Source organism: Monodelphis domestica, chromosome 1, assembly GCF_027887165.1.
Source record: "Monodelphis domestica isolate mMonDom1 chromosome 1, mMonDom1.pri, whole genome shotgun sequence".
Taxonomy (NCBI): domain Eukaryota; kingdom Metazoa; phylum Chordata; class Mammalia; order Didelphimorphia; family Didelphidae; genus Monodelphis; species Monodelphis domestica.
This window is the reverse complement of record NC_077227.1, coordinates 614,008,293-614,152,471: the sequence shown is the minus strand read 5'-3', so window position 1 is coordinate 614,152,471 and position 144,179 is coordinate 614,008,293. Positions and strand designations below refer to the sequence as shown.

General features: G+C 37.9%; 2 protein-coding genes and 1 non-coding gene across 4 annotated transcripts; all 3 read left to right on the top strand.

Moving 5' to 3' along the window:
* Window positions 1–84,022: 84,022 nt before the first annotated feature.
* On the top strand, window positions 84,023–90,258 carry LOC100618164 (protein PET117 homolog, mitochondrial). The gene is made up of 2 exons (XM_003339671.4): window positions 84,023–84,269; window positions 89,959–90,258. The coding sequence occupies exons 1-2, from the start codon at window positions 84,174–84,176 to the stop codon at window positions 90,106–90,108; spliced, it is 246 nt and encodes an 81-aa protein (XP_003339719.1). The 5' UTR covers window positions 84,023–84,173; the 3' UTR covers window positions 90,109–90,258.
* A 175-nt stretch (window positions 90,259–90,433) lies between these two features.
* On the top strand, window positions 90,434–123,712 carry KAT14 (lysine acetyltransferase 14). 2 transcript variants are annotated; one of them, XR_008915603.1, is made up of 10 exons: window positions 90,434–90,692; window positions 92,318–92,436; window positions 97,580–97,701; window positions 101,146–101,327; window positions 102,248–102,664; window positions 109,172–109,743; window positions 112,286–112,422; window positions 113,859–114,034; window positions 114,606–114,691; window positions 118,538–118,676. XR_008915603.1 is itself a non-coding variant. In XM_001374127.5 (10 exons), the coding sequence occupies exons 1-10, from the start codon at window positions 90,434–90,436 to the stop codon at window positions 122,813–122,815; spliced, it is 2,349 nt and encodes a 782-aa protein (XP_001374164.1). In that variant the 3' UTR covers window positions 122,816–123,712. The 2 variants fall into 2 exon arrangements, 1 of the variants encoding a protein (XP_001374164.1); XM_001374127.5 differs by lacking the exon at window positions 114,606–114,691 and adding an exon at window positions 122,642–123,712 and having other exon boundaries at window positions 118,538–118,728.
* LOC130456747 (small nucleolar RNA SNORD17) lies at window positions 94,464–94,710 on the top strand. The gene has a single exon (XR_008915791.1). It is a non-coding gene; the product is annotated as a small nucleolar RNA SNORD17 (small nucleolar RNA).
* Window positions 123,713–144,179: the final 20,467 nt, after the last annotated feature.

The following is a 144,179-nucleotide window of genomic DNA, read 5'->3' as shown; positions in this document are numbered from 1 at the left end:
TCAAAATTAGAAGGGAAGCAACACATTGAGAAAAATCTTCGTAACAAAAACCTCTGACAAATGTCTAATCACTCAAATTTATAAGGAGCTAAATCAATTGTACAAAAAATCAAGCCATTCTTCAATTGATAAATGGGCAACGGACATGAATAGGCAATTTTCAGTTAAAGAAATCAAAACTATTAATAAGCACATGAAAAAGTGTTCTAAATCTCTTATAATTAGAGAGATGCAAATCAAAACAACGCTGAGGTATCACCTCACACCTAGCAGATTGGCTAACATAACAGCAAAGGAAAGTAATGAATGCTGGAGGGGATGTGGCAAAGTTGGGACATTAATGCATTGCTGGTGGAGTTGTGAATTGATCCAACCATTCTGGAGGGCAATTGGGAACTATGCCCAAAGGGTGATAAAAGACTGTCTGCCCTTTGATCCAGCCGTAGCACTGCTGGGTCTGTACCCCAAAGAGATAATAAGGAAAAAGACTTGTATAAGAATATTCATAGATGTGCTCTTTGTGGTGGCCAAAAATTGGAAAATGAGGAGATGCCCTTCAATTGGGGAATGGCTGAGCAAATTGTGGTATAGGTTGGTGATGGAATACTATTGTGCTAAAAGAAATAATGCACTGGAGGAATTCCATATGAACTGGAACGAACTTCAGGAATTGATGCAGAGTGAAAGGAGCAGAATCAGGAGAATATTGTACACAGAGACTGATATACTGTGGTGCAATCAAATGTTATAGACTCCTCCATTAGTAGAAATGCAGTGACCTTAACAACTTGGAGGGATCTATGAGAAAGAACATTATCCACATTCAGAGGAAAAACTGTGGTGGTAAAAACATAGAAGAAAAACAACTGCTTGATTACATGTGTCGAGGGAGATATGATTGGGGATATAGACTCTAAATGATCATCCTATTGCAAACATCAACAACATGGAAATAGGTTCTGATCAAAGACACATATAATACCCAGTGGAATTGAGCATTAGCTAGGGAAAGGGTGGGAGGAGGGAAGGGATAATGTTCTGAATTGACTAAATTAATTAATTAATTAATTTTTAAAAATTTTCATCTTCTAAATAAAATTTAAAAAGAAGAAAAAAAAAGAAATGACAAGTAGAATAGTTTCCAAAAAAACCTGGGAAGGCTTAAATGAACAAATGATAGTGAAGTGACCAGAACCAGGAGAACCATAAAATAACAGAAATAGTATAAGGATGTGAAACTCTGAAAGATATAATTACTCTGATTAAGACAATGATCCAAGACAATTCCAAAAAGATTCGTGATGAAATATGCTGTCTACCTCTAGAGAGAGAACTGATGAACTCTGAATGCATAGGAAAGCATGCTTTCTTTACTTTGTTTTTATTGTTTTATTTTGTTTATGTTTTGCATGACTTCACAAATATAATCAATTTTAAATTGTCTACCATCTCAAAGAGGGAGGAGGGATGGGAGAGAGGGAATGAATTTGAAACACAAAATTGTTTTTAATGAGTGTTAAAAAATGTTTACATGTAATTGGGAAATGTATGACTAAATAGATAAAATTATTTTTTAAGAGGAGGAAAATTATTCCAAGATTCCGGAAGAACTGAGAATAAAGACTATGAAAGACTCAGGAACATTATAACTAAGTTTTTTAACTACTAGGTAAAGGAGAAAATATTATAGGCAACTATGAAGAAAAAAATTTAAATACTGTGGAGCTATGATCAGGATAACACAATATTTACCAATTTCTACATTAAAATAACAATGGACATAGAATATAATATTTTAAAGAGCAAAGGAGCTGCATTTAGAACCAACAATAACCTACCAAGTAAAACTGAGGATCATCATGCAAGAAAAAAAAAGATTATTTAACAAAAATAAAAGACTTTTAGATAATCTTGAAGAAAAGACCAGAACTGAACAAAAAACTTTGGTCTACAAGAATGAAAAGACCCATAGGTAGATAAGCATGAAAGACAAATTATAAAGGATTTAACAAGATCAAACCAGATACTTCTCATAAGGAAAAATGGTATATATAACTCTTAAGAATGGTATCATTAATTGGGTAGTTTGAAAGAGAATATGTAGATAGAAGCTTTGAGGTCAAGTTGAATATAATGGAATGAGTCAAAAAATTAAATAAAATTGGATGGGGAGGGATAAAATGGAATAATTATCTCATAAAAAAGGTATGCATAAAAGAAATGTTACAGTGGATAGGAGGAGAGGTGGAGGACTAGTAAGGCTAATACTACCTTATTTTCCTCAAATCTGGGTAAAAGAGGAAATAATACATACATATAGAAGGATAAATTTAACTTTTAAAGAAAAGGGTGGGTGAGGGATAACGATGAGAGGGTCTTTTAGAAGTATATATAGATTAAATAAATTTAAAATAGGGTAAGAGGATAAGATAAAGGAAGGGATAATAGAGGAAACTAGGAAATAGAAAAGTAACATAGCCAGGTTTAGAAGGAAAGCAGAAAATCTGGGGGAAAGTATTTATAGAGAGTTTCTTGGATAGAGGTCTCATCTAAAATATATAGAGGATTTTGTCAAATTTATAAGGATATAACTCATTCCCTAATTGATAAATGGTCAAAAGATACGAACAGACAATTCTTGGATAAGTCATCTAAGCTATATATAATAATCTGGAAGAATGCTTTAGGTAATTACTGATTAGTGAAGGATATCTCATATTTTTGTAAGATCATTTCCTTTATTATAGAAATGCAAATCAAAACAACTCTGAGATATCATCTCACATCTATCAGATTGGTTATAATGATAAAAGGGCAAAATGACAAATGTTGGAGGGGATGTGGAAAAATGGGGACATTAATACACTGTTAGTGGAACTGTGATCTGACCCAACCATTTTGGAGTACAGTCTGGAATTATGCCCAAAGAATTGTAAAACTGTATATACCTTTTGACCCAGCAATTAGGTTTATTTATTAGGTTTATTTCCTAGAGTGGTCAGGGAAAAAAGAAAAGAACCTATGTTCTAAAATATTTATAGCAGCTCTCTCTTACTGGCAAAGTCTTGGAAAATGAAGGGATGCCCATCTATTGGGGAATGGCTGAATAAATTGTGTAAAAGGATTGTGATAGAATATTACTAATGCACCATATAACAATGAGCAGGTTACATTTTTTAAAACATGGAAAGACTTGCATGACAATGAAACAAGTAGAGCCAAGACATTATATATAGCAGCTGAAATATTGTTTGAAGAATGATTTGCATATGTCCACTTCCAGAGAAAGAACTGATGTAATAGAAATACAGCAAGACACAGTTTTATATGTACATATATTATTATATTATGTGATGCTTCCTCTAATATGGGGAGGGAAATAGCTGGGCATTTTAATGTAACAAACAAATAATTAATAAATTTTAATTTTAAAAAGCATAGAATAATTACCTTGGATAAAGAAAAGTGATGTGTGCCTCATTCTCTGACACTGTAGAAATATTAAGAACCTGGCAGAATATTGGGTTGTACACAAACAAAGGTTTTAACGTATAGAGAAGGAATCTTTAAGATGAGGGCCTCACCTTTCTCATAAAATTGGAAGCAAAGTCACTCAGTTGAGGTTGCATAGATCCGGCTTTGAAACTTCTTCAATTTCTGGACATTTAGGTGATTTCCTATTTGTCCTTGTCATATATAGGGCAGCTACAGAAATCTATGGACAAAATAATTGGATTTTGTTTCTTTTTAATAATTTATTTGAGAAATACTCATAATCATCTACTTATCTAATAAAAGGTGTAACCAGTTTTATAGTGAGAGGAATAAGCGTTTATGTAGTAACTACTTACTATGTGCCAGGCACTGAGCTGAGTACTTTTTTTTTTTTAACCCTTACCTTCCGTCCTGGAGTCAATACTGTGTATTGGCTCCAAGGCAGAAGAGTAGTAAGGGCTAGGCAATGGGGGTCAAGTGATTTGCCCAGGGTCACACAGCTGGGAAGTGTCTGAGGTCAAATTTGAACCCAGGACCTCCCATTGAGCTGAGTGCTTTTTAATAAATGTTCTCTTATTTGATATTTATAACAACCCTAGGAGGTAAAGAGTTTTATTATTCCCATTTTACAGTTGAGGAAATTAAGGCAGGCAGAAGTTAAGTGATTTGCCCAGAATCTACTAGTCAGCAAGTGTCTAAGGACAGATTTGAACACAGTTTTTCCTGATTCTTAGTCCAGCCCTCCAACCACCACACCACCAGCTGCCTCTAAGAATGCTAGCTGCTTATTGCCAGGTTGCTTTCTAGGAAAATTACAGCAACTTGCATTGCTATCAGCAATGCCAGATAGAGTGTATGATTGTGAAATTGCACATACCTGCTTCCTGGGAAACACTATGGCCCATAAAATTTTTTACTTACTTTTTAAACAACTAAAAAGTTTTAAAGGGTCCCCACTGAAAATGGGTAACACAAGAAGCCTCTTTCCTGTGGCATGAATTAGTTATCTTTTCAATTTCCTGTAAGACAAGTAGCTGAGAGCTAAGCAAATATAGAAAATAGCCCTGGGAGGGCAGTTTTGAGAGAGGGAAAGAAGAGACAAGTCTGGAGCTGGGTAAGCCTTAATGGCATGCCCTCCATGAGGTCATGGGAAGCCAGCCACTACCATGAGAGGACTAGGTTTAAAGAGCAAAGAGGAAAGAGTTGCTACTAGGTGAGAGGGAGCTCCAACTGGGGAGACTGGGAAAGTCCTGGAGGCAAATTGCATCCTCATTTGACAAATATTAAGTACCTACCACAGTATATACAAGGTATTATAGAGATACTTGTTACTTAGTGGATTGTGGGACTAGATTTCCAACACAGCTCAGCAGCTAAAACTAGAAAGAGAAATCCCATTCAAAATCACCTTAGACAAAATAAAATACCTAGGAATCTATCTCCTGAGACAAACACAGGAACTATATGAACACAACTACAAAACACTCTCCACACAACTAAAACTAGACTTGAGCAATTGGAAAAACATTAACTGCTCATGGGTAGGACGAGCCAATATAATAAAAATGACCATCCTACCCAAACTTATTTATCTATTTAGTGCCATGCCCATGGAACTCCCAAAATATTTCTTTACTGATTTAGAAAAAACCATAACAAAGTTCATTTGGAAGAACAAAAGATCAAGGATATCCAGGGAAATAATGGAAAAAAAAATACAAAGGAAGGGGGCCTTGCAGTCCCAGATCTCAAACTATATTACAAAGCAGTGGTTATCAAAACAATTTGGTACTGGCTAAGAGACAGAAAGGAGGATCAGTGGAATAGACTTGGGGCAAGTGACCTCAGCAAGACGGTATATGATAAACCCAAAGATCCAAGCTTTTGGGACAAAAATCCACTATTCGATAAAAACTGCTGGGAAAATTGGAAGGCAGTGTGGGAGAGATTAGGTTTGGATCAACACCTCACACCCTACACCAAGATAAATTCAAAATGGGTGAATGACTTGAACATAAAGAAGGAAACTATAAGTAAATTGGGTAAACACAGAATAGTATACATGTCAGACCTTTGGGAAGGGAAAGACTTTAAAACCAAGCAAGACGTAGAAAGAGTCACAAAATGTAAAATAAATAATTTTGACTACATCAAATTAAAAAGCTTTTGTACAAACAAAACCAATGTAACTAAAATCAGAAGGGAAGCAACAAATTGGGAAACAATCTTCATAAAAATCTCTGGACAAAGGTTTAATTACTCAAATTTACAAAGAGCTAAATCAATTGTACAAAAAATCAAGCCATTCTCCAATTGATAAATGGGCTAGGGACATGAATAGGCAGTTTTCAGATAAAGAAATCAAAACTATTAATAAGCACATGAAGAAGTGTTCTAAATCTCTTATAATCAGAGAGATGCAAATCAAAACAACTCTGAGGTATCACCTAATACCTAGCAGATTGGCTAACATGACAGCAGAGGAAAGTAGTGAATGCTGGAGGGGATGTGGCAAAGTAGGGACATTAATTCATTGTTGGTGGAGTTGTGAATTGATCCAACCATTCTGGAGGGCAATTGGGAACTATGCCCAAAGGGCGATAAAAGACTGTCTGCCCTTTGATCCAGCCATAGCACTGCTGGGTTTGTACCCCAAAGAGATAATAAGGAAAAAAGACTTGTACAAGAATATTCATAGCTGCGCTCTTTGAGGTGGCCAAAAATTGGAAAACGAGGGGATGCCCTTCAATTGGGGAATGGCTGAACAAATTGTGGTATATTTTGGTGATGGAATACTATTGTGCTAAAAGAATAACAAAGTGGAGGAATTCCATGGAGACTGGAACAACCTCCAGGAAGTGATGCAGAGCGAAAGGAGCAGAACCAGGAAAACATTGTACACAGAGACTGAGACACTGTGGTATAATCGAACATAATGGACTTCTCCATTAGTGTCAATTCAGTGTCCCTGAACAATCTGCAGGGATCTAGGAGAAAAACACTATCCACAAGCAGAGGACAAACTGTGAGAGTAAAAACACCGAGGAAAAGCAACTGCTTGACTACAGGGGTGGAGGGGACATGTCTGAGGAGAGATTCTAAATGAACACTCTAAGGGGGAGGAAAAGAAAATGATCTTTGTCTCTAATGAATAATGTTTGGAAATGATCAAATAAAATATTGTAAAAAAAAAAAAGAAAGAAAGTGGGACCAGAAAATAATTGAATTCCATTTCTGAAGGGGATGCTGAGATTATTAGAACTAACAACTTGGGGAGGGGGGTAGTGAAATGATTTCTGAACCATTAGACTCTGCTAGCCACCTTCTACTACAATGTAGACCAACTGACTGTCTTAGGTGTCCATCACACAGCTAAGTCGTCCTATATCCCTTATGTGCCCTGGCTAGAATGCAAGCTACTTTTATATTTGTGAGTCCAGTGTTTGGCACATTGTATGCACTCTTTCACTCACTCATTCAGTCTTCCTTCATATAATCTTTTCATTTAATGTGACACTTTAAGCCCTTCCCATTCTACCTTCAATCAATCTTTTCAAACTCATGTCACAGGGCTCACCCAGCTCCCCAGCCCCCATGCTCTAGTCTAAATGATCTATTTCACTGTTTCTCTCCACCTCCACCCTCACACACAACATTCTGTCTCCTTTTCTATTCCTTTTTTTTTCACAAGCTGTGTACTATGCCATGTCTAGCTCTTGGGGTCTCTTATTGCATTTGAAGATTATTCCAGTGACATTCCTCCTCCTTAGTTACCTTTCTGACTCTTCTAGGTATTGGAAAGTCCTCATCCCAAATGGGATGGTGGGGAAATGTACAGAGTTCCAGGCTTGGAGTGATGAAGACTTGTTCTCCCTTACTAGCTGTGTGATCCTGGTCAAGTTACTTTACCCTATTTGTTTCAAGTTATTGTATCTATCAAATGACCTGGAGAACAAAATGGCACGCCACTCCAGTAATTCTGCCAATAACACCCCAAATGGGGTCAGGAAGAGTGGGACACAACTGAACATCCAAATGATTTTTTATATTTAAGGGCTAGGTTGATGGAGGGATCCTCAGAGTCCTATGGTGGAGGGGAGAGACTTGCACCATGGGTTTTCGGTTTTGAAGCATCTCACTTTGACCTGCATTTAGATTAGAATACTATTTATTATCTCTTTGTATGTTGTTCTACTCCCCACTCTCCCACCCCCAGCAAAATGCAAGCTTCTTGAAAGCAAGCACTGTTTTTATTTCTCTCTCTGAGAAAATACTCTGAATTTCTTATCTTTTTGGCTTCCTTACCTCTAATAAATGTTGGGCCAATCAACTACTATCTCCTTTCCTTCTCATCCATCTCCACCACTTTCTTTCATTCATCCCCCACTGTAGTTCTAAACCAAAACTCTGATTTTGGCTCCAGCCATTCCATAATTCTTGAATAACTTGAATTAGTTATGTCATTCCAATTTTTGCTCTTTAGGAGGTAGACAACAGCAGTGTCTGAACCAGAAACTTCAGAACCAAAATTCTAACTTGCTCATTAAGTACTGTAAAATGAGAGTGATATTAGTCCCTACCTTGTCATGAGAATCAAATGAAACAATATTTACCATGGTGCTTGGCACAGAGTAGGTGCTTAATAAATGCTTGTTTCCTTCCTTCTTCCCCAGTTGATAGGAAAATCTTGGGGTCAATCACTTAATGCATCTGAGCCTCAGAAACTCTCCTGCAACATAAGAGAAATAGTGACAATGACCATAATGTTTAGGAGGAAGTGAAAATCCTTGAATAAGTGCACTAAACAAACAAACAGAATATGATTGACCTGTAATAATAATCTTTATTTTAGATTAAATTTGCTAATAAGTCCTGGACTGCCTTCTATATGTAGGATGCCATTTTAATTTTTCATTCATTTTTGCCCCCAACTAGATTATCAACTCTATTAGGACCACCCTGAATATAGCAGGCATTCAATAAATATTTGTGGATAGGTTAGTCAACTAATAAAAACTTTTTCTCTTTTTTCTAGGTTTTTTTTTAGTTGCATACCCAATTCATTGATCTGCTTTTTCTCTATTTTATTGATAAAAGTATTCAGGGATATAAATTTCTCCCTATGTATTACCTTGGCTATACCCCATAAATCTTGATATGTTGTCTCCTCACTGTCATTCTCATTAATGAAGTCAGTGTATTGTTTCTATGATTTGTTCCTTGACACACCTCTTTTTAAGAAGTAGATAATTTAGTTTCTAATTAATTTTTAATTTGCCTTTCCAGGAAACCTGTTTGATTGTAATTTGTATTTCATTTTGATCTGAAGAAGTTGCATTTGTTATTTCTGCTTTTCTGCATTGAAAAACCCCTTTCTCTTTGTGAATTTTAAAACTACTCCACTCTACCCAGACCATACTTTAGAAGATCTGATTTAGCTATTTCCTGAGTAGTAACAATGGAGGTACTTGGTTTAACAGAATCAAATCTTGAAAACTCTACATTGTTCCACCCTACTTAGTTTAAGAAGGTCAAGAATGTCTGCACCATACTCAAGGATTAAGTATCTGAGGAAATGGCCTTCAACATACATGTGCAGAAACAGTGGATAGACCCCTGGGCTGTCCTAAGTCAAGTTAAGCTGTAGGAAAGTGATGTAAAACCATCTGTATAAGGTGCGTCACGTCCTCTCCTCTTTCTCTTTCCCTGGAGAGGCAACTCTGGCTGGCAGTGTGCTAAGTGTTCTGACATCTTGGCGTGGTGGCAGCTATTTGTCTGGGTTTGGCGGTGAGTTTGCCCTTGAGCTGATTCAGCTTCAGGCATCTTGGCTGCGCCCTTTTTGGAGTTCAGGTTGATTCCTTCCTCCTTACTCTCCAAACCCTTACCTTCTTAGAGCCTCTGGTCTTCCTCCAATAGCCAGACAAAAGAAATCCTACACCCTTTCCTTCTTCCTTCTTCTTAATTTCTTTCCACTATATCAATTAAATCATCATACATTTCCAGCTGACTTGGTTTTATTTTTTTTATATTTGGGATATCCATGGCGACCAAATAATTAACACAGTTTAGGTCACAACACTAAAATTATCCTTTACATTTTCCAGTGGATTAGGTTATATTATGGTTCAAATAATTCCCCTTATTTATAATATAGATGAGTGGGGAGTGGAGTGAGGTAGGTAACCAAGGATGACTCATCTCATTCCCAAATCATATGGGTATAGTGGGTATCTCTTTTGATGTAGGCAGAAGTCATCTTCTTAAATATGTAAAATGTAAATGGGCTGCTTGTAAATGCTAATTTCTATTAGGGTAGGGATTGACTTGACAGGAAACAGAACAATAGAAGACTGACAGCTTTGGATTTCAGTATCTTAGGGGTATAGAAAACACTGAAGGGGAAAAAAAGCAGGGATGAGTCAGAGATGAGAAAAGAACAGAGCTAGAAGAAAGCAGTAAGGAAGTTAAGATAGGCTTAGAAGGTTGAGAAAGTAAGCTTCAGAGAATTTTAGAGTTAGGAGGGACTTTAGAGATTATCTAGTACAACTCCTTATTTTACATGTAAAGAAACTGAGGCCCACTGAAGCTAAGGGACTTGATAATTAGTTAATTATAGTGATAATATAATGATCCTCCCTGGGGCCCTCCACCCATCCAGAAGAGGAAAGTGGGGAGGCCCCAACCCTCAGCCCAGACTACTGATGCTGTGGGCCCTCAAGTCATTAGAGACCATCCTCCCTCCACTATCAATGGGAGAAACTGAGACCCAGAGAGGGAAAAGGTTGCACTTGCAGTTAGCTCATCATACCCTGCCTAACACATAGAAAACCTTTAATCATGTTTGCTACCTTATCAAAACTAGAGCTTAGAACTAAACCTCATTATATAGAGGGGGAAGGTAAAACATGGAGGTGTAACCTCAAAAATGTGGGTTTCAAGACTGTGAATTAAAGATAATTTTTAGTGTCTTGATTTAAATAAAAAAATAAGTGGTTGCCATGGGAAAATTCCCAAATATGAAAATACCCAAGTCAGCTGGGTTTATGGAGATTTTAATTAATACAAATGAAGGAATTAAGGAAAGGGAGAGAGAGAGAATAAGAAAAAATAGTATGAAGGGCCTAGGCCAAATGGCCTAGGCCTGAGCCTTAAGAGAGACTAGTCCTTCTTTAATCACTAACCACAAGATCGTCCTAAAGCAAAACACCAGGCCTTCACTAAAATCCTCAACTCCTGAACTGAGTTCAGAGACCCAGCTCCTTCAACTAACTACAAACTCCAACCTCCATGGCGAACTCCAACTAGTCCGAACTCCAACTAAGTTCAGAGAGCCAGCTCCTCCAATCTAACTCCAAACTCTCCCTAAGTTCAGAGAGCCAGCTCCTTTTAAAGAGAAATTTCTCTTATGTCACCTCCCCTAAATTTTTACATCTACCATTCACAGTAGATGCTTTTCCCCAGGACTGACAATGTGTAGTTCACATCTTCTTTTGTTATCACCTTCTCTGAGTAGACTAAAACTTCACACCTCTTTGCCTTTTGTAAGTTGCTTGACCTTTTAGTGATTAATTTAACCTTTATAGGTACTTAGCACCCTTTTGTATTAGATCTAAAAACAGACTTAGCTTAGGGTTTTTGCTTCATTATAAGTATTGTGAATTTCAAAACTACTCAACCCTATTCAGACCATTCTTTAGAAGATGGGATTTAGCTATTTCCTGATCAATAAGAATAAAGATACTTGGAATGACAGAATCAGGTCTTAGAAACTACAATCTCCACCCTACTCAGGGTAACAGGATTTAGGAAGGGCTGCAGCAAAGCTTAAGATTCAATTATTTGAGAATATGGCCTTCAACAGACATGTGCAAAGGGGACAGACCTCTGGGCGGTCCTGGATTAAGCTAGAGCCACCATTGGCACAGGTGAGAGACAGGAAGTGAGGTAGAGGAGAGCTCAGGAGTTCTGGGGACTTACTGTGTGGAGGGAAGAAGGTGGGGGGTTGGAGCCTGGTGTTTGGTGTGGAGGAGCCCACAGACTGTTTCTCCATTTTGGTCACGTGAGTGATAGGGACTGATCTCTTTTCTTTGCCTCAGCTATCCAGGGCCTTGGGCCTTTGGCTCAGCTTAAGCAGAGTGGGTGTTTAAGCCCGATTTCCTTCTCTCCCCTTTCCCTATTTCTCTTTCTCCCTCTAATACTTTTCTTCCTCCTGTTTGTAACTAAAACACCATAAAAGGTTGACAGCTGACTTGAGTTTTCATTTAGGAATTACACAGTATGAGTTGGGGACTTTTCATTGTTCAGTAAGGCGTTTTACAACTTTATCTTCCCCTAAAGTATGCCTAAGTATGGGTGGAGTAATGTTAAAATTCCCAATACATTCCTGATCAAGTACCTCCATTTGTTACAATAAGGGAATAGCTTAACCAAATCTTCTAAGGTAGAGTCTGAGCAGTTTGAAGATTCACAGAGGGTAAGTGACTTTTTCAAGGTCCCACAATAGGGTCCCAAGCAAGAACTAGAACCAGGTTTCTGGTTTCCAGCTTGGGATTCTTCCTGCTACTCCTTCCAGTCAGGAGGTAGTTAGGTGGCAAAGTATAGAGACAGAGCACTGGCTCTAGAGTCAGGTTTATATTAAGAGTTCAAATCTAACTTACTTGCTGGGTGGTACCCAATATGGGGCTGAAGCATCCCCAGTGGCGATACCCTGGGAAAACCATCTGGGCAGACAGGCTAAACCAAGTTGAGGGCAACCAACATGCCTCAACCAGTCAGTGACTTAGGGGGAATGTCTACCCTAAGCATAGGAAGACTTCCCCAATGGAATAGGTGAATGAGAACAATTCAGAGCCATAAAGGGGGCTAAAGCAGGCTTTGTGGAGCACTTAGAGCTTGGTCAGACATCAAAGATGCCAAGGTCATCCACTGTATCCTGGACCATCACCTGTCATCTTGACTTGTCTTGCCACTGGACTTTGCTGACTCTGGAAGAGAGAGTTGAGGACTTTGTACAATTCTGCCTGACTTCAGTTCAGAAGAAAGTTACCCTTCAAAGTCTTTCCTCCTCTTCAAAGGATTAACAACAACAATTAGCAATTCAAAAACAAAGGAGAAGGCAGCAGCTGGGTGGTTCAGTGGATTGAGAGTCAGACTTAGAGACTGGAGATGCTAGGTTCAAATCTGGCCTCAGACACTTCCCAGGTATGTGACCCTGGGTAAGTCACTTGACCCCCATTGCCTAGCCCTTATCACTCTTCTGCCTTGGAGCCAATACACAGTATTGACTCCAAGAGGAAAGGTAAGGGTTAAAAATAAATAAACAAATAAATAAATAAATATAGGGAGAAGAGTTTCTTAGCTGTGTGATCCTGGGTAAGTCACTGAACTCTAATGAACTAATCCTTACTGCTCTTCTACCTTGAAACTAATTCTTAGTATTGATTCTAAGATAGAAGATAAGGGTTAAAAAAAAACAAACAGATAAAGAACAAATGAGTGTGGTACCTATGGGGAAAAGAGTAGCCAGTTCTGAGTGGCAGAGGCTGCCTAGAATTGAAGTTAGACCTCAACCCAGTAGTTATATTCTGAAAATCAGTCAACAAAGGGTCTTGTTTCTTAAAGAACCAATGTAGATGAGATTAACTAAAACTAAAGGTAGAACTAAAATCTGAAACCAGATCTCTAGGGAACCAGGCAAGAGAAGAGCCCTCTCATAATGAGTTGGATCTGTAACTACACTAGATTTTACCTTTCAGTCATGTCCAACTCTTCATGACCCCATTTTGGATTTTCTTGGCAAAGATAATGGCATGGTTTTCCATTTTCTTCTTCAGCTTATTTTACAAGTGAGGATACTGAGGCAAATAGAGTTGTGACTTGCCAGGGTCACATAGTTAGTAAGTGTCTGAGGCCAGATTTGAACTCAGATCTTCTTGGTTCCAGATCCAGTGCTCTATTCATTGTGCCGCCTTGCTGCCCAGATTTTGCCTACCTGTGCATAGTTTTTTTACCTAGAGGCTCTTTTCACCATGGCAACATAGCTTGTTAAACTATAAACCGCTGGCTGAATGTGATGCTGTGGATGATTGACCAAGGACAAGGAGTGGTAAAGAGAATAATGGAGCAAGGGTTGTATTCACTGAGCCTTTAACCTAAAGAGTAGCGGGCTCTTTGAGCCCTTTGGGTGGACGCTGGCATTAGCTAGGCCACGTAGCAATAAAAAAAAATTCAAAGTAAGCAAGAGGATTCCTGTTCACAGTGTCTTTGAAGTTTCAGCAAATGCCTATAACAGGAAAAGTCCATAATGAAAGTGCTATCCTTATCTCCTAACTTCAGCATTACAATAAAGTTGTGCCCCATTGATTTTTATTCAGAAGATTCTCTAAAAGGGTAGAGAAGTCCTAAATTCAGGAATAATTAATAAAAGAATGACAGAAGTATTGTCACCCATAATATCAAATCTGCCAACAAAAAGTCGTTTCTTTTTTTTTTTACCCTTACTTTCCATCTTAGACTTAATACTATGAATTAGTTCTAAGGAAGAAGAATAGTAAGGCCTTAAGTGACTTGCCCAGGGTCACACAGCTAGGGCCGGTCTAGTTTCTTAAAAAAGGACCCTAAGAGGAATAGTAAAAAGCAGAGTGGATCCCAATTCTATTCCCCAGTGAGATGGAAGGCTTAGTCCTTTCAGATCTTTGCTCTGTAAAGAGGACAAGAAATTTGGAAATTTCCTGGAAGAGGACAAAGACTTGTGGGAAAGAATGCTAACCACATTGAAAGAAAGAACTATGGGAGTAGAAATGCAAAAGAAAAACATATGACATCACTTATCCCATGTGTATATGGGTATATGATTTGGGGTTGAGACTTTAAAAGATTGCTCTATAGCAAAAACGCATAATATGGAAATAAGCATCTCCTTACCACTAGGTATCACTAATTGCCTATTGAATATCTCAAATTGGACATCTCCAACTTAACATGTCCAAACAACATAGATCTTCCTCCTCCCCTCTTCCTCTCACCAAAGTCTCTTCTCTTCCCAACTTCCCTTTTACTATCAAGACATCCACGCTAGGTGTGATCTTCTACTTCCCACCATATCCAGTCTATTGCCAAGTACTGTTTCTACCTCAGTAACATCTCCCTCGAATGCCCCCTAAGATCCACTACTACATCTTGATAGACATCCTGGTGTAAGGCAGGTCCTCATCACCTCAAGCTTGGACTATTCCAATAAGCTGGTGATTTTTCCTCCTCTGAGACTCTTGCCACTCTAATCTATCCTCTGCTCTGCTGTCAAGTTGCATTTCTTTTAAACCCATACCTTCCTGTTTAGGATTAAGACTATGTAATGGTTCCCAGGCAGATCAATAAGGGTTAGACAAGAAGAGTTAAATGACTTGCCAAGGGTCATCCAGCTAGAAAGTTTCTGAGGTCAGATTTGAACCCAGGACTCTCCATCTCTAAGCTTGGTTCTCAAACCATTGAGTCAACTAGCTGCCATGAAAATTGCTTTGTTTAAAGCTCAAGTCTAACCCTGGCAGCCTCTATTCAACAACATCACTGGCTTCCTCTCACCACTGGGCTCAAATATAAAATTTTATGTTTGCTTTTTTAAAGACCTTCCTACCTTTCCTAGTCTTCTTCTACTTAACTTTTCTTCATTTACTCTGTAATCCAGTGATTTTGGCCTTCTTTTTGTTCTTGCAAATGTATGATTTTTAAATTCTCTCCATCTTGCTTGGTCTAGCACCCAGGAATGTGCACACCCACACTACACAGGCATGTGCTAGCTAATGACCAATCAGAAACATCTAACTTCCCCCTTGGGCTGTCCTAAGCCAAGCTTGAGCCACCATTGGCAAATGTGAGATGCAGGAAGTGAGGTAGAGAACAGCCTCTGGAGTTGTCGTGACTTCCTGTGGAGAGGGCTAGAGTTCAGTTCTATCCTGAGCTCGAGCTTGGGGGAACCCTGCAGACAGCTTCCCTTCAGATCAGTCAGGTGAGTGATAAGGACTGACTCCCTTCCAAGGCCTTAGACTCCCGCCTTGGCTCAGCCTGAGCCAGAGCGGTTTTTGAGTTAACCTCCTTTCCTTCTCTCTCTCTCTCTCTCTCTCTCTCTCTCTCTCTCTCTCTCTCTCTCTCTCTCTCTCTCTCTCTCTCTCTCTCTCTCTCTCTCTCTCTCACTCTCTCTCTCTCTCCCTCTGATAATTTCTTCCTCCTGTTGTAATTAAATCACCATAAACTCCATTCTGATTTGAATGTTTCATTTAGGATTTTATAAATAAAATCCTTGGTGACCAATAATTAATATATTCAGACTCAACCCCTAAATTGTAACCATAAAAAATGCCACCCCTTCCCTGTTGGCCCCCCCATGCCTGGAATCTTCTCTTCCTTTTTTCTTTAAGAGTCAGATCATGTCCCTGCTTCTGCAGGATGCCTTTCCTGAATGTACAAAAAATATTTACAGCAGCTCTTGTTGTTATAGCCAAAAATTAGAAACAGGGAATGTTTATCAATTGTGGAATGGCTGAACAAGTTGTGTATATGGTTGTAATGGAATACTATCATGCCTTAAGAAATGACAAATATGGGGGCAGCTGGGTGGCTCAGTGGATTGAGACCAGGCCTAGAGATGGGAGGTCCTAGGTTCAAATCTGGCCTCAGACACTTCCCAGCTGTGTGACTCTGGGCAAGTCACTTAACCCCCTTTGCCTAGCCCTTACCACTCTTCTGCCTTGGAGCCAATACACAGTATTGGCTACAAGACAGAAGGTAAGAGTTTAAAAAAAAAAAAGAAAGAAAGATATGACAAGCAGGATAATTTCAGAAAAATCTGAGGAGATTTATATTAACTGATTGAAAGTAAAATGAACAAAACCAGGAAAACAGTCTGGACAGTAACAGAAATATTATATAATAATCAACTGTAAAGGATTAAACTATTATCAGCAATGTAAGGATCCAAGATAACCCGAAGGAGCATATGATGAAAAATTGCTATCCACAGTCATAGAAAGAACAGTTGGAGTCTGAATGCAGATTGAAGCCTACCATTTTCCACTTTATTTCCTTCTTGATTTTTTTCTTATATGTGTGATGAGTCTTCTTTCATAGCATGAGGACTATGGAAATACGTATTTCATGACAGCACTGATATAACCTATATCAGATTATTTACTGTCTTGGAGATGGGAGAGATGGAGGGAAGAAAATCTAGTCATAAAATGCCAGAAAACAATTCTTAAAAAATGTTTCTTACATGTAATTTTTTTAATTAAAAAAAAAAGATGCGTTCCTCTCCTTACATCCTATCTCCTATATCTGGTACCTTCCTATGAAACTATATATATATATATATATACACACACACATATAATTGCATGTTAATGTCCTTCTTATTTTGAAAATGTGGGCTCCTTGAGTATAAGGACTTTTTACCTTTATTGATATCTCAAGCATTAGCAGAGTGCCTGGTACAAAGTAGGTATTTAATAAATGCTTGTTGACTGATTTGTGGTATCACAAGGTTGCCTGTCTTAATGAGAATAGAGTTCATGTTTTTGTTGCTCAATTGTTTCCTTTGTAATCCCATTTGGGTTTTTTTTCAAAGATTCTGAGTGGTTTACCATTTCCTTCTCCAGCTCATTTTACAGATAAGGAAACTGAGGCAAACAGGGTTAAGTGACTTGCCCAGGGTGACACAGCTAGTAAGTAACTGAGGTAGGATTTGAACTCAGGAAGATGAGACTTCATGATCCTTGGCCAATGTCCCATCCATTGTGCCAGTTAGCTACCATGAGTCTAAATCCCTATAAAAAATATAGATTAAAAAGTCTTCCACTACCATGCAATCAATTAAGCTCTTTCTTTTTCTTTGTCTCTCTCTTACTCCCTCTTTCCCCCTACTTTTTTCTCCTCCTCCTGTCTCCCTTCCTCTTTCCCTTTTCCTCTCCCTATCTTCTGTCCTCTCTCTTTTTCCTATCCCCTCCATCTCCCTCTCTCTTTCTCTCACCTCTTCTTCCCTCCCTCCTTTTCCTATCTCTCCCTTTCCCTCTGTCTCTCTTTCTTTCTCTCTCTTCCCCTCACCCCTGCTCCAGTGAATTTTATTTTGCCATTGAGCTGAAGCTTCCCTTGTAGGAAATGTTTTCCTTGGAGATGATAGACAGTAAATTCCCCTTTCGATTTCAGCTGTATCATCTTCAGAATTCATAGCAGCAGGATAAGAGAAGTTTCCGTTTTGTTTGCTTGGCATGGTGACTCTGTTCCTTGATTCAGGGCTATATGTTTGTCCTTCTTTCCTCCAGATGAGAAGGTTTAGAGACTAGAGTAGAGCTACTCTTCCAGCCTCTGAAAGGCTTCCTCTCACTAGGAAGCCAGAAAGCTTGCCACTTCCTTGCTGTTTCTTTGTCCAAGAAGTTCCCTACTCCTAAACTATTTCTCTCCCAGGGACCTAAGTCTACTATTCCAGCTCTGGTCTCTCTTCATTTGTAGCTTTTGTAGGAAAAGGACAGAGTACTGGTTCAAATTCTGCCTCAGACATTTGCAAGCGGTGTGACCATAATTTCTCTCTGCCTCAGTTTCTCCATCTGTAAAATGGAGATTATAATAACACCTTCTTCACAGAATTATTGTAAGAACCAAATAAGAAAATATGTCAAGCAACTTGCAACCCTTAAAGTGCAATATAAATCCTTGCTGTTATTATTATTGTGATTGCCTTCTTTCTAGTCCAGCTCTTACAGCCATCCTTCTGGAAATAATCCCTGTGGAGATGAAACCTGGCCACTACTTCTGCCAGGACTGCAGCCCTCACTAGTCAGCAGCCGCAGCTCTCAAAGACTAGGAAAAGAAAAGTTTTGGCACCAAAATCCTTGGCTCCATCTTAGGGTTCAATATCAGAAACATATATGATTTTGTCCATTGAAATGTCATTAAAGGATATGCTTTGACATTCGTTTTGCCCCTATACCCACCTAAGAATCATGAAGATTATTCTAGTAAAAAACTTAACAACTGGATCTCTGAGGATGGGGGAGGTGGGGAGGAGAACATAGTAAACATACTTTAAGTTTAATATGTATTATTAACATTTTCTCTGACACTTTCTTGAGTCTAGACAATTAGCAGAACAATAAATCAAGCTCTAATTTGTAATATTTGCCCATTTCAGAGGTGAAAATGGTCCATACTAAAAATGTAACATTCTTTCTCAGGCTGGTGTGAGCTGCCTCCAGCTGAGATCACAGGATCTTTCCAACTCACAGCTGAAATTTTCTATGTGCTGTCAACTCCTTTAGGAATTTGAACTCCTGGAGAGCGCAGGCTCTGTCCAAATAGTTAGCACTTAATAAATGCTTCTTCATTCATTCATTCATTTATTCAGAATTTTTAAACTCCTTTTTCTATGCTAAGGATACAGCTCAGACCTGAGAAGGCAAGCCAGGCTAGCTGAAAAAGCTAAGTGCTAAAAGAGAGAGAGAGAGAGACAGAGACAGAGACAGAGACAGAGACAGAGACAGAGAGACAGAGAGAGAGAGACAGAGTCAGAGACAGAGAGACAGAGAGAGAGAGAGAGAGAGAGAGAGGGAGAGAGAGAGAGAGAGAGAGAGAGAGAGAGAGAGAGAGAGAGAGGGAGAGAGAGAGAGAGAGATGAGAGAGAGAAGAGGAGAGAGAGAGAGAGAGAGGAGAGAGACAGAGAGACAGAGAGAGACAGAGACAGAGAGAGAGAGGACAGAGAGAGAGAGACAGAGACAGAAACAGAGACAGAGAGAGACAGAGACAGAGACAGAGAGAGACAGAGACAGAGACAGAGAGAGAGAGAGGAATAAGGAGAGAGAGACAGACAGACAGAGACAGAGACAGGGGAGAGACAGAGAGAGAGAGGAGAGGGGGGAGAGAGAGACAAGAGAGGGAAGAGAGAGAGAGAGAGAGAGGAGGAGAGAGAGAGAGAGAGAGAGAGAGGACAGAGACAGAGAGAGACAGAGAGAGAGAGAGGAATAAGGAGAGAGAGAGAGACAGACAGAGACAGAGACAGGGGAGAGACAGAGAGAGAGAGGAGAGGGGGGAGAGAGATACAAGAGGAGGGGGAGAGAGAGACAGAGACAGAGACAGAGAGGAGACAAGAGAGAGAGTAGGAATAAGGAGAGAGAGAGAGACAGACAGAGACAGAGACAGGGGAGAGACAGAGAGAGAGAGAGGAGAGGGGGGAGAGAGAGACAAGAGAGGGGGAGAGAGAGAGACAGAGACAGAGAGAGACAGAGAGAGAGAGGAATAAGGAGAGAGAGAGAGACAGACAGAGACAGAGACAGGGGAGAGACAGAGAGAGAGAGGAGAGGGGGGGAGAGAGAGACAAGAGAGGGGAAGAGAGAGAGAGAGAGACAGGACAGAGACAGAGACAGGGGAGAGACAGAGAGAGAGAGGGAGGGGGGAGAGAGAGACAAGAAGAGGGGGAGAGAGAGAGAGAGAGAGAGAGAGAGAGAGAGAGAGAGAGAGAGAGAGAGAGAGAGAGAGAGAACCACCATCTTCCCTCAAATTCTGATGGAGACAGCGCAGGGAATTTGAGGAAATGAAGCGGTGTACCTTCCTAAGGCTCTCTAGTGCCAACAAGTGCCTGAAACCAAGAGGGGCATTTACTCATGTAGCTAACGAGTTCCAAAGCATGGCCCTGGAAAGCAAGCTCTCACCCACTAGGGCCAATAGGCTATTTCTGGGTGTGGAGGCACTAGCATCTGAACCCCAAAGTTTTTAAAATAGCAATGCTTGCAGCACAGTGTCAAATGGTTCAACATCAGAAACAGATGATGATTTTATCATGGAAATTACATTAAGGAGAGAGCAAGGTGGCTGGGTGGATTGAAAGTCTGGCTAGAGATGGGAGATTCTGGATTCAAATTTGACTTCAGATACTTCCCAGCTGTGTGACCTTGGGGAAGTCACTTAATCCCCATTGCATAGCCCTTACCAAGCCTTGTAAACAATACACAGTATTAATTCTAAGACATTTTGTTTTAAAAAATGACATTAAGAAGAAGCATCATCTGCTTTGCTGCTACATTCTAAGGACATTGAGACCATTTCATCTGATTTATAGCTGAAATCTTTCATACATCTTATCTCCCTATTGTAAAATGGAGATTTGAACCCTAGACTTCAATCCCCAGAAGTCCTTGGTATTTCCCATAATTCCCTATAATCTCACCTGAGTCTCCACCTGGGCGAGATCACAATGAGTATTTAACTGGCTCTCTGCCTCCCATACAGTCTTTTTCTCTCTCTCTTCCATTGCAATGATGTAGTGGGTAAGCTGGGAGGGGGGGGGGTTCAATGGGCTAATCAGCCCTAGGCATGTGGTTTTCTATTTTGTATTTTCTTTATTCCTTGATTTCTAATAATCTTTCATAAACCTCTCAAAATATATTTCTATTACTAGAGACTAAATTTAATTCTTACACCATTAGAGTATGAACTCCCTAAGAACTACCTGACTTTCATGTTTATATTTATAGACTTAACACAGTTCTTTGAACAGTGTTTAATAAATGCTTTATTTACTCCTTCTTCTATAACATGGTTCAGTCATTTTTCAGTTGTGTCTGACTTTTCATGACCTCATTTGGAGTTTTCTTGGCAGAAAGACTGGGGAACTTTACCATTTTCTTCTCCCACTCATTTTAGAGATGAGGAACAGGGAGCAGTAATTTGTGATTGAGTATAGGAAATGGGATTTACTGATCTTTCCCATAATTTAGTGGTATGTGTTTTCTAAATGGGTGCTTTTTGTGTTAAGTTGGTGGACGTGCAAGATTGATGAAAATAATTCCATACATACAAGGTAGATACTTGAAAGCAAATTTATTTGGATGAAATTTGAAATTAGCCAGTTTATCCTCGGTTTCAAATAGGCAGGAAGATTGCTCCATGAGCATTTCTAGTTGGAACCAGACCATCCAGGCCAATAGGGAATCTCTGATTTCTGCTAATCCTAGGAAGTAGCAGTTAGAGGGGACACCCTTGAAAGTTGAAACAGCCTGAAGGAGTTTGGGCTTTCTTATAAATTAAACAAGCTCGCTTTCTTGCATGGCTAGGTTCCTATCATTTTCCTCACTTCCTAGAGTCAGAGACCAAAAATATAGTACTTTAACCTGAATCTGTAAAGGGACACTTACTCCCATTTGCAAAGTTTCAAAAAGGGAGAAAGAGCCTTTTAGAGAGATCCATTTAGGGCTTCATATCTTTAATCAAACAATGGTGGGTGGACAAAGGTGGAATCACTCTCTAGAATTCCAGGAAAATTATTATTTTTTTTTTTAAACCCTTACCTTCTGTCTTGGAGTCAATACTGTGTATTGGCTCCAAGCAGAAGAGTGGTAAGGGCTAGGCAATGAGGGGTTAAGTGACTTGCCCAGGGTCACACAGGTTCAAGTCTGAGGCCAGATTTGAACCCAGGACTACCTGTTTCTAGGCCTGACTCTCAATCCACTGAGCCACCCAGCTGCCCCCTAGGACAATTATTATTGAGAAGCCACCAGAATACATTTACCAATCACAACAAAAACAGACTATACGGAAGTGTGCAAACCATATATTATGTCCATCCAAACATATATAGATACATATATCTAGCTACAGTTCTATGTACATCGCAATACTTCATATCCTACTTCAAGGTTCTTCTGACTAAAAGAATACCAAAAATAATGCATGAACATATGCAAAAGGAGTGTACAGGAACTGCTTTGGAACCATCCAACACTTAGCCAGGAATCTGGTTTTCTTTTAATAAGTGCTAGTTAAACAGGTCTCCAAGAAAGAAGAAGTATTGCTTTTCTAATGCTTTGGATTTAGATTAGTTTAACAGAAAGCAAAGAAATCTCTTTAACAAGAAAGCCCGGGGTTTTCAAGTAGGAGGGTTTTCAGGTTTTCTTGCTGGCAGGTAAGGGGAAGAAGGGGAGATGGCTTACTTGTGTTGCTTAGAAAAACAAAAAGGCATCTCAACTAAATATACACATAGATATACACAAACATATATATAAATGTCTACATATGTGTGAATACAGTGTAGATATGTATATATACATTCAGTGGCAAATTATAGTATTTACTAGCATACTGTGGTATGTTGGTAAATATTTTTATTTTATTTTATTTTTTTTGAAATTTTTATTTAGTCAATTTAGAACATTATACCTTGGTTAGAAGAATCATATTTCTTTCCCTTCCTCACCTCCCCCCCGCCCCTTCCTGTAGACAAAAGGCGCAATTCCACTGGGGTAAATATTTTTAAATCAGCTGATGGGTAGGAGACATATGCACACACACTTTTTCATTTTTATTTTTTAAATTTATTTTACCAATTACAAATTTCCATACAAGTTTTCCTAAGTTATATGATCCAAATCACCTCCCTCCCTCCCTCCTTTTTTCCTTCTCCCTCCTAGTGCTGGCAGGCAATTAGTCTGCTTTATACATATTTTATCAGTGCACATATACTTTTAAGTTTAATCCGCATTATTAACATTTTCTTAATCACTTTCTTAAGTCTAGACAATCAACAAAACAATACCTCAAGCCCTGATTTGTAACTTTTTCCAGTTTCTAAGGTATAAATACAGTTGTTTTTCAGTCATGTCCAGCTCTTTAGGAATGCAATCGAGTTTTCTTGGCAAAAATACTAGAGTAGTTTGCCATTTCCTTCTCTATTTCATTTTACAGATGGGGAAACCGAGGCAAACGGGTTAAGGGACTTGCCCAGGGTCACACACCCAGTATCTGATGTCAAATTTGAACTCCAGTCGTCCTGGCTCCAAGCCCAGGGCTCTGTCCACTGTGCCATGTACGTGCCCAAGGTCTAAATGCTTACTCTAAAAAATTAACAATCACCTTTCTCTAGCCAGTACTAGCTGGCTCTGACACATTCCTGCTGGATTACCCTTTGCAGAGCCTGGTCTCCACAAAAGGAAATTCAATTAGACAAGCATATCTCAGTTGAACATAAAATAGAATTAAAGTGTCCTGAGGACAAAGACTTTCATTTGTCTGAATTTCCAGTACCTTGTTCTTAGTAGGTGATTAGTAAAAGCCTGCTGGATTGGATGGAATGGGTGCTATACCAGGCTTTGGGATACAAAGTAGTGATAGTCTCTCAGTGTCCAAGAATGACTATTGTCTTTGTGCATTACCATCTACGGTGTACCCTCATGTGGCTTTGGAGTCCAAAGGCTGAGGCGCAGAGTGTGTGGCACATGGGGCCTGGGACGCCAGTTGTTACGGGAGGTGCGGCTGTGGCCTGGTGTCGGCGTTCACGCGCAGCGGCAAGACATCGACGTCGCTCATCTTCAAAGGTGGTGGCGGCACGGTTAATGTGGGCTCGCCAGCTGCTTCTGACAGAGGCAGCGAGTTCTAGTTGCTTTGGTGTCATGCCAGCCCACTTCAAGTTGGACTTTAGCTGATCCTTGAATCTTTTCTTTGGTCGGCCTTGTTTCCTGAGTCCAGCTGACAGTTCACCATAGAATACCTGTCTTGGTATTCGCTGTGGGTCCATGCGGATGACGTGTCCAGACCATCGTAGCTGGGCTTTGAGGACCAGGACTTCGATGCTGGTGGAGTTGGCTCTGTCGAGGACTTCCTGGTTGGTGATTCGGTCCTGCCATCAGATCCTCATGATTGACCGGAGGGAGCATTGGTGGAATTGCTCCAGCTGTTTCATGTGCTTCCGGTACAGTGTCCATGTCTCACAACTGTACAGGAGCGAGCTGAGGACCACTGCGTTGTACATTTTGAGCTTCGTCGCAGTGCTTACACCTCTGTGTTGGAGGACTTTGGAGCGCAGCCGCCCGAGTGCCTGACTGGCCTTTTGGATCCTGGCATTGATCTCGTGGTCTAGGGACCCGTCGTTGATGATGGTGCTGCCCAGGTACTTGAAAGTGTTGACGTTAGAAAGCTGTGTGCTGTTGATTGTAATGCACGGCTGGTTCGTTGGCCTCCCTGGTGCAGGTTGGAACAGCACCTCTGTTTTGCTGAGGCTGATAGTCAGGCCAAACAGTTTTGTTGCTGTAGAAAACCTGTCCACAATGGTTTGGAGATGATTTTCTTGGTGGGCCATGAGAGCACAGTCATCTACTTCCAGAGAGCTTCCAGGATGAGTCTCTCTGTTGTCTTTGTTTTTGCAGTCAGGCGGCAAAGGTCGAATAGTGAGCCATCCAGTTGGTATTTGATGTAGACGCCCAGGTCTAGATCCATCACAGCATGTCGTAATACTTGGGTGAAGTATAGGTTGAATAGCACCAGTGCGAGGACACAGCCTTGTTTCACGCCATTGGAGATGGTGAAGCGGTCTGAAGTCTCTCCACCAGATAGGACTTCCCCTGTCATGTAGACATGAAAGAGCTGGATCAGTTTGATGAATTTTGCTGGGCAACCAAGCTTGCTAAGGATCACCCACAATGCGTCCCTGTTCACTGTGTCAAATGCCTTTGTCAGGTCTATGAAGACAATGTAGAGACTCAGGTTCTGCTCAAGGCATTTTTCCTGAATTTGCCTCACCATGTCAATGGTGCTACGATCTGGTCGGAAGCCACATTGTGATTCAGGTAGGTTCTGCTCTGAAACAGATGACAGGAGTCTGTTAAGTATAACACGGGCGAGGATCTTTCCAGCAGTGGAGAGTAGTGAGATGCCTCTGTAGTTGTCACAGGCTGCTCGTAAGCCTTTGTTCTTGTATAGGGCTACGATGGAGGCATCTCTGAGTTCTGGGGGCATGTCTTCCTCTTTCCATATGCTGGTCAGCACTATGTGGAATGCCTGGAGAGCCTTTCCATTTAAGGCCTTGTACACCTCGGTTGGGATCCTGTCTTTACCAGGTGCCTTGCCTGCACTCATTTGTTGAATGGCTTTTTGGACTTCCTCTATTGAAGGAGGGACGTCAAGTTGTTTAATGGTGCGGTTTGGGGGGATCTGGTCAAGGGCGCTTTGGTCGACTGAAGAGGGTCGGTTGAGAAGCTGACTGAAGTGTTCTTTCCACCTGTTGCTGATGCCTTTTTTATCTTTTATGAGAGTGTCACCATCAGAGGATAGCAAGGGAGTGGTGGTGGGTTTTAATGGCCCATAGACAGTCTTGAGGGCACTGAAAAATTGTTTGTAGTTTTTCATATCAGCAAAGTGCTGGATTTCTTTTGCCTTTTTTTCCCACCATCAGTCTTGCATCTTCCTGATCTCACACTGTGCCGTGGCTTGGAGAGACTTGACTCTGTCCTTTTTAGGAGCAGTTTGGGTTATTTTGCCACTCCATAAAGGCTTTGTTCTTTTTGCTCAATAGGTCTTCAATAGCAGTGTTGTTCTCGTCGAACCAATCCTGGTGGTTGCGTTGTTTGGGGCCTAGGACTGCCTTTGATGTTTCCTTCACTGAGTCTCTGAACTGGTTCCATTTCTCGGTTGAGCTTCCAGTGAGTGGTCCCTTGGCAGACAGCTTGTCGTCCAGGCAGGACTGGAATGTTTGCAAATAAGATGGATCTCTAAGATGGCTCATGTTGTAAAATGCGCAAACTGTCTGGGCACATTTTGGATGATGAGGCCCAATACTCATTTGATGAGTCGCTCTAACCAATTGGTGGTCTGTCCAGCATTCAGCTCCTCTCATGGCTCTGGTGATCTGTATGTCCTGGATATCTCGCCGGCGTACAATGATGTAGTCAATGAGATGCCACTGTTTTGATCATTGGTGCATCCATGTTGTTTTATATTTCGCCATTCTGAAAACAGTGTTCGTGATGGTGAGTTCGAACTCTGAACATTTGCTGAGTAGCAGTAGGCCATTGTTGTTCATTTTGCCCACACTGTGTTTGCCGAGCACTCCTTTCCATCTTTCATGGTCCTGGCCAACGCGGGTGTTGAAGTCTCCTAGTAGTATCAGCTTGTCATTGGTGGGCACTGAGTGCAAGACGGCACTCAGGTCAGAGTAGAACTGCTTGATGGTCTCCTCTGTGCTGATCAAGTGTTGGGACATATGCACTGTTGATTGTGGCATACCGGTCTTTGCTGAGAGGCAAACGGATCTTCATGAGCCTCTCACTGATGCCCACAGGCAAGTCTGGCAGCTGTTTGAGCAAACTGGTCTTGATAACCAGGCCAACACTGTGGATTCTGTCTTCATTTGAGGCTCTGCCTTTCCAAAAGAAGGTGTATCCAGTGGTGGGTTCGCTGAGTGATCCCTCTTCTGGTAAGTGTGTTTCACTTAGGGCTGCAATGTCGATGTTATATTGCGCCAGTTCTTTACCTATTAGAGCTGTTCTTCTCTCAGGTCTTGGGGTATTCTCTCTATCAAGTAATGTTCCGATGTTCCTTGCTCCTTTTAGGACTTTCTTTGTATTATGTTTTCTTTGGTTTTGACCGCTTAAAGGGATGACCCGCCAGCCACGGTGTGCTGACCGGGTGTTTGTAGGGCAGGCAATGTTTGGGACACCTTTTCTAGGGATACAAAGACAAAGTGAAAAAGTCTCTGCCCTCAGGACACCTACATTCTCCTTATGTTCACTTAAAACAGTATTTCTCTGATTGAATTTCTTCCCTGGAGACCACAACAATACTTTGTCCCTTGGCTCTCTAGTACCTTGTAATCTAGTGGGGTGGGGATGGAAATGGGGGTGGGGGATTAGAATTTTCCCCTAGAAACAAAAAATGTAAAGTATTTGAACCCAAGTCTGTTCAAGGTAATAGTTTGGTTTTTTCCTGTTTGGTAAATTGGCAATTTGTGATACAGAAAAAAATATTCTGGATTTGAAACCAGGAGACAGATTTGAGTTCAAGCTTTACCACTCCCTATCTACAACTATTAGAATATTGATTAACAACAGTTTCCTCTTCTTTAAAAATGAGGACAAGAATACTTGTACTACTTTGTAACTTGTAATTTCCTCTATAAATGTGATCTGCTTTTATTAAGATCAGTAATTAGATATACATATATATTTTGTTTGTGTGTGTGAAAATGGAGACTAAAATTTTCATTTAAATTTTTCAATATTGTTCATTTTTATAAGTGAACAATCTTGGAAAACATAAACACAAACAATTGAAAAATCATATGCTTTCATCTGCACGTGATTAGATATTTTTAAAGCCTCAGTGAATAAACCTGTATTAAAAATTAAAAGTTGTGTCTTTAGTAGATGTGTATTCCTTAAGAGCTTGAATAGCTGGATAATGTAACTGGATCCCCCCATACTGAGCAATATATCAAATTATTAGTTATCTTTGCAAATGGAATTTTGATGAAGTTTAGACAGGTGCAAACTTTTGACAGAGAATATCATAATAAAGGATATAGTTTGCTTTCATAGCCCCCAAATTTCATAACTCTTCCACAATGCCTTGCCTAGTAAGAGATCTACATGCATTTTTGTTTCCTGATACCATCTGGCTGGAAATTAAGAGGAGTCACTAGGCCAAAGGTAATGTTTTATTGCTAAATATGACAAAGCAGAAGAGGATTAGAGACTTGTCAGCCAAACTATGGTAACTTATGAATGATTATTTTCCAGTCAAATAGATATCTCCATGATCCATTATTCCTCAGTTGGGAATGTATGACAAGGTAAGAACTGCTTCCTTTCTTCTTCAATTTGGTCCAATAAACACTTGTAAACAGATTACTATTCTAGGAATAAATTGGAATGCAAATTTTGGATAACACGTCTCTTCCCCTCTGGGATTTACAATCTAATAATGGGATAGGACACAAACACAAATAGCTAAAATAGAAAAGGATATTAATAAATGCTAATATCTCTGAAACATGTTGTATAGATGCATAACACGACTTACAAAGAATGGAAAAAACAAGGATGATCAGAAAAAGAAAAAATATGGTGGCTCTAACTAAGCTCAAGTCTATTACCAATGAAGATGTGACTGTGGCTAGAATTTCCATTTCCAACCACCACCCTCAGGAGGCATTTGAGCCACTCTCCTGATCCTGTTTAACAGGAAGGTTCCAAAGCTGGATGTTCTCATACTCACTCTCATGGCCAAGTCCATCCACCGCACAAGGTAGAAATGCCCCAAACTCTGAGTCTTAGATCATAAACTACCTTCTTAGCTTGCTTAGCCCTCCCTCTTTCTGAGAGAGAACCAGCTATTATCTAGAGTTAGATGTGGATCATTGAAAATTTACCCAAACAGAAGTCAGCTCCCAAGCCTTCACCCCTGGAAAACCCAATTTCTTCCCTAAACACTGTAGAGGCAGCTGGGCAGCTCAGTAGATAGAGTGCTAAGCCTGAAGTCAGGAAGGTGCAAGTTCAAATTTGGCACTAGATGCTTCTAGCCATGTGACTCTGGGCAATCACTCAACCTTGTCTGTCTCAGTTTCCTCAACTGTAAAATGGGGATGATAACAATTTATCTTGCGGGGTTGTTGTGAGAATCAAATGAAATATTTGTAAAGTGCTTAGCAAAGTACCTGGCTCATAGTAAATGCTATATAAATGCTTGTTCTCTTCCCTTCTCCCCTTTGTTTTTCCTTCAGCCTTAGTTGTATGACTGGCAGAATGGAACTACTCTATGGTAGCAGACACATATGCTTAATTGCATAGGTTTTTAAAAAAATTCTTGGCATACAATCAATAAGCAAATAAATGTACTTAATAACAATAAAACAATACACGATAAAACATCCACCAAGTGATTGCACCTGCTGGTCTAGGCTGTGGCAGACGGGAACAGCACAAAATTTGCTTTGAACCTAGGCATTATAAGGAAAACACAATTGGATTTATTGAGTGCCCCACAACAATCCTTCTGCAAGTGGTCAAGGGAGTTGAAGACAATGCAGCACAGCTACCAATCAGTGTTCTACTCATGCTTTCAGCAGGACCAGTTTCTAAACAATGATGAAGAAACTCTGAACCCAGAACTCTCACAGGACAAGACAGGAAACTTGGAATCCAGTATGGACTGGAAGACAGAAATTCCCTCAGGTGGTGCTTTTCTCAGTCTGTCATTGACTTGTCTTTCTTTTCTTTCTTTCCTTCTTTCCTTCTTTCCTTCTTTCCTTCTTTCCTTCTTTCCTTCTTTCCTTCTTTCCTTCTTTCCTTCTTTCTTTCTTTCTTTCTTTCTTTCTTTCTTTCTTTCTTTCTTTCTTTCTTTCTTTCTTTCTTTCTTTCTTTCTTTCTTTCTTTCTTCCTTCCTTCCTTCCTTCCTTCCTTCCTTCCTTCCTCCCTCCCTTCCTCCTTCCTTCCTTCCTCTCTCTCTCTCTCTCCCTCTTTCTTTCTTCCTTTCTTTTCTTTCTTAAAAATCCCTTAGCTTCTATCTTAGTATCAATTCTAAGACAGAAGAGTGGCAAGGGCTAGGGTATCAAGATTAAGTGATCTGCCCAGCGTCACACAGTTTAGACATACCTGGGGCCAAATTTGAATCCAGGTACTCCTGACTCCAAGCCTGGCACTCTAGCCATTGTCCTAGCTGCCCCCACTAAATGCCTTTTTCCAAGACTAGTCATTATAGAGTAGGATGAACAGAACCAATGACCAGTTCTACTGAGGAAGCCTGTTGTTACCATGTTACCCTGGTGTCTCTTTCTGACCTTGATCTTGCAATCCCTCTGCTGGGGCTCTGGTGAACCACTTCCTGGAGCAAATTTCTTTTCTTGCTTCCTCTTCTTTAGTTCCTATGGATGAAACTTTATTGTTTCTCAAAGCAGTGGTAAAGAGGGGTAGATAATGTGAGAGAGGCAGGTAGGAGAGCAATAGACACAAATATAACAAAGAATGAAAAAATATAGACAATCCATAGGGAAAGGAAAAACACATGGAAAAGAAAAACAAGGGAAAAAACAACAGTGGGCCAGGAGTCAGGAAATCCAAAATCCCATCAGACACTTACTAGCTGCATTATTTGGGGGAAATCATTTCACTTCTATTTGCCTCAATTTCCTCAACTATAAAATGGTGATAATAATAGCACAACTACCTCCCATGGTTGTGAGGAGCAAATAAGACAACATAGTGCCTAGCCCATCATAGGCACTTGATAAATGTTTGTTTCCTGGAATGACCTCCAGGAATTGATGCAGAGTGAAAGGAGCAGAACCAGGAGAACATTTGTAAAGGATAATTTTAGTGTTGTGACCTAAATTATATTAATTATTGGTCACCATGGATATCCCAAATAATAAAATAAAAATACCCAAGTACATTGCACACAGAGACAGATACACTGTAGTACAATCAAATAGAATGGATTTCTCTACTACCAGCAATGCAATGACCCAGGACAATTCTGAGGAACTTATGAGAAAGAACGCTATCCACATTCAGAGAAATAACTGTAGGAGCAGAAACGCAGAAGAAAAACAACTGTTTGATCACAAGGGTCAATGAGAATATGATTAGGGTTTTGATGCTGAAGGATCGCTCTACTGCAAATATGAATAACATGGAAATAGGTTTTGAACAATGAGGCATGTATAACCCAGTGGAATTGCTCATTGGCTCCAGGAGGGAGAAGAAAGAGGGGAGGGAAATAACATGAATCATGTAACCATGGAAAAATATTAAAAAAAAAAAACAAAATTTTTTTAGTTTTAAAAGTGAAAAAAAAGGGGGGGGGGGCGGAGACTGGGTAGCTCAGTAGATTGAGAGCCAGAGCTAGAGAAAGGAGGCCCTAGGTTCAAATTTGACCTCAGACACTTCCCAGCTATGTGACCCTGGGCAAGTCACTTAACTCCCATTGCCTATCCCTTACCACTCTTCTGCCTTGGAACCAATTGTATTGATTCCAAGATGGAAGGTAAGGGTTTTTAAAAAAAGGGGGGGAAATTGTGTTTCCTTCCTTCCTATGTAATATTTGTGACTTAAGAGAGCCAAGGTTAGTGGAAGAAAGTTTTTGGACTTTATTTCCTAGAAGGTTATGTGATAATGTGGTAAAGTTATATGAGCTCTCAACATTGTGGATGGTTTAAAAAGCATTATGAGGGGTAGCTAGGAAGCAGAGTGAATTGAGCTCCAAGACTGAAATCAGGAGGATCTGGGTTTAAATGTGGACTCAAATACTTCCTAGCTGTATGACCCTGGACAAGTCACTTAACTTCAATTTATCTAGCCTATACTTCTGCTTGGAACCAATATTTATTATAGATCCTAAATTTTTTAAATAAAATAAAAAGAGTGAGGTAGGGGGGAATCGGTGAATCATGGGACCATGGAAAAGTATTTTAAATTAAAAAAAATGTTTTTAATTAAATTAAATTTTTAAAAAAGCATTGTAAAGGACACATGTAAAACCCAGTGGAATTGGGCATCAGCTACAGGATGGGGTGGAGACAGGGGAGGAAAAGAATATGATTCTTGTAACCAAGGGAAAATGTTCTAAATTGACTAATTAAATACAATGTTCACAAAAAAGCAAACAGGAATGGAGATAGGAAATGGAAAAAATTATTAACTATGTCAATTTCCCATTAATGGCTGTGGGAGCCATAGCACAAAGTTGAGTACCATCTAGTTCAAGAAAGTTCAAGATTGCCATGATGAGCGCCATCAGTGCTCCTTAGACTGTGGTGCTTAGAGTGAAAGAGACTTGATTAATCACAGTAGGTCCAGGCTTTAATCTGACTGCCAAGAGTGATCTGAGGGTAATTCTTTTCCACTGGGTAGGCAAGACAGAGGGATAATTTGGGGAGTGACTAGGGCTCCCCTGGAGGTGTAGAAAGTAGAAACCATTTTATGTGGGGGCAGAGAACACTCACAGTGTGATTTAATTCCTTTTTATTGACCTTGCTATTCATTTTCATTGAATGCCTTTTGTTCTGAATTCATTTCTCTTTTGGCATGAGATATTAGAGACTGCTTGGACATGTGGAATAGACAATGACCAAAAACGGTGCCACAGACCCAGGGGCAGCTCATATTGGTGCTACACACATACAGGCATGATTTTGACACAAGAGGATATACAAAAACACCATCAAGAGCAAGTAGGAGGACAGTCATATTTCCAGAAAAAGACATGAAACAACAAAGCTTAAGTGTTGCCTTGATTTCAATATTTTTTTAGTAAATATTATAAAAATATATTTTATAAAATTTTTTATAACCAAAAAGGAGGGCCTCACGTACATCAGGTAGATCTTTTGTATAGGATATCGAAAAGCATAAATAAATGGACAAGGGGGCAGATGGGTAGCTCAGTGGATTGAGAGCCAGGTCTGTAAAAATTAAATTATCTCTAAAGATAAAAATATTATATTTTATGAGGTTTATTAAGGATCATTAGAAATCAAGGAATAAAGAGGATACAAAATAAAAACCACACGCCCATGGCTGGTTAGCCATTTTCAAATTTCCCGCCTTACCACCATCACTGCTGATGCTACATCGTCCAAGAAGAGAACACATGGGAGGCATTACTGACAATTAAATACCAATAATGTGGAGACATGGGAGAGATTATAGGGAATTCTGGGAAATGCCAAGGACTTCTGGGAACTGAAGTCTAACGTTCAAATCTCCTTTTATACAGCCCTCAGACACTTCCTAGCTGTGTGACCCTGGGCAAGTCACTTAACTCCCATTGCCTAGCCCTTACCACTCTTCATACTTGGAACCAATACACAGTATTGATTCCAAGAGGGAAGGGAAGGGTTTAAACAAACAAACAAATAAATAAATGGACAGTTCTGTTGCTCAGTGATTTGAGAGCCAGGACTAGAGACTGGAGGTCTTAGGTTCAAATTTGGCCTTAGACACTTCTTAGCTGTGTGACCGGGCAAGTCCCTTAACTCCCATTGCTTAGCCCTCATCGCTCTTCTGCCTTGGAACCAATATACAGTATTGATTCTAAGATGAAAGGTAAGGGTTAAAAAAAAAAAGCATATATAAGAATGGCTTAGAATGAAGAGCAATGGCAAATAATGGCAAATAATGTTTGATCCTGCAGTTAACCACAGGGTTAAGTCAGAAGCACTACCAAAAAGAAGACTGGGGATACATAGCACTGGCCTTGGAGTCAGGAAGAGCTGGCTTCAAATCCTGCCCCAGAGACTAGCTGTGTAACCTTGAGCAAACTGTTCAGCTTCTTCATACCTCATTTTCCTCATCTTTAAATTAGGGGGGTTGGACTGGATGGCCCTTAGACCCTAAAGTCTAAATCTAAGATCCTAGGATCCCCAAGACTATGACAGTCACTTGCCAACACAGAGGGAAAAAAATTTTTGTAGTACCTTGCAGAGACTGCTTTGTTTGAGTGGCTGCCTCTGCCAAGTAATAAGATCAATATTTGCACAAAAAGAAAGTGAAAGGACTGTTGGAATTCATCTTTACCCTCCAAGTCGTCAAGGAGAATAATATGTTCCTTGAAATAGTTGACATTTCTAGCATCTCGAGATAAAAGAATGAAAAAAAGGAGGCGTGTAGAGCACGAAAATGACCAGACCTCAAACTATGCTATTTAGCTGTAATCATTCAAACTCTTTGGTCCTAGTTACCAAATTTAAAAACTGCATCGCATCAGCCTCACGGACTAGATAAGCAAGACCCAGAAGCAACTGAACATAGTGATGGTCCAGCGTTTAGTAGTTGTGGGCTTTGAGCAGAAAGAATGTAGATAAGGACGTATCTCTAGACTGCAGCGCGGTGGAAAATTAACTGGGTGAGAAATTCTAATTTCTAGATTCTAAATAGGGAAGGAGAAGGATCAAGACTTGGGGCCCAAGGCATGAAGACTGTTTCAACAACTAATGGTAGCTGTTACCCTCGATGTGATGTGACACCTGGTATTCTGGGGGAATAAGAGAAGACTGAGGAAAGGAGTCTTTGTTCCTTTGACCCGGCTGATGTGGTGAGACCTCACTTTGGTCAGGCTAAGTACCACTTGAATCGATGGCAGGAACTGGGGAGATTGGGAGGCTCTATCCAATTGCCATCCCAGTTAACTGTTTAGTCTATATCCTTGATCATTCATGCTCCTTATCCTTTGATAACTCTAGTACAGGTCTATTTAGCATTATTTTAATTAATAATAAAATTAATTGAATTTAATTCTTTAGAGACAAATTATAAAGCTGAAGCCATACAGGGTAATTTCATTTGTTGGTGTTGGCAAGATTCAATCCAGATGACTTCTGGTTTTCGAAAGGGGGAAAGAAACAAAGAGGGTCAGATTTCCTGTTTCTTATACTAGTGTATGGTACTCTGTGGGATGTTGTGAACAGGTCTGGGAGATGCCTCAGCAGTGAGACCATCAGGAAGGCAATCTGGAAGGGACTGGACAGGCAAGGGAGAAGAAGACAATCGTGGATGGTGGCAGCCTTGAGCTCCTCTCAACTGAGTAAGCTCAAATAGTTCAGGCTCAATTAAGGGATCTCATGAATGCTTACTCGAAAGCAGTCCTGGGGCTCTTGGTGGCCTCTTATGCTGCAGAAAAGAGATTCAGGCCATCAGCCAGCCCCAATCTACCGAATAAATAGGAGAGTTTCCCAATTCTTGAGATGACATGAAAGCATCAGTATCTATTCTGCATGGGTCTCGCCTCTCTGAAAGGACCGCGATGGTGGTATTCAAGTGGAGTTGTTCCACTACCCCCCCGTAGAAATAAGATATTCAGGGAAATTCAGGAAAACTCATAGGAGTTAAGTGAGAGAAGTTAGTAGAACCAAATTAGAACCAAGAACCAAGTAGAATCAAGTACGAGGTTCTAAGCCTTTTTTTCTTTTGTGGTCCCATTTGGTAGCCTCCTAGCTGGGTGGCTCAGTGAATAGAATGCTATCCCTGAAGTTGGGAAGATTCATCTTCCTGAGTTCAAATGGAGTCTCAGACACTTACTCTTTGTGTAACCCTAGGCAAGTCTGCTTGCTCATCTGTAAAAAGAGCTGGAGAAGGAAAAAACCATTCTACTGTCTTTGTCAAGAAAACCCCAAATGGAACAGAAACACAGAAGAAAAACAACTGCTTGATTACATGGGTCGAGGGGATATGATTGGGGATGTAGACTCTAAATGAACATCCTAATGCAAACACCAACAACATGGAAATGGGTTCTGATGAAGGACACATGTAAAACCCAGTGGAATTGCAGGTCAGCTACGGGAAGGGTGGGGGGAGGGAAGGAAGGGAAAGAATATGATTCTTGTAACCAAGGAAAAATATTCTAAATTGACTAAATAAAATAAAAACAAAAACAAATGGGATCATGAAGCATTGGACACAACTGATATGGCTGGATAGCAACAAAACTTATGATGAACATTTCAGAATCGTGTTTGTAAATGTTTAAAATAAAAATGCAGAGTATTACAAGGGAAATCACTTATATTAAAATATAGTGATTGGATTTTTTTAACCCTTACCTTCTGTCTTAGAATCAATACTAAGTATTGATTCCAACATAGAAGAGTAGTAAAGGCTAAGTAATTGGGGTTAAGTGATTTGCCCAGGGTCACACAACAAGGAAGTCCAGATTTGAGTCCAGGGCTTTCTATATCCAGGCCTGGAACTCTATCCTTTGAGCCACCTAGCTGCCCAATGATCAGATTTTTATTTGTTTATTTTTCATTTGATTTTTAATTTTTTAAATTATTTTTCCATTTTTCCATGATACATTTTCTTTCCCTCCCCTCTTCCCCCCCCTTCCTGGAGCCAACAAGGAATTCCACTGGATTATACTAATGTTATCACTTGATACCTATTTCTATATTATTCAGTTTTGCAATACAGCAATCTTGAAACCAAAACCCCAAATCATATATCCATATAGTAAAGCATATATTTTTTCTTTTGCATTTCTTTTTTTTTAAAACCTTTATCTTCCCTCTTGGATTCAATAGTGTGTATTGCTTCCAAGGCAGAAGAGAGGTGAGGGCTAGGCAAAGGGGGTCAAGTGACTTGCCTAGGGTCACACAGTTAGGACCTATCTGAGGTCAGATTTGAACCCAGGACCTCCCATATCTAGGTCTAACTCTCAATCCACTGAGCCACCCAGCTGCCCCTATCTTTTGCATTTCTACTCCCACAGTTCTTTCTCTGGATGTGGATAACATTCTTTCTCATAAATCCCTCAGGATTGTCCTGGATCGTTGCATTGCTACTAGTAGCAAAGTCCATTACATTCCATCGTTCCACAATGTTTCATTTTATGTGTACAATGTTCTTTTGGTTCTGCTCAATGGTCAGATTTTAAAATAAATTCTTCAATTCTAGATTAAAAAGTCCTAATATAGGTAGGGTCTATGATGAAAATTATATGCTAATAGCCAACTAAACTCAGATCGACTGCACTGATCAATCATGGCCCCAGGGGTTAAACAAGGAAAGATGTTTCCCTAGTCTTGATAGAAAGATGGAAAATATGGATATGGATTATTGCATATGCTGCTGCATGCCACTGCTGCCATTTTGTCAGTGGCTTTTGCTTTAAGGTCTTGACTGTCACCAGGAATTGTAAGGATGTATCTCAACAAATAATGATGTTGTGAAAACAAAGAGAAAAATGAAATATCTGATATTTATGTGATATCTTAATGTCTACCCAGTAGTTTACATTTATTAAATCATTTGAATCTTTCAACAGCCCTGTGAAGTAGGCAGTACATATATTAGTATCCTGATTTTACAGATAAGGAAACTGAATGAGAGAGCATGATTTGCTCAAAGTCCCACAAATCACACATGTAAGAAACAAGATTTGGACCTATATCTCTCCTTGCATCAAGTTCAATGTTCTTTCTAGTGTACCATACTTTGTTTATTCTTTAATTTATTTATTCATCCATTTATTTATCTAATCATTCATTCATTTAATTATTTGCTTTTTTATTTGTTGGGAGTGGAATTCCCTGTTCTCCTCAGGCTGAGAGCTCCAAGACCCAATTCCACCACTTATCCACTTGGGAGTTTTGACTTTCATCTCCAACTTCAGCCAGTTTGACCATTTTTAGGTAACCTGGGGTCTCCCTCCTTCTAGGGACTCACCATATGATCAATAAACTTTGTAGTGACACCCAATCAGCCTAGTCCACCAAAACTAAAAACTCATGACCTCAAGAGATCTGTCAGCCTCAGCTTCTTCCATAATAGAGATTATAGTTATATATCACTGTAAAAATTAAATTTATGTCTCTAGTAATAAAAACATTATATTTTATGAGGTTTATTAAGGATCATTAGAAATCAAGGAATAAGGAGGATACAAAATAAAAACCACATGCCCATGGCTGGTTAGCCATTTTCAAATCTTCCCCACCTTACCACCATCACTGCTGATGCTACATCATCCAAGAAGAGAGTGCATGATAACTTGATCTCATCAACATGGAGACATGGGAGAGATTATAGGGAATTCTGGGAAATACCAAAGACTTCTGGGGAATGAAGTCTAAGGTTCAAAATCTCCATTTATACATCTCTACAGAGGCATATGGACCGTGTGACTTTGAAAGAAGAGAAGTGCTTCAAAGAAGAAACCAAAAAGAAAAAGATGTGAAGAAACAGAGAACAATCCTACCATGAATCAAAAAATCTGATGGAGAAAAAATGGGACAGTAAAGGAAATAAAGAAGAAATGTTGCCTATTGGTTCCAAGGCAGAAAAACATTAAGTGTTAGGAAATGGGAGTTAAGTGACTTGCCCAGAGTCACATAGCTAGGAAGTGTTTGAAGCCAGATCTGAACCCACAATCTCCTGTTATATAGTTATGAGTCATTCAGGCAGGGCTAAGTGAAAAATAAAAGGTTCTTCCAATGGATGGGGGATCTGGAGAGTCATAGGTAGAAGAAGCTTCTTGTGCTTCAAGGAATGATGATGATGATGAAGAAGATGATGATGTGGATATGGTTGTCAAATTAATAAGCATTTATTAAGAGCCTAATATGTTCCAGACATTGTACAAAGGGCTGGGGAATACAAAGAAAGGGAAAAAAAACTTCTTCTCCTCCAGGAACTCACAATCTAATGGGGAAGACATCATGCAAACAAAAACGAACAAACAAGATATATTCAGGATAAATAGGAGACAGTCTAAGAAGGAAGGAACTGGCATTAAGGTGAAAGTGCATCTAGGAATGCTCAAAGGAAAAAGACTAGTGGTAGCTGGTGGCATCCTGTTAAAGGCTATTAAAGCAAGTCCTTAAAGACCTAATATAGGGGGGCAGCTGGGTAGCTCAGTGGATAAAGCACCAGACTGGAAGACAGGAGATCCTGGGTTCAAATGTGACACTTAACTCTCATTGCCTAGTATTAGGATAGGATTTTGGATAAGGGAAACACAAGAGGAAAAAACATATAAAAATCTACTTTATTGGTTTGGAAGGGAAAGGAATAAGGGCTTATTATTTGCAAATTGCAAACCTTTCCATCCTTTTATCACAATTGTCCTTACTGCTCTTCTGTCTTGGAATCAATACACAATATTAATTCTAAAATGGAAGGTAAGGGTTAAAAAAAAAAGAGCTGATATAAACAGAGAAGTCAACTATCTTCTTGGGGCATGATTTGATGGAGAATTTCCTGAGACATGTTAAACATATAGACAGACTATTACCTGCTCTTGGTAGTTCATGTAGGGATAAATGATCCTGCCAGAAGATAACCTAAAAAGTACTCCTAATGATTATGAACCAGAGTAAAAAAACTTTAGGGGTATCAGTGGCATTTTTTCTCTTCTGTCACTTAAAGTAGAATATTTGGAAGAAAAAAGCCATTTGAGGAATAAATATATGGCTACTACATAAGAACATTATGTAGAAGAATGGTATTTGGGTTTCTGGATCATAGCTTAAAATATAGGATATATAGAATCAGGATGGAATGCACCTTAGAAGGGGTAGCAAAAAATAACTTGTCTGGGCTCTTACAGATATGATCAGAAGATCTATGAACTGAAAAGAGAAGAGGAGGGAAAAAACTGACCACAAAGTCAAACAAGCCTAGCACCATATGAAGTAGAAGACATAGAGCTTAGGAAGAAGACTATCAGAAGAAAGGACCAATAATTCAAGTGATGTAAACTTCAGCAAAGGTAGTAGAGAAACCTATCAGATATGAGTCATAAACTCATCTAAATGCAAAGAGGCAAATTTGACTTTATAGGTATAACTGAGACCAGGTAAGATGAGAAGTCTGCCTCTTGGTATAAAAACATGAATAATGAAGTGGGGCACATCCACCATTCTAGATATCCACTGGTACTCTGTCTCTGCCAATAGTAGTTATATAGTTAATAAAACTGTGACTTGTCCAAATGACAATTTTATCTTTCAAAGAATGGAAGAAGTGACAAGGTCATCTATTATTCTAATCCTTTCCCTAAATGCTGAACTTGGAGACAAGAAGGTCTGGGTTAAAATTCTGTATCATATACTTACTAGCTATGTGGCCCTGGGCAAGTTATCTAACCTCTGAGCCTCAGTTTCTTCTTCTGTAAAATGGGGGTAATAATAGCACCTACCTTACTGAGTTATTGTGAGGATCAAATGAGATAATATCTATAAAACATTTTGCAACCATTAAGGAGCTTTTTTTTTAAACCCATTCCTTTCCCAGAGAAAGAAGTAGCATGTGGTGCTTCATCATTCAACCTAAACCACTCTCTCCAAAGTGACCAGGATTTCTCATTTGCCAAACCTAGTTCTTTTCTCGATCATCATCCTTCTTGACCTCTGCAGCCCTTGACATTGCCAATCACTCTCTTGTCTCTAAGCTTTTTGGGATACTCTTTCCTGTTCCTCAGTCTTCTTTGCTGCATCTTTTTTTAAAAAATATTTATTTTTTTTAATTTGGTCAATTTCGAACATTATTCCCTGGTTACAAAAATCATTTTCTATTCCTCCTTCCCCTTCTCCCTCCACTCCCCTCCCAGAACCAATGCACAATTCCACTGGGTATTACATGTGTCCTTGACCAGAATCCATTTTCTTTGCTGGATCTTAATCCAGGTCACACTCACTAAAGCTAGGTCTAGGTAATCTACAAGACTCTGTCCTGGGCTCTCTTCTCCCTCTTTCACTTGGGGATCTCATCCAGTGGATTCGATGAGCATCTCTATGGCTTTTTTTGTTGGTTTGGTTTTTTGTTTTTTGTTTTGCCAAAAGAAGGCAAAATTTTATTTGTCTTGAAGAAAACCAGGAAACTTTGAGGCTGACATGAGAATGGAGGGCATTACTAGGGCAGAAGACACTCACATGCTGGTAAGATTAGGGTGGCAGGCTAGGAAATATTTTTTCTATTCCCTTCCCTCCTTTCTTAGACTATAGTTATATTAAAATAAAATTGTTAAATGCTATCATCCTTGTGTCTTAGGGGTTAATTATTTTATAAACAGTGACCCCAATAATCTTTTTTAAAAAAATAATATATTTCTAAATATTACATTTAGCATATTACATTTGGTATTATATTAATTTTTCAATATTACAGCCCTAACCTGACCTCCAGTCTCACATCTCCAGCTGCTAATTGGACACTTGACCTGGATGTCTTGTAGGCATCTTGAATTCAAAATGTCTATAATGAGCATTATCATTCCTCCTTATCCCTCCCTTCTTCTTAACTTCCCGGTTACTTTTGAGGGTACTACATCCTCCAAATGGTAAGTCTCCCCTCACTCCAAAGTTCTTGTCTCTTATTTAAAAAAACATTTTTTGTTAAACCTTTACCTTCTGTCTTATAATCAAGACTGTATGTTGGTTCCAAGGCAGAAAAGCAATAAGGCATAGGCAATGGGGGGACTTGTCCAGGATCACATAGCTAGGAAGTATCTGAGGTCAAATTTGAACCCAGAACTTCCCTTCTATAGACCTTGCTCTCAGTCCATTGAGTCACCTTGCTGTTCTCCAGTTTTCTTAAAGCTCAGATGTATGTAACTATTGAAATTCTAGTAGTTCCTTATCATCTAGTATTTAAATAACCTGTCCCCCACCGTATTGTTTTCTTCTTCCTTTTTTAAACTCTTACCTTTAATCTTAGAATCAATACTATGTATTGGTTCTGAGGCAGAAATGGGTAAGGAGCAATTAGGAGTTAAGGGACTTGCCCAGGGTCACCCCAATGAGGTCTAGACCTGACTCACAATCCAATGGGGGAGATAACATACAAACAAATATACACAAAGCAAGGTATAAATAGGATAAATAGGACATAATCATCAGAGGGAAGGTACTTGAAAGAAGAGGCATGGGGAAAGGCTCTCCGTTCCTTGAGGCATTTATCTGTCCCCTCTCCTGTATTATCTTGTTGGTCCATCACTATTTGCATGTGGTCCCCTCCTGTCCTCAAGGGCAGGTACTGTCTTTTGCTTTTCTTTGTCTCAGTGTTTTGCACAGTGCCTGGCACACAGGAGATGATTAATAAATGTTTTTTGACTAACTTTCCCACTTCTACCCTCACTGCAGCTCACGTTATTTATGGCTTCTTTGCAGTGAGGCAGACATGTGCTCATCTCTGTGAACCAAGAGCGGCATTCCTGGATGTCATTCCTGAGCCCTGGCTTCCTAGGTAGCAGAGATTTCCTGGGTAATGCTAGCCCCCTCAGGGTTACCTCACAGGCGTCAGAGAAAAAAATACTAATGCCATGGTTTAGGATCAGAAACAATTTGATTTGATTGGCCATTAATCTATATCCATGTCATTTCAAATTGGCATACCCTTCCCTACCCACTTCCATGCCCTCCTAACACAACCCCCTGCCCTTAGAAGAAGATTTCTGCTAGAAATTATAAATAAGGAAAAGAGATCTTCAAAAATATTCCGTTAACATTTTAGAATTGAGCAGCCAAGTCACTAAGTGATTATCCCACTCCTCCTGGAACACTCCCTCATTCTTGGAGTTAAACAGTGACCTCTTCCATCCTTGGACAGCTTAAGCCTTTCTCAGTGGAATGGAGAAGGGTGGGTGCTAGCCCACCAATCACTTCAGGTATGCAGGTAAAGAGAGCACAGCCCTGAGTTGAGTTAATCACTAGCAATGGTGTAAACAAGACCAAAAGTTATTCTTTGTTAAAAGGTTTGGTATTGCCCTTAATCTACTCCTTACTTAAGAAAAGGAATTTTTTCCAAGGAGCTTTACAAAGGATTTTGGGAAGGACTTTAGAGGAAGATATTATTTCTATTAATTTTCAATGCTCCTGAAAAGGTTTTTAATATGCTTTCACATAAATAACCCCAAGTTGGAGAGTTTGGAGAGCTCTCTATCAGTCAAGATAAACTCTACCCTCAAGGTGCTCACAATCTAAGTGCAGAGATAACCATGCAAACAAATACATACAAAGCAAGGTATACATAGGATAAATAGGACATAGTTAGCAGAGGGAAGGTACTAGAATGAAGAGGACCTGAGAAAGTCTTACTTTAGAAGATGGGATTTTTAGCTTGGACTTGAAGGAAGCTAAGAAGCTGAGATGAGAAGGGATGAGGGAACAGCCAGTGAAAATGCCTGGAGCGGAGAGATGGAGTGTTCAGGGAATAGACTAGAGGCACGTGTCACTGAATCAAAGATTGGGATTGGGGGAGTGTAAACTGTGTTAGATTCCCTAGAAATAAGAGAAGAGGAATTTCCTAAGAAAGCCCCTCTAAAAGAGAAGATCAAGTACGCGGTCCTGGAGAAAGAATGATAAAACATATTTAAATGTTTACTATGTCCAAACACTGATGCTTGCAGAAGCATCAGGAATAGACTAACGTTAAGATGCAGAGGATAACTGCAGTATTCATCCAGTTATGATAGAGAGTGATTTAGACAGTATGCATCTTTTGGAAGAGGAGTTACCTTTCCAGGATCACTAAGAAGATATTCCTTCCAGGAAAGTTTTGGTGGAGTTCTGAGCCCCAAGGCAGCACTACAAGGTGGAGGAAGGAGGGAAAGCAACCATTTAGGACCCTGGAGGTAGTCTAGGTCCCAGAATGTCAGGACACTGCCCCATTATCAATCTCAAGTAAAATTTCTTTCCAAGAGGAGTCTAAACCATGCCATGGTGCTGATTCGCCCAGATTTTAGGAAGCCATGAAAAAGTGAGACCCAAATTTGTTGGAATCTGTGGAAACACAGGCATACTACTAGAGAGCTCTGTCCAACCACTGTCCAAAAGCAATTTGGAGCCACCAAATTGTATATACTCTTTGACCTTGCAATCATGCTATTAGGCGTATATTTCAAAGAGATCAAAGACAGAGAGAAAAAGATCCATAACTAAAAATGTTTAAAGAAGCTTTTTTTGTTATAACAGGACCCTAAAAACAAAAAAGATGTCCATTAATTAGGAAATGAATAAAAAATTATGGTATATATATATGTATGTAATGAAATGTTGTTGCACTCTAAAAACTATATAGGAAGAATTCAGAGGAGTTTTATAAGTCTTGTATGAACTGATAGGTTAGCAAAATGAAAATATTAGGTTGCATGATGAGTACAATAATGCAAATAAAGGAAGAAAACTTTGAAAGATGTCAGCAATCTGATTAAAACTGTAAAAATTAATTTAGTTTTCTAGTAATAAAAGTATAATATTTTGTGAGGTTTATTAAAGATTATTAGAAATCAAGGATACAAAATAATAAACCATGTGCCTAGGGCTGACTAGCCCATTCACAGCCTACTTACTACATGTTGCAATGTCTGAGTAGAGGAAGAGCTCTTGGGAGGCTAAATTGTGATCTCACCCAGGTGGAGACTCAGGTGAGATTATAGGGAATTCTGGGAAGTACCAAGGACTTCTGGGGATTGAAATCTGGGATTCAAATCTCCATTTTTAAAATACCAACTGTGACTTTTAATAGACTGATCAAGCAAGTAAGAATTTATTAAGAACTACTGTGTGCCAGTAGGAGCTGCACTAGGTGTTGGGGATACAAGGCAAAAAAAAAAAGATGATGGTCTCTGCTGCTGCTGCTGCTGCTTCTTTTTTTAAATCCTTACCTTCTGTCTTAGAATCAATATTGATGATTGCATCTAAGATCTAAGATTGTATCTAAGAAGTATCTGAGGCCAGATTTGAACACAGGACCTCCCATCTCTAGGTTCTCAATTCACTGAGCCACCTAAGTGCTCTCCTGGGTTCTGCTTCTTGATAAGGAGGTGATGGATTAAAGGCACATTATGGAGCCTATATTTTCAGACATGGCCAATGTTTTGTTTTGCATGACTAGCAAAACTATTGTAGAGGCAAGGGGGTGGAGGTGGAGTGAGTTAGTAGGTAATGATAGGATGGGAAAGAAAAAAAGACAAGAATATTCTTAAGACATTTTAAAAATTCAAAGAAGAAAGGGCAATTTTGTAACTGCTTTGTTCAATTAAATATACTCTTAAGAATGTATGGGACAAATATATGAATCAATAAAGAATACTTTTTGTTTTACATATTTTGAAATAATTGTGTTTTGATAATTGTTAATTTCATAATAAAAAAGGAGCATGGGGGCGGGGGGGGGTGAGACTCCCAAGAGGGGGAGAATTTTACCGACTTTCTATGGACTCATAATTATGAGTTCTTTATTTCTTTCTGCATTTGTTTATGGGTTCTGATGAGTTCCTTGCATGAATTGCATTTTCTGTGAGTGAAATAAAGACTCTCCTTTGCCCAGTATTTGTTTGGTTTCCTTCATTTCTTGGACAGGAGCTACTGGATTCTTTTACCCATGTCTATACATATCTAGACAGGAGATATATTCAAATAATATATGTATCCCAGAATAAACTCTGGGTGAGGGTGATATGAGGCAACAATCTACTTTAACTTCTGGGGCAAGAGGAGAATTAAAGAAAGGCTAGGAATGCTGCTTGGGTGGTTAGCATAATGACAAGCATTGATGGAGAGAATACTGAATTGCTGAAATTTTTATTTTGTGTCTGTTTTCCCTGCCAAGAAGAACAAGCTTTGTGCTGGGAAGAACAGAGCAGTGGAAACTCAAGATTACTGAGATGGTAAGACAATCTAGTCATCCTACATGTGTCCAAGGAGCCAGAAAAGCCCATTCTCAGATACTAAAGGAAGTGGCACTTATGACTGTTGAGACAGAACCACAAAATCTCAGTTGGAAAGGACCTCAGAGAACATCTAGTCCAAATCAGGCCAAGAATCTCCACTGTAACAACTCCAATTGTCCTACAGCTTTTGCTTGAAGGGCTGGAGCACTATCTCTGGAGAGTCAATTCCACTTTTGGAGAGCTCCAATTCTTCAGAAATTTTTCATGATTTTAAGGCTAAATTTTGCTCTTTGCAAGCTTTCACATGTATAAATTATGTATTCTGCCCTTTGTGGCTAAGCAGAACAAGACTAATCTCTTTATCTCCTCTTTCACAAAAGAATAAGCATTTAAATAGCCCCTACTAAGTGCCAGACACTATACTAAGTACTGTTACATATGTAATCTCATTTGATCTTCTCAGCAACACTGTTTCCTCATTTTACAGTTGAGGAAATTGAGACAAATAGAAGTTCAATGACTTACCCAGAGTCACACAGCTAATAAGTATCTGAGACCTTCTTTGAATTCAGGTCTTTCTGACTCCAAGATGAATATTCTATCCATTTCAGCACCAGATGCCTGACAGTTCTTTATATACTTGATGACAGTCATCAAGCCCCCCCCCCCCAAGTCTTGTCTTCTTCAGGCTATACATATCCCCTTTCTTCAATCATTTGTCTTAGAGTGTGAACCTGAGACCTTTCACCATCCTAGTTTTCCTCTGCACTTTAGTAACATTCTTCTGAAAATGCAATGCCCAGAACTAAACTCTAGATGGGGACTAGCTGGGCAGAGAAAAATGAAATGATCACCTTCTGTAAAAATTAAAATTCTCCATAATAAAAAATATTATATTTTAATTTAAGTATTATTAAATATTAAAATATATTTTTATTTAAAAGGAGATTTATTAATTTTCAATTATACACTTCCTAATCTCAATGACCCTAAAATTAAATTAGCACTGTTATTAAATTTAATTTTATTTTCAGATCTGCTTTCTTTCCCTCCTACTTCCTGGCACCCCCAATCAATTGGTAAAACAAGAAAAATAAAACTCCTCTCATAATCATGTACAATTAAACAAAACAAACTCCAGCATTGGCCATTGTGTGTGTGTGTATAATGAAGACATTGTTTCATCTGAAGTCCTCTAGAATTGTGGTTGATCTTTGTGTTGATCAGAATTCCTAAATTCTAAATTTCCTAATTTAAATTAAAATTCCTAATCCTAAATTCTAAAATTCCTAAATCCTAAAAACAAAACTGTTTGTCTTTACAATTATCATTTGGTCCTTTCAGTCGTATCCTATTTTTCATGACTTCATTTAGCTTTTTCTTGGCAAAGATACTGGAGAGTCTTGCCATTTCCTACTGGAATTCATTTGAATGATGTGGAAACTGAGGCAAACAGCATTAAGTGGCTTAATCACTTACACAGCTAGTAGGATCACATAGCTAGTGTCTAAATCTGGATTTGAACTCAGGTCTTCCTGATTCTAGTCCCAGTACTCTATTCACTATGACACCTAGCTGCTCTTGTCTTTATAGTACTGTAGTTGTTATACAAATTGTTCTCCTGAGTGCTTCTCACTTACATCCCTATTGATTCATGAAAATTGTTCATGATTTCTCTAAAACTATCCCCTGCTTCATTTCTTATAGCATAGTTTTTAGCACTGCTAATTTTTTCAATATATTTTTATTTTTCTTCCATTACAAGTAATACAATTTTAACACTGATTTTCCAAAATGTTGAGTCCCCGATTCTCTTCCTCCCTTCCTTCCTCCCTTCTTGAGATGAAGCTAGGTTATACATGTGTGATTATGCAAAATATATCTCCACATTGGTCATGCTGATACAATATTAACTTTTAATGAGATTGCAGAAAAACCCAAATCCCTAGCAAAAAACTGCTGTTGAATCAGGCCTTCCCCACCTTGTATTTTTGAGATTGATGCTTTATCTCTTAATTATTTTTTGCTTATCTTGTCTGTAGTTTGCTTTGTGTATGTCTGTATTGCATATATCTCTCTCAGATTGTAAATTTCTTGAGGGCAGGAGCTGTCTTTTGCCTTTTTTTTTTTTGCATTCCCAGGACTTAGCACATAGTTGGTACTTAATAAATGTTTACATATTTTTTAACCCAATTCTATTTTTCCATTTACTCCTATTCAATTCCATTTTATTAGACAACCCAATTTTCTAGCCTATCATGATTTTTTAAAGTCTGACTGTCATTCAGTATTATTTCTATTCTATTACCTATTTCTCCCAGTTTCTGTCATCCTCTAATTTGATGAGCAAGGCTATTTATGTCTTTATCCAAGTCACTGATAAAAATATTAAAGATTATAGAGCCTAGACTATATCCCTGGCACACTCTTGACAAGTCCCAATAATAAACTGCTAATGAATTATATTTAAGTCCTGCCATTCAGCCAGTTTCAAATCCATCCAAATGTATTATCAACTAACTCTCCTCTATCCTTTTTCACAAGAAGAGTCGGAGATCCTTTATTGTTTTTTGCCAAAGTCTACATGAACAATAGCTTGTTTCCCTGATTTACCAGTTTAGTGACCCTATCAAAAACTGAAATGAGGTTGGTCTGACCTGTTCTTGATAAATCCATTCTGGCTATTTCTAATCATGTATTGATAGAGGGTCTTAGACAAATTACTTTCCCCATCCCGTTCCTACTCCTCACACCCCAAAGCTGGTTGGTGTGCTTATAGAAAGAATCAGATTGGTATTGATGCTCTGTTGACCAATCGCTGGTGTGAATGCTTTCTTTGATGGAATTAAAGGCAGCCTGGTCATATTGGTGATTCATACAGGGGGTCCAAAGGGGGCTTTAAATATCGAACCTAACTCAAGGTAGTTCAAGAGAGGAATGAGTTTGAAGTTTGGGAAGCACTCAGTTCTTTACCTCTTCAGGTGTGGGTTTTTTTCCTTCTTCCTTCTTATCTCTCCCTTCTTCCTGCCCCCATGGGTAGCAAACCTACCAACCCATGAATGGATGCTATGTTTTTGTGGGAGAATGCCCCCAGCAATGTGGAAGGAATGTTTTGGAATGATTCCTCTTACAGTACTATGACATCTAACTAAATGCTTTGATGTTAGTGATACCATCTGGAGGTAATTGTATCTACTGGCTGATTATTAATAGGAAGCACACCTTTGGGAGCTTTTGAGCTATAATGTTATTAGTACACACCCTCAAGGAATCCTAGAAGCAGCAGTGAGCTGGTAAATGTTTAACAACTGGCTCTGGGTGGATAGGTGGGTGAAGAGTATGCATTACACACTTTTAAGTTTAATTTGCATTTTAAACATTTCTCCATCACTTTTTTAGGTTTAGAGAGTTTTAAAGAAACAAAAACAGAAATAACCAATAAATCAAACCTTGATTTGGAGCATTTGCCAATTTCCAAGATATAAATGTTCCTACTGAAAATTTAACAATCAGTTCTCTCACCCCAGTTCAAACTGGCTCTAGTACATTCCTGCCTAATAGAAAACTGCCAAGATAGCAGTTACCCAGGAGAGACCTAGCAAGTGCAAATGCAAATTGGGAGGAGTATCCCTCAGGCAGTACTATAAAAATAATTTTACTTCCTAGAGGTTCACAAACTCTTTTTTTTTTAATCCTTACTTACCATCTTAGGATCAACACTAAGTATTGGTTCCAAAGTAGAAGAGCAATAAGGACTAGGCAATTGGGGCTAAGTTATTTGCCCCAGGGTCACACAGCTAAAAAGTGTCTGAGGCCAGATTTAAACCCAAGACCTCCCAGTCTCCAGGGCTAGCTCTCTGTCCACTAAGCCACCTAGCTGCTCCACCATGATTTTTCAAAACCACTAGCAGCTGCTCAGCATTTATATAATCAGTCAACTCCTTAAGTAACTAAGGATACAGCCCACCTGGGTCAGGTGACTTGATTTTATTGTCAAGGGAAGCAAGGTGCTCTTTCCATTTCCTTACTTTTCTTGGGTATCAATTCCCTGTTAGCCAGAGCTGATTGAATTTTTACCTTTAAGGAATTAAAAAAATTTAATTCTTGAGAGTTTCTTTTCTTTTCTGGCCTGACTTTCCCTGCAGGATTTTAGTCCGTTGCATCCTACCTTTCACCATTTTGAAATCCATTCTTTCCACATCTAGGGTATATGCTTGGATCTTCTTTCCTCTATCACAAAATCTGGGAGGAATTGTTCACATCTCCTCCAGTTTTCCATCATTTCTTCAGTAACCAGGTCCTCTTTATTAGTGAGAATCAGATACAAAACAGAATTTCTGCAGACGATATACATGCACTTAACAATGTATATTGGTTACAGGACAGACTTTATTCTACCCTATAAGAAGTCTAAAAATGTATACAAAGATTCATGTTGTTGTTTAGTCTTTTCATTTGTGTCCAACTCTTCATGACTTCTAAAGTTTTCTTGGCAAAGATTCTAGAATAGTTTGCCATTTCCTTCTTTGGTTCATTTTATACTTGAGGAAACTGAGGCAGATAGGATGAAGTGACTTGCCCAGGGTCACCCAGCAAATAAGCATTTGAGGCTGGATTTGAATTCAGGAAGATGAGTCTTCTTGATTTAAGGTCTGGCATTCTATTCACTTTACCACTTAGCTGCCCTAAAAAAAAAAAATTCACAATAGCTCCTAAACAATCCATATGATTCAATTTCCTCTTTGGTGCACCCCTACATCTTCTCGGTATTCTAGACAGTCTCCAAGCTCATTGAGATATCCTGTGAATTGAATTCTTTGATGTGAAATAATTTCAGTTTGCCATAATGGAAACTCCAGTGAGTCTTTTGTCAACACAAAGAGATCCCTATGGGCATTCAGCCTTATAATTCTACTCTTAGGATTTAAACTTTCCTCAGAAAGAAAATAAACTTAGGAATTCTAAAAAGACAATTTCCTTCTTATTAGACTTGGACTCCCCAAATAATTTAAAGTAATAATGGAAAACAAAGTCCAAGTTTTCAAGGCAATTAGGAATGCGGGATGTGAAATCAGCAAGACCCCAGTTCAAATTGAGTCACTGACACTTAGTGGTTGGCCGCCTCTAAGGCAAGTCATTTAACCTCTCTCTGCCTCAGTTTCCTTAACTACAAAATGGAAATAATAATAACATCTACCTTGTGAGGTTGTTGTGAGGATCAGCTAATATTGATAGTGCTAACATACCAGCTGTTGTTGTTATCACCCATGTCAAGGATTTTCACCCTTACAGGCAGCTCCAGCAGCCATGATTTACAACTCTTTTTCTCGCTCCAAGACACTAGTGTTGCCCTGAAAATTCGCTCTTCTTTTTAGAAGGCTAAGTCCTAGTACTCTGAAGTTTGGGGTATCTAGAGAAGCAACCTTGAAGCCAGTGTTATTGTCCAGGCGATCTCCCATTTCTTGTGAGAAATTGGGATTTTGAAACTGTATTATCTGATTTTTTAATCTATGAGGCAAACTTTTCACACTACAGCAGAAAGCGGAGAGAGATTCAGCAGCTCCCACCCGTCCATCCAGGTGCCTTTTCCACAGCTGCCACATGGCATGTAAGTTTCTCCTACTATATCTTCATGGCCAATCTAAGCACTCCAAGTCTAGGGAACTGGGTCAAGGAACTCTTCTGCTAGTTTGTGCAGATAAGAGTACATCCAACTCTCCTGAGGCTTCTGCCCCAAGGCAGCCATCTGTAATTCCTGGAGAAGATCTGAGGCTTGGTCAGCTCTTAGCTTCTCCCCAGCCTGTCTTCTAAAAACTAAAAGGGATCAGAGGAAGGTAAAATGAGAAAAGAGATAGAAAGGATTGATTGCCTCCAATCCCCTCTTTAATAGGGTCAGTCTACAGGTATAAACTCTTCTCATAATAGCCAGCCAATTTATCAGCAGTCAATCTTCACTGGATCCAAAATGGGCCACAATTGGGTAGGTCCCCCCTCTTTGCAAGGAGAGGCAATCATTGACCCCTTTAAAGGCTCACTCACCTCTTTATAAACTCAAGTTGATCAAAGAGCTCCTTGGTCAAACCCTTAAGGGTTGAAGTTGTAAAGAGAGACATTTTCTCATAATTAGAGCTGTCTAAAACTGAAAGCAAGTGCTTTAGTTAACCAGAGGCTCCACTTCACTGGAAATATTCAAGCAAAGTCATTGGGAATGGTGGAAAGCTGTTAGATATTGAGGAAACATACCTCATTTAGGTATAAATTAAATTAGAGACCTTCTGATTTCCATTTCAGTTCTGATCACAAGAGTGATCACCACCATGATTTATTAATAAGAGCTCACATTAAAATGAGGTAAGTAGGGGGCAGCTAGATGGCTCAGTGGATTGAGAACCAGACTTAGAGATGGGAGGTTCTGGGTTCAATTGTGGCCTCAGACACTTACTAGCTGTGTGACCTTGGGCAGGTCACTTAACCTCCATTGCCTAGCCCTTACTGCTCTTCTGCTTTAGAACCAATATTCAGTGTTGATTCTAAGTAAGGAGCTAAGGGCTGTTTGTTTTTTTGTTTTTTGTTTTTTTTAATAAAGTAGGTTGTATTAAATATTATTTTTTACCCATGTTTAAAGATAAGAGGTTAAATGCCTTCCTATAATCCTATTGTTCATCTTTTTTTTTTAAGAGGACCAATGATATTGTGGGATGGTATCATTTTTTCTCCCAGAGTAGAGGTACATACAATTTTTAATAATCTTTTTCTGACACCTTGTGATTCATGTTCTTTCTGTCCCTCCCTTCCCTTCTCCCTCCCCCAAATGCAGGTAATATGATATAAATTGTACATGTATTATCATGCAGTATATATTTCCATGTTTGTCATGTTGTGAAAGAAGATATTGCTCATATTAGAAAAATCTCATTAAAGAAATGAAATGAAAATGATATGTTTCAGTCTGCATTCAGACATCATCAGTTCCAACTATGGCAGTGATAGCCTTTTTTTTGTCATTAGTCCCTTAGGGTTGTCTGGGTTTCCTGCAATCATGATAATAGTTGATCATCATACATTATTGCTATTACTGTATATAATCTTCTCCTGCTTCTACTCACTTGACTTTACATCATTTCATATAAGTTCTTTCCAGGTTTGTGTGTGTGTGATTGTCTTGTTCATCATTTCTTTTGGCACCATAATATTCTGTTTCAATTATATACCATAACTTTTTAGCTATTATTTAATTGATGGATATTCCTTCCGTCTCCAGTCCTTTGCTATCACAAAAAGAGTTGCTAGAAATATTTCTATACAAGTATAGAATTAAAAGTGGTATTGCTGGGTCAAAGTTTTGATGGCACAGTTTGATGGTTCTTTGGGCATGGTTCCAAATTGCTTTCCAGAGTGGTTAGATCAGTTCACAGCTCCACCAACAGTGTATTAGTGTCTCAATTTTCCCACATTCCCTCCAACATTTATCATTTTCCTTTTTTGTCTTACTAGTCAGTCTGGTAGGTGTGAGGCAGTAGTTCAGAATTGTTTTAATTTGCATTTCTTTAATTAATAGTGATTTGGAGCATTTTTTCATATAACTAAAGATAATTTTATTTTCTTCATCTGAGAACTGCCTGTTCACATCCTTTGTCTATCAGTTTGAGAATGCCTTGTATTCTTATGAACTTGACTCAATTCTCTGTATAGTTGGGAAATGAAGCCTTTGAGACACTTGATAAACATTTTTCCAGTTTGTTGTTTCTTGTTTGCATTGGTTTTATTTGTGCAAAATCTTTTAAATTTAATATAGTCAAAGTTATCTCTTTACATCTTGTAATATTCTCTAGGTCTTGATTGATCAAAAATTCTTCCCTTATCCATAGGTCTGACAGTTACACTAATTTGTGTTACTCTATGTGGTATCCCCCCTTTATTTGTAAATCATGTATCCATTTTAACTTTATCTTGGTATATTGCAAAAGATGTTGATCTATGCCTGGTTTCTGCCATAAAGTTTTTCTAGTTTTCCCAGCAGTTTTTGCCCAGTAGTGAATTCTTCTTCCAAAGGCTCAATGGATTTTTGAGTTTGTCAAACACTAAATTACCATGATCATTTTCTACTGTGTGTTGAGTCACACAGCTAGGAAGTATCTGAGGCCACATTTGAACCCAGGATCTTCTGACTCCAGTGCTGACTCTCAATGTACTGAGCCATCTAGCTGCCCCCTGCAAAAACATTTTAAAGCCTTTTTTTAAACTTTTGCTTCATCTCTTTCAGGATTTCTGGTTGAGTTAAGGCCAAACTATGTTTTTCTCTAAGGTAAAACTTTGGAGCTGTTGTCTTTTGAGTTTATGTCTTGAGCCTCCCTATTGCTATAATAAATCATTATGATGGAGTTCTTTTTGCTCTGCCCATTCTTCCAAAGATCTGATGTTCAAGTTGTGCTGTGTGACACTTCTGGAGGGAAGGTCTGAAATGGTCCTATCTCTACTTTCTTTGGGTACTGGGTATTATTCCAGAATCTCTGGAACAGGTTGGGGATCTGCAAGCTTTCATCATTCTCAAAGTGGCCTAATCCAAGGCAAAGTTTCATTGTTGCCTGTCCTGGTCTGAGCTCTGCAGGTTCCTGACCTGGGTTTGGTTCAAAGCAAGAGGAGACTACTGTTGGATTCTAATTCTATCAACTAGCCAGAGAGATGTTAGCTCTGAGCCAGAATTGTAAGTTCTCTTTTGGCCTGGGATTCACACCCTGGTAATGTCTCTGCAGTTTGAGTTAGACATTGGAAGTGAAATACGGCTTTACACATGAAGTCTGTGCCACACTACTGTTGTTACTGTTCCTGGCTTCTGAGCTTCCTCTTTTCTCCATAGAGTGACCCCAGACCCCTTTCCTAGAAATACTATTGCCCTGTGCAGGTCCCCTGGATCCAAGACCTGAGACTAGATAGGGGGTGACAAAGCTGGCAGTCTCAGTGCCCCAGTATGGATCTGAAGATGCCCCATATGAGTCTGAGATCTCCTCCTGCCCAACCCCAGTCTCCAATGTCCAAAGCCCTTTCCGTTTGTCTCCATATTCCATGATGGGCTGGAACAAAATTCTCACTGTGATTTTTTCCCCTGCATTTTCCCATCAGGATTCAGTCTGGTACATTTTCTAGAGTTTATAGGGAGGAACTGAGGTATTTCAGTCATATCTGACTCTTTGTTCTTCCCTTTTGGTGATTTGTCATTTCCTGCTCTAATATATTCTATAAATAAGGAAACTGAGGCAGTCAGAGATTAAGTGACTTGCCCAGAGTCATGTATTTAGTTAGTATCTGAGATTGAATTTAAATTCAGTTCTTCCTAACTCCAGGACCAGCATTCATATCTTCTGTACCCTCTAGCTACTGTATTAAAAAAAAGATAAAAGAGGGAAGTTTCATGCCCTGAGGGAAGCTTGGACTTTCAGTATAGAGAGGGGGAAAGAGAGGAGAATCCCCCTTCTACAAAACGGGGTTCAGGGAATACAGCAGATGTAAAAGGTTGGTTCAGAGAGAGGAGAGGGAGTTTGAAGATTTTCCCCCTTCTGCCTTCCCTCCTTAGCTAAAGCTGCTCTCGCCAATTCGCTCTTATCCCTCTTGTCCCCCTTCTACTACTTGAGACCAAAAGGTCTCCCCTTGATCCGTTCACTCACACTCAGCTTGGGGAACTGATAACTTTTAATGTTAACTCAATCAGGTAATACAAAAGGAAATAACAGGCAGGGAAGAATGGGAAAATGAAAGTGGGGAAAAGGGGTCCCTGTCTCTATATAAACCCTTTCCCCTCCCTCAAGTTTGGGGGGAACTCAGGCCTTGGCAGCTTGAGCCCCCTGAGAAAAAGTCAGGTTGACTCACCCTGGGGCAAGAGGAGCAGAGGTAAAGTCTGCTCAGGTTTCTCTTCAGAAAGTCCCTTCAATTGGGAAGTGTTGGAGGGAAATATTTCCAGTCACCAGCAGGAAAAATGGGTTACCCTCAAGAGAAAGCCTTTTTTCACAACTTCTCTCTGTAAAGGGTGAATCCCAAATAATAAAATACCCAAGTCAGCTGCCAAATTTTATGGTGATTTAATTACAACAGGAGGAAGAAAATATTAGAGGGAGAGAAGGAAAGAGGGAGAGGAGGAAAGAGGAAGAGAAGGAAAGGAGTTTAACTCAGAACCACTCTGGCTCAGGCTGAGCCAAAGCAGGCATTAAGGCCTTTGAAAGCCAAGGCAGAGAAAGGGGTCAGTCCTTATCACTCGCATGACCAGTCTGAAGGAAAGCTGTCTGGGGGGGCTCCTCCAAACTCAAGCTCCAGGATCGAACTGAACTCTAGCCCTCTCCACAGGAAGTCACGAGAACTCCAGAGGCTGTTCTCTACTTCACTTCCTGCGTCTCACATGTGCCAATGGTGGCTCAAGCTTGACTTAGGACAGCCCAGACATCTGTCCTTTTTTGCACATGCCTGTTGAAGGCCATTTTCTCAGATAATTAAATCTTGAGTTTGATGCAGACCTTACTAATCTTGTTAAACTAAGAATGGAGGAGAAATGTAGTTTCCAAGACCTGATTCTGTTATTCCAAGTATCTCTAGTGTTATTGATCAGGAAATAGCTAAATCAGATCTTCTAAAGAATGATCTGTTTAGGGTGGAATAGTTTTGAAATTCACATCTCTTCAGCTTCTCAAGACCCAGAGAGCTCACTGCTCTCCTAGACAGAGTCTTCTCCTCCTCTTGATTCCACTTCTTGGGCCCCTCCCCCATTGAGGTGCTCAATTTCATATATTCTTCAGCCTGGCACTTTTCTCTAGTGCCAACCTCTGTCATAGATCCTCCATTTTCTGTTGTTCACATGGTGCCACCCTGGCCTATGCCATACTTACCTTCTATGTCTATTCTAATCTATCTGTTACTTATTGTTCCCATCTAACCTCCCCCCTCCCAAAATAATGAGTCTTATCCTAATCTTTCTATTTGCTAATCTAAGTTCCTATCTTATGCTAAGACTGAGTTGTGGGAAGAGGATTAAGATTATGTGCCAACAAAATTTTTACAACATAACAATTTCTTAATACAAAGGTCATTCCTATTGCAATCAATATAAAATTTAAATTTTAAGTAAAATTGAACTATCTTATGCCTTATATAATGCTAATTCCAATGTAACAATTCATGACATTTATAGGTGTATATATATACATCTATTAACTTGTATCTAATGAAATCTGATTTATTCTGTCCCTATGTTACCTCTCTAGTTACAATATTCCCTTTTACATACTAAACTACTCTGTCCCTGTCAATTAACAGTTAGTATTTTAACTCTCCTTTCTAACTATATTACTGGATTAGATCATTATTATGCTATATATATATATATATATATATATATATATATACATATGTATGTATATATGTATATATGTCTGCTATTTGTACATATTTGCATATGCCACATGTTATTTAAATACATATATACATATATATCCTCAGGTAGTAGAGATTTATTTACAGATATATGATTTATGGGTTGTCCTTATTTACGGCACAGCCCCTAATGTCAGTGTAAAATTTGTTTGTGTTCTAGATATGTCATGGTGGATGCACATTTATTCCAATGTGTATGTGAATGTACTTTCCTATATGTGAAATTAATGTGATCAACAATTAATATTATATGACCCATTTTCTTGAAGTTCATTCTGTGAATTTTAAAACTACTCCACCCTACTCAGACCGTACTTTAGAAGATCTGATTTAGCTATTTCCTGATTAGTAACAATGGAGATACTTGGTTTAACAGAATCAGGTCTTGGGAACTCTGCATGATTCCATTTAAGAAGGTCAATAATGTCTGCACCATACTCAAGGATTAAGTATCTGAGGAGATGGCCTTCAACAGACATGTGCAGAAACAGCAGACAGACCCCTGGGTTGTCCTAAGTCAAGCTAAGCTATCATTGGTACAGATGAGATGCAGGAAAGTGATGTAAAACTGTCTATATAAGGCACATCACTTCCTCTCTTCTCCCTCTTTTCCTGGAGAGGCAATTCTGGCTGGCAGCGTGCTAAGCATTTCGACATCTTTGTGTGGTGGCAGCTATTTGTTTGGGTTTGGCAGTGAGTTTGCCCTTGAGCTGATTCAGGTTCAGGCATCTTGGCTGAGCCCTTTTGGAGTTGAGGCTGATTCCTTCCTCCTTACTCTCCAAAACCTTGCCTTCCTAGAGCCTCTGGTCTTCCTCCTGGCACGAGCCAGGCGGGAGAAATCCTACACCCTTTCCTTCTTCCTTCTTAATTTCTTTCCACTATATCAATTAAATCATCATAAATTTCCAGTTGACTTAGTTATATATTTTTTTTATATTTGGGATATCCATGGCGACCAAATAATTAACATAGTTTAGGTCACAACAATAAAATTATCCTTTACAGTTTCCCATAATGTCTTTGATTCAAAGTTCTTTCCAGTTGTCCTTGTATCTTCCATCCTTTGGTATTGCTTGAAGTTTGTCACAGAACCGGGGTGCCTTCTCCTTTACAGGATACATACTTGTCTGTCATCTCACCTTGAAAGATGATCTCAGGTATCCGGAACTACAGGATCATGCGTGTGTGTAAGATTAACATGTGTGTGCATGTAAGAGTGAATATTTTGATGCATGTGAGTTAAACTGTATATAGGATGTTTGTGCCAACCTCATATGTACAAGTGAGTTTTTTTTTAATATAATGAATGTAGGTATCTTTCTTAATGTGTAATTGTAAGGCGATTATTCTATTCTTATGTGGTTGATTGTAGAGGTTAATGATATTTTAGTCTAGGCTTGAGATTGAAATTCGTATATAGGTTTAATAATTCTAAGGGATTCTAAATTCAACCAAATAAGCTCCCAGGTTCCGCAAGGAACTGCATCTCCTATGTTTCACAGGCTACACTAATCCTCCCTGATCTAACTAACCCAAATTTATATTATTTGTGTTGGGCATTATTCTATTTCAGTTTCATGTAATAATTTTTGTTTGGGTAAGATGCTCCAATAGCATCTTGGATGTTTCTCATCTACATTTATTGGGGTTCATGGACTTGTCCCAGTTTTGTTTTTCTTTTCAGCCAGGACTTGTTATTATGGCTTAGGGGTTTTCATGATTTGATTAAGGTAACTTCATGGATTAAGTGTCAGATCTTATGCCTACTACCAGTGTGAGTTCGTATAAGGTTTCGTGTTGTTTGCTATCCTATAGAACTCAAACCAGACCTGGCACCAAGTTCTCTATCATATTACATCCAATTTAGTATAACTGTCCCCTAAGCCATATTTCTTACAAAATTCTTCATAACTATTGACTCCTACAATATACAGTATTTCCTCTACTGATAGTTTCCTATGTTTTCAATTGCTTCATCAGAATCAGAATCACTGTCACACTACCTCTAGTGAATCCAGTGTTCCACTTTCTGCACAAAGTAGATGAAGAAACTGGGTCCAGAAAAGAAATTATACTTCAAAAACAAACTCTGAATTTTGAAAATAAGCTAATCACTGTTCACAGCAATAATGATAATATTTTTGAGGAAACAATTGTCTTCCAACAGGGCATCGGGGCCACAATTAGGAATTCTGCAAAGCAAAAGGAAATGGGAATGGAATGAGGAACTCCCTCTCCCATCTTCCACCATGTTGACAATAAAGAAGATAGTTCAAAGAAGGGTCAGAAGGCAGAAGCAGCAGGACAACAATGAGACAATGCACCATATGATAATCAGCTGGTAAAAGACTGCAAGAGGAGGCAGAGGGATGGCAGCCCATCACCATGGAGAAAGAGTATAACCTCTAGGGAAGAAGCCCACTCTCTGCTACAGATATCAGCACCCTGGACCCATTTACCTTTGCACCAAGTAGAACACTATAGGGCTGTATACAAATGTAACTTATAGATTCCAAGAACAAAAGTAATATCCTCATCAAAACCTTGCTTACATCCTCTTTTTTTTTAAAGATTTTTAGAAAAATTAATTAATTAATTTAGAATATTTTTCCATGGTTACAAGATTCATGTTCTTTCCCTCCCCTACCTCCATTCCTCCTCCCATAGCCAATGTGTAATTCCACTGGGTTTTACATACGTCATTGATCAAGACCTATTTCCATATTATTGATATTTGCACTAAGGTGATCATTTAGAGTCTACATCCCCAATCATATCCCCATATAAAATTAAAATTAATGTGTAATATTTAAAATATTATATTAAAAATTATTAATGATCATTAGAAATAAAGGAATAAAAAGGTAACAAAAGCAAAAACCATGTGCCCATGGCTAATCAGCCTGTTCAAAATCCCCACTTACTACCACACTTGCAGACAGGAAATAAAGAGCCTTGGACCAGCCACCTCATTGCCTAATATCACCTGTCTACAGGAAGTACCTAACGACAGGAAGTTAATGGGCTCCTGGGAAATGTAGTTTTTAGGTAACAGATTTCAACCCATAAGATCAAGCAGTTGTTTTTCTTCTGTGTTTCTACTCCCACAGTTCTTCCTCTGAATATGGATAGTGTTCTTTCTCAAAAGTCCCTCAGAATTGTCCTGGATCATTGCATTGCTGCTAGTAGAGAAGTTATATTCAATTGTACCACAGTGTATCAGTCTCTGTGTATAATGCTCTCCTGGCTGTGCTCCTTTCACTCTGCATCAATTCCTGGAAGTCGTTCCAGTTCACATGGAATTCCTCCAGTTCATTATTCCTTTCAGCTCAATAGTATCCCATCACCAACATATACCACAATTTGTTTAGCCATTCCCCATTTGGAGGGCTCATCCTCTTTTTAAATAGTTTTGGTTTTTTTGTTTGTTTTATCTCAGAGGCACAGGTCAGATCATGGGGATAAAGGCAAGACAGATCTATTGGAATAGGTCAGAAGATCCTGAGAGATCCCAGCAGTAAGCACCAAAAGGAAGAATCCCCTTTAGCAGAGTAGCACATGAGAACACTGCAGAATTATGGTGGCATATCAGTGATGTCTAGAGGTAGCAGATGGTTGGTTGACTTCACAGAGTGATCATGGGAAGATCACTTGGCTGACAATGCCAGGGAGTGACCTTCCACTCTGTGCAGTGACTTATAAAGGCTCCCAACCCTGGTCCCTGGAAGGAGGACTAGAATAAGGTCATAGGAATAATGAGAAAGTAGAATATTTGCCAAAAACAGGGTCTAAGATGTAAAGATTAAAATTTAGGGGAGACTGAGGCACCAGAAATTAGTTTCTCTCTGCAAGGAGTATTATATTTTTTAGAGGTTTATTGAAGATTAAGGATTAAAGAAAATACAGGATAAGAAACATGTGCCTAGGCCAGAGAGGCCTAGACAAGACCTCACCTACATTGTGGAAAGAGCCACGTCTGCTCCAAAATGGAAGTCCAAAAGAGCACTCAAAACCTTTGCAATCAGGTTAAATACCGTCTCAATCTCGGCCCACCTAAGAATTTCCGTGAGATTACAAAGCATTTTGGGGAAGTGGAGCAAGGAATTGTGGGGATTGAAGTCCAGAGTTCAAGTCCAATTTTACAAAGATACCCTTTAGAGGCAGCTACGTGCCCCGTGGATAGGATACCAGTCCTGTAATCAAAAAGACTCTTCCTGAGTTCAAATCTGGCCTCAGGCACTTGCTAGCTGTGTAATTCCAGGCAAATCACTTAATCCTGTTTGCCTCAATTTCCTCATCTGTAAAATGAGCTAGAGAAAGAAACCCTCCAGTATCTTTACCAAGAAAACCCCAAATGGAGTCACAAAGAGACAGACACGACTGAGAAATGACTGAACACAGACACACAGAAAAAGATACCCTACAGGGAAGCAAGATAAGGTAAAGCCATGGTTTTAGCCTGTAATAGAAAAATCCAGTTGCTAGAAACTACAAAGTTAAGGTAAGATCTGGAATGCTAACTATAGGTATAACAAATCTATTCAGAGGTCATTTTATCTCCTCTGACTGCATCATGGCTGGATTAGTCCCAGTGTCAGGTGAAACCTACAGTTGGGGATTAAATGGCCTTAGTAAAGAGATTTATTTTTCTCTCACCTAACCTAAACTAATAACAATAAGATAGGCCAATCTTTACATTTTTTATCCACATGCTCTGCATTTATGGTATCTCTGGGGCTATAACTTTATTAATATGGAAAAATTACTGCTTATTGATCATTTCCAAATATATATGAATATATATTATTGTATAAATTGTTCTCCTGGTTCTCCTCATTTCACTCTTATCAATTTATACAAAAATTCCCAAGTTTCTCTGAAATTATCCCTTTCATTGTTTCTTATAGTACAATAACATTCCATCACATTTATATACCATAACTTGTTTAGCTATTCCCTAATTGATGAGCATCCCCTCAGTTTCCAATTTGTTGTCTCCACAAAAAAGCTGCTATAAATATTCCTTTTCTTCTTTCTTTGATCTCTTTGGGTTTTAGACTTAGAGGCAATATCATTGGATTAAAGGGTATATACAGTTTAAAAGCTTTTTGGGTATAGTTCCAAATGCAGACTGGCTAGACTAGTTCACAGTTCTACCAACAGTCCATTAATGTGCCTATTTTCTCATAGCCCTCCTAGCATGTGTCATTTTCCCCTCTTTGTCATCTTAGCCAGTCTGATGGGTATAAGGTAGTATCTCAGAGTTATATTAATTTCCATTTCTCTATTAGTGATTTAGTGCATTTTTTCATATGGCTATTGATAACTTGGAGTTTTTTCTCTGAAAACTGTCCATTCATATCCTTTGATCATTTATCATTTGGGTAGTACTTCAGGGTTGTTTTAACTTGCACTTTTTCTAATTATTAGTGATTTATAGCAGTGGTATCAAACTTAAATAGAAATGGAGCTACATAAGGATCCTTGCAGAATGCATACTGACTAAGTTTTCACATGTAATGTTATCTCTGTTTATTATATTTTTACTTATTTTTGTTAAATATTTCTTAACTAATTAGTTGAAATAATAAACAACTTTAGCAAAGTCTCAAGAAGTAAAATAAACCCACATAAATCATCAGCATTTCTATATATTACCAACAAAGTCTAGCAGTAAGAGAGAGAGAATTTTGGACTCAAATTTTTAGCAAATGAATGTTAAATATTGTTTTTACCTCTAATGGAGGGGGGTTATTTATTTTAAATATTTCCCAATTGCTTTTTAATCTGATTCTGACAATACTCAGCAGTGTTGTGGGAAGCATACAATCTGCAGATCATGTGTCGGATAACTCTGATTTAGAGCATTTTTTCATATAGCTATTGATAGCTGGCATGTCATCTTCTGAAAACTCTCTATTCATATTCTTTGACTTCTTATCAGTTGAAGTTTAGGTAGGTGTTAGTTAGCATTTTAGTTCACTCTGGGATTGTTTAAGTAAACCATCATATCACCTGCAAAAAATTAGTGTTTTCTTTCTGCCAATTGCTTTCTCATTCAATTTCTTTTCTTTGTCTTATTGCTACAGAGAGCATTTCTAGAACTATGTTTAATAGTAATGGTGATAAGAGACTTCCTTGATTTACCCCTAATCTTATGGGAAAGGCCTCTAGCTTATCCCCATTACAGATAAGGCTAGATCTTGCTTTTAAATAGAAACTGTATTATATCACTTCAAGGAAAGTTTCTTTTATTACAATTCCTTCTGGTGTTTTTTATACTAGAATGAATATGGTAAAAACAAACAAAAAACTATTCTAATTCTATTGATATAATCATATGATTTTTATTATTCTTGTTATTAATATGATCTGTTATGCTTATAATTTTCCTAATATTGAACCAAACCTGCATTCCTGATATAAATAGAGGCTGTTCATAATGTATGATCCTAGTGATATGTTGTAGTCTCCTTACTAATACTGGCCTAAAGTTTTCTTTGTTTTAACTCTCTGATTTAGGTATCAAGATCATATTTGTGTTATAGAAGGAATTTGTTATGGCTCCTTTCTCTTTTTGTTTTGTCTTCTTTTTAGTTTCTGCTGTGTTCAAATTAACTGTTCTTAAATATTTGATAGAGTTTTCCTATAAATTCATCTGGTCCTGAATTTTTTTTTTCCTTTGGAAAGTAATTTGTTGCTTGTTCAATTTCTTTTTTTGAGTAGAGTTATTTAAGTCCTCTATTTCCTCTTCTTTGTCTGTACAATTTTTAATTTTTCTTAATATTTTCAATTTCATTTGGATTATTATTTTTACTGGCATGTAATGGTGAGATAGTTCCTAATAATTTATTTTATTTCTTCTTCATTGGTTTTGAATTAATCTTTTTCATTTTTGAAACAGGTAATTTGATTTTCCTGTTGTTTCTTTTAATAGTTACTTAACAGCTTATCTATTTTTTTAAAACTACTTTTATTTTTTTTAGTGATTTTTTTTTTGCTTTAGGTTTTGTTCATCTCTTCTTTGATCTGCAGAATTTCTATTTTAGTGTTTAATTGGGAGTTTTTGATTTATTGGCTTTCTAGTGTTTTTAGTTTTAGTATTAAAGAACTCATATCCCTGGTTCTGGACAATGAACTACTCTTTTTGTAGCTTTTTTTTTTAACTGCCATGTCATACTGTTGACTTATATTGTTCTTGCAGTTCACTTAAATACTCAGATTTTTTTCAGAGGGACCATTGTCTGACCAGACTTCCTCATCATGTAATTGTGAAATTTATTTTTTTGAAACTAAGTGTAGGTATATGTAATTGACATATCACTTTCTTTATCGGCAAAATTAAAAAGAAAAGAATGCCAAAAATAAATAAATAATATCATTTTTTCAAAAGAAAGTAAGTGCATGAATTTACCTTTGCCGGAATTAATTTTTTATTTAATTTGACCTGTAGTTTCAGCTTATTAAAATCTTTTAATATCCAGACATCCAGACATTGTATTAACTCTGCCTCATAGCTTTGTGACATTTGCAAATTTAATAATGATGCCATCCTTACTTTTATCCAAGTTACTTATAAAAATGCTGAATAACACAGGACCAAAGATAGATTTTGGAGATGCTTCTTCCTTATTTCAAAATATCATTAAGTCATTAATGGCTTCTCTTTAGGTCCAATATCATCTAACCCACATTTTCCTATCATGTTCATAAGCAAAAAACACTTTGTCAAATATATTACTGAAATCTATCCTGTGTCTGAAACAGAATTTTCAGTAGAAAGAGGATTTAGAGTCTGATGGTCTGAGTATTAAACATGGCTGTGAGATTTGTTACCTGTGGAACCTTAGGTAAGTTGTCTAATTTCCCTGGATCTCAATTCCTTCTTCTATAAAATGAGAGGATTAGATGAACTATAAATTCCCTTGGTCTGTGAAAAAGCGATACTGACTTTTATAAACCTTTCCTTCAATAATGAGTAATAGGATTTTGCCAGGATTAAAGTCAAAGTTACCACTAGATTACAGTTTTCAAATTTCATTCTCCTCTCTCTTAAAAAAAAAAAATTGGGACAAGATTTTCATTTCTCTAGTCCAGAGGATCTTTGCCCATTATCTAAGATCTTTCAAAGATCACTGATACTAGATAAGCAATCACATATGCCAATTCTTTCAGGACCTTGAGATATAATGCATATGGACTGGTGACTTGAATTCATGGAAGACAACTAGATGCTATCTTATCATCTCCTTGCTTGTCTTGGGTTTCCCCACTTTGCTAACCATTTTTTATTCTATTCTTTCCAGTCCTGATACTATTGTCCTTGGAAGAAAAAAAAAGAAAAAGAAAATTTGTGAGTTAGCCTTCTCATTAACCCAAATGGGCTTTTCCATTCCCAGAAATCCATTCCTGCCTTGACCATTCTGTTTTTCCTAACATTGTCCTAAATATTCATTGCCAACTTCAGCTCATTCTAGTCTTTAGCATTCCTCACAAAATTCCTAGGGATCTGGCCTCAGACACTTCCCAGCTGTGTGATCCTGGGCAAGTCACTTGACCCCCATTGCCTAGCCCTTACCACTCTTCTGCCTTGGAGCCAATACACAGTATTGATTCCAAGAGGGAAGGGAAGGGTTTTTAAAAAATTCCTAGGGACTTCTGCTACTCTTTTGTGTTTGTCCTCAGTTATCCAATTTTAGAAAAAGAAATTGAACTACTATAAAGGAACTACAAAAGAAAGTAGTAAATCAGATAGATTTACAAGTGAATATATTCAACTTTTAACTTTTTCTGACTTTTTTTTACTTTATAAAGGTATTTTATTTTACCAATTATATGTAATAACAATTTTCCACATAAGTTTTCTGAAGTTATATAATCCCAATTGTCTCCCTCCGTCCCTTCCTTCCCCCTTCCCAGAGATGGTAAGCAATTTTATCTGGGTTATACATGTATGATCATACAAAACTATTTCCATATTTTTCATTGTTATAAGAGAATTATTCATATAAAACCAAAAACCCAAATAAATTAAAGTGAAAAAACATATACTTTGATCTGCATTCTGATTCCAACAGTTGTTTCTCTGGAATTGGATAGCATTCTTTGTCCTAAGGCCCTCAGAATTGTCCTGGATCATTGTATTATTGAGAGTAGCTAAGTCACAGTTGATCATTCCATAATATTGCTGTTACTGTGCACAATGTCCTTCGGTTTCTACTTATTTCACTCTGGATCAGTTCATATAGGTCTTTCTAGTTCCTTCTGAAATCATCCTGTTCATCATTCTTACAACACATATATTAAACTTTTAAAGAATAATCAAAGTTTATCCTTCGAAAATTATTCTTAAAAAAAAAAAAGACATAGGAAACATTCTCCATAACATTCTTTTTTTTTTCTTAATTAAAAAACCTTTCTTTCTTAGAATTGGTACTGTTTTATTTCCAACACAGAAGAGTCTAGAGTCATATAGCTAGGAAGTATCTGTGGTAAAAAAAAATACTAAAAAAGTATCTATATCTCTGAGAGGGAGAGAGGGAGAGAGGGAGAGAGGGAGAGAGGGAAGGAGAGAGAAAGAGGGAGAGAGGGATGGAGGGAGGGAGGGAGAGGGCATAGCTGGGTAGCTCAGTGGATTGAGAACCAGGACTAAAGATAGGAGATTCTAGGTTTAAATCTGGCATCAGACACTTCCTAGCTATGTGACCCTAAGTAAGTCACTTAACACCCAGGGCCTAGCCTTTACTGCTCTTCTGCATTCAGACAAATAGACAGTATTGATACTAAGATGGAAAGCAAAGGTTTAAAAAAAAAAGTACATATTAAAAACCAAAAGCTAGCATTATATTTAACTGAGAAACAATAGGGAACTTCCTCAATAAATATGTGAACAAAGCAGGGATCCCTCCTTTTCCTATTGATATTTGGCCTTTATATATTTAAAATTATAGTTAAAATTCCTTAAAAAGACCATCTCTAATAGGTGCCTCAATTCTCTCCACTTGCTCTCTTCTTAGTTCCTTACAATCTGGTTTACAACCTTTTCATTCCATCAAAACTGTTTTCTCCAAAGTGACCAATGATTTCTTAGTTGCCAAATCCAATGACATTTCTAAGTCCTCAATATCTCTGACCTCTCTGCAGCCTTTGCCACCGTTAATCCCTCCACCTTGGTATTCTCTACTCTAGATTCTTAGGACATCATTCTCCTGGTTTTCGTCCTACCCATCAGAACTGGTCCTTCTGTGTGTCCTTTGCTGGATCTTCCTCCAGATCAGAGCCTCTAGCCCTTAGTGTCCCTCAAGATTATGTCCTTGGTCCCCTTCTCTTCTCCCTCAATACTACATTACTTGGTGTTCTTAGCAACTCCCAAGAATTTAATTACTATCTCTATACTGATGATTCTCACATCTATCAATCCTGTCCCAGCCTTTTTGCTGATCTCCAACCACTTTTTAAACATCTTGAACTGGATGTCCAGTACCCTTCTTAAACTCAATAAGTTCAAGTCAGAACTCAGTTATCTTTCCCCCTAAACCCTCTTCCCCTCCTATCTTCCTTATTATTACAGAGGACAAGACCACAAGACTGTCCACCCAAGTCCTTCATGTCCAAAACCTAGAAGTCATCCTGGATTCCTTTCTCTAACCCCCCCTCCCATATCTAAGACCAATGACTTCATCTTTCAAATATTCCCCCTTTTCTCCTCTGACACTAGTGCGGGACTTCACCCCTTAACACCTGGATTATGGCCATCACCTGCAGGTGGGCCTGCCTGCCTCAAGTCTCTCCCTACTCCAATCCATTCTCCATTTAGCCTCTAAAGTGAATTTCTTAAAATATAGGTTTGATCGTGTCACATTCCCCCTCCCTGGCTTCCATAGTAAACTCCAGTGGATTTCTACCCTTCCAGGAGCAAATACAAAATGCTCTGGAAAAAAAAAAAACAAACTAACTGATATTATTTGGTTAAAAGAATAATAAAGTAGAAAATCTTCTTTTCACTTCCTTTAGGACCTTTAGAGTTGTAGTATGATTTCAGTAAGTGAACTGGGAGGAACTTAAAGCCCTTCATAACCTATCCCTCTCCTACCTTTCCAGTCTTCTTATAGCTTATTTCTTGACATATACTCTTCAATCCAATGACATGGGCCTCCTTGCTATTTCATGAACATTGCACTTTATCTCTTGGCTGCAGACATTCTCTCTGGCTTTCCCCTATATCTGGAATGGTCTCCCTGGAACACTCTGATTACTGGATTCCCTGGCTCCCTTTAAAGTCCAACAAAAATTCTAACTTTTATAGCAAGCCTTCTCTAATCTCTCTTGATTCCTCTACCTTCCCTTTGTTAATTATTGCCTCTCTATCCTGTATGTATGCTGTTCTTTATGTATTTTTTTGTTTATTGTCTCTTCCATTAATTTGTAAGGTTCTTGAGGGCAGGGGATGTCTTTTGTATCCTTTTTGTATTCCCAGTGTCTGGAATTTATGGTAAGTACTTAATCAATGCTTATTAACTGATTAAGTCTAGAAATGTTAGTATAACAGGGAACTGGCCAATGAGGGCTTAATAATGGGATGTAGTAGGATATTTGTTAATTAAAAATTAATTAAGAGTTCATTAGGAAATAGAGCAAGTAGCATAAGTTATTAATAAATGCATAAGAGATTTATAAGAGATGTCTCTTTAAAAAATTTGAATAGAATGTCAGATGGGACTTATGGGTAAGAGAGAATTTTCCCAGAGTGCTTTTGGAGACAGTTACCCAACTGACTCTACACTCTGTGGGCTAACCCTGTCCCAAAAGGAGGTCCAAGTGCAGTTCTGTGAGATTTGAAAAATCTCAGTGTTTTTACATCAATTATTTATCTACAAGATCTGACTTGTGAAGGGGGTTGTTGGTGAACATCGGTGCAAGCCCAACAGGTTTTCTGAGCAAGTGAAAAGGGCTGTGGAGATTCAAGCTATTTGTCATCTGTACAGCAAGGAGAGAGAGTCCTAACTTATTTCTCCTAATTTAGATAGAATAGATAGATTAAGGTTTGGGGTGGGGGTAGATAGAAAAGGAAGAGAAAGAGTAGCCTCAATTCTGTTGGGGAAGAAGGTGATCTGTGAGGATCAGATTTGGTTGGTTGGAGTAAGGAATTATAGCTTAGGGACTTATAAATCATAAGAATTTTTTCCAATACTTCCCTTTTCCTATCCCTTTCCTTAGTTGTTTTATTTTACCATAATAAAAAAATGTATATATATTTTTGTACAACTGGCTTAGCTGGAATTCTTAGGCTGATCTGAGAAATCATTTTCTCAAATAGTCAAATCCAACAGTCTGTCCACACAGGACATAACTATTGGTATTACCATCTTATACCAATAATCAATAGGGGTTAACAAACCCTTATAACAGGGAGCACATGGAAGATGAAGTGGAGCCCATTTCTGAAAGTTCACAATAACAAGCAATGAATGGGCCCAGGGAAGCAAAGGCCTTTCAGTTGGCTACTTAGCTCACTTAAAGTATATACCAAAGGCACCATTAGGAAATTTCATTTTTCCTTCTAGCTGACCATGAGGGATAATGACAACTTTCTGAGCACTAAGGGACCATGGGAAGTGGGGTAGCCTTACTCTTCCCCACCAGCTTGGCCCATAAGAGCATGGCCTTGGAGATATGCTTGTGTCCAGAGTGTAGGAGCCTTCTGCCACGTTTTTTTTTACATATTTTTTTTCTTTTGGTACAGGGCCTTATGAGACTTTGAAGCATTAGGAAAGCAGAGGTCCACCAATAGGAGTCCAAACAAGAATTTTCTGGCAGCTAAGCCAGGTGTGCTAGCCCAGCCCTTTCTCAAGAATTGGCCTAAATGATCCAGACCAGGAGTAGATCAACCTGAAATCTGAGACGTTATGTCCTGCAGCAATGGAGAGATTGGTCCATTGTCTCTGGGGCAATGAGAAATAAATCTACTTGCTAGCTTGTGATTTAAGTAGGAGCCTACAATTGCCAGAAACTGAGGTGATAGAGGGGAGAGTGTACTCCCAGTTCTGGGGAATAGTTTGTACTGTACTTTAGTTCTTTTTATGTCTTTTAGGTCAATATCCCTTTGGAAAAAAACTAATTGATATTAATTGGTTAAAAGAATAACAAAATGGAAAATCTTTTTACATCCTTTAGAACCTTAATACTTTGTTGTTGTCTCTTCCTACCTTTTTGATAGTATGATTTCAGTAAGTGGACTGGGAGGAACTTAACTGAGTTCTTGATCAATCTCTCTCCTATATTTACATTGCTGTCATTGCTCAATAGCATTATCCCCCAGCAGAAACCACAGTTATGTAAGATGGGTGTTTTCAGTGTAAGATATATTCCAAATGGAATATCTAAACATATTAACAGGCAGCCTGAGGGGAGATATTAATAGATTTTTGTAAAATCTTTGCCCATCTCTCTCCAAGGGAGACTGTTACTCCTGCAACAGGAGAAGGAATTAAGAGGTTGACCTCTGTTATACTGGACTAGAGTTGTATCTATCTGATCCCTACATATTGCTGGCCTAGAGGTATGACTGGCTCAGAACAAAAAGCTGTTAGCTTCTCTGGTCACAAGAGTTACCCTTAGTTTGCATTCACAGTCTTGGTCCCTTCCCAACAAATACAAAAGACTATTACAAACAGTGAATGGCAATAGTGAAAAGCAACCATTTCCCCAAGAAAATATCAAGCAGAAATCAGAGGAGTTATACAGATTAGAATATATCAGAAAATACAAGGAATGAATGAGTTCTCCTTCTGGGAATGAGATACACTCATGAGAGTAGCCTTGATCTCCCCCAAAGTCTCTAGGGAAGCAAGTTGGAAATCAGGAGCATGTTGAAGAGCTGGCCTTCTCTACTTGCCTACCAGAAATTCTTTAACTTTTTCCTCCCTAAAGCCAATCACAAAGAGAGACTAGACATGGGTCTTTCAAAGAAAAAATTAAGAATCTCTCTCCTAAGCGTTCACATCGAATTCTCCCCTCATGAAGGCACAATGTTATGTCAGGATTCTCTCCTCCATTTAGGAGCGAAATGTTCCATGCTTGTCTGGGAACAGGTTACACTTCTAACAAAGTAGCACAGGTAAACAAAACAAACCTACTCATTGATTATATCTGACATTTTCAACTGGTACCTCTGGTCCACTAAAAGGGGAATGGTATATTTCATGAGTAACATGATTAGTAAATCATGCCTTGAGTCCAAGTTACCTCAAACTGCCTACTTAGTGGCCAGCACTTCTCAGTGTTAGCATTTTGCAGTAGATCCCATCCGATCCTAATGGAAAAGGAAGATAAAGAAAAATTCACCTTCTGATCAATGGATTCTATACATTTTAGCATATGCTGCCAAGAGATTTTCAATAGCCAGCACACATCCTACTCTTTCCAGTCTTCTTTCTTACCACTACTGTGGGTGAGGCATACAGATTAAAGAACTCCATAATGATAACCAATCTTTCAGGTCATTTCTTAGCTTCTTGTTCAAAGAGAGAGTGATTCATGGAACTAATATTGGAAGGAATTATTATGCAGACTGCTTGCATTGTTCCTTAGGCATATCCCACATCCCACTCATGAGAACATGCCAATTCTAGCACTGAATTTCAACTCTCAATTATCCTTCTAATTGTTGGGAGAGAGAAGTGAATTTTATATAGCACCTACTATATGCCACACACTATTAAGCACTTTCACAAATGTCTTATTTGATTCTCACAACAATCCAGAGAGGTTTTTTTTACAATTGAGGAAACAGTCAAACAGAGATTAAGTGGTCTGTTTTGAGTCACAGAGCTAGAAAATATCTGTGGCTGGATTTGAATTCAAATCATTCTGATTCCAGTCCCAGCACTCTATCCACTGAGCACTGGCTGGCTCTGAACAAACACTAGAAATCTCCCAAATTGAGCTTCTATGAATCTATTGCTGATTAAAAATACTCCCCTGGGTGGCGGGAGGGGAGGGAGGAAGAAAATCATTTTTGTATCTAATGAATAATGTTTGAAATGGACCAAATAAAAATAATGTCTAAAAAAAATCAAAAATAAAACAAAATAAAAATACTCCCCTGACAGCACTATCCTCTATTTTCTTGGCAAGTTTCCACTTGGGAGCCAAGGGTTGTAAGCAATGGGGAACTGAGCAATTGGCCTGAGCCCTCTGGCCATTTGGAGATGGTAGATTGCATGCAAGTCAACTAACCAGTCTCTGAACCCATGGTCACTTTTCCTGCCCCACAATCTCTAAATGATATCAGAGAGATCAGATCAGTTTTTTTCTCCATGTCTCTTCTGTTTTGGTTCTTCTAACCATACACCTATGAATGAGATCATTAAGAGGTTTTATAATGATACCAAATTACAAATTACCAAGAGCAACAACCAAGCTCTAGAAATATCTTCAGGTCTCAATAATTCCTTAAAAGTAGCCAGGGCTTCTTTCTTCTAGACTCAGTAAGTCATAAAGCCAGAGTCTTCTGACTCCAGATTCCATGCTCTTTTTACAACTCCACATTGCTTTCATTTTCCATTATTAATTGATTGATGCAACAAAGCTTTATTGAAAAACCTTTCTCCCCATGACTACTTCCCCGTGAATTTGTCCTCTCTTTATCCTGCATTACCTATAGCCTACTTCCTAATCTGAAGATATAATAAAGGATGACTATAGGGACTGCTTCCAAGTTACAGTATCAGGATATCACAGAGTAGTTGAAAGATATGAGGCTGAAGATCTAGTCCAGGCTTAAGCCCTGCATCACAGGGCCAAATTATATCAGTTAGCAGTGGCTGGTTTGTTTTTTTTAAGCCTTGCCCTCCTATAAATGAGTATAGACAAAGCATTGGTCACAATCTAGTTGTAATACTTTGATTTAACACCCCAAAATTTACTGGGCTTCACGCTTTTTCATACCTCCTTCAAGGTATATAATTAGCTTGTAATTGGGGTTTTCTTCCAGTGCTAACTCTCTCTGTGTTCCCTTTCTATTTTTACAATTCAGTTTTTTTTTTTTAAACCCTTATCTTTGATCTGAGAATGGATGAGTTTAAGACAGAGAGGCTATTAGGGGTAGGCAGCTGGACTTAAGTGACTTGCCAGGGTCACACACTTAGGAAGTATCAGTGACCAAATTTGATCCCAGGACCTTCTACTTCCAGGCCTGACTCTGAGCCTCTGAGTCCACTGAGCCACCTCCTCTCTACCCCTACAATTCAATTTTTTTTTCATTTTTTAAACCCTTACCCTTCACTATGTATTGGATTGGTTCTAAGACAGAAGAGTGGTAAAGGCTAGGCAATGGGGGTTAAATGACTTGCCCACGGTCACACAGCTGGGAAGTGTCTGAGGCTAGATTTGAACCTAGGACCTCCCATCTCTGGGCCTGGCTCTCAATCCACTGGGCCACCCAGCTGCCCTTCTGCAATTCAATTCTATCAACAAATATTTATTAAACGCTTTCTATTCACAAGATACTATGTTAGGTGCAAGGGCCAGAAACAAAGATGAAAATGAAACTGTAAACATTCTCTACCCTCAAAAAGCTTATATTCTCCCAGATAGATACAAACTGAAGAAAAGTAAATTTAAAAAGAGAGAAAAAGAGTAATTTTAAGAAGGAGAGAAAACGGCTAACTGGGAGTGGGGAATGAGAGGGAATCAGGAGAGGCTTTGCATTGTGTAGAAGAGAACACTTGACTTAAGCCTGGGAAAAAGATATTCTAAGTAGGGGAGTGTTCCTCACTTCCACGAAAGTCCTTTCCATTCCTGGGTTTTACATCCCAAAGCTTGCAAACTACCAGAAGATTGCTTCCCTGGGCTTTCTTGATTTGTTAAAAAGCTGGTAACTACTTAATGCTCATGCTTGAAACCTCTGAAAATTCACTCCCCAGACTAATCTATATAACCCTAAATTTAAATGTCTTGAATGAAAGTCCCTTGGTCTTCTAACTTCCAAACTCTACAGCTTTTTGGTAACCTCCCATCAGAATGGACAGATTCAAAAAGGAGATGAGATGGATCAGTACAACATGTACTGAGTTTGTTTTGTAGAGAGAGGGAGGTAGTGGTAGCTTCAGGCACATTTTGATCCATAAAAACAGGTTGAGATGGGTGGGAACTGATCAGATTGTAGGATAAAGAGCCTCTGGGATAAAGGCTGAGATGAGTTTCTTGAGAAATTGTGGCTGCCAGAAGAAGAGATTATGCTACACAGGGTAATATTTTATATCACCTCACTGTTTACAAAGCACTCTCCTGACAACCTCATTAGGTGGGAAGTGAAGGTATCATCACCCCTCTTTTACATGGAAGGCGCATGTCTGGCCACAGATATCCAGGTTGTGCTGGGGACTTCATCTCCTAGAGGGAAGGGAACAAGTTTCTCTGGTTCCCATATCCCAGGGAAGAGGTCTGAATGGGTAGGTGCACTTTTAATTAATACAGTTTAAAAAGGAGACAGTCTCCTGGAGCTAATGTGAGTGAGACATGAGAGGCTTACGATAGCCAGAAGAAGGCAGGGAAGAACAACAGCCATGTCCTGAGCTCTGGCATTGGAGGGTAGTCAGTAAAGGCATCAGCGGAGAGGACTTAGGTCTAAAGAAGTTGATTCTGTCTTCTTTGAGACCCAGGTTGGTGTTACATAGGTGTCAAAGTCACTGGGCAAGAACAAAGAGTTCAGAACACCCTGAGGTTTGGGATGGCAAGGTGGAGATTTGTCTTGTTCTTCCTATTATCTTCCAAGTAAATGTCCCTTTGCAAAATATAATACAGGAATACCTGGGGATAGTGCAAATTCTATCCCAGACCACTGCAATAAAGCCCAGATTCTAACGCACAAATATTTTTGTTTGCCAGTACATATAAAAGTTATGTTAATATTATACTATAGTCTATTAAGTATGCAATATTATTATATCTAAGAAAATAATGTATATACCTTAATTTAAAAATACTTTATTGCTTAAAAAATGCTATCATTTACATTATGGCACAATTGAATGTGAATTGACTTCTCTACTAGCAGCAATGCAATGTCCCAGGATAATCCAGAGGAATTTATGAGAAAGAATGCTTTCCACATTCAGAGGAAGAACTGTGGGAGCAGAAACGCATTAGAAAAATATGTGCTTGGTGACATAGTGTGATAGGGATGTGATTAGGATTTTGATGCTAAAGGAACGTTCTACTGCAAATATGAATAACATGGAAATGGGTGTTGAACAATGATATATGTATACCTAGTGGAATTGCTCCTTGGCTTTGGGAGGGGGGAGGAGAGAGTGGGGAAGGGGGGATTATGAATCATGTAACCATGGAAAAATATTCTAAATAAAATTATTTTTAATTCTATCATTTGAGCCTTCTGTGATTCATAATCTTTTTGCTGGTAGAGGGTCTTGCCTCAGTTTTGATGGCTGATGACTGATTAGGAGGTTGCTGAATCTTAGGTAAAAAAAGATAAGAAAGATTAAATAAGATGAAATAAGCAAACAATGAAGTTTGCTATACTGATCAACTCACTTGAATGCCTTGAGGCAAATGTAGGATTATTAACTGACCTAATCTCAATATTGTTGTATCTCAGGGAACAGGGAGGCTAGAGAAGGAGAGAGCTGATAGCCAGGTGGTGGAGCTGTCAGAACAGACATATCACATTTAATCATGAATTTTAATATCTTATATGGGTGAGGTTCGTGCTGCCTCAAAACAATTACAATATTAATATTAGAGATCACTGATCACAGTTCACCCTAATAGATATAATGATAATGAAAAAGTTTAAAATATTATGAGAATTTCAAAAATGTGATAGAGACATGATATGACCAAATGCTGCTGGGAAAATGGCATGGGTAGACTTGCTTCACATAGAGTTGCTACAAACCTTTAATTTGTGAAAAATGCAATATCTGCAAAGTGGAAGAAAATAAGGTATGCCTGGAGGTGTTGAATGAAGCTGGGATGTTAGCAGTCAATGTTGGCTAAGAGACTCAACATAACAGGTTAGGGCTCAAGCCAATAGCAGTACAGGGATGACATACCAAATCCCTTCTGCCTACACTTAGAACCCTGGGGAAAATATGTACTGGGCTTTGCTAGGAAGGAGTGAAGTTGGGGCATACTTGCTAAAACTAAGAGAAGTTACATGACTTGCCCATAGGAAGTACCATGACTAGAACTCAAAACCCATTTCTTCTGACTAGAAGACAACTCTTCCTGATACCAATGCTTTGATATATTTGTATTGTGCTATTAAATTTTCAAGGCACTTTCACATCTACTACCTCATTCTCAAAAACCAAGTGGTATAACCATGGAAGTTATTATGTGAGAGTATAAATGTGTTGTCATTTATTTCTAGAATCTCTAGATTGACTCTTTCCTAGTGTTAAAAAAAAAAATCAGAAGACCAACAATGATTGAATTAATTATAAATTGGCATTGCTTTTTTCTTAGGATTTAGTTAAAGAAGAAAATCAAACCTGATTGCCCTAGTATCATGTTAGCAAACCTATGACACAGAAGCTGGAGGGGGCTACTCCCTTCCCCCTCTCCACCATGCCTGAGGACATTTTTTTTAAACCCTTACCTTCCATCTTAGAATCAATATTGTGTATTGGTTCCAAGGCAGAAGAGTAGTAAAGGTCAGGCAATGGGGGTTAAGTGACTTTCCCAGGGTCACACAGCTAGGAAATAGCTGAGTTCAGATTTGAATCCAGAACCTCCCATCCCTAGTATAACTCTCAATCCACTGAGCTGCCCAACTTCCCCCCCCCCCCAGGACATTTTTCATATCACCTGCCCCTCTACCTAGCAGGACAATGGGAGTACTTCCTCCCTCCCCTCTCCAGAGTAAGAGGACGGATCACATGTGGTGTGATGATGAAGTTTGGGCACTCGCTCTCTAAAAGGTTCACTATCACTGCCCTAGAATCTGGCTAGTGTCTTTCCCAAGCTGCTGCAAATTTAAAGTAACCTAGCTATTGTTCCCCATCTTTTCCCTCAAATCTATTTAAGCAAGCCCTTTTCTTTAGTTCCATGGATGTCCTGGTACTGGGACTCTGTGTGGCTTCTCAGATTATAATCCCAAACACTAAAATTAAGTGTGGTTTCCTAGATTATTATCTCTTTGTCCCAATTAAAGATCTATTATTATAAATACTTTAGAAGTTCTGTAATTTTTCAGGTTGATATGTGGAAACTGAGACCCAAAAAAGTTAAGTGATTTGCCCCAAGCCTAACAACTAGTCAGTGTAAGAGAGAGAACTAGTAATAGTTCTGCTGGCTCCCATCTTGGGTACTTCCTTTGGGGCTGGCAATCTCCAGTTCTGGGCTCCATTGCTTCTGGCTCTCTAGGTAACACTGGCAGTTTCAGGTAGAAAATACTTTCCCTGCTAGTAGGCTGTCTATTACTATCACTTTCATAAAGAATCCCTTGTAATTTTAAAGGTACAAAAAGACTGAAGAGCTCAAAGGTCACTGATGGGTAATAATTTTCTAGAACTCTCAGGCAAATAAATTATAGGATGGAAAAAGAGAAGTTATCACTTCAGAACCTAGCCTTCTTCACTCTTTACTACTTTCTTCTCTCTTTTCCTCTGCTTCTAATATGGTTAAAATATGAAATTGAAAAACTTATTTCTACATTCTTATTGAAAAAGTAGTAAATGTGGGCCAACAACTGTAGACAGTAACAGCAATATTGTATAATGATCAACTATGAAAGACTTAGCTACTCTCAGCAATGCCACCATCTGGGACAATCCTGAAAGACTTATGATGGAGAATGCTATCCACCTCCAGAGAAAGAACTGTTGGAGTCAGATGGTTGCGGATCAAAGCATACTATCTTTCTCATCAGTATATTTATGGTTTTATTTCTGGGTTTTAGTTATGTATAAGTGTGATCTTACAACAATGACCAATATGGAAGTGTGTTTTGCATGATAATAAAAAGAAAATTTAAAAAGAAAAAAAGTAGTAAATAAATCAACAAGAATTTATTAATTTATGGAGCCTACTGTGTTACACACTGGGGATATGTATATGAGATGGTATTTCTAGAGTACTTTAAGGTCTGAAGGCATATGTGGAATGCCTTTCAATTGTATCTCCCCTACACTCCCTACCCCATCTGCCATTTTAGGTCAAAGTCAGACACTGAAAAATGCAAGGCAACTAATGCAATCCAAAAATTCTTTGTTGATTTTCACTAATGTTCCTTCCTATTCAATCTCTTCATAAGAAGAAGCTTTCAAAGGTCACAAGGCATGTTATCCTATATAATTGTAGATCTAGAACTTGAAAGGACCTCAATGACTGTAATTATCCCAACCTCCTCATTTTGCAGAAAATATTTTCTCATTTTGAGTAAATAGACTCATGGTCACACATTAGTCTGATCACCAAGACCATAGGGCTCTCTGTACCTTACTTGATATTCAGGTTATATAATAAACTATTGAAGTCCTTACTGTTCAAATAATGCAAGTAATCAGGTCTCATCACCACCAGACTACTAAAACTCTTCACTCAAAAGCCAATGATAGGGTAATAATCAAATCCAATTGCCATTTCCCCCCATTCATTCATCTTTTTTCTTTTTATTTAAAATTTTTAATTAATTAATTTAGAATATTTTTCCATGGTTACATGATTCTTGTTCTTTCCCTCCCCTTCTCCCACCCCCCTCCCATAGCCAACAAGCAATCCCACTGGGTTTCACATGTGTCATTGATCAAGACCTATTTCCATATTATTAATATTTGCACCAGAGTGATTGTTCAGTCTACATCCCCAATCGTATCTCCATCAACCCATGTGATCAAGCAGTTGTTTTTCTTCTGTTTCTACTCCCACTGTTCTTTCTCTGGATGTGGATAGAGTTCTTTCTCATAAGTCTCTCAGAATTGTCCTGAACCATGGAAAAATATTCTAAATCAAATAATTAAAAATTTTCAAAACAAAAAAATGCAGAAATAAAATAAAATAAAATATTGAGATAATGCAACAGAAGCAATAGATTCCATAGCATTGGGAAGAATTAGTTAGAAACTGCAAGAAGATAGTGGTAGCACAGGAAAAAATTTCCCCTCCCTGGCTGATGTACTCCCATGGCAGAGAAAAGCTAAGTGTATGACTGTCATATTCCTGTTCTTGAGCTTTGGCCCTTAAAGGCATCTTGTCAGGGCACCTCCTTCCCTGACAACTTCACCCTAAGTTTTTCTTTCCTTACTAGAGACCTTCCGGTAAATGGAAACTTGCCAAGTGTTTGCTGATCAAACCCTCTCTTTCACTTTCCTAGCCTATGTTCAACTTAGTCATTGATATTTAAAAAATTTTATTTCACTAGAGCAGAATTAAATGAATGGAAAAATAATCAGCAGCTGCTTTTCAAGACATGTGCACACAGTGTCTGCAATCATTTTGATATAAGCAAACATTTTAGGATTAGAGAATGTTAAATGAAAAGAAACAACATAATTCAGGAAAATAAAAGCTAGAAGAGATGATTCTTTTTTTCCTTAATGATTAATGGTTAAAAAGTAATTTTTTTTAAGGAGGACAAAGGAGCTTCTCCCGCCTTCCCCCTTCTTGTTCTTTTTCTCTCCCTCCTTTCCTCTTCTTTCTCCCATCTTTGTCTCTATCTCTCCATGTGTCTGTGTAGTTAGTCCTGAAGAGAGTCTTCCACAATGTATGACTACCAAAAACAATTTATTTCCTCCCCAAAGTGATCCCAGGAACCCTCTTCATCTAGGCAGTGTCACATCATTCTCTCTACTAAGGGGATTCTTGAACAAAATGCCCTAGTTGGGACCAGAAATCTTGGCAATATCTGTAAAATGAGGGACTAGATGACTTGTGTAGTACCTTAGAGCTCTGAACACATGAAATACTCAACCCACTTCAAGGAGTGGAGAATCTCTTGTCCACGAATAACTATAATCTGTATCCAAAATTCCTCACTTAAAAAAAATTTGGTTTGTAGGCTTGACATCCATAAGGAACCTCAGTTGAAAGGCAGCTTCTGCTTGGGACATACATCTTCCTCTAGTTTAATATATTGAATATTCTGGACTCTTTCAAGCTAGAAACTTCTAGCCCCTAGCGTTCCTTAACCATGGAGCCATCTCCTGACACTTCCTGCTTGTGATAGCAGAGATATCCCTCAGTAAAACTCCTTATAAAATTCCTGGTTTTCCTCTGCATTCCGGAGCAACTGGACTATGGAGGTCTGAACCCAGCCATTCTGAAAGTAGGAGGAATGATGAAAGCTCAACATAATCAAGGTATGCTAAATCCTGGGGACAGCTTCTTGCAGGATCCTTGACACCTCTCTCTTTGGAAGGCCATTGCATCCCGTGCCCAGGAGAAAGGGAAACAAAAAGGGAAAGAGTGGGGTAAAGAGGAAGGATAATCGTTTGAGGTAGATCTATAAGTATTTATTGTCATCATTTTACAGATAAGGTAACTGAAACTTAGAGAGATTAAGTGGCATGCCTACAATTACACAGCTAATAAGTATCAGAGGCTCTATTTGAATCCAGAGCTTCCTGACTCTAAATCCAACATTCTATCCACTACAGGCTACATAGAAAATAAGAGGTAGAAGAGGGTGAAGTCAAGATGGCAGAATGAGAGGTTTGCATAGCTCACCCAACATATCTCCTTCCCCAACAAACTGGAAGGGGGAAAGCATTTATATGGCACCTACCAGGTGCCCAGTGGGCAGCTAAGTGGCATAATGGGACTGGAGTCAGGGAAGACTCATCTTTGTGAGTTCAAATCCAGACACTTACTAGCTATGGGACCAGGTTGATGTTACTTAATTTTTTTGCCTCAGTTTTCTCATCTGTAAAATGAGTTGGAGAAGGAAGTGGTAAGTCATTCCATTATCTCTACCAAAAAAATTCCCAATAGGGTCACAGAAAATTAGACATGCCTGAACAATCACATGTATCAGACCCTGTGCTAAACACTTCTCTTCTTACAAATATTATCTCTTTGATCCTCACAACAATCCTGCAAGGAAGGTAGGTACTATTATTATCCCCATTAATGCAGTTGAGTAAGCTAAGACAATCAGAAGTTAAGTGACTTATCTAGGGTTACAGAGCTAGTAAGTGTGTCCATCTAAATTTGAATAATGTCAGGGGCAGCTGGGTGGCTCCATAGCTTGGTGGATTGAGAGCCAGGCCCAGAGATGGGAGGTCCTAGGTTCAAATCTGGCCTCAGACACTTCCTAGCTGTGTGACCCTGGGCAAGTCACTTGACCCCCATTGCCTATCCTTTACCACTCTCCTGCCTTACAATCAATTATTGATTCTAAGATGGAAGGTAAGGGTTTATAAAGTAATAAATTTGAATCATGCCTTCCTGATTCTAGGGCCAATACATCTATTATGTCACCAGTTGCCAGACTGAATTCTTATCAGAGGAGTCAAGAAGTCACAGTAAGTCATTTTTCCAGACTAGGGCAGCTTAGGGAGAGAGAGGTTTTAAAGGGAATTCTTTATTTCCTTTGCTTATTTTGAGTTAATCAATCAAGAACTTAAAGTACCCCCACTTAACACTTAGTAAGTCACTAAGTAAGAGAGTTCACAAATCACTTACTAGAAAAAGTTCATACCTCCAAAGGCCTCAAGCACTGCCTCCCACCTCCAAGGGCAGTGCTAGGCAAATTGGGAAACTGTCATTGATTCCCATGAAGTGGGGGAGTCACAAGAAGTGACATGGGAAAAGGGTTATAAAAGGTGAGACTGAAAAGAAGATTCATTCATTCCTCGGCTCTTTGGTGAGGAGACTCTCCTGGAGGAGGATTCATTCCTGGGCTTTTAGGAGAGACTTTTCTCATGGGGCTGAAGCTTTCTGCTCTGGAGAGGCTTGGTGGGAGAGTGACTGGAGCCAAAGGAAGAGATTTGGGCTGGTAGAATCCTTGCTGAAGACACCACTGGGACTACTGGTTTAAGAGACTACCACGACTCCAGGTGGAGATCTGGACTTGAGGGAGCCCTTGCTATGTGGTGAGCTGAACTTCTTGGGACAGAAATTATATGGTATCTAGCTAGGCAATATTTTCTACTTCCTTCCCACATTTTTCTCTTTTACTATATCTCTATTAAACCAAATTGTTAAGAGCAACTAACAGACTCATGACTTAAGAGTTGATTTTATAAATGGCAACTATAATCTTATCTGTTTTAACTCTTATATTTGCCAAATCCATTTTTACCCTTATATCTATTGGCAAAACCAATTTTAATTGTTACAGAGGTCTGAGGACACTAGAGTGAGGACTGGCCAGGAGTGTACTACAGTAAAACAAAGTTGGAGTGGATGAGCATTCTATTGTCCAAGGACAGTTTGGAACTATACCCATAAAACAGTTAAACTGTGCATATCCTTTAATCCAGTGATAAATCCAGCAAAGACATCAACAAAAGAGGAAAAGGAATTTTTGTCATAGATATTTTGTGGTGACAAAGAATTGGAAACTAAGGGAATGTCCAATCAATTAAGGAATAGCTAAACAAGTTATGGTATATGGATATGATGGAATATTATTGTGTTGTAAGAAATAATGAAAGGGATAGTTTCAGAAAAACCTGAAGACTTGTATAAATCCATAAAAGTGAAATGAGCAAAACCAGGAGAATAATTTACACAATAAAAAATATATTTACATACACACCTATTCATACTAATCTCCCCACCCCAGGTGAAACTTTGTGGGAATCAAATTTCCATATTGGCCATGCCCTAATATATATGTCTATTTGTCTGCTGTCTGTCTGTCTTTAGATAAGGCCAATGTGGGAATTTGTTTTGCTTGACTATACATGTTTGTAATGTTTTTTGTTTTTGCTTTCTCAGTTGGAATGAGAGGAAGTGTGGGGAGGGACTTAGAATTTAGATACCAGTCTAAATAGTAGCCCTTACCCAAGAACTGTGGAATGGTGGTGGAAGAATGAAGAGATTCAGAACAATGCTGTCTTCCAGGACAGAACACAAGGATACACTGATTCTGGCTCCAGATTTGTACTGAAGTTGGTTTAAGAAGACCTTGATTCAAATGTTTTTCCATTTATTAAGCTTATTAAGGGCAATAACAATCTCTCTGGGCCTTGATTTCCTCATTTTTAAAACGTTACAGTTGTAATGTTCTTGGAATAACCTGACTTTCTCATTTTATCAATCACTATGGAACCTTGAAAAAGTGAAGTTATCTTCTGATTTCTCACCTACCTAATTCCAGTGCTCCCCCTTCCTCTCTCATTTCTAGAACAATAACCAAATCAATACTGCTATTGCTACGAAAAAGGTATAATGATCTACTCCATGAAGGTTCCACTACTACCTAATGCCTTTCTAAACCATAACACCCTCTCCCTACCAGTCATCCCAGTTCCTATTTTATGTTGTCTCTGCATTATTAAGAAAGCTCCTTGAGAAAAAAGGACTCCGGTTTTTAATATTCTCAAGGTTGAGCACAATGCTTGGCACAGAGTTAAATGCTTAATAAAACTTTCCAAAATTGAATTCATTTATTGAAGTTGAAAGCTAGAATCAATGGTGAGTTACAAAAAGGAAGGAAAGTCAAGGCTTTGGGGCTCCAGAAAAAAACCCTTAACATTGGCCCCAATTCCTCAAAGGATAAGGTCTAAAATTAAATTAATTAAATTAAATTGCCAAACATTTTTCATTAGCCCATGGCTCTTTATTATGCACCTTAATTTACTACTCGAAAGACCTAATTTCTAATGGCCATTCCTCACTCTGGTTGCCTTATTAAAGTTGTAATCCTTAATGCATGGCTAGAAATTTTTAAATTTTACATATTTGTACGGCTAAGAGGTCAATTTACATGCCACATGGCACTAATTTAGAGAAGGCTCTCGATTTAGTTTTAGGAGCCCAGTTTCCCCAAGTTTCTCTCTGAGGTGGTTTTAGAGTTCTTTAAGCTGGGAAGAAAGACGTTTGCAATTAAAGAAAGATGAGATGCTAGGTCTTTGACTGCCCCAACCACGTGGCCACAGGCAGTTGGAACACCCCCGCTCCAACCCAAGAAAGAGCAGAGCGCAGGCGCGCTCGATTTCTCAGTTCCCTGTTGCTCGCGCCTTGTCAACTTGGTGGAACAGGGACGTTCGGCATTCGACGGATTGAGCCTGAAGGAGATCCAGGGACGCGCACGCCGGAAGAGGCTCTCGGTCGTGCACGCTCGCCGCCGCAGTCTAGCTCCCCGCCTTCTGGTCGTCCGACGCTTCGCTGTTGAGAGAAACGGCTGCTTCCGCCGCCTCTCCGCGGCCAGCTGCCCGGGAGGGATGTCGAGGAGCTCCAAGGCGGTGCTGAGCCTCTCTGTGGTGCTCACGGTGGGCACGGTGATCGGAGTACATCTTCGGCAGAAGCAAGACCAACAGGTCAGGACCACGTGACACCGGGCCCACTTTCCCCTCCCCCCATCTCCAGTCCTGAGAGGGGCGGGAACATTCTCCGCGTGTTATCCGCGGATTCTAAGCTGTAGCGGCTGTAGCGGTTGCGCGCTGCGGGGTCCAGGGTTCGGGCTTCCTGATCTGACCTGATGCTACCCTCCTCAGGGGTGCTCACACTCTCGCTTTCTGCTTATATTTCTTAATTTTCTTGCTGATCTCGCTCTTCCTGCCCTTTTCGCGCCCTCGCCCACCGAAAGCCCAGCTGCCTGTAGAGGTTTTATCGCCGTAGTCTAGATACTGTTGCTTTGTTTTACGAACCTCCGTTTACTTACCTATAAAATGGGACGAGTCTTTGTATCGCTTCACCAGGAGTGTGGTGTGACAAATGGGCGTGTAAATCTCAAAACACTATATAAACGTGAGTCGTATTACCTGTAACTGTGGCTTAAATTTTCTAGACCAGTGGTTCTGAAACTTTCTAATGCCCTGACCCAGCAGTACAGTTCCCTATGTTGCAGTGACCCCAAACCAAAAAATTATTTTGGTGGCTACTTCAAAACTGTAATTTTGCTACAGTTATGATTCGGAAGGATATATAATGCATACCTGATATGCATTATATATTCTCATTGCTACAAATTGAGATGTTGAGAACAGCTGTTCTAGACTGTAAACTCCATATAAGCAGGATGATAGGTGAGCCCTGGACCTGGAATTAGACCTGAATTCAATTTTGGCCTCCCATTTACTAGTTGGTTTATCCTGGGTGAAACCCTTAATCTGCCTCAGTTTCCTCATTTGTAAGATGGAACAATAGCATCTACCTTTGAGATTGTATTGTGAGGTTGTTGTAAATGAGTTAACTTTTGAAAATATTGAAGAAGTTTATTAATGCAAGCCTGTGTTACTATTTATGGCAAAAATTACAAGTGAATGATTATTGTTAATTATTAATAATTTTTTATTATGTCTTAGCTAAGTGGAACAGTGGCCAGAGTGCTAGATGAGAAGATCTTTATTCCAGGCTTGTCTCCTACATTTGGTAGAGTTATGTGACTTTGAGCAAGTCACATAAGTGCAAATAAGATTGTTTCCTCATCTATAAAATGGAATTAAATAATCGCTCCTACTTCAGGTTGTGCCGATCAAATAAGACAAAACATGTGCTATATGTTATCTATGTTTTACACCTAGTCATTTGTGATAGTATCCTAAAAGACTACATTTAAAATCTTAAACTTTATAGAGAAGGGAATACAAACTCATATAGACCTAAGTGATTAATTGTTAAGCAGTAAAGAACTATATAAATAGGATTAAGTATCCGTAATTGCTTATCAGCAAAGAGGTAATAGGTACATTTATAGGGTCTGAGGACTTGTGTCTTTAAGAGAAAGTTGTCTCCACTTGGCCAGCTTCACCCTTTGGGAGCTGGGGTGGCCCCATAACATTCCTTGATTGCCTTTACTCTGTTTATTAAATTCCCACCCAATGAGGCTTCTCTAGCTTCTTGAAGCCTTGTAATCATGCCACAAAGGAGGATGAGGAGGAACTGGAAGTTAGTCCTGAAAGACACTCCTTTTTAGGTAACTGCTTGCTTGTTTATCTTAATTATTCCTGTTGGGCCACTTAGGCTTAAGTGTATGTTATACATTCATAGTATTCAGTGCATTGTTGACCTGTCTGAAAGAATTTCCTATTTTTAGAGTCTGGTCAACTGACTGCACATAGGTCAGAATCTTCAATCTATCATAGTCCCTCAAGAAAAAAAAAATCCTTTCATTTAGGAGCCATTGTTGTCTATGTACTCACCCTTTATTCTATAGAACCATATAATAACCACATTCCTAGCACAGATGTTTAGAATTTAAAATGTTTAAAGACTTAAACCTAAAGTTGGAAGTTTAACTAGGGTTCTAATCAAACAAGAAGCCTACTCATTCATAAAGGGTCCTAGGCTATTAACTGACAGTATATAATTAATTGGATACTCAAGATTGTAACTCCCTACTGGAGAAAAGTACTTTTTACACAAGAGACTTAATTCCCTGGAATTTGTTTCTGCAGTAGCTTATGTAGTGATTACACAAGATCTGCAAAACCTAAGGACGAACAACAGATTTGGCAGGCTGCTTAAAACATTCTTAAAAGAAAGAAAAAGTTTATCATGGCTTTTAAACAGGTCTCACTGATCTTCAAAGGAGTCAGAATCTTGGCGGTGGACAGTACTTCAGAGGACATTGAGTCCATACATACTATAACCCAAATTCTTAATATAGCATACCTAACGAGTGATTGTAAAGCTTTTGCTTAAAGACCTTGAATGAGAGGAGACCTATCACTCAAGGAAGTCTATACTACTTTTAGATAGCTTAGATAGGAACTTTTTCCTTTTGTCAATATCATTTATATAGCATCTACTATATACTAGGCACTATGGTAAGTGCTTTACAAATACCTGGTTTTCATAACAATTCTGAATTAGGTGATTTTATCTCTTTTACAGATGAAGAAACTGAAGCACAGAGGTTAAGTGACCTGCCCCAAGGTTGCACAGCTAATAAGTGTCTAAAGCCACATTGGAACTTTTTTCTTACCAACTTCATGCCTGGTGCCATATCCACTGTGCCACTCTGCTACCCTAGCAAATTTATCAAGAGTAAATTTGCTTCCTTCCAACTTCCACCCCTTGATTCTCATTAAGAACAAATCTAATCCCTTTACCATGTGAACAGTTCTTCAAATACATGAAAACTGCTATCATTTTCCTCTTGTCTCCTATTTTCCAGACAAAACATCCCTTTTTCAGCAAATACTCAAATGGAATAATATCAAAACTTTTCAGTCTTCTAAAATGAAGTGTTTGTAAATGAACAGAGATCTTCAGATAAGATCTTACCAAGGCAGAGTACAGTATTTTCCTTCTCATAATGCACCCTTAAGATCATATTGACCTTTTTTAGCTACCATTGTTTTTTCATGTTGAACTTGCCATCCACTAAAATTTCCAGATTCAGCTTCTATGAATTTTTTGTGATCTCTCAAAAAACTATTGCTTACTAATCATTGAACTGCCTTGCCATTCATAATGTTTCTAACATTTATACTTAATCTCTGTTTTAGCCACAATTAGGGTCTAGAGTCTGAGGACATTTTATTTTATTTGAACTTTCTAGGACCAGGGCCTAGGACTCCTAGGACAGAGGTACCTCTTTTTAAGAAAAAAAAATGTATTTTTCTGTTAAAATCTAGTATAATAATAGACAATCCAATCTATTTAAAATGTACTAAGCACCTCATATGTGTAATAATTAAAATGGTTGAAGATATAAATTGTAATAGATATAAGAGTGGGTGAGTAAATTGTGACCGCAGGAAATATATTTTCACTACAGTCTTGTTTTAAATCAAATATAAGGTGGTCGCCAGGGAAATATTCCCAATTATGAATATACCCAAGTCAACTGGGTTTTATAGAGACTTTAATTAATAATACAATGAGGAATTAAAGAAAGAGAGAAAGAGTAAGAAAGGAATAAGTACGAAGGGCCTTAAGCCAACATGGCCTAGACCTGAGTCTTAAGAGAGAGAGAGATCAGTCAGTCAGTCTTTTATCACTCACCACAAGGTCTGTCTAATCAAGGATTCTAGTGACAGAGTCTCCTCAGAGAGCCTTCCAGCCAGAGACTGTTTCAAAGGGCCTCTCTCCAGAGGGACAGAGTCCCCTCAGAGGAGCTCCAGCGAGACCTCCTTAGAGATTGTCCTCCAAGAGCTTCCCTTCTCCAGAGCCTCTCTCAAGAGATTTTTTTCAAGAGATTCTGCTTTTTCTTATATAGGGGGTTTTCTCCTATGTCACCTTCCCTAAGTCCTTACATCTACCAATCACAGTAGACCTTTTCCAAAGGACAGCCCTATTCTAAAAACACTGATGGGTCGACTAATCCCTTTAGTAAGTTTGTACCAGAAAAAACTTCTGAATAAGTTTTCACCTCTTTGCTCCTGGCAAGTTTACAAGTTGCCTGACCTTTAATAGGTACTTAGCACCCCATTGTATTAATTCTAAATAGGCATGGCTTAAAGAACTTTTTGCCTCCTTATAAGTATGGGTTTAAGTACTTTCATTGTCTAGCAAGGAGTTTTCTCCCCAAAAGCAGTCTTAAGTACAGGTGGAGTAGAGGTCCTCCCATTTCTAATCCAAGTAGAGTTCTCACTGTCAAAATGGGGAATGTTCCCAGTAGGGAATTGTTCCAATGGAGAATTCCCCAATGTGGAAATTTTTAACATTCACAAGTCTGAGAAATTTCAAGATTCACATATGTAAGGAACTAATCATTCAGGCTACAAAAGAAAGGAAACCACCTTTTGCTGTAAAGGAGTTAATTATGGCCTACTAGGAGGATGCAACATTTAACATGTAAGCATTTGTATGGTAATTTGAGGAGATATGTAGTAATTTTTCAGTACAAGCTTGATGAAATGCTTACTGACAGCCTATTCTCATTTTACTAATCCTCCTCAACTACTAGTATCCTTCCCAAATTCCCATGTATTTTAACTATTCGACATTTTGTTTACTTTTACTATATATAACATGTGTACGTATATATAATGCAATGTTTTCTACATATGTTTATAGATAATACATATTATACATACTTATGTATTATATATATATACACACATATAATACACACACATACTTTTACCCTTTGTTAGAATGTAAGCTGCTTGAAAGTAGGAATATATTCTTTGTATCTATATCTCTAATACATAGCACAATGCTTGGCAAGTAGTAGGTTCTGAATAAATACTTGTTCGATTACATATGAACTGTTTTCAAGTACTGAAGGTGGTTATTTTGTATTTATTTGATCCACAAAATGTTTACCACTTGTGAATTTTTTTGAATAATTCAGTGCCTTTTTCTTCTAAATTCAGTAAGTTGCCTTTTGAGGGGAAATGATTTTTGTCATCTTTTATTTCTTAGATAATTTTTACACATTTTTTTCCAGTAATTTCACCTGAAATAGATTTTATTATACTTGATTTCTTTTTTAAATTAGTTTTTATTTTAAAATATTTTTCCATGCTTACATGATGCGTTTTCTTCCCTTTCTCCTTTTCCCCCCCAGCCAACAAGTAATTCCACTGGGTTGTATTGTATTTGATTCTTGCAGTAAATTGAACTATATTTTTTCCCAAAATTTTATTAATGAGTGAGGATAAGTAATAACTGGGATTTTTGTTATAAATCTTGTTGTAAAAGTTGTTATAAATTTAGACTATAGTTAAAGCCATATGCTTCCTAAGTTATCTCTTATTCCACTTTGTACTGGTTTTAAAGAAATCCTAGACAACTTCATTCTTTGTTAATTCTTAAACCTTTAGAAATTTTCCGAGAATATTATGAAAATGTTTTTGCTAAAATCTGTATATTTGTATTTGTTAAAACATATTTGTATGTTTATTAAAAACATTTGTAGCACATTACTGAATTAATTTAATAATCATCCATTATATTACAGTTATGGTTATTAAAACAAAATTATCTGGATTTGTACTTAGAAATTTGGGAGTCTGAAGTGTATTTCAGTGATAATTTTATTCCTTTAAGAATACTAGAAGGTGGATATCATATGTTCAGGGTGTCACTTAAGTTTATTTCTTTATGTTTTAGAGGCTTCGAGAAGGCGTGATAAGAGATATAGAGAGGCAAAATCGAAAAAGAGAAAATGTTCGTCTTTTGGAAGAACAGATTATTTTGACTGAGCAACTTGAAGCAGAAAGAGAGAAGATGTTACTGGCCAAGGGATCGCAAAAAACATGAGCCCTGAAGTGAATGAAATATAATGAAACAGGTTTAGCTTGTTTTGGGATTTTTTGTTTAGCTATTTTGTGGTATAAGTTAAGTTATTGCTTCTACCAGTATAATTTTTTCTGTCCTTTAAGCATTTAAATAAAAGAACAGTGGTTTGTATCACTTAAGTTTTAAACTGCTTTAAAAATTCCTTCTATTGAAGTGATTTTAATTGTGATCCAACACTTTTTAAAGACAGACCCTTTTTATCTGTTATTCTAATAGTGAACAATATTATCTGGTTAACCATACCCCAGGGTTGTCATTGAAAAAGCAATCTTCCTAGCAAGAAAGGATGGATAATAATGTCCACATTAGTGGGCTGATGAGTCGTCATGATGATGACGCTACAAGAACATCCACCTCTGAAGGACTGGAAGAAGGTGAAGTGGAAGGCGAAACCCTCTTGATTGTTGAATCTGAGGATCAAGGTTCAGTAGATTTATCTCATGATCAAAGTGGAGATTCACTGAACAGTGATGAAGGAGATGTGTCATGGATGGAAGAACAGCTTTCTTACTTCTGTGATAAATGCCAAAAATGGATATCAGCCAGTAAGAATCTTATTTTTTGTTTCATTCATTTTCTTTCCTAAAGCTTGATATTTTTTCTTTGTTTGTTTTTTAAGGGAACTATAACTGAAAACTAAATTTAAATACTTTATTGATATTAACTTCATTGATTTAATGGAATTTATAACTTAAAAGAAATTTTCATAGCATTAGAGGTTCAAATAACATGTGTTATATAATTGTTTTCCATGTTAAAATGGGTAAATCTAATTATGGAATCTTTTGGTAACAATTGTTTCAGAAATCGGATATCACACTTATTAAGTAATTAATCACATACCCTAATGTAGGCATAAGGAATCCTGCTAGACTCTAGAATGGTATTGTGTCTTAAATGGGACAAAAGTCATTCCATTCCATTATAATTTAGCTTAAATCAAAATCAATTACTGGAGTACTCAGAGCAGTATAGTGTTTGTAAATTCTGAGAAGGATAGTTGTTTTGTGCTTTACCAAGACCTCTTCCATTCCCCTCTTTGCTAATTATCATAATCTTAACCTTGTTATTGTCATCTTTCTATGATCCATGAGAATCAAATTATCTACATATAGCTACATAGTCCTCTCTCCATCTGGGAAAAAACAGTCTTCTGCAAAACAAATTTTAGGGAATAAGTAGTGACTCGGTGGGTAGAGAGCCAGGCCTAAAGACAGGAGGTCCCAGGTTCAAATCTAGCTTCAGACACTTCTGGCTGTGTGATCCTCCTCAAATCACTTAATCCCAATTGCTCAGGTCCTATCAAGATGAAGGTATGGATTAAAAAAAAACACCAAATTTTAGGAAAGAAACAATTCAAATACAAAAGATAGTATCCAAATAACATAGTTTAGTTGTAATTGTCTCATGCATATAGACTTAATGAAAAACTTTTCAAAAGGATATTAAGATTTGTTGCACTATAACCAAAATGGAAATGTTTTGCATGATAATACATATGTAATCCAGATCAAATTGCTTACCATCTCTAACGTGGGAAGGGAAGGAGACAATTTAGATCTTATAATTTCAGAAAATGTATTTTGAAAATTATTACATGTGATTGGTAAAATAAAACATCTTTGAATAAAAAGAAAAAAACAAAAATGTCAGCAGACTTTTAAAAAAAAAAGTTGTACTATAGGTCATAATCTGCTGGAATATTAAAGCAGTTTTTTCATGTAGAATCAGATATAATGCATTTGTTAAAATAGATTTTTATCTTCTTTGTGCAAATCACATCAAACATTCTTGACCTAAAGACTTGACTTATTTTACTATTTTTTTTCTCCTTTATATCTTTGCTGTTAGAGTGTTAATGTTAAAATTAGCATAGCTCTATAAAAATTTTAAGGATAAGACTGCTGTATTCTTATTATAAAAAGGGGAGGAAATGTGTCTCCTTGTCATTCTTTTTTCTCTTACCCAAATTTTTCCCCTGTACATGTAATGAGAGACATTCAGAATGAAATATTGGCACCATTTGGACCCTTTCTACCACTGGCAGAGTTGAGATAATGAGGAAAGACCTTAGTAGGGAAAATTGAATCAGTAAAGTATGATTCAACCTTTTTGGCACCAGTGATGTTGAAAAACTAAGATTATGTTTTGTCTTTTACTTTTGTTTTAGGTCAGCTGAGGGAACAGCTCAGTTATCTGAAAGGTGATAACTTTTTTAGATTTACTTGTTCAGATTGTTCAGAAGATGGTAAAGAGCAATTTGAGAGGCTGAGATTGACATGGCAACAAGTAAGTAAAAATCCATTATAGAAGGATTACAGTGATATTTCATAACTTGATTTGTACTATGGAAATAATACGACAAAAATTCTATGTGATTGAAGAGATTTTGGAGTTATGTGTTTTCTTAGAAAACAAAAGGTTTGAATTAGTTCATCTCTAAAGATCCTTTCACTTTTCAATCTTATGTGATAGATAGATAGATAGATATGCCTTGAAGAGATCTATATTCACTATCTTCTCGCCATAGAGCTTCTTCCAAACCTTTTTCTCTCTCAAGTTTCTCATGGTTCTTTGCTTCATCCTCTCAGCTGAGAGCCTTGTCTCATATTTTACTGGGAGAAAAAATTAGACCATTCGCCATGACCTCTATTTTCCCCTTTACCTTACTGCATATTACTGATATGCCTTCTGCCACTCTCTCCTTCACCCCTCTGACTTACATGATGAGGTAGCCTTATTCCTTACCAAGTCTTACCCCTGTCTCCAACAGATCATCCTCTCTGTCATTACCACTCTCACTTTCGTTTTCTCCCTGGCTACTGCCTCATTCTCTATTGCCTACAAACATGCTCATGTATCCCTCATTCTAAAAAAAAAATCCTTATATTATCCTTCCATCCTTCTCTCTTCTATCTCTTCTGCCCTTTATGGCTAAACTCCTTGAAAAGATACTACAATAGATGCCTCCACAATCCAACTTCGTACCTTATCATTCCACTGAAACTGCTCTCTCCAAAGTTAACAGCAGTCTCTTAGATGCCAAATCTAGTGGCCTTTTCTCAGTTCTTATTCTTCTTGACTTCTCTGCAACTGGACGTTGACTGCTCATACTCTCTTCCTTTTATACTTTTGTTTTGGACATCACTCTTGCCTGGTTTTCTTCCTACCTGACTGCTCCTACTCTTATCTCCTTTATTCAGTCCTCTTTCAGATCATCCCTCTAACTATAGGTGTCCTCCAAGGTTCTGTTCAAGGTCCTCTTCTTCCTCTATGCCATTTTACCATATACCATATACCAACCCCATTTCTTAAAAATGTAAATACTTTAATTTGGAGGTTCTTTTTTCATATTAATGCTATCCTGTGATTTTAATGAAAAATGGGGTGGTATTTTTCTGGCTACTATTCAAAAAAACAGTCATTGTTTTAGGGGGAAATTTGGAAAAATAAATATGGTAGCCTATAATAAATATGATTCTATTAACAGTCAAATTCTTAGCATTATACATTGTAAATTTCAGTTGCTCTAGAAAACTATGAACAACTAAGAAAACTTATATGGATCTGTGATCTCATTGATATAGATATGATTTCAACCCCTTTCTGTCTGCTTAGATTGTAACACTCTTGTCCCCTTTGTCTCCAAATTCCTTTAAGTTTGCCACAGTGGGATCTACCTATCATGCTGAAGACCTTCCTCATTATCCAAATTTTCAAAATCCCACTACAAAATCTTGATACACACTTATCAGCAGGACGTTATTATTTTTTTATAAAGTAGACACAATTTAAATTTTATATATGTATTATGTTAGATCTTGTAGAACTGTATGGACCTTAAAGATCTAGTCTTGTGTCCTGCTCCCCCCCCCCCTTACTTTATTGATAGAGAAATCCTAGGGAAAGGTTAAGTGATTTGCCCAAGATGTTCTTTTCAACAGAAGTACAACTAATCTATTCTTCTAAGCTTAACCTTTCTAGAGGTTGAAATAGCAGTTAACTATTATTTCCTGATACAGGCAAGGCAAAGGTGGTGTATTATAAAGAACTATGGTTTTGGAGAAGCTCTTGAGCTGAAACTAACTGTTAAATTGTATATTTGGGGCATTTTGACTAAGTAATTAGCTGAAAGTCATATTGGAATTTTTTCCCTCTTACCATTAAAGTCTCTTAGCTTTTGATATCGGATTTATCTGGACAGTTGCCACAACACTAAGCTGATTGTATTTCTTGAAGTGGTTCAAAACTTATTTGTCTTTGAATTGTTCTTTCCTATTCAACACTTGAACTTGTGTCCTTGGCTTGCAGCATATGTGAAATGATGATGAAGTTTATCCATTCTCTGAGTGTGCTGCTCTGCCCTTCCTACAGCTCTGAGTTCCTGTTCTAGGAACTCTTGAGTTATGTAACCTCCAGATACCCTCCAGACTTGCAGTGTTCTACTGTGGATGGCAGGTGTGTGTGGTGGTCTTACTAGTAGGAAGAGATGGAGTTAGCAGAGGTGAAACCCCATTATTTGGGGTCCCATCTTACCAAGACGAATGACTGGTGTCTGATCACATGCTGCAGACTTTGAGCTGTTTCTTTGTGAATCTACATCTAAGTTGGAAGTCTTTTAAGATATTCTCTGGTCACTGATCATATGGGTCAGAAACTTTTTAGTTTGTTATGCTTAAAAATTTTGAGTCTGGCTGTGTGTTTTATGTTTATTATGATTTATTGATAGAAAGGAGAAGGGAAGAAAGATGAGAGAGAGGTTTACCTTAATCTAGCTTCCCCATTTTGCTGACTAACCTGTAGCAGCCCAGTCAGCACTGACATGGAAGTAGAATGGGCCCCATGCTTCCTGATTCCCAATTAATATACTCTTTTGGTCCCACCCTCTGTATTAGTATTGTACGCTGGCTGATGCAAGGATGCTGAGGCTGATGCCAGACGCCTAGCCCATGCTGATGTTGGGGATGCTGAAGATGTTTAGATTGGTGTTAGGGGATGCCAGGTCATTGTGGATGCAGGGAAAGTGGATGGAGCTATTTTTCCCCACACAATCCTGTGAATGCCATTGACCATTTTTAGATCTGTGTCATCATTAGACTTATGCTTTGCCTATGAGTGCCATTGTCCATTATAAGATACAAGTAGGTAAGGAGTATTCAGAAATTTTGAGTATTTGATCAGTCTGGTGTAAAGAGTGCTAGACTATAAGCCAAACTCAAATGCAAATTCAAGACCCTTACCAGATAATTTCTATGGTCCACCTTGTGGTTCTATAATTGGGAAGTAAAACAGAAATTAAAGGCATTAAAAAGCTTTTTCCCCCATCAAATTTGCCTTCAGATGCAAAATCCAAATAGGGCCAAGTTAAATTTGATAAGTTATTCTTGTATATACAACTAAAGAAGTAAGTTAAATACAGTAAAGAAGATACAGTAGGAAGAGTGTTGATTTTAGTTAGGAAAGATGCTTTTTAATCCCACTGTGGATGAAACGCCAGTATTGCGTAAATTCTCTTACCGTATGCTGACTTTTCTGCCAAATCAGTCAATCAAACAATTATTAATGACAAGTTTAGTGCTGCATCACAGAGAATGCAGCGGGATAAATGAAGCAATCTTTGTCCTCAAATAGCTTGTATTTTATAGGATAAAGACAGGTGTACAGAAAAAATATAAAATCAATACAGACTAATTTTGGAGACAAAACTGGCAGCTGGATGGTGTATAAAAATGATAATAGTGAAATATAATAGATAATGATACTTATAGGGTCATTGTGAGAATCAAAATAGATAATATATGAGAAGCTCAAGGTCTTGGAAAAACTTCTGGTGCTATATAAATGTTAGTTATTTTCTTAAAGTCAGAGTGGCTGGTGTTACTCTTCCAGGAAACCTTCTCCGATTCCCTCTCTTCCAGTTAGTTATAACTTTTCCTTCATGTAAGACTTAGCTTATATTTCGGTGTATATATGTACAATTTTCTTATCATTTTTGGGTTACTTTGTAAATCCCACGAGAGCAGGTATCATGTTATATAAAATGTTTATTTCCTTGAGCTCTTAGGATACTGTTGCATGCAGTAGGTAATTTTATGAAACACAAAAAACCTTTTGTTATATACAAGGTACAGACAATAGATACTGTTCTTAAGATGTTCTAATCTACACAAATTACTGTGAATCAAGATAGTGTGACTGCAGAAAATGTTTTCACTAGTGTCTTGTTTTAAAATCAATATATAAGGTGGTCACCAGGGAAATATTCTCAATTATGAATATACCCAAGTCAACTGGGTTTTATAGAGAATTTAATTAATATAAATGAGGAAGAGAGAGAGAGAGATGAGGACAGAGGGCTGAAAATCTGAGATTCTTGGGTATAGAATTCCTTCAATTCCTTTTAAATAATTTATTAAACAGCTGTTGCTTATATGCTTCGCAATGTGTCAGGTAATATCCTGAATATACCAAAGAAATATAAGATTTGAACTTTTATGAAAATGGTATAGGATAGGCAGGTTACTATAGTGGACAAAATCCTGGGTTAGGCAGCTAGATGATCCATTGGAGAGAATGTTGGACTCAGAATCAGGAAGATCTGAATTCTAATTCTGTCTCTGGGGTGCTGGGCAAGTCACATAATCTCATGCTTTTTACTCGTCTATAAATTGAGGGGTTGGACTCAGTGATCTGTCCCTGTCATAAATCTAAGATCTTATTAAATTGAGACATTGGTTAACTTTTTTCTTCTACTAATGATGTAGTGACTTTGTTGGACAAGACATTTAGCATCTCTGGGCCCTCCCATACCTTATTTGTAAATGAGGGTGCCTGGCTAGATGCTTTTTAAAGGTTATTCCAGCTCTATGATTATTAAGAATTTTAAGATCCTGACAGTAGAACCTAGTGTACAGTGGGTTTACCTACATAGAGAAATTATATAAGTTAAAAGAGTTAAAGCTGAAATTAGAATCATTGAAGCATCATATCCAAGGGTCTATTTTGAAAGGAGTATATCAGCAGGTCTTTCTATAGGGCATGCTGTTCGGAAAAATTGTGTGTATGTGTGTGTGAATAATTATACTCTGTCGGTTAATTGCAATATATTCAATTTCTTATATTCTCAAAATAACTTTTATGGAAGCCTTTTCAGAATCTGACACTGTTAAAAAAGTATATATTTCTTTAGATCCAAAATTGTTAAAAAATATATATATATTTTAAGGATTTTAAACTCTTTTTGAAAGGAGAAAGTGTGTTATGGTGTAAAGAGCACTGGGCTGAGGGGAGACTTGGCTTTCTAGCATAGGTCTGTGACTTCACTAGAACTCAGTTTCCCCTCCTAAAAATTAAATGTCTTTATTCCCTTGCAGTTCTAAGTATTTTCTTTTTTTACTCCTTTTTCCCTCCTCTCCAAATATTTTTGTTCCAGGTTGTCATGTTGGCAATGTATAATTTATCTCTGGAAGGAACTGGACGCCAAGGTTATTTCCGATGGAAAGAAGATATTTGTGCTTTTATTGAGAAACATTGGACCTTTTTACTAGGAAACAGGTAAAAAAATGTTTATTTGAAATTTACCAGTTGTAAAAAAGTAAACTATAATACTAGATTTATTTGTGATATCTTAACCTGTTTGTTCACCTGAATGATATAGAGTACTGACTTGAGGAGTCACTGTGACTTGTCTTATTACAATGATATTTCCAGTTCCTAGAAGTTGTGTTGATAGTGTTTATTGAGCCAAAAGACTGAATAAGAAGCAAAGACAATTTCTAGGGTTCCTTAAAGAACATAGTAAATTTCTGTGTAGAACAGGATGGCAATAGCTAGAATATTAAAGATGCTTTTTTTTTTCCTAGGTTGGGTCCTATTACTCTTATTCTTTTAAACTCTTAAAATAGTTTACTTGTACTCACTCTTTTGGTAGTTTTATAGTGTTTTGCATTACTAAAAACCTTTTTATATGCGCCACATATGTTATACTAGCTAAACTTGATTTTTAGTACCTTAAGGGCAAGCTTTTGACATACTAGTCACACTAAATATTTTTTCACTAGTTTTTCCATATTAACAGTGCCATTACTACTTAACTATTCATTCATTTCATTTATTTATTTTAAACTTATTTGTTCAGTGAACTTATAGAGCCTCAAGTAGAGAGTCTATGAAACCACAGTTGTTGCTGTGTCTAAATGACATTTTATTGTATTATTGAAATCAATTCAATCTTACCTTTGAATTTTGTTCAAGATTCTGAATTCGTTAGATGGTGTATCAAGACTTGGATAGGATGAGTAAATCTGGCATTATTCAGTGACTGTAAATATGATTAAAATCTCTTCTCAAGTCAGAGCAGGATTTTTGTTAACTGTTACCCTATTTAGTATAGTCCTTTATGTGTTTTGTTCAAGCTAGTCAAATAGATTTAGTTTAAAAAAAAAAAAAAGCCTTTAAGGTTTTGCTGATGTTGCTGAGAACATAATAGAATTAGAGTGAGTCACTGGTAGTGTGTGACCTTATATATAAGGAGTGGCATGTATTCCAAAAGAAGGTCAATAAGACTGTAATGAGAGAAATTACCACATTAGAGAATATTTTAGTCTCTTTTTATGATAGGGGTCATTTTAGATCCCAAATTATTTATTGGTATCTAGAAAGGAGTTCACAACACAAAGAGTCCTATACATTTAAAAAAGATGATATTCTAAGGCCTATTGTATGCAACCTTTACTGCATGGCAAGAAACAAGAAAGTGAAATTATGGCTTTGAAATTTTTCTGAGTGTGTGTGTGTGTGTGTGTGTTTTTAAAGTACTTTTTCTTTTGAATAGTATAGTTTTGTAAGAAGTCTGCCAAATTTTTTTCTTTTTAAAAATCCTGTCTCGTTTGTTTGTCCTTGTTAATCCTGGGTCCTAGGGTTTGTTTGGAGAGTTGGACCTGCTGAGGGATGACATTACTTTCTTTATACTGCTCTAAGTTTGTTGCCATTGAACCTAACGTTCCAGCTAACTTTCCTAACCCTGGCCTCTTTCAAGTCTCTTCTAAAATACCATATTCTACAAGAAACCTTTCCCAATTGTCCCTTAATCTTAGGGCCTTCCCTCTGATACTATTTCCAGTTTATCCTGTATATGTCTTATTTGTGTATAATATTTGCATATTTCCTCTCCCATTAGACCCTGAACTTTTTGAATCAGGGATTGATTTTTTTTTGCATTTGTTTGTACCTCCAGGGCTTAGTATACACAGTAGGCATTTAATAAATACTTTTTGATTGACCTTGTTTTGAAATATGTGCCACTCCTTATATATAAGGATCTTCATAAAATCTTTGTGTACTTTAAAAACTTTAATAATTGAGATTTTAGTTGGGATAAAAATCGTAAATGTCCTACCAAGTCAAATCAAATTTACTTCTCACAGCTGAAATGCTTTGTAACCTTTTGTAGCTACATGACTACATACCAATTGGTAGTAATTTTTTCCTTGCCATTGGATCTAAAATAAGAATATGTTGTGTATTGAAGTTATGCAAAACTTTTAATTTAAATGGGATTTGTAAATTGTCTATAGCATATGTAGAACCTAAATAATTAAATTTAGAAAGTACATTTGAGGAGATGGTACAGGGTATATATGAAATTTTTATTTATCACCAGACTTAAAGTAACTTTGTATTTTTTAATTACTTCTTTTTGACCAGACCTGTGATTTCATTGGTGTGTGTACAAACACAATATTGAAGGTCAATGAAAACTTGAAAAGTAACCCAGTACCAACCTAATTGTAACTTAGTTTTCTGTGTTTCCATATATGTGTACACACATGTACACACATATATTTATAAGACATTACTTATTCTGACTTTTATAAATTATATTTGTTATTCTAGGCTTAACTTAACATGTCTCTCAACATGTCTGTTTCTAAAAGCACATTTTTTAATTACATGAATCTGTAAATATTTTATATATGCCTCAACAAGAAATTCATGACAGAATACCACAAGCTGGTTAATGTTCCTACCATGGGAAAAAAAATTAGTTAAATGATGATATGATGCTGTTCATCCTTGTGATTCCAAAGTTAATGATTTAACAACAACTTCTGCCCAGGAGTCATTAGTAATTATAAGTATGTATTTTTAAATTTGTATAAGCCAGGGAGTTAGACTCAGCAAAATACTGTGTTACTAAGACCTTTCTGTAATTACAGAAAAACGGATGGATGGATGGATGGATGATAGGGGAGAGAGCATGCATCTTGAGAGTACACTGTATATTTAATGAATTTGCTTACTTTGGTATATTTTCAGAAGAAAAGTATATTCACAGAAGAATAGAATTCTGTGAAAGATATTTTCCTGGGTGTCTTCAATACAGTTTAGTCTCTGGAGAGCAGAGCATAACTTTGTAGTGAAAATTTTAAAAAGAAAATATAAAGGAATGTCTGTAAATTGTTTCCTTCATTCTATTGTCAAAGCACATTTTAAAGATATTTTTGTTTATTAAATGAATTCCCATTTTATGAGTCTTTGAACATAAACCATGTTTTAGAACTAAAACAATTTTCCATAAAATGAAGTTTAAAAGTCAGTAATTTCCCTGTCAGTGCTTGTGGTATATGCCATGCAGTTCTAGTTCTGCTTCAGTTCTTGAAAACTAGTAATGGGTGTTTTTGCAGAGATCTTTTTATTCCACTGATTCCCAAGCTTCTTTGAGTAGAGTTATAGTACCTTGTTTGATTTATTGACATCTGTAATAGCATACATATATTTTTTAAGACTTTTAAGTGAATTAAAATTTGTTTTCTTGAAAACTTCAGTAATGCTTCTTAAGCTAACCAGAAACTTCATTGGATGTCAGAAAGTCATATTTGCTGAAATAGACAGAAAAAAATTACATCCACCTAAAAATAGTTGTCAACTGGAAAATCTATGTAATTCACAATTTAAAAAATTACTTTGTTCTCTCTTTTCTTTCTTTTTCTTTTAAAGGAAAAAAACTTCAACCTGGTGGAGCACAGTAGCAGGTTGCCTTAGTGTGGGGAGCCCAGTATTTTTCCGTTCAGGTGCTCAGGAATTTGGAGAACCAGGATGGTGGAAACTTGTTCATAACAAACCCCCAACAATGAAACCTGAAGGAGAGAAATTGTCTGCCTCTGCTTTGAAAGTAAAAGGTACTTAGAACAGTACAAGAGGAGCCAGGCAGGCCAAAGTCAACCAAGTTTAAAGATAGGAGATAAGCCCTATTTTTAGCTGGATTAACTAGTTTGTAGCCATGGAAGCTATTGTATTGGTATGTTCTTTAGGACAAATTTTTATGTGCTGTGTGGTTTTTTTTTAATATTCAACACCTTTTTCCTTTTAATTATAAAAGTGCCTAAGTGATTTGTTTCACATATTTGAAAATATCTTGTTCAAAATCTGATTTCAAATAAGTATCTTAAGCTTTTTAAATTTACAATGTAGAGACATTAAATAGCCTTGTTTTAGCATAATTAAGTTTTCATTGAGTATCTTCTGAGTATTGAAGCATTGTACTAAGCACATAGTCATGTGAGTAGCAAAAAATGATCTAAAGTTAAATGCTTGAGTATCAGCAGGCACTAAATACTTTTTAAGCATTATGCCTGGCATTGTGTTAAGGGATACATATAAGAAAAATAAAAACCATCACTGTCCTCAAGGAACTTAATATCTAATAGGGAAAAGACTATATATAAAAGGAAGTAGTTGAGAAGAGGGAGGGAGTTGCTAGAGGATACCCTGATCTAGGGTTTGGGGTTCTTGATGTCAAAACTAGCAGTCACTTTGTTGAAGTTTGTTGAAAATGTCTGAGCCCCCTATAAGGGGAGGCCCTGAGGAGAATATGTTCCTTTGCTCTTCAGCCCTCTAATTTGAGGGGACAGGCAAATGAGGATGGCCCAGAGGAACAGAGTATCAAAATCTGAACTTCTCTCCAAAATAATGAAGTTTTGAGTGGTGAACTTAACTTGGGGAAGGCCTGATGTTCAAACTGAGCAGAACAGCTGGTGGTCAATATGTTTAGTTATATAAATAGTAAATGAGTGTTTAGAAATTTGTTGTTTTTCTTTAGCCTCAAAACCAGCTTTGGATCCCATCATTACAGTAGAGGGGCTTAGGAAAAGAGTTAGTCGAAATCCTGTGGAATCTGCCATGGAACTGAAGGAGAAGAGGTCACGAACTCAAGAAGCTAAAGACATTAGGAGAGCCCAGAAAGAAGCTGCTGGTTTCTTGGATAGAAGTACATCTTCCACCCCAGTAAAATTCATCAGCCGTGGCCGTAGGCCTGACATGGTTCTTGAGAAGGGAGAGGTGATTGACTTTTCATCCTTGAGTTCTTCTGATCGAACCCCTTTGACAAGCCCTTCTCCTTCTCCTTCTCTGGATTTTTCTGCTCCTGGAACTCCAGCTTCCCATTCAGCAACTCCTAGCCTGCTGTCAGAAGCTGATCTTATTCCAGATGTAATGCCACCACAAGCCTTATTTCATGGTAAGAATTAACCTGTTGGTTCCTTCATAGCCTTTCTTCACTTCGACGAAATTGTTGAATATTTGTATTTATATTTATTTAAGAAGTGTAATATTGTCTGGATGAACTAGAACTCTAAAGCAAGGTTTCAGAAATTGTCACTAAAATTTTTTTATCCTGACATAACCAAAAAAAGAGCTTTTCTATTCATAACACCAAACACAGGGCTTCTGTATATGAAACAATCTTCATGTCATGCTGCCTTGGTTTTTTAAGTATAAAATAAATTCTACCCATTACTTTAAAAATTGACTATGCTTTCTAAATTTTCTTTTTTCTTTTGTGTATTCTAAAGTTTTAGTGGTCCTTTTTTTCATCACTATTGCTAATTACACCCCTTTCAATTCAAAAGAGAAAGAAAAAGAGAAAATCCTTGTAATAAATTGCATAGTCAAGCAAAATGAATCCACACAGTGGATATGCTCAAAAATATATGTCTCTGCACCTTATGTTCGTCACTTCTTTGTGAGGAGGTGAGTAGGCAAGCTGCTTCATCATAGAGTTTCCAAAAAAGTAGTTGATAATTGTATTGATCTTAATTTTTTAAGTTTTTGGTTTTTTTTTTTAACCCCATACCTTCCATCTTAGATCAATAGTATGCATTGGTTTTAAAGCAGAAGAGCAGTTAGGGCTAGGCAATGCAGGGTAAAGTGACACAATTATGAAGTGTCTGAGACCAGATTTGAACTTGGGACTTCCTATCTCTAGGCCTGGTTCTCAATCCACTGAGCCACCCAGCTGCCCCCTTAATATTAAGTTTTTTAAAGTTGTTCTTTACAATGTTTCTGTCCTTCTATAAATTGTCATCTTGATTTTATTCTTGTTTCTTTGCCCAAGATTCTCCGAAATAGTCACTTTCTGTATATTTTTAAAAATCAGTTTTATTTTCAGTTCTGATTTTTTTTCTCTTCTCTCCAATTTAGAAGACAAGAAAATAAAAGCTCATTACAAATATATATATTTGGTGCAAAACAAATTCCTTTATTAACCATGTCCAAAAAAAAAATAGAGAGGTGGTTTAGTGGATAGAGTTGCTGGATTTGGAGTCAGGAAGACCTGAGTTCAAATTGAGCCTCAGACACCTACTAGTTATATGTCCCATGGCAAGTCACTTAATCCTGTTTGTCTCTGTTTCTTCATCTGTAAAATATGCTAGAGAAACAAATGTCAAGCCATTCTAGTATCCCAGCCAAGAAACCCCAAATGAGATCATGAACAGTTGGTTGTAACAACAAAGGGGGCAGCTGGGTAGCTCAGTAGTGAGAGACAGGCCTAGGGATGGAAAATCCAAGGTTCAGATATGACCTGAGACACTTCCTAGTTATGTTTCTCAGGCCCAAGTCACTTAAACCCCATTGCCTAGCCTTTACCACTCTTCTGCCTTGGAACCAATACCTAGTATTGATTCTAAGGCAGAAGGTAAGGGTTTAAAAAAAAGAAAATATAATTCAATTTGGACTCTGAATCCAACAGTTCTCTATGTGGAGTAGATAACATGCTTCACTAGGAGTTCTTTGGAGTTGTTGGTCATTGTGTTGATCAGTTACCAAGTCTTATAGAATTAATTGTCTTAAATTGTTCTCATTCTGATCACTTCACTTTTTCTGAAGCCATCTTTATAATTTCTTATAGAACAGTAGTATTTCATCACAATCATGTCATAATTTATTAAACTATTCTCCAATTGGTGGATATCATCTTGGTTTTGAATTATTTGCCACCACAAAAACTAGCTGCTTTAAATATTTTTGTACATCTTTTGTCCTTTTTCTCTTTCATTGACCTCTTTGAGATATAAACATAGTACAGGAATTGGAAGGTTAAAGACAAATTCACAGTTTAATATCTTGGGGCATAATTATTATTGATTTAAAGCATTTTTTCATATAGCAATCAATAACTTGTCTTCATTTCTTACAGCATGAGAAATAATTTGTTATATCCATAAGTCATAATTTGTACAGCTGTTCCCTAATTGTCTAAGAGGTGATCTGAGATTCTTGTAACTCCCTTCTCTTTTACTAATTGCTCACCTCCATGTCCACTCTTAGTTGAGTTTGATATATTTCTAGACTAAACTGTTGGTGTGTGTTCAGTTATTTTTTTGTCCATTTCACATAAAAGTGAGGCTTACCTGGTGCCTAGTTTACTTTGCCCCAAGTTGTATACTCTTTACCCATAACAATAAGAAATAGCAATTTCCTTATCTTTTTTTCTCTTTTCTACATTAGCATATATATGTTCCTTTTAACTTCCCCTGTCTGCTTTCAAACCTCCAGAACTTTTTTCCCAAAAAGCTCCCTTAATATACTTTGAAGACGTTAAGATTCTGACAGTATACTTATTTCTTCTCTATCAAAATGTTGGCAATAGATTGTCTTGGAATAATACTTGAGCATCCTCTTTCCTATTACAGTCTTATTTTTTTTCCTTGTAGAATTATACTCTGACCTGCAAGGTGTATAAGTTATTTTCCATTGTAAGCCTTTTGGAATATTGTATTCCAGTATCTCTGGTTTGTCGCCAAAATTGCCAAATCAAATGTGATCTTGACTGTAGATCCACAATTCTTGAACTGATTGGGCAGTATTTTGTTTTTGGCTTTGGCATTTCCAGGACTTTTTGTTTTTAGAGTTCCTTTCAGGAGTTACTTCATAGATTCTCTGCCCTTTTTTGATTCTAAAGCAGAAGAGAGGTATGGACTAGGCTCATGTTGGTGAAGGTATGAAACATGTACCCCAGCATACTGGAGGAGTCTGCTCTGTTCCCCCTCTCCACTGTGCCTGGGGATAATGTTCACATATCCCACCCCTCTGCTCAGCAGCCCAATGTGAGCACTTCATCCCTTCACTGTCTGGGGTAATTTGGGGGGCTTACAGGCAGCTTGAAATGTCAATGTGAACACACAATCTCTAAACAATTCCCTAACACTGGCCTAGGTGATTGGGGTTAAATGATTTGCCCAGGGTCACACCACTAGGAAGTATATGGAGTCAAATTTGAACCCAGAACTTCCTGTCTGCAGTCCTGGCTTTCTATACACTAAGCTATCTAGCTGCCTCCATTTTTTTTTTTAAGATTAAGTATCAAGTCTTGTGTTTTTTTTGTTGTTTTTTTTTTAATCATGGTTTTCAGAGAAATAGTTATTAAATGGTGTTTCCTTGACCTATTTTCCAGGTTAGTGTAGATATCTTATATATTTTTTTAGTAGTTTGTTTTTGTTTCAGTATTCCTTGTTACTTCATAGAGTCTTTGATTTCTATTTGGTCTATTTTTAGGAGGTCCTTTTTTATCACAACTTCTTGTGACCTCATTTGGGGTTTTCTTGGCAGATAATGAAGTGGTTTGCCATTATATTCTTCATCTCACATGACAGATAAGGAAACTGAGGCAAACCTAGTTAACTGACTTGCCTAGGGTCACACAGCTAGGAAGTGCTCGAGGCCAGATTTGAACTCAGGAAGATGAATCTTCTTGACTCCAAGATTGGCACTTTGCTTTGTGAAATCTAACTGCCCAATTAGGATAATTATTCTTGTAATAATTATGGAATGTTTTGCCATTTGCTATAAAAGCATCAACAGTTTATTCTGAAAAAACGATGAGAGTTTTTCAAACAAAAGTTACCTGTGTATAAGAGTTATAGGAAAATAGATGAATTAAATGTCAATAATACCTCTAACCTCAAAAGTCTAAGACTCTTAATATCTTTACCTAGTAGGCTTTTTACAAAAACTATCAATGTTGGTTTGACTTTTACATTCTTTTTGATTGGAAAGAAAAAGAAGGAAGAGAAGAAAAAGACCTAAAGAACATGGAAATTTTATGAGTGGAAATTATGCTCATTCACAAAAATATGTCTAAAGAAACACAGGACGAAAAATAAAGTATATATTATGTCCAGTGAATGAATTCTTACCTATTTTAGGTATTCGCACCTAAAATGGCCATGTACAGTCAGCCTCACTTTGAACAATTCTTAAAGTCCATTAAAAAGCATTAGGACCATTAGTGGTGACTTGTGCTAAGTATCAAGTCCTTGCCCAAGCAAACTAATTCAGTTGTCATTCTTTGGTGTTTATAGTCATCCTAGAAAAATTCTTAACACCTAATGCCTCAAATGCGTTTTCTAATGACTTGGTTGGTATGGGGTTTGGTTTGGTTATACATATTTAAAGTATGTTTATTTTAGGTTTATATTATCTTTTTTATTATTATTCTTAGTTTTTATTTACTTTATTCTTAGTATTTATTCTTTTATTTTAAACATTATTTTATTTGGTCATTTCCAAACATTATTCACTGGAAACAAAGATCATTTTCTTTTCCTCTCCCCCCCTCCCCACCACCACCACCACCTTTCCCTCTCCCATAGCCTACGCGCAATTCCACTGGTCATCACATGTGTTCTTGACTCAAACCCATTTCCCTGTTGTTGGTATTTGCACTAGAGTGTTCATTTAGAGTCTCTCCTCAGTCATATCCCCTCCACCCCTGTAGTCAAGCAGTTGCTTTTCATCCGTGTTTTTACTCCCACACTTTATCCTCTGCTTGTGGATAGTATTTTTAGATCCCTGCAGATTGTTCAGGGACATTGCATTGACCCTAATGGAGAAGTCCATCACCTTCAATTGTACCACAATGTCTCAGTCTCTGTGTACAATGTTTTCCTGGTTCTGCTTCTTTCGCTCTGCATCACTTCCTGGAGGTTGTTCCAGTCTCCATGGAATTCCTCTACTTTATTATTCCTTTTAGCACGGTTTATATTATCTTTTAAGGGAGTTAATACTTTGGTTTTAAATGGCCCTTTGATTCACTGCATTTTGATTAGGGTTCATTTAGCCGTTTGAATATAGGAAAATTCATTTTCAAATGGTCATGCCTTCACATAACACTACCTACATACATAAATGCCTTTAATTTTCAAAAGGCTTTATTAACTGTTATCTTTGTTATAAAAAGTCCAGATTAAAGTAAGGTTATATGGGATCATTTGAAAGGTCATTGGTGTCAGGAGAAACTTTAAGGCAAATTCTGGCTCTAACATTCATTAGCTCAGTAAATTTAGACAGCTTTTCAATGTCTTGATTTTTTTCATATGTGAAATATGATCAATAATATTCATAGTAGCTCCCTAACAGGGCTATTTGAATATAGAGCTTTTAAAACATTAAAATCAGTATAAATCGTATGATTTTTAGATAACTAATGTGTCAGAATTGGAACTAGAACCAAGATGTTCTGACTCCCAGGCCTCTGCTTATAATAATAATAATAATAATAATAATAATAATAATAATAATAATAATAATAATAATAATAATAAATGTTTTATTAAAAAACATTAAACAGTACATTCAACTAAACTTGTTTCGTAAATATTTACACTTAAATGAATTAATTTTTGATTAATCGAGCATCATAATTAGCTATTCCCTCTATGTTCCCATTAAAATTTTTTGTTCTCATTAACTTTTTTTCCTTACACAGGCATAGTATGTGTTCTGTTCTTCTGGTTCTTTTAAAAAATAATTATTATAGTACTTGTTTGGCCGCATGACATAATTGATAGAGAATTGACCTTGGAATCTGTGCTCCAGGATTCTTGCCTCTGACTCCTATAGCTGTGTGGTCACGAATAAATCATTTAACCTCTCAGTATCCTGGGCTGATTTCTAAGATTATAAATTAATTGTGAATTGCCAACATGCATCATAGCAAAAAGAAGTTGGTCTCCATTTGAGAGTTGGCTATGACATTGAAATCATCTAGATATCCTCCCAAAAAAAGTTCATCATATTAATGTGTACTTTATTTAACTATTCTGCCATTATTGGACATTTTGTTGCTTCCAGTTTTTTTCAATTATGTTTGTTTTCTTAAACTCTTACTTCCATCTTAAAATCAATACTATATGTCATTAAGTAACTTGCCCAGGGTCACACAGCTAGGAAATGTCTCAGGCCAGATTTGAACCCAAGTCCTCTCATCTCTAGGCCTGACTCACATTTATTTGTTTCTATGAAAATCTTTGAACAGCTAGCTCCTCTTTGTTGTTTTTTAATAATACTTGCAGGGTATATTCCCAATAATGAAATTATTGGTTGAATGTGATAGTTTTGTAACATCTATCAACACAATTAGATCAGTCTCTTAAAAAAAATTTATTAGTTTTTACTTCACCTATCAATGAATGAATTTACTGTGTTTTCATAATTCTGTTATGATTCATTATTTTTATCTATTTAATAGTTACAAGGACTTCTGATGGTTATTTCTCATTCCTAAAGAAAACATTTTACCTATTGGATATAAAATAAAAACCCCTTGAGGGCAGAAATTGTTTAGTTGTTTTGCCTTTCACATAGTAATCAAAAGATATTTGCTGAATTGAATTACCTTTGAAAAGAATATATTTAATTTTCTTCTTTAGTCCTTTTTTTTGGTAACTTTTTATGCCTTGTTTAGATGATGAGGAGATGGAAGGAGATGGCGTTATAGATCCTGGAATAGAGTATGTTCCCCCTTCTACTGCATCATCAAGCTCTGGAGCCATGATGGGAGGGAGAAAGAAAGTCAAAGCACCCGAACATATCAAGCAGGAGGTGGAGAGTGAAGAAGAGAAAACTGAACGTATGGAAGCTGATAGTGAAGACACTGAAGATTCAAGTGCATCCTTACAAACAAGAACAAGAGAAAAGAGGAAACAACAACTAGAGAAAGATAATAAACCAAAAGGTCCTAAATATACACCTATTAGCATTTATGAAGAGAAACTCCTTTTGAGAAGGCTTGAAGCCTGCCCCAGTGCTGTGCTTGTGACTCCAGAAGCCAGGAGGCTAAAGCGGAAATTGATTGTCAGACAAGCCAAGAGAGAGAGAGGATTGCCTCTTTTTGACTTGGACCAGGTTGTTAATGCTGCTCTTCTTTTGGTTGATGGTATCTATGGAACCAAAGATGGAGGGGCATCGAGAATTCCAACCGGAAATGCCACTTACAGAACAACCTGTCAGGACTTCAGGATCCTTGACCGTTATCAAGTGAGTGGCCAAATGCAGGGACAAGCATATGTATATAACGCAACAAGTTTGTTTTTAAGAATTTGTGTGTCAAGGAGTACGATAGAGAATACATTTTTTAAAGTAACTGGACTTTTTATTTTTTAATTTTTGACATTTTTAATTGCCACAACCACCTTATCCTAACATTTGAACATTTATCTCATTCTTTATTCCCTGAAAATAGTTAAATGAAGTTGTTTAATAGTATGAACATGAGCAACAATACAAATCACTGTCTACATAGAACATCAGAACAGATTACAGATTACGATTAATAACAAAGTTTAGAAAGGTGTGTGATATTTGGAAGTTAAATGAATTGCCTATAGTTATTATATTATATTATTATGCTATTGTATTCATTATAACCAAGCTTCTTGGGGCAGCTGGGTAACTCATTGGATTGAGAGCCAGGCCTAGAGACAGGAGGTCCTAGGTTCAAATCTGGCCTCAGACACTTCCCAGCTGTGTGACACTGGGCAAGTCACTTAACCCCCATTGCTTAGCCCTTACCACTCTTCTGCCTTGGAGTCAACGGAAGGTAAGGGTTAAAAAAAAAACAACCAAGCTTCTTGATATAAAAAACTGCCTTAAATTACTTTTCTTTGTATTCCCAGTGCTTAACACAGTGCCTACTAAACTGTGGCGCTTGATAAATGTTGGTTGACAGACTATTGATCGATCACCAGAGCCAAGATTTGAACAAGATTGTCTCCACTCTATCATACTACATCCTGTAGTTATTTTCTTTTGTTTTCTTCATTATACATTTTCTTTTGTATTTTGGACAACTCCCAGCATTCTTTATTGTAGCTAATAGTTACTAAAGATTGCTATTGATGTCTCCTGCTTTATAGTGAGAATATCATGTATCAATCAACTATTCAGCATCTACTATGTTCGAGTAAATATGTTGGACACCAGGTATAGCAAAAGAAATCTCAGTTCTTGTTTCTTAGAAAACCTTAAATTGTATTTGAGGAAACAGGAGATATGAAAAGGATACTTGATAAGAGCCAATTGAGTGGTATCTTTACCACTTTTCATAAATGGTATAGGACTTCAGAGGAGGAATAACACAGGTATTGTGAGTTTTTTACAACTGGAAAAAATTAGGTGAAGTTTGGTAAAGAATTTTCTAAAACATTTAGTGATTAAAGGAGAAATGGACAAGCTAGATACCATTTTCTAGTCTTAAGAGAGCATGGATGCTATATAAAAATGGTTCTTAGCTCTAAACTTTACTTTCATACTCAGGAAATAACTTTATAAAAATCACCGATTGTAGTTTCTGTGCTATGAAACCTTAATAGGTAATGTTTCTTTAACTCAGAATGCATTGTACTAACATTCAGAACAAATTCTTAATATGAATGAAATCTGTCAATTCAATTAAAATACTTTCATAAGGAAAAAAGTCACGTCTGTTAGGACCTTTTAATTTCTGTTTAGTGTGTCCTCAGTTTATAGCAATTTTTATATCTGCTATTTGCATTTGAAATGTCTTAGACATATTAATTTATATCAATCCCAGATTTTTTTCTTTTTCAGATTGGATAACTGATTTATCAACATGCTTTTATTAAATGCCAGGCATTGTGCTAGGTATTGGAGATTCTAAAACAAAAGTGAGACAGTCTATTCTCAGGTAGCTTCTATTTTACAGGGAGGGTGGAGTACTTCAGGCTTACAAATACTTAAGTACATAGTGTATTTTTTCTTTTTTAAAAACACACAAAAGTATTGGTGAAACAAGAAGGGGAAACTGACAACTGGGTGAACCAGAAGACCTGAAAAACAACTTGGTCAAAAAATTCACTTGTCCTCAGCTATACTTAACTCTAATTCTAATCTGTCTAATACAGTCTGCCAGTAAATATTATTTTCTTTGTTGTTCAGTCGTTTCAGTTTGACTCCATTTGGGGTTTTCTTGGCAAAGATTGGTTTGCCATGTCCTTCTCCAGCTCATTTGATAGTTGAGGAACTTAAGGAAATAGGATTAAGTGACTTGCCTAGGGTCACACAGCTATTAAGTGTCTAAGGCCAGATTTGAATTCAAAACGATGAGTCTTCCTGATTCTGGGCAGCTTGGCACTCTATCCACAATGCCACCTAGCTGCCCATAATCTTTACTTAATGGTGAATAAAATTCATTATGCAATTTTTGTCTTTATTTTGAGGGCCTAGAGTAAATATGAATAATGGAGTTGGAAAGCTGAGAAGTTGTGCTGGTTAATTATTTTCTGTAGCTGAAGATTTTAAAAGCACATTTACAATGATAGTTCTTATAACAAATAATCTCAACACTCTAAAAACACTTAAAAAATTCATACCAAGAAAAATAATTTTACAATGTCAAGATGATCTATATTAAAGTTTACAAGATCTTTTTTTTTTTTCCCCCAGAAGGGAAACACAAAACGACTCATGTTTTCTGGTCATAGAGAAAAACCCTTTCATTCAACTGCTGATTAATACTTTTAGTAACATTTCTTATTATATGACCAATTTCTCTTTGTAGACTGCCTTGCCATCCAGAAAAGGATATCGGCACCAGACTACTAAATTTTTATCCCGATTGGTAGGATCAGAAGATATGGCTACAGACCATAGTATTGTCAGCCCTTATACTTCTCGAGTATTGAAACCTTATATCAGGTATATGTGAGCTGTGGTTTAAAATGTCATGTTTGTCATTACAAGTGATCCTTGTCTCCCTGTCTTTTCACCTTGTTTGTCAGTTCACTTTCAGTTTGGAGCCTAGAAAGAATGGAGGTGAAGGGGGTGGCTAAAAAAAGAAAATAGTGAGGGTGGCTTTATTTTTCAACTATTGTATTCATTTTGTCTAGAAGGCACATTCCTCCATTTCTTTCTCATCCTTTCTTTCCTTTTGTCCTCTCCTTCCTTTTCATTATTGATCTCTTCCATTTAAAAAAATTTTGCTAGTTCTCCCTATCTACTTGCTTGTTTCATTCTTAATACTTTTGGGGAGAAGGAGCTTAAATACAGTCAAGTTTCAGTCACACTTTACACTGTAACACTTATCCAGGCACATGACTTTAACTTGAAATTAACATCAATCTTACAGTTCTAGTTAATGTCCTAATCTTAAGGACACACAGAGCAAGAACAGTATTATTAGACTATAGGGTCCTCTGAACATTCCGTAGGACTTTCCTGTTGTAATGAATAAAAACTCCAGCTTGTGGGAGGACCCCAGCAACCATAAGATTGTGTGTTTTCAGGTTTCATTTCACTCTTCGTTTGCCATGTCCATACCTAAAAAGAAAAGGTACCTTGTGATACAAGAGGTTGAAAACCTTGGGGGGAATCTAGAACAAATGATTTAGAACCCCATTATTCCCTCTCCCACCCACTCCACCACCACCCCCTCCCAAAAAGGGAGAGAGAATGAGAGATATTTAGGATTTTAAAAAAAAAAGCATTTAAGGATTTTAAGATAGGAACATTTTAACCTTCAGTCTAACAGATTCAGAGTAATAGTTAACTTTAAAATGAAGGTAAGGAAAGGGGATTTTTGTTATTGTTTTGTTTGGGGGGGGGTTTGCATGGCTATAGCTGTTTAATCTAGGAAATAGTTGTGGGAAGGTATAAAACAACCTCTTAATCTAGTGACCTTTTGGGCAATATTAATACTGTAATGAACAATGAGATTAATAACAATTGGCTCTATTGTTGAACTAGGCAGAGCAGACAGAAGTTGAATGAACTAATAATCTTTTAATCTCTAGAGTTGATCATTTCAAGGGTAGAGTCACATACTGAGCCTGAGAAAACTTGGGTCTCTTATATATCCTTATAAAGTAAAAAGTCATAAAACCATAGAATAAGTCATCAGTCTGACTTCTTAACCAGCTCTTAAGTTAATAGGACAAAAATTTCTTTTTAAAGACAGTTGAAGTGTATTGCCTATGCTACCTTTCAGTAAAAAAGAAGAATACTATCACTGTTGTTTATATAAAGCAGGTTATCTTTAATTTTCAAACATGACTTGTTTTGTGTTCATCAAATAGCTTTTAAGAATTTTTTTTCATGATGCTTGTTATTTTGTTTTCTTCCTTTGATACTGGGAGGCGTGATTATGAGACAAAACCTCCTAAACTTCAGCTTCTGGCTGAGATACGTGCCTATCCACATAAGAATGATGCCAATTGGAAATCAGAGCCTGAAGCACCAATTGATTACTGCTATGTTCGCCCAAATCACATCCCAACAATAAACTCTATGTGTCATGAATTTTTTTGGCCTGGTAAGATATCTCTGGTCCATATTTAACATTTCTTTACACTACACCAAATATTCTTCTTAGTCTTTCTTTAATTGATATGTTTTATAGCATCATTGTTTTAAAAAAAAAAAAAACCTTAAAATCATGTAATATTAGAGTTCAGAGGAACCTTGGTGATCAAGTCCATGTACCTCCCCTCATTTTATAGATTAGGGAATTGGGGCTCCAGAAAGGTACTTGACTGTCTGGAATCTTTTGAGGGTCATTCAGTAAAAGAGCTAAGACATAATAATAACTCAGCTTTCCTGATCCCCAGACCAGTCCCTTCATCATACTTTTTTAGATGTGCTCATCTCTTAGTTTCCTAGATTGAAATAGTGAGACAGCTTTGTTTAGTTCCCATGACTTTTCTCTCTGTTTTCATAGCAGTGTGGTGTTAGAGAACACCTACAGAGGCCACATAATCCTCCCTTGGCCTGAGCATTGTTCTTATTCTTCTATGCCAATTTATAAACCAGAAAATGAATGTCTGTCAGTATCAGTGGATTACTCATTTCTATCAGTTGTGACATTTTTGTTTTCTGCTTCATAGGATCATAGATTTAGAGCTGGAAGGGACCTTTAGATGTCATCTAGTCCAACCCTCTTTACAGATGAGGAAACTGAGGCCCAGACAGGGTAAGTGACTTGCCTGAGGTCACATAGGTAGTGAGCCCAGAGCTGGGGCTTGGACCTGGTTCTTTTGTCTTCAAATCTAGCATTCTTTCAGTAATCATGCTCCCTCCCAAATGATGCTTAATGATTTGACTATCCTTTAGTAGATTCTAAAACACATGAGCAAGGATCATTTTTTGCATAATATAATAAGAACTGGTGGAGGCAAAGAAGAAATACAAATCATTCCAGGACTATTTAAAGAGGAAAGAAAACAAAAGCTTGGCTCTCTGAAAGTAAATCTTGAAGGAAGATAAGGTTTGCAGTGTGCAACCTTGGAAAATAGGTAGTATAAGCAATGTTATCCCCATTTTATATATGAGAAATTGAGACTTGGAGAGGTCTTTCCAATTAAAATGTAAGGTTCTTAAGGGACTAATTTTTTTTTTAAATTTCTCCAGCATTCATCATTGTGCCTGGAACATATTAAGCACTTATTGAGAGGTTAGTTGACTTGCTCAAGATTAAAAGTGGCAGGAGGCAGCTAGGTGGCTCAGTGGATTGACAGTCAGGCCAAGAATAGGAGGTCCTGGGTTCAAATTTGGCCTCAGACACTTCCTAACTGTGTGACCCTGGGCATTGCCTAGCCCTTACCACTCTTCTGCCTTAGAACCAATACCCAGTATTGATTCTAAGATGGAAGGTAAGGGTTTAAAAAAAAAGAAGAGAGAGATAAAAAGAGGCAGAACCAGAATTTGAAGCCAGGTCTTTCTTGACAAGTCTAGTGTTCTTTCCCTATACCATGCCACCTCCCAGGATTCTAAAACATGGATTTAAAAAGTGAAGTTCAGAGCTGGAGGACAGAATGCTCAAATGCATAGAGGTTAGAGATGGTATGTCAAGTTTAGTTCAGCCAGAGTATAAAATTCATGAAGGTAGGTAATGTGAGTTTATGCTAGAAAAATAAGTTAGAATTAGATTGTGGAGACCTGGCTTTTTCCTCAGATCTTTTTATCCAGCCCTACTGTTCTCTTGACCTATATAGTCATTTAAAAAGAAAGATAAGTTTTCCAATTACACATAGAAACCATTTTTGGCAGTTGTTTTTTGACATCTTGCAATTCAGATTCTCTCCCTCCTACCTTTCCCCAACACAGAAAATAGTCTGATAATGGATTAAACCATTGCTTTCATGGAGTACATATTTCTGTATTCTTCATGCCAAGACACATATCACACATATTCATGAAGGAAATAAAGTGAATCTGCTCTGCCATCATTCAGCAGTTCCTTCTCTGGATGCTGACCAATAGTTGTCTTAAACTCTCATAATGTCTCTAACAACTCACTGTCTTTCCTCCTGAGGGCAACACCAGTAAGCTAGTCCCGTAGGCTTATAACCTAGAGTGCCATTCTCAGCTTCTCTGTCTCACCACCCCACCACATCATAACCAGTCTGTTTCCAAGGCCTGCTGACGCAACCTTTGCAATGTCTTTAGAGTAAACCCCCTTTTCTTCTGTGACATTGCATCACTAGTGCAGTCACTTGTGATCACTTCACTCCTTGGATCTCCTAATAGCCTGCTGGTGAATTGGCCGGTTTCATCTCTCCCAGGCTACCCTCCATCCAGTCTCTAAACTGATTTTCCTAACCTGACCACCTCCTTCCCTTACTTTGTCAACTCTAGTGGCTACCTCTTACCTCCAGGATCAAATGCGAAATATTATATTTGGCATTCAAAGACTTATATAACCTTTCCCCTTCTACCTTTCTGGTCTTTTTACTCTTTACTCCTGACTTACACTCTTCCATCCTTACTGTTCCACATGTTCCATGAAAAAAATTCATTTCTTTAGGCATTTTTTCCAACTGTCTCCTATGTCTGGAATGTTCTCCCTCCTCATTTCTGTCCATTGTCACCCCTGACATCTTTTAAAGTCCCAATAAAAAATCCATTTTCTATAGAAAGCCTTCCTATTTATCATGCATATATTTTTATTGTACACAATTGTTTGTATATTATCTCTTCTATTTGACTGAAGAGACTGTCTTTTGTCTTTCTTTGTATCCGTCAGAGCTTAGCACTTTGGTACCTATAAGGAATTTAATAAAGTACTTGTTGATTGACAAAAGATGGTAAATTTAAATTGCTGTTTTTCATCTTTGTATCACTAGTTGCCTCGCATAGTGCCTTGTATGTAGAATATTGTTCTTCGTCTCTGACTCCTGGCTTCCCTAGCCTATTTATCCTGCATATAGGCATATAGAGTCCTCAGACATATCTATTTGGTTGTTCACTCCCCCATTAGATTCTGAGTTTATTGAGGGCAGGGACTATCTTTTTCTAACTTTTTCTATTCCTACCATTTAGCACAGTGCTAGACACATCGTAGTGCTTAATTAATACTTATTGACTATCTTTTTTACATTGCCTCTCCACACACAGCCACTCTATCCCCCTACCCACTATAACTTCTTTTTCTCTCATTGTCACCACTATCCTCTCAGTCTTCCACATTTCTAAGCTCCTCCTAGCCTAGGTGTTATTCACAACTCCTCACTTGAAATCACTCTTGTCTGTCTAGTCTGTTGCTAAGTCATGTCCTTTCTTTTCTAGTATTGAACACCTCTCTTCATATAGACACCACCCTGATATAAACTCTCATCTATCTCTTTCCTGGACTTTTACAGTCATCTTTCAGTTGGTCTGCGTATTTCAGGTCTGACTCCTTTCTGGTTATTCATCTGCTAAAGTAAGGGGGAGGTCTAACTATTCCATCCCCCTACTTGATCAGTATCAATTGCTCCATATTTCTTTCAAGATCTAATTTAAAATTTTCCATTTGGGTTTAATGGCCTTCAAAATGTCCAACTCATCTTCTTCTGCTAGAGAACTTTCCAACTCCTTCCTTTCCTTTCCCCATCCTTCTGAGTTTACCTCCTATTTATTCTGTAAGATTATTTCCCCCCACTGTGTAAACGATGGATTGGAAAAGGGGGAGACATAAGGAAAGGTGACCCAGCACGGAGGCTGCTGTTACAATCCTGGTGAATTGTGGTGTGAAGACTTGGACTAGAGCAATAGCATTATGAATGGAAGAGAGACAAGTGTTGAAAAATGAGCATAATTTGTCAGCTGAACAGATGTGGAGGTTAAGGGTAGACTCCCAAGATTTCAGATTTGGGTAGCTCGGGATAGTAGTGCCTTTATTAGACAGGCTCAAAGAGCTGAGAGAGGGACGGTTGGATACAAGTTGTATACATTTGAATTTGAGAGACCAGTATGATATCTAAGTATCAGATAGAGCTGGTATCTGAAAATTTGGGAGGAAAGCCCAGGCGAGATTAGGGAATTATATATAGATTTGGGAATCGTCGCCACAGAGATAATAATTAAAATATGAACTAATTAATAAGTAAAGAAATTGATCTGTCACTTGCATTCTTATAAATATGACATGATTCAGAACTTCCCTGCCTAAACTCTGATCCTAGTTTGAACTCTTTGACCAACTAGTCTTTGTTACCTTGGGTAAATGACTTTACCTCTCTGGGCCTTAGTTCTGTCATCTCTAAAATAAAGTCAGATTAGAATATTCCTAAAGTCCCTTCTAACTCTTAATACTTTTTTTAGTTCAACTTGGCTGTGGACTATTTATATCTCTGTTTTCTCATAGAATTCTTTAAAGTCTCTAGAGTTAATTTTTGTTCTGAATGTTATATTCTTTTTTAACATGTACAGAGCATGTTTTACACATGTAAGTATAGGGTTTTTTATTAATTTCCAAATTATTATTTTGAATACTTGATGTAAGATTTGTTTTTATTTGCCATATCTTAAGTTCTTTTTTTTTTTCTCCTATCTTTAGGTATTGACTTATCAGAATGTCTTCAGTATCCAGATTTCAGTGTGGTTGTTCTTTATAAGAAAGTCATTATTGCCTTTGGCTTTATGGTTCCTGATGTGAAGTATAATGAAGCTTATATTTCATTTCTATTTGTTCATCCTGAATGGAGGAGAGCAGGAATTGCAACCTTTATGATTTATCATCTTATTCAGGTAATTTATCCATATTTGTAATAGAATGAAGTGGAAAAGCATTAGGGAATTACTATAATGTGTCCAAGCACTCTGCCCAGTGCTAGAGAGAAATAAAAATAGAAAACAAGACAATATCTGCCCACAAGGAGCTTATATTCTAATTAAAGGAGAGCACACAGATAGATAAGAGATGGGAAATGGATATTGAGAGCTGGGACAGGAAAGTGCAGTGGTTCCATATAATCTGTTTTCTTCTGGGCCCTTGGGAGCCTGTTGAGTTCTAGATGATGGTGGATGGGCTGTAGGAAAGGGGAGGGAAGCTCATAATTGGCATATTTGTTCTCCAGGTCTTTTTGATTATGTTCCAGGGGAATAACAGGACTCAGCTCAAATTAGATTAATCAATAATATGAAAAGATTCATAAATGTTTTTAAACTCATATTTGCTGGCATGGGTTTAAAAGAAATAAGCTTATGGATAAGCATGATGGATAAGGCTAAAATGGAAAAAGCAGCACACTCTCCATTACCTTTTATTAACCGTATATTTCCTTTAGCCTCCAAACGTCATTATTGGAGTCCATCAACACTCTAGTAGTACTAGTTGGAGGGAAGAAACTAGACCCCAATTTTTCAACATTTTCAAAATTGTATTGAAAAATTAATATCATGTGTATACTTCATTCTCCCTTATTATCCTCCACTCCCAACTTTACAGCTATCTCAAATTAGAATTTGTTTTGGTTATTATAATTAATCCCTTCACTACTCTATTTCTTAGCCAGTAATCTTTATTTGCAATTAGGCCTGAAGAAGATTTTTTCATTATTAATGAGAAGGATTTCAATGACATATTAAGCACTCTGGAAGTTCCTGTCATTGCTTTGTGAATATATGAGTTGGTGACTGACAAATAGGGTGAAACTTCCAAGATTATATGTTAAACATAATTGAGATAGGGATATGGCCTATATCTGTGATTTCATTAGAGGTAGGTACTCTTGCATGAAGAAACTCCTATCCAAGGAAATTCAGCAATCCCTGAAACTCAGTTTTAGGGAATTATCTGGAGGCACGGGGGTTAAAGTGATTTGCAGAGAGTTGTCTAACTAGTATTTGTGTATCAAAGGAGACACTGGAATCTAAATTTTCCTGGCTATGATTGATAGAGGGATTTAAGTTACAAACATAAAACATAGCTTGTGTTCCTCATGCAAAAAAAAACATACTATTTGTTTGTTTCCATTGAATTAAATGAATTATTAGTTGGTATGCAAGAGATTTTTTTCCTGGAATTTTCCTGTAAATTTTTCATTTTCAAATGTATCTACATAAAGGATTACAAATTAAGTAGGCAGGTTTTTTCAGGAGACTAGACAAAATGTCGTTTTTCCAGTTCTTACTGGAACAGGATCCAGAGTTTCCAGTTGTTGCCAATTCTAAAAACTGTCCTGTCTGAACAGCGATCTTCCCCTCTTAATATTTTCATTCTTTTCCTCATCTGTGGAATGATGTTCTGCACTTCCATCTCTTACTTTCACTGGTTCCCTCCAGACAGATCTCAGATCCCACTTCCTACAGTAGGCTTAGTCTTCCACCTACTAATATTTTCCCCTTACATGTTTACCTTGACATACTCTATAAAATAGATTGTTTTTTGCTTTTGTTTGTATCGATCCCAGCACACAATGAGAATTTTATAAATTGTTTCTTGACTGACCTAGTAATTGCTACTTCGTTTTGTTAGAGTAAGTATGGAGTCTCATCATGAGAATGTGAGGCTGCCAGGTTAGAAGGTTTTTTTAAATGTTCCCCATTAGGAAAATTATGGTAGATTAGCTAAAAATCATATGCCTTATGAATTGCTTGAAATAATTGAACCTTCTAAAAGATAGTGCTAAGTTGAAATTATTACTTGTGTATTCTATACAGTTGGGGAATATTATAGTTAGGGAGTAATTTAATTCTCGTCTCATTTTAAATGGGCTATGTTCTATTATAATACATATGGTCAAATCAGACTTTTGTTTTTAGTAAACTATTTGGCAATAAGACAATGTGTTGAGAAAATTCATGGATGAGAAAATTTATTAGCTGCTTGATGTTTGGCCAAGTTACCTCAGCTTTCCAGTTTGTTAGCAGTATGAAAATGAGGCAGCTAGGTGGTTTAGTGGGTAGAGCACTGGCCTTGAAATCAGAAAGACTCATCTTCATGTGTTCAGATCTGATCTCAGATACTTGTTATCTGTGTGGCTCTGGGCAAGTCACTTTACCCTGTTTGCTGCAGTTCCTCATATGTCAAATGAGCTAGAGAAGGAAATTGCAAACCACTCCAGAATATTTTTGCCAAGAAAACCCTAAATCGGGTTATGAACACAACTAAACAATGTTTGGGGTCTGAGTCTGCACAATTGCTTCTAGTATATAACATTTTGGCTCTTGGGCAAGCCCTTTTAACTTCTTTCTCACAGGCAACATATTCACTAGTTCTCCACAAATAGCTGGTATTTTTTTTTTAATTTATCTTTTTTACATATATGGCCTCTCTCCCAGGTTATAACGGGCTTTATTATATTAAGTGCCCAGTTAGGCTTTTATGATGATCAGAAAGTTAGTTGGTTTTTTTGTTTGTTGTTGGGTTTTTATTTTGTTTTTTCACTTGTAATTTAGATTTTCTTCTAGGTTTGCCTCACAAATAGTTGTGGATCTGATTTAGCTTATGGAATGTTCTGTGGTGTTTTGTTTGTTGAAACAAAAAGTAGTTCATTAAACATAGAAAATTTTGGAAAAATTCTGAATTTTTTATGGGGATGTAATGACTTATAAGGAAAGAAGGAATCAAGCACTTTCTTAAATGTTTACCATTTGCTAAGCATTTCTCAGATATCTCATTTGATTTTCACAACTTTGGGAAAAAGATAGTATTATTATTATCCACATTTTATAGTCAAGGAAGCTAAGGGAGACCAGCTGAAATCACTCAGTTATAGTCACTCTGATAGTCAGTGTCTGAGGCTAGACTTGAACTCAAGTTTTCTTGACTCTGGGCCCAGGACTCTGCAGTATGGTGCCACTAGCTTCCTCTAATTACTACTTTTTTTTTTAATTAGCTATGTATACTAAGTAGAGGGAAACAGCTTACTATATTAATTTTCTAGGACTTTAGCACTTGCTTATCTGGTCCTTATAGGATTTTAACACTGCTTTTGGAAAAACGTAGCAGTCCTGAATAGTAGCAATAACTGGCACTTCTAAAGCTCTGAAAGATGGGCAAAATATAGTAAATCCATTATGTTTGTCTTTATAACAACCCTTGACGGTGAGTCAATTGCTAAGGGGAAAATTTGGGGAAAATGAGGTGAAGAGAAAAGCTGACTTGAAATTGGGCCCAGATCTTTTTTCACCATGTTGCCTGCTGACCTTACCACCTAAACCCAAGCTTGTCTGTGTTCTGTCCATGGACGCTGCTTGTCAACCCCCTGCTAGTTGGGTCTTGATAAGCAGTTTTATCAGGTAATTTTTTTTTTCTGGTAAGACAGCACTCAGTTATAAAAACAGACCTCCTCAATTTTTTTTTCCTTCAAGCTATTCAAAAAGTGTTTGATATTGGGGTGTTCTGAAATAATTAAATATAATTGAATTGTAAATTACATTGTAAAGTTGACTATTACTCCTGGTCTCTCCTTTCAGGGGAAATAAATCAACTCAGCCCAAACCCTGCAGGGTGCTTGAGTCCTGTGAACGTTTGCATAAGCAGCAACATTCCATTCTGCTTCCAGCTGTTGCTATGTGTTGTAATGTCTCAGTTTCAGGTCTCTGATTTCTCACGTTTCACAGCTACTTAAATACCTACACTTAAAAGAGTTTCTTAACCACCTCATTTACCCTAGAGGCTTTTTCACTTTAGTGTTGTTTTCCCATCTTTTGGCAGACCTGCATGGGCAAGGATGTGACCCTTCACGTCTCAGCAAGCAACTCCGCTATGCTTCTGTACCAAAAATTTGGATTCAAGACTGAAGAATATGTCTTGGACTTCTATGACAAATATTATCCCTTGGAGAGTAAAGAGTGTAAACATGCATTTTTTCTGAGGCTGCGTCGATGAGTTAGAAGGAATATGTACAGTTCTCTGTGGGAAAATGCCTATGATATATGTGAAACTCTGGGATATAAGGCTTTCTGCTTTGATCCTTTTATTACTCAAGTTATAAAATCAGTGTGGTTATTAATGTTCTTGGTCAGCATTAGCATATGCTGTGGTGCTGGCTGTGCTGCCTGCATGGTCTACCCATTCAGATCTCAATGGAGGCCCTAAGCCACCTGAAGTTTACTGGGACCCCGAAATGAATGGATGCAGAGAGCCAGTCTACGTGAGTTTCCTGAGCTTCTTTTAGGAGAGGCCTATAGACTAACACCTCGGGACACATGGGTACACAAAACTGGACAGTGCAGAGAGCACTACCTCTGCTGTACATGATTTATAATTTTTTCTATTAAGGTTGCATGGGACATACTCCATGGGACAAACTTTATAAAAACTTTTGAACAGTTCTAAATGTTAAGAATGTATTCTTTATGTTGAGCTGAAATACTTATACGGTCTCCTTATAAAGTCTACCTATCATGGGAGTTGTGCCCTCTGGGCCCAAGAACAAGCCTAATCCTTCCTCTTCCTTCTTCCCCTTTAAATAAATGAGGACAACTACCATCTCTCATTTCCACTGCCCTGATTCCCATTGTCTTCTCCAGACTAAATCCCAGTTCCTTCAGCCAGTCTTCATGTCATGGCTTCTGGGCCTCTCCTCAGCTTGGTCTCAGGATGAAAAGGAAAATATTTATACTAATAATCATTGTTGAGCTAGAATTTAGCAGTTTTAATAATTCAAATTAGATAAAAAAAATATCAAAGAATTATACTCTTAAAAATTGTCCTGTACTTCTGACTATGGAAATAAATTATGATGTTTGAATAAAGGAAATATGTGGAATTTTGATACCTTTCCCCAACTTTGGATTGTCTTCAGTCCTAGTATTTCATCTGGCTGGCACCATGAACAGAGAACACTGGTCTCAGAGTCAAGAAGACTTGAGTCCCAAACCAGCCAGGTGGCTCAGGGGATAGAGACCTAGTCCTAGAGTTGAGAGGACCTTGGGTTCAGATGTGGCTTCAGATACTTCTGTGTGGCACTGGGCAAGTCATTTAACCTCAATTGCCTGGCCCTTACTGCTCTTCTGCCTTGAAACTAATATTTAGTATTGATTCCAAGATAGAAGATGAGGGTTTGGTTTTTCTTTTAAGACCAAGAAATTCAAATCCAGACTCATACCACCTGAGTGACCCTGTGTAAGTCCTGTCGTTGGGTACTATGTTGTTAAGTGTGTGGCATCTAATAAAAACAAAAAGAAAGATAGTCCAGTCTTTCAGGAGCTTGAATTCTCCTTGGGGAAGATTAAACAAAAGGAAGTTGAAAAAGGGGGGCTGGGAGGACAGTTTGGTTTTGAAGTCCAGAGAAAACATCAAAAACAGGATTGGAAGGGAAATAAAGGCAAGTTAGCCTGGGCCCCTCAAAGTGGAGGCTCTGGGAGGAACTTGCCAATGGGAGGAGGCGGGCAGGCCTGGCAGAGGGATATGCCAGCCTGCAGGGGTGGGGTAGTAAGCTTTCCCAGGGCAAGAGGCCCAGGAAGTTCCAGGCTGTGCCAGCAGGAAGAGGAGGAATGGTTTTGAAATCCAATGAAAGTCAAGAACAGGGCCAGGAGGGTCATGAAAATAATTGTGCCTGCCCCATAATTGTTGTAGGGACCAAATAAGAGAGCACGTTTGAGGTGCTCTGTTTACCTTCAAGTACTGTATAAAGTGTTAACTATTATTACTGCTATAAATGTGTGGTTCATGCAAAAATGAATTTGTCCAGCATGCTTTCTAGGCATGAAAGATTAAGTCTTTTTTCCATTCAGTTGTTCCTATTCTTCCCATTTTACAGACAAGGAAACTTGGAACCCAGAGTTTGAGATTTATTTGCCTGAGGTTACAAATGGGAAAGCCCAGGTCTAAATGCACCCTTCCCACTATACCATGCGATCCTTTTATAAAAGCCATAAAGATCTCAGTAAAAAATTCTTCCCTTCAGGACACACGATTAAAGCTTCATTCAGTCTGATCACTACCGCCGAACCCTTAGCTGGAGAAAGCACGGGAGGAGGGGACACAGCACTGGAGTCCCAGCTTCGAACACTCCATCCTAGAGGGGAGAAGCAAATCCAGATCTGCATGGCCTGTGGGGTCCCACAGGACAGTCTGGCCAGGTTGTGGTCAGACTCGGGGGTCCCACCACCATTTTAACTTGTGTAAAGAAATCATAGTCATTATAAGGAGAAATGGTCAGACTTCCTTTAAAGGGGAATTGACATTTTGGCTCCTTCAGCTTCTAGAGCTTCATGATGAACAAATCGGATTACGATCTATTTGATCCTAACTAGGGGTTTTATGTTTTCCAAATATGAAAACCTGCCTGTAGTGATGTTCTTATCGAGCCTATGCTTGCTTCAAAGAACAGGTGAGACTTTCTTCTCATCTGGCTAGAGGACTTCTTCAAGTTAGCGATGATCAAGGCTCCCTTTTTATAGTGGGTGGGTTGGTTGCTCTGAATAGGAATGTGGGTTTCTGTGTGTTTATGCTGTGTATGACTGCCTGTGTTTACCTGTAAGCAAAAGGGTTTTTTAAAAACCTCAGCAGGAAAGGCAGTCAACACTTTTTCATAGCATAGTGCCTTATACTTAAGGCATTCAGCAAATGTTGAATTATAACCTCTACGCCTTTGCTGTTCCATAAAAACTAGCCCCACTAGTTCCCAGAGGTTACCTATTGCTTTTGCATTTATTGTTTTTGTCCCTTTTTATGAATCTGAAAAGAATCGAAGAAATAGTTTTTTTAATTTTATGGAGAACTAACTGTCCAGTAAATAATAGTTTTAAAATAAATGTTGATTGACTGATAGAGATGCAGATGATGGCTTTTGCTATATAGTTGGGAGATGATGGATAAATTACTTATGGTATAACAATCATGAACATTTCAGAAGAATCTTTATGAAGAAAGGTGGCTTTTTAAGTTTATTCACAAGCAAGATTTATTTTCTTTGTAAGCCAGTTGTTTTTTTAAACCCCTACCCTCTGGCTGAGCATCCAAGGCAGAAGAGTGGTGATGTTTAGGCATTTGGGGTTAAGTGACTTGCTAAGAAGTATCTGAGACCAGATTTGAACCCTGGACCTCCCGTTTTTAGGCCTGTCTCTATCCACCTACCTGCCCCTATAAAACCAATTATTACCTTCATATGTTGGAGCCAACACTTGGATTTAGTGCAAATCATGGCCCCAAAGCCAATCTGTGAAGAGGGAGGCTAATTTAGGTCTGTCCTGAGTGGGGAGGGGTGGAAGGTTGGTGCCAAATTCAGAGGGCCGCTTGCACCGTGGCCGCGCTGTCTCCAAAAATGGCCATCAGTTACGCATGAGAAGTACCCGCAGCCCTCGAGGCCCCCTCTAGAGAGGCTGGATTGGGAGCAAAGGGCTCCTGCTGCCCTGCTGTTAGAAGGATCCATGGGCCTGCATGTGTTTGTACGGATCCTGTGATGGACAGCCCTTCTCGCGGGCAGGCAGAAGTTGTCAGATGCCGAGATCCCTGCGGGACGGCGTCAGAGCAGAGCAGAGCAGAGCAGAAAAATGCCCTTGAAGCACAGCACAATTGGAGAAGACATCAAGAGGAGAAGTTGAGCTTGGCCGCTCCGTACTCCCTACAAAAAGAGTCATGGAAATGCTCTTCCTCTTTGTACCCACACAAAGACCCGTACGTTTCTGAGAAATGGGGGGAAATATGGAGGAAGGTTTATTCTACCCTCCAAGAGTTCTTTAAGGAAGTTCCGGGGAATTTGGAAAATGAAAATAGAAGGGAAAAGCTGAAGAGCTGAGAAAGCAAAGCTCGGCGCGTGTCCCCTCCTATGGGGCTTTTGCCTCCCCGCTTTACCTTTATTTTGTGTGTACGTCTGCTTGGGTAGAGTGGAAGTTCTTTGAGGGGGACTTTAATGGTTTCTACCTCATATGATCACAGTTAGCAGGCTCTAAGGAGCAGAGCGGCACCTAATCGCTACAGAGTCACGATGGATGAGCAGGTCCCAAGTCCTACGTCTTCACTTTCTTTGACGCTTGGATCTCCTCAGGGCCACAGACCATCGGGCTTAGAACTTGCAGTTATTCATCTGTCCTGAGACAAAAAAGAAGTCTACAAAAGTTAAGTAAACCAACAAAAACAGGACCGTGTATTAGAAGCTCCCGGGCTCTGGAAGGCGGTGGTTTTGGCTATACCATCCCACCTCATCCCCTACTTGGCATGACCCTAAGAACAGGCCCTCGAGCCATCCTGGATCGAGACCAAAGAACAGTTAGTACTCTAGAAATGTCATATTTGTCCTCGAAAGAATTTCGGTTTGATTTGAAGGCAAAAATGCCTGGAACTTTTCATTTGCCAATTGCAGGGTGATTGATAGAGGAGGGAACAGGCTCTGTCTCTGCTGACTTGTAGGTTAATGCTCATGCGAGCCTTTGTTCTAGCTTAATTAGATGATGTTATAGACCAGGAAGCTTCAGTAGGAGACTTCAGTAAGGACCTCCTTGGCTGGGATCCAACTTAATGTTGGCTTATTCGTCTCTATAAATAATAGTACTCTTAAGGAAGTTCTAGTGGATTTAGAAAATGGGAGTAGGACTAACAAGGGAGAGGGAAAAGCTGAAAGCCAAGGGGGAAAAAAGAAATTGAAAAATGAACATACCCTTCACATTTTGCCAAATTGCCTCATTTAAATGAGAGATTAAGTTAAACAAAAAGACTAAAAGAAAGCTGCCTTGAAGATGATATTCTGGTGAAGGCTTTTGAAAAAAGGAGAATGTTTATTACCTAGTTTAGGAAGTTTGGGCCTGAACTGTGGCTTGTCATGTTTCTGTACTTTCAGACTAAGTAGAGATGTGATAACAGTCATGAGTTTAAAAGGATTAGAACACACACACACACACACACACACACACACACACACACACGGCAGAACACAGGATTTTACATGAAATCCTAACTACTGCTTGCTCTTTTTTTAAAAACAAAACAAAACTTATGTCTTAGAATTAATACAAAGTTTCAGTTTTTGGCAGAGGAACAGTAAGGACTAAACAATTAAAGAGTTAAGTGACTTGCCTAGGTTCACAAAGCTAAGACTTGTCTGAGGCCAAATTTGAACCCAAGTCGCCCCATCTCCAAGCTTGGCGGTCTCCATTGAGCTGAGGTACCCCCATACTTCTTGCATTTTAAATTTCCTTAGGAACTATGCATTTAAAAATATTATAATTGCTGTTTTCTAAACTTCCAATTAAAAATCAAGAAGAAAAAACCTTGTAAAAATAAGCATAGTCAAACCAAATGAATCTGGTTTGTGACCATGTTCAAAAACTTGTTTCTACCTTGTGTTCATCAATTATCAAAGGGTAGGTAATTGGACATTGCACTGATCAGAGTTCTTAAATTTCTCAAAGTTGTTTTTTCTTCTTAATGTTTCTTACTCTTATCAAAGCTGTTCTTGGTTTGCTCACTTCTTTCTATATCAGTTCATGGTCTAAGATTCTCTGAAATCTTCTTTTTCATAATTTATGACACACTAATTGGTATATTCTTATTCCATAATTTGCTTATAGTCCCCTTTAGATTCTAGTTCTTTGCTTTTCTTTTCTCCTTCCATTCTTCTTTAGTCTACTCTTTGGGACCAGGAAGTTTGTTTTGCTGGATACTGTTTTCTCCTTGATATTATCTTCCTTCATAATCTTCCCCTCCCTGTACCTGATTGTTTCCTTGTTGAGTTTGATGTATTTTTATAGCAAACTGCATGTATTTGCCCCTTGTTTGTCCATTTCAGATAAGTAAGATTCATCTGATGCTGATGCCCAACACAGGAAAGTTCTTTAGGGAACACTTGCTTTTTCTCACCCTGTTAGAATGTTAGCTTGCTTACATCATCATAAAGCTTCTTGCAGTTGTTCAAATAAATTTATCTTTCTAGGCTCCTCTGGACTCTTTTGTTTGTATTTCAAAGTTACTTCTTTGCCTTTTTCATCAGAAATGTTTGAAATTCCTCTATTCCTTTTTGTCTATTTTTTTTCCCTGTGGGATTATACTCCACTATATAAATTATCCTTGGTTGTAAGCCTATTTCTTTTATGTTTTGGAAAGTTGTATTCCAAGCTCTCCTCTTGTTTATGGTAAAGGTTGCTATGTTTTGGTTTTTTTTTTTGTCATCTTGACTGGTAGCTTCTTAGTTGAACTTGAATAGCAGTCACATTAGTGGTATTCTGTCATGATCGTTGTTTAACCATTTCCCAATTTGTTAAACCATTACATAACTGATGGGCAATTTCTCCTCAATTTCCAATTCTATCCCACCACAAAACTTTTTAGTAAAGTTAGCAGGATATAAAATAAATCTACATAAATCATTAGCAGTTCCTAGATATCAACAACAAAGTCTTACCAGAACATAACCCATTTAAAATAAAATAAAATAGAGGGCACAGCTGGGTGGGCTCAGTGGATTGAGAACCAGGCCTAGAGACAGGAGGTCCTAAATTCAAATCTGGCCTCAGACACTTCCCAGCTGTGTGACCCTGGGCAAGTCACTTGACCTCCATTGTCTAGCCCTTCCCACTCTTCTGCCTTGGAGCCAATACACAGTATTGATCTAAGATGGAAGGTAAGGGTTTTATAAAAGTAAATAAATAAAATAACTATAGAATAAAATACCTAGGAGTATATCTGCCAAAACAAACAGAAACTTCATAAACATAAAACATTTTATACAAATAAAGGCAGATTTAAATAATTATAGATATATTAATTGTTCATGAGTGGACAGAGTCAGTATAATTAAAATGACAATCTTAAAACTAATCTGTTTATTCAATGCCATCCCAATTACAAAAAAAAATGTTTTTAATTGAACTAGAAAAAATAAAATTTATTTAGAAGAAAAATGTTCAAGAATATCAAAGGAATTAATGGAGGGGAGTAATGGAAGGAAGTGTAGTGGTACCAAATTTTGGTCAGATTTATAGATAGGAGAAGAAATTATTAATAAATGAGAGAGAAAACTTTGCAAGATACAAAATGGATAATTTTGATGACACTAAATTTAAAAAGGTTTTGTATAAATGAAATAGTATAGCTAGGATTAGAAAGAAAGCAGTAAGTTTGGGGGAATTTTTATAGACAATTTTTTAGACAGAGGTTTCAAATCTAAAATATATAGAACTTTGTCAGATTTTTAAGTATATAAGCCTTTCCCCAACTGATAAATGGTCAAAAGATATAAAGTTTTTGATAATGAATTCAAAGCTATATATAACCATATTTTAAAGTGCTCTAAATAATTTTTGATTAGGCAAATAAAAAATAGCTCTGAGGTATCATTTCACACCTCTCAGATTGACTAAAATGACAAATGGAGGAGATATGGGGAAATTGCATTTGAAATTGCAGCATTTTCTTTCTGACTTAAAGAGCTATCGATTGTGGTAATGACATCTCTGGAACTTTTGGGTGGGGGGGGAGAGGAGTCCTTTCAAGAGATGGTTAATTCTTTCAGATTTCAGTTTGCCATTTAGTTCTAATAGATCTGAGCAAGTTTTCATTTGTGATTTTTAAAACTACAATGGCCTGCCCTTTATGAAAGTAGCTGAAATGGCTTCAGTGGCAGGTTTCTCCTCCCCAGGGAAGAAAAGAGAGAAACGTTGGGTAGCTGAAATGGCAGAAGGACTAGACTGGGGAGAGACTTGAGGCAGAGACCAAGGAGAAGAAGGCTATTGCAATAATTCATGTGTGAGCTGAGCCCGCACCGGTGATGGCTGTGATCTCTGCAAGGGATGGAAAAGGATTTACCTTTCTCTAGTGCTGACTCCGCCTTCCTCCCTGGGTGTCAGCCCACTCCTGTGGCTTAGACTCTTTCCTGATGCCCAGGCGCTGAGAGAAAGAAAAATCCACTGATGGATTGGTGGTGGCTGTCACTGCTGAACATCTGATATTCACAATCTCAGTGAGAAAGGAAATCTCCTAGAGAGGGAGGAGGGACCAGCAACCCAGGTCGCAGGTTGCCTCCCTGTTCAGGGGCAGGTAGCAGCCTTTTCTTCCATTACGTCAAGGAAAAGAAGGACCATCTTTTAGTCTACTCAATGAGGATGGAAAATTGCCTAAAGAGGTAGGATGCCTTTTTTTACATTTGTTTTTTATTTTTTAAAAGAGCAAATTTTGAAAAACTGTTTTAGCATGATTTTTAGTAGTTACATTCTCAAATTACTGAGTCATTGAAAACGAAAACTATTTGAACCATAAGGCTATGTTTTCCAAATAATGGTGCCCATATCTTTTTAGAAGTGAGCTCTGGCAGAAAGAGGTTTTGTGTGATAATATAGGTATAACCCAAAAAAATAAATGGATGAATAAACAGACAAAAATAAATACTGATGTTTCCTTTAAACACTTTTACCAAATTATAATAGCATCACAAAATATTAGAATAAAGGACAAAGTGGTAGGTGTCATCTAGGAAGACCAAAAAAACCTCTCTCTTCCATAATCGTCTCCATGATGGTCTCCTCTTACTAGGAAATAAAAGCTCTTCAGTCCAGAAGGACTAAGAAGGCTTCTGGGTCTGGAAGCACACCAGGGGACAGCCTTGCCATACTCTCCTTCTGTGGCAAATTTTTCTTTATCAAGAGGGGACAGTGTTGGGAAAGGAGGGATGAGAATATCCCTCTAATGTGTGACCTGGAGTGCAGAGGAAGAGGGAATTCTCAGCCAGGACTTGTCCCAGCTTCTTCTAACTCCAGTAAGTCACCAGGAGCCAGCCTTGCTTTATAGGCTTTTTCTATGCAAGTTTATCCTCAGGAAGAGGGGACCCTGGAATGAAAGAAAGAGATACTATATGCATTTTTCTTCTTTTTATTTATCATTCTCATTATTTGGGGGGGGGGTGTGGCCATAAATTCCCAGAACCAGTAGGGATTCTCAGTCAGAACAAGTTTCTCTAGCTTTCTCTAATTTTAATAGGACTTCCTCATAATCATCTCCTATGGCAGGGCAAGGAATTTCCAGATCAGCTCTATCCTAGAATGTTAAAACAAAGCTCTCCCAAGACAAAGAATGGATTGGTTTTGCCTCTTTCCCCAGATTATAATCTTGACTACAGCTTTGCGTAGTTTTCTCAGTGATAACCTTCTTGCCATGAATAAAGACCTGCTGTTAGCACTAGTAGTTCTGTGTTTTTTCAGGTTGATACCTTCTAGAAGGAAGTCACAAGAGAAATAGCAAAACAGTAATGACTAGAAGAGAACGTCCAAGTGAAAGAATGCTCAGTCCAAGGAGCAGGCCATTTTGGTCACATGGAGAACGCATTCAGGCAAAAATGTGAAGTTTGGAAAAGGGTAGCTAGATGGCTCAGTGGATAGAGCATCAGGCCTAGAATCAGGGAGCCTCATCTTCCTTATTCAAATCTGACCTCAGACACTTACCAGCTGTGTAATCCTGGGCAACTTAACCCTGTTTGCCTCAGTTTCCTCATCTGGAAAATGAACTACAGAAAGAAATGGCAAACCACTCCAGCATCCTTGCCAAGAAAACTCCAAAAGGGGTCACGAGGAGCCAGACACAACTGAATAACAACAAGAACATTTAGAAATATGGACTAGAACCAAACCATGAAGGGCTTTAAATTCTGGGCAGAGGAGTTTGCTTTATTCTAGAGTTAAGAGGGAAGTCCTAAAGGTTCTTTAGTAGGAGGAAGGCAAGATCCAGCTTGCCAGTTATGTTCTCAGATTCCACTTGGTTGGGGACAATAAATAAGCCCAAGAAACAAAAGGTTCTCAAAGTACATCAAGCCTTCCAGATTAGGAGAGAGATGATAACACAAGCCTTCCCCAGCAGAATTATACCTGTGACTCAAGTGAAATACACCATGTACCTTATTTAAATAATGGGCCCCAGTCAGAGAAGGCAGAGCATCAGAGGTTTCTGTACATCCAGAGCCTATTTGAATGGCCCAGGGCTGTGCAGAACCAGATTCTCTAGTTTACACCCAGCTGGTTGGTTTTTGTGGCAAAAGCAATTGCTGTCTCTAGCCTGAGGTAGTATCACCATGATAATAACTGAATCTTCTATTTCTTTTTCTCCTCCCTCTCAAGGGATGTAGAGAGAAAGGAAAATCATAGCCTTGGTGACCTCTCAGCAGAGTGCTTTTCATTTTTAATTTTTTAAAGAAGGGATTCATAACCAAAAAAAGCCTGTCAGCATAATCAGTTGCTTTAAAAAATGAAGTTTGCTTTTTAAAAAATATATAAATATATATTATATACATAATGTAAAATATATATAATATATAAATATAAAAAACCTACAAAAGTGGATTCTATTTTTATAATAGTGGATCTGTTTTCTCCAGGATCTCTTAATTGAAAAATCCAATGACCTTATGACATCTCTACAACTTTTTACACTGAGAAGATTTTTTTTTGCCTTTTTCCCAAGAACTGAGTTTAAAGAATACGATCAGCACTGAAGTACCTTTCCAATCACTCAACCTAGGACCATGTAACAGTTAAATTGGTTTCTAGTAATAGAAATATTATATTTTATGAGGTTTATTAAGATTATTAGAAATCAAGGATACAAAATAATAAAACACGAGGCTAGGGCTGATTAGCCCATTCACATTTTACTCACTACATGTTGCAATCTCTGAGTAGAGGAAAAGTAGGTGTTACAGCCAGTTTAAATACAAATTGTGATCTCGCCCAGGTGGGGACTCAGGTGAGATTATAGGGAATTCTGGGAAGTACCAAGGACTTCTGGGGATTGAAGTCTGGGGTTCAAATCTACATTTTACAACCAGTTAAAGACCATATAAACCTTAAGTACCTTTCAATCATCCCTAGCCTCTTGCTATTGCATTGTTCCTAAGCTTTGTAAATTCAGTAACCAGGCTATTGCACTCCCCTTTAAAAAAAATCTATTTATGTACCCCCCTTTTTCTTTAGTTGGGAGTTCCAATGGTTTGGTACTCTGTATCTCCCTGAGATCATTTCCCATATTTTATGGTTTGAGTGGTCTTTCTCAATTATAATCTTCTTGCTCACAATTATTTTTTTTTTTTTTTTAAATATATTTTATTTGGTCATTTCCAAGCATTATTCGTTAAAGACATAGATCATTTTCTTTTCCTCCCCCCCCCAACCCCCCATAGCCGACGCGTAAGTCCACTGGGCATTAGATGTTTTCTTGATTTGAACCCATTGCTTTGTTGATAGTATTTGCATTAGAGTGTTCATTTAGAGTCTATCCTCTGTCATGTCCCCTCAATCTTTGTATTCAGGCAGTTGCTTTTTCTCGGTGTTTCCACTCCCATAGTTTATCCTTTGCTTATGAATGGTGTTTTTTTCTCCTGGGTCCCTGCAAGTTGTTCAGGGACATTACACCACCACTAATGGAGAAGTCCATTACGTTCGATGATACCACAGTGTGTTTGTCTCTGTGTACAATGTTCTCCTGGTTCTGCTCCTCTCGCTCTGCATCACTTCCTGGAGGTTGTTCCAGTCTCCATGGAACTTCTCCACTTTATTATTCCTTTTAGCACAATAGTACTCCATCACCAACATATACCACAGTTTGTTCAGCCATTCCCCAATTGATGGGCATCCCCTCATTTTCCAGTTTTGGGCCACCACAAAGAGCGCAGCTATGAATATTTTTGTACAAGTCTTTGTGTCCATTATCTCTTTGGGGTACAGACCCAGCAGTGCTATGGCTGGGTCAAAGGGTAGATATTCTTTTGTCGCCCTTTGGGCATAGTTCCAAATTGCCCTCCAGAATGGTTGGATCAGTTCACAGCTCCACCAGCAATGAATTAATGTCCCTACTTTGCCACATCCCCTCCAGCATTCATTACTTTCCTTTGCTGTTATGTTAGCCAATCTGCTAGGTGTGAGGTGATACCTCAGAGTTGTTTTGATTTGCATCTCTCTGATTATAAGAGATGTAGAACACTTCTTCATGTGCTTGTTAATAGTTTTGATTTCTTTATCTGCTTGCTCACAATTATAACTACTTTGGGAGTTCTGAATTTTTTCCAAGTGGACAACACCAACAATTACCTCCTCTTCTTTTGGAATATTCCCTCCTTTCCAGTTTCCTTTTGCCAGCTATGTTTTTGGAACCCCCAAGTTTGCTCCTGCCCCTTGGGGACTTGCCTTAAGGGAAGTCCCAGACAAACCTGATCTCAGACTGAACAACAAACCTTAAAGTACTTAATGATCCCAGTTTAGGTAAGATTAGTATATAACCAAATCTTAAATGCCCTTTTTGTCATAGAAATTTCTTCCATTGTATCAGATACCTCTTCCCAGCTAGCCCAGCCCTTGGCTGGAATCTTCCTTTTGTATCCATTGTAAAGCATCAGCTTCTCCCTGATAATTCTTTTCCTTGTGATCATTGTAAAGCTAATCAATCCTATTTCCTTGTCCTTTATTCCCCAAAAGACCCCCAAGTTCTGTTACTTTTTGGAAAATCATCTTTGGCAGTGTGTTTTCCCAGAGACACTGCTCCTAGAGTCCCAGAGCTTTGGCTCTACGAGTGCTTAACTCTGTGTGGCTGCTGTGTCTTGTCCTTATTGAAGACTTTTTTTCTGACTACTTTAGTGGTTCTGTGTTTTTTAAAGTTCACACTTTAAAGCAAAAGAGGGATGATAATATTTCAACCAACAAATATTTATTAAGTACCTGCCTTGTGCCTTGCTTTTCTTTGATCATAAAAGAAATTTTCTGCAATTCTGGTCTTGTGTCCCTGAGACCTAACTTGTGTTGCCTGTGAACAGAGCACCTCAAAAATAAGGCTGCGTATATCTTAGGTGAGACCAATAGTTTTTCCAGGTTTTTTAATACAACTTTACTTCCTGCTACAAGGAGTGGATTTTCTTACAACTTGACACAAAATGAGCCTGTTTTACTTGATACAAAAACTGTCTTTTAAAAAAAAATGGAATTTTAATACTTAGAGTAATATAGCACTCATAGTAGATTAGTCCAAACTCCTTTCAAAGAAAGAAACGATTCTTTGAGTTTGCGTGTAGGGAAATTGATCTCTAGATACTCTCCCAGCCCCAAAAGCCCCAGAATATAACGTTAAACTGACTGCACAGTTGGTCTACATCCTAATCTTTTGGGGATATAGGAAGCACATTTTTTTCTGATTTAGTTCAAGGAAAGAAACTTCATTGGAGAGCAGAATTTTAAATAGCTAAAGGTGGGGGCATATTTGATTGTCCAAGTGTTTTGTGGAAGGCCAGTGGATACCTCCCTTTCTTAATCTTGCCTCATCACTCCCCTTCCCCATTTATTCATGGAATCTAGCAGCAGAGTAGGAGATAGACACCCATTCAGTATTTTGGTTATTTATCTAGAGAAAGAGGGAACTGTGACACAGGACAGATAAGACACCATGCTGAAAGACAATCTCTGAGGAAGGAAGCCACTTTGAAGAATAGAAACTCTGAGAACAGAGAAGAGAACCAGGCTAGAAACTCAAAAGAGTTGACTGTAAAAATCTAGAGTAGAACTAGGGAGAAGATTAGACACTGGGGATCCAGCCAAGCCACTTCCCAGTAGAGTTTCTGCCTGAGAACTCTCCCAGTGAAGAGAAATAGGGCTTCTAGACTCTGCAGTGCCAGGAACTCTAAGTTGCCTTGGACATACAAATGTTCTATGTGTGTTTCACTATCGTATTACACTTTTTAAGACTGAGGCCACTTTTCCCATGGATGCTACATTTTTGAGAGAATATACCCCTAGTTGTAGAGGGATTACTTTTAGCTACTCTTTTTAATTATGTTGGCTTAGGAAATAGCTTTGCTAAGAGCTAGCTAAGTCTACTTACTGGCTGATAATTTTTTAAAATATACTGAAAAAGGTTCACAATCTTAGGGTTGCCCTTAAAACCCAAGATATGAACTACTACAAATTGCGATTCTTAGTTCAGTAAGTAGCCCAAAGGAAGTGTTATGTTTATTTTTTTGTTTGTTTGAGGTAGAAGGAACTGAGATGTTATAAGATTTAAATTAATATCTAATAACTCCAAGTATTATATTTTATAAAATTTATTAATAATCTTGAGTAATATTATATAACTATATATACATAATTATAAAAAATAATAAATACTTGAAGTAAAACAAATAGAAGGATAAAAGTAAAAGCCCGAATAAAGAAAAAGTTTTCCCAGCCATGTTCCTGCAAAAAGAGCAAGAGGGTGTAAAAAGTAAAGTAAAGTAAAAAAAAATCTCTAAGAAAAATATTATATTTTATGGAGGTTTATTAAAGATCATTAGCAATCAAGGAATAAAGAGGATACAAATTAAGAACCATGTGCTCATGACTGGTTAGCCATTTTTAGCCATCCCCACTCACCATCACTGCTGATTCTACATCAGCAGTATGGATCATCAGCAGAGAGGAGGAGCCTCCAAAGTCCACACCCTTTATTCTCTGACTACAGGAAGTACGCAATGACAGGAAGTCAGTGGGCTCTTGGGATATGTAGTTCTTTTTTGGGTAACAGATTTTCAATCATACAGGAGGCAGGGTTACACACAAATTTTATCTCCAAAAGGTAGCATGAGAAGGAACATGGGAAGTTGGGATTTAGAGTCCTGGAGTCCAAATTCTAATTATATGATGTATTAATAAACATTAAGTACCTACTATGTGCCAGGCACTACTACGCTAGGTATGGAGGATGAAAAGACAAAACAAAAATGATTGCTGTCCTTAAAAAGCTTACAATATATGCCGGAAGAGGATCACTTCTTGAACCCCTACACCTTTCCATAAAAGCGAAGGAAAGCCAGCATAGCCAATTTCTGTCCAGTCAAAGAACATAGACTAGCTGTGTTCTAGATGCCAGCGATCCCTTTAGCCTTAAGTGCCACTATTGAGGAAAAGCAACTCAGGAAAAACCTGAGGCATAACAAAGGGAGAAGGAAAGATGGAAGGAAAGGAAGAAAAAATGGAAGGGAAGAACAAGGACATTGCAAACAATGTTGGAACTTAGCCATGCACTTCCCATAATACATTTAAAGTAAGTACATTTAAATAGTACTTTAAGAACCCTCCAAGAGAGCATCATAGATTTAGAGCAGGGGTCACCAAACTTTTTACACAGGGGCCAGTTCACTGTCCTCAGACTGTGGGAGGGCCGGACCATAAAAAAACAACACAAAACTATAAACAAATCTGTATACCGCTGTCTGGGACAGCGGAGGCTGCAGCGCTGGCTGTGATGGGCCTGTCACACCTTGCACAGGTCCATCACCGCCATCACTATACCGGGCAGCAGTAAACACAGTGTGGAATCCCCTTCCCCAGATCACAGCTCACCATGCTGATGTCTTCCATTGTGCAGCCACATAATCCTTTGTGCAGCGCCTCGTTCTTGTTCAGTTACTCTCAGAACAAAGTGCCACACAAAGGATTATGTCACCAGAAGTAGTACTGTACGTGAGCGATGCTGCTCTTTGTGGCACCACCACATATACAGTGCTCCTCTCACTATCCACCAATGAAAGAGGTACCCCTTCCGGAAGTGCGGTGGGGGCCGGATAAATGGCCTCAGGGGGCCACATGTGGCCCGAAGGCTGTAGTTTGGAGACCCTTGATTTAGAGCTTAAAGGAACCTCAGAGGACATCTAGTCTAACTACATTTCAGAGCTGGGAAAAACCATTAAGTGACTTGTACAAGGTCACACAGGTAAAGCTGGGATTTGAACCTAGGTCTTGCTCCAACCAACTCCTTTGGTCTTTTCATCATGCCAGGAGAGGAGAAACTGAAGAAGGAGCAGTTCCTACAGGACCTGGCCTCCCATGAAGCCAGTGGATCCTGAAAATGGATTAGCTGTTTCAATCTAGCCTGAAAATATGAGGTTTTCAATCTTCTCTTTGGTTGGACAAGCCTCGGGGCTGGAGACAAGATGTCCTGGTGTCTGATGGGAAACTGTCTCCAACCCTCATCATTGTCAGTTTTCAGAGAGACCCTAAAGACTCTGAAGTTGCTGGCCTCTCTTCAATTCCCCTCTCATAAATTATTTCACTTATTAGGGGAGGCACACAGATGGAAAAGGGAAAATTGCACATTTCTTGGGTTCAGAACAACTCAGACACCAGAAGAAGCTGGCACTGTTTGGTTTTCACAATTCCATGAATTCTGCCTCAACTTAGGATAATATAATAATTCCTTAGCAAAGTAGGGAGAGGCTTAGAGGTACGTTGATTCTGGAAAAAATTCATTCTTCTTCCTTACCAAATCCTTCTTCTCCGTATACCTCAATAAACTACTTTTTCTTTTGTTCATTGTTATTGTTATTTTTAAAAATCTTAGCTTGTCTTGGAATCAATACTAAGAATCAGTTCCAAGGCAAAAGAGCAAGAAGGGCTAGGCAACTGGGGTTATGTGATTTGCATAGGGTCATACAGCTAGGAAGTATCTCAGATCAGATTTGAACCCAGGACTTCCCATCTCCAGACCTGGCTCTAGCCACTGAGCCACTTAGTTGCCCCTGCTTTTCTATTTTAAAAATAAACTTGTATTATATTTTCTTTCTTTTTTTTTACATTACCAGTGTTTACCAGTGTATTCTACCCCTTTCTCCATCCCAGAGATTTCTCTTAAAACAAAGGGGAAAAAGAAGGAGGTAGAGGAGGGAAACAGTTCATCAAAACTAACATTGAGAACAATTTAACATTATATAAAGTGTTTCACCCTTGATCTCCACCCTAGCACATAGCCTCTTACTCTACAAAGCAGGAAAAGAACTGTCCTCTCATACCTCTTTTTTTGGGACCAAGCTTGGTCATCATTTTACCCAATTTTGTCTTATTTTATCTCTCATTCTATGAATTGACATAGCAATTGCCTCCTGCAGGACTCAAGAAAGTTTCCACAGGTAGAGCATCCTGGATCTCATTTTCTGAAATTCATCCTGCCTTTGATTTCACAAGGTCTTTAGTAGTGGAACTCTGGATACTTGCAAGGATGAATGAATGAAAATGCATTTATTAAATACCTCTCTGTGCCAAGCACTCTGCTAAGAACTAGGCTTAAAAATACAAAAGCAACACAGTTCCTGTCCTTGGGGAGTTTGCATTCCCCCTCCACCCCCCCCAAAAAAAAACACAACCCTTCCTTCCCTCTTTGAATTACTAAATATTGTAAAGGATAATTTTAGCATTGTGACCTAAACTATGTTAATTATTGGCTGCCATGGATATCCCAAATAACAACAACAACAAAAAATTATCCAAGTCAATCTGGAAATTTATGGTGATTTAATTAATATAGTGGGAAAAAATTTAAGAAGAAGGGAGAAGTAAAAGGGTGTAGGATTTCTCCTGCCTGGCTTGTGCCAGGTGGAAAGATTAGAGGCTCTAGAAGGTAAGGTTTTGAAGAGAAAAAAGAGGAAGGAGAGAAAAAAGAGGAAGGAATCAGCCTGAACTCTAAGAGGGCTCAGCCAAGATGCCTGAACCTGAATCAGCTCAAGGGCAAACTCATCACCAAAACCCAGACAAATAACTGCCACCACACCAAGATGTCGGAACGCTTAGCACACTGCCAGCCAGAGTCGCCTCTCTGGGGAAAGAGAAGAGGAGAAGAAATGGTGTGCCTTATATAGACGGTTTTATGTCACTTTCCTGCGTCTCATCTGTACCAATGTTAGCTTAGCTTGACGTAGGACCGCCCAGGGGTCTGCACTGTTTCTGCACATGTCTGTTGAAGGCCATTTCCTCAGATACTTAATCCTTTAGTATGGTGTAGACATTCCTGACCTTGTTAAACTAAGTAGGGTAGAGAAATGTAGAGTTTCCAAGACTTGATTCTGTTAGACCAAGTATCTCCATTGTTACTAATCAGGAAATAGCTAAATCAGATCTTCTAAAGTATGGTCTGAGTAGGGTGGAGTAGTTTTAAAATTCACAATATTGGTTCCAAGGCAGAAGAGCTGTAAGGAATAGGCAGTTGGGATTAAGTTGACTTGCCCCTGGTCACACAGCTAGGAAGTCACATTTGAACCTAAGAACTCCAGTCTCTCTAAGCCTGGCTCTCTATCGACCTAGGTACCCTATGGAGCTTACATTCAAATAGGGAGATAACACATAGAAGGGAAAGATATTTTGGGGATATCACTGAAATAGTGAGCTGGAAAAAGGGGCAGTCTATTAGCCCAGCCTTTAGAGAATCAGGCTAGAATTAATTTGATCGTAATTCCAAAAAAGTTGCGAGGAGTTGTAGGAAGGATATGAGTGAAGTGGGAGGGCACTTGAGGTGAAAAGAGGATTAGATAAGGACTCTGGTCCCATGGAGTTTAAAACTGAGTGGTTTAACTTCTTCCCAGTATAGTAAGAATGAATGCCAAATCTCACTTGATTCTGTATAAGAGGGAGATGCCAGAAGGAATGGAAAGGAACGGATTTGAAGGACTGTCTCAGGAAGAGAAGAGATGGAACCCAGCTGCCATCAGGGGATGGGATGGAACTTCCCAGCGAAGCTGAAAAGGGCGGCAGTTGAGAAGCTAAAGGTTCTTTTCTCCATGGTCTAAAAGGAGAGGGAACTAACCCTTTTGCTGTGAAGACTAGATACATCCCTTAATCCTTTTGCCTGAGAAAACAGAAGATCCTGTCTTTCATTGGCAATAGCCTTAGGATAAAAACTTTTCCCTTCAGGGAAACCCAGAGCTTATTCTAAAGAAGACTCCCTGATTCAAACCCCTAAGATCATCTGTATAGGGAAATAGCTAGGGATTTCCTCTTTCCCTCTATCCTCATTATACCTCAACCCTTTTATCCAAATAAATTGATATCTTGAATTTTACTAAGGGCTCAATCATTTTCAATGTATTAGGAGGGGAATTTCAAAGTACATCATCTAGAGAAGAAGGAGGTTGAGGGGAATTTTTACTCACCCTTTCAGCTCCAGTCAGACCTGCCTCCATTGTTAACAGCTCTGCTTGGGGGAAGAGAAGGAAGAAGTGGTGCTACCTTATATTCCCCAAGTATCTGACAACTCTGATTCCTTCTCAATTTCCCCACTAATATAATTCCTCCTGGACACTAGATAGTAATAGCCCAAGTTCTTCATTTCATTTAACTCTCCATTTTGCATTTCTCTTCTGCCTACTTTCAACTCTACAGAACAAGATGCCCATCCCAAGTTAAACCCGATCTCACCACCCAGCTGCTAACTTGAACCTTAATGGATACCACCTCTCCCAGCCTCCACTCCCCTCTGATGGGAGGGCTGAAGGGTGGGATACCAAATTTTTCTTTACATTTTGTTTCTTAAATCACCATAGTATCCTATGTATCCCTTTCCTCCCCCTCTTGCTTTCAGAGAGCCATCCCATATGACAAATAATATTTTTGGAGAGAATAAAAATGTCAGAAACAACTGACCTATGCATTGAAAAAGTCTGAAAACACATAAAATGTTTCATAGTACACTTATGGTCCTCTTCTCACCTTCATGAAAGGATATAGTTGGGAAAAAAAAATCTTTCTTTTTTGGCTTTTCCCTGATTAATGAGGCAAAACTCAGGATGAAGAAAAGAAAAAGAGTTTATTAAAAATACGTCAAGGTGCTATCACATGGAAGCTGATCTTTTCTTTCAACAGTAGGTTGAAGGTGTAATCTTCTCTTCATTTGAGTAACCCTTATCTGTATCAAGTTGTTACATTGGTACTTGTGATTTTTTGATGTGTTCTTAACATTTCCATTTTTGTGGTTACTGTGTGTATTGTTAGTTGACTCTGTTTACTTCATTGGGTCTCAGTCCACCTAGATCTTACCATGCTTCTCCGTGTTCATCATATCTTTCAGCACAAGAAGAGTCCATTACATTCATGTAACAAAATTTATTTAGCCATTCCCCAGTTTCTACTGGGATCTACTTTGTTTTCCATTCTTAGCTATCAAAAAGGTGCTTTTCTAGATAGATAGATAGATAGATAGATAGATAGATAGATAGATAGATAGATAGATAGATAGATAGATATAGATAGGTATGTATGTATGTATAGATACACATGCACACAATTTATATAAATGGAGATTTTGAACCTTAGACTTCATTCCCCAGAAGTTTAGGCATAGAACACAGGCATTTTCTGATCAGCAAATTACAAGGTATGAAATAACCCTATTAAATAACTAAAACAATACTTTAAAACACTGTACAACCCTTAACCCTGCCATATTTTTGTAATGATGGAAGGAATAGAATTAAAAAAAAATATCTCAGCCAAGGTCGAAACATTACTACACCTGAAAACTTGTGACAAGTATCCATTAGCTTCTAAGGTTTTTTTCTTTAAATGTCATACAGCAGACACATGTAAAATATGATAGTGGGTTTGTTTGCTATTGTCATTAAATGGGCTATTATAACTTTGGGGATTTTGATACTTTTTGAATGTGCATTACATGTAATATTATTGTTCTTTATAAAAAACTGTTACTTTGTGAAAATCATTTGCTTTGTATTCACAGTCAATCATGGCCAGGTTTGAAGAGGAAATGGATCTCATTTTTGGTGAGAAACTTTTGTATTCTACATTTCCTTAGCTGACAAATTGTGTCAATGATTATAAGCTATATATATTTTTTTAAACTCTTTTATTATTGTTTTTGCTTGCATGTGCAGTAATATACTATTTCAGTTTTTTTTCTCTCGTTGTATTTGAAGCACATGTCACCAGTATAGAGAAGATTTTCTTTAATTTTTTTTATTTTGCAGTAATCTAAGTTTAAAATATATTTGCTATAATGTCTGTGCATACCCCAAAAGCCTCAGACTATAAAAAAAATTATGCCATTGATTATTTAAAAACAATTATGGGACTTTGCTTAATGATTCTATCTGATTCCAGGAGAAGGGAATACAAAAAGAGCCATTGCACAGTGCCAAAGAAGCACAAAGCTACTTGCATAGTGCCAATCATGCACAAGGTCAAAAAAAGACCAAACCAATCCAGGTAGGATTGATGAACTTCTAAGTGAATACAAAAGGACTTGAACCTAGTGTGAGACTCAAGGTTGCGACCCTTGATATATGTTAAGACATAAGACTCCTTGTATCCACACTCTTTGTGAAATACTCACAGACAAGTACTGAAGTTTGGCTCTCGTCCTGGCTCCCCCTATCCCTGAGAGAAAAGGTAGAATCAGACCAAGGAATGACACTTCCCTATCACACAAAAATCTAGTCCCTTTTCTGTCTTTCATAATGTGGCAAATTTCTGTAGTCCTGGCTACTGATTGGGTAAATGCTTAATTGCTTAAATCATTTTAATTGGACCCT

Coding starts and splice junctions, on each gene's coding strand:
- LOC100618164 (XM_003339671.4), top strand. CDS start 84,174: ATGTCGAGGAGCTCCAAGGCGGTGCTGAGCCTCTCTGTGGTGCTCACG. Junction 84,270..89,958: donor GGCAGAAGCAAGACCAACAG/GTCAGGACCACG, acceptor TTTATGTTTTAG/AGGCTTCGAGAAGGCGTGAT.
- KAT14 (XM_001374127.5), top strand. CDS start 90,434: ATGGATAATAATGTCCACATTAGTGGGCTGATGAGTCGTCATGATGAT. Junction 92,437..97,579: donor TGAGATTGACATGGCAACAA/GTAAGTAAAAAT, acceptor TTTTTGTTCCAG/GTTGTCATGTTGGCAATGTA. Junction 118,729..122,641: donor TGATTTATCATCTTATTCAG/GTAATTTATCCA, acceptor ATCTTTTGGCAG/ACCTGCATGGGCAAGGATGT.